At 40.1% G+C, this 141320-nt stretch overlaps 1 protein-coding gene and 1 long non-coding RNA gene across 4 annotated transcripts; one reads left to right on the top strand and one right to left on the bottom strand.

Moving 5' to 3' along the window:
* Window positions 1-27731: 27731 nt before the first annotated feature.
* On the bottom strand, window positions 27732-78298 carry LOC138741491 (uncharacterized). Of its 3 annotated transcripts, none has more exons than XR_011343541.1 (5): window positions 78112-78298; window positions 49431-49558; window positions 34868-35208; window positions 31649-31839; window positions 27732-30176 (listed from the first exon to the last, which is right to left on the bottom strand). It is a non-coding gene; the product is annotated as an uncharacterized lncRNA (long non-coding RNA). The 3 variants fall into 3 exon arrangements; XR_011343540.1 differs by adding an exon at window positions 46681-46817 and having other exon boundaries at window positions 27732-31839; XR_011343539.1 differs by having other exon boundaries at window positions 27732-31839.
* Window positions 78299-78354: 56 nt separating this feature from the next.
* Window positions 78355-115859, top strand: psmb2 (proteasome 20S subunit beta 2). The gene is made up of 6 exons (XM_069895680.1): window positions 78355-78542; window positions 89203-89325; window positions 94812-94882; window positions 113430-113592; window positions 115043-115092; window positions 115677-115859. Exons 1-6 carry the CDS (start codon window positions 78452-78454, stop codon window positions 115776-115778), a joined length of 600 nt encoding a protein of 199 aa, XP_069751781.1. The 5' UTR covers window positions 78355-78451; the 3' UTR covers window positions 115779-115859.
* Window positions 115860-141320: the final 25461 nt, after the last annotated feature.

Raw genomic sequence — 141320 nt, forward strand, 5'->3', positions numbered from 1 at the left:
ACCCACGTACTAGCTCTTTAACCTATCATGCCTCTTGTAATTTTGTGAACTTCTATTAAATCATCTCTCATCCTTCTTTGCTCCAAAGAGAAAAGCCCTAGCTCTGTTAATCTTGTTTCATAAGACACAGTTAATTTTCATAAGATAATTACCCAGCCAGATAATTTTCCAGAACAAACTGTAAAAATTCAAATCAAGAGCAAAACACGCATTTGTGATTTTACACAATAAAATTTTGGACATATAGGTGTCCAGCTTTCACCAAGCCCGACTTGGATGGTGGCAAAGCCAAAATGAAGCATGGAATCTGAGGGCAAATTGTTGATTTCTAGTACCCTCATCCCTGGTTACATTCAAAAACCTCTTTATAGACCAGGAGCATATGATCTTTGTAGTGCAGTCAGCTCCTACTGTACATGTCTCACAGAGCCACACCCATGGATTTGAATCCTCAGAAAGGCCAATTAAGGAAAACATGTCTGGCAGCTTAAACAAATGCACCCAGTTCTCACAGGGATTAATGCCAGCTTCAGAAGGCACATAATTCAGAAAGAAGGAAAAAAAAACCACTCTTCGTGGCACCAATGTTCAATGGACTCCTTCTCACATTCCACCTTGATGCTCTGTAAACCAAGAGCGACCAAAGCTTAACTTGGAGCAAGTCCCATTCGCTCACTATGCTTGCTTGACTTTAAAACTCTCATCCCTGCTTTCATGTTTTTTCCTCCCTATCTCCTTAATCTCCTACCACCATGCAGCCCACCAAAGTATCTGGATCCTCCAATTCTGGACTCTTATTTATACACATTTTGATTTTGCTCCGACATTGGCAGCCATTGGCATTGCTTTGACAAAACTTTGAAATACCCTTCCTAAACCCCTCTCCCTCAGTCCCCCTTTAAAAACATCCATTAAAACCCACTTCTTTAATCAATTTTTGGATTACATGGTCAAATACCTATTTATGTCACTCAAATTTTAATTGATAATCTTGATTGGGGAGATCATGAAATGTTCATTTGCAACCATGTTGACAATGACAAGATGAATTTCAGGTCAACAACACTGGAACAAAACAGTTGTTTCAAAGGTTTTTGATGGAGAATCAGAGGTAGAGAAGAAATGCACAGACCACAAATTAAGATGGAATGATTTTGAGCATCACTTTGACTGAATCTATCCACGACGAGTATGTCAAGTACATCCTGTCCAATCTCATTTCAGTAAACAAATACTGAAATTGTACATCTTAATGGCTGACCAGATCCCTTCAGTCTTCCATTGAATAAAAACTAGTTCAAAATTATTGCTCCTGACTTTGATCTTATGCCCAGTTAAACTGGAATAGTCTATTAAGCAACATATCTTGATTCGTGGCTTACTTGAAATAACTGGACTCTTAAGACATCCACTTTACCAATGTTGTTTTGGCTATTTTAAAGCACCAATCTTGGATGAAAGCCTCGCAACGTGAGAAAAGAATAATATCAGGAAAAATGTAAAATATCAACAGTACTCTTTGAATAAAGTAGAATATTTAAGCATTGTGTATTATGCATGTCAATCTAACTGTATTTCTTATTGTTGATTTGATGCTACTAGCTCTCAACTATTAAAGGGATTTATATCATTATTGTTCATGCAAATGATTATACCTTGTGATTGAAGCTTACCTGAGAAGATTGCCTGCTAAAAAGTCGATTGTAGAAGTTTTATAGTTTACTTCTTATTTCCAGCTTTGTTAACTTGATAACTTGAGGATTTCTGATTTGATCAACACTGGACTTGGGGGAGGGGTGATTTTATCCCTGCCTGGGGGAAGTCTGGACAGCTCTACAGTTAAAATTGTCAAGATAATTTCCTGGCATGAAGCTTTCAAGAGCCAAATAATCAGAATTCTAACCTGCTCAACTGAGCAGACAGAAAGAACATCTGCCCTAGGTCCATTTCTGCACACACTAGAGGCCCTGATAATGTTTACAGGGTCACAATTTTTATGGGATCACCAGTCTAATCTAGGAAGAAGTAGTTTAGGATAGAAATGGAACATTTGTCTTTACTGCAGCAGGAGAAGAGTTGCTGATTTAGCCACTTACCTGGCATTAGATATTCTACAAGAATTGACTGGTGCAGGTTCATATCAGCCCTGAGAAGATACAGAAAAGCTGTGAAAGCATTTGTATTGGTGCTGATCTACAAAGATGATCAAATAATTCCATCCCTCCATTGCAGCTGTCCTACATAAAGCAGCTATTAAAGATAAAATATATAGATGTTCATAGACACAAAAATATCATTCATTAGAATCCTGTTAAGCTGTTTCAAGTTTCTTGAAAGAATACACAATTAGGTCATTTGGTATTCAATAACATTAGCACCTGCTGTGAATAAATCAAATTCTCCCAGATGGATCCCTATTATGATGCATGTTACAATGGTATTTGCTGCCTTAAATTAAATTAAAGGTATTCTAAAAATAAATGATTTTATTTTTTACTGTCAGTTCCCTGAAATCAAACATTCACTATGGCAATGGTGTTTGTATACCATAATCAATATAAAAAGACTTCACATATTTAACTATATAATTATATAATCTTTGGCTTGGCTTCGCGGACGAAGATTTATGGAGGGGGTAAAAAGTCCACGTCAGCTGCAGGCTCGTTTGTGGCTGACAAGTCCGATGCGGGACAGGCAGACACGGTTGCAGCGGTTGCAGGGGAAAATTGGTTGGTTGGGGTTGGGTGTTGGGTTTTTCCTCCTTTGCCTTTTGTCAGTGAGGTGGGCTCTGCGGTCTTCTTCAAAGGAGGTTGCTGCCCGCCAAACTGTGAGGCACCAAGATGCACGGTTTGAGGCGTTATCAGCCCACTGGCGGTGGTCAATGTGGCAGGCACCAAGAGATTTCTTTAGGCAGTCCTTGTACCTTTTCTTTGGTGCACCTCTGTAACGGTGGCCAGTGGAGAGCTCGCCATATAACACGATCTTGGGAAGGCGATGGTCCTCCATTCTGGAGACGTGACCCATCCAGCGCAGCTGGATCTTCAGCAGCGTGGACTCGATGCTGTCGACCTCTGCCATCTCGAGTACTTCGACGTTAGGGATGAAAGCGCTCCAATGGATGTTGAGGATGGAGCGGAGACAACACTGGTGGAAGCGTTCTAGGAGCCGTAGGTGGTGCCGGTAGAGGACCCTTGATTCGGAGCCGAACAGGAGTGTGGGTATGACAACGGCTCTGTATACGCTTATCTTTGTGAGGTTTTTCAGTTGGTTGTTTTTCCAGACTCTTTTGTGTAGTCTTCCAAAGGCGCTATTTGCCTTGGCGAGTCTGTTGTCTATCTCATTGTCGATCCTTGCATCTGATGAAATGGTGCAGCCGAGATAGGTAAACTGGTTGACCGTTTTGAGTTTTGTGTGCCCGATGGAGATGTGGGGGGGCTGGTAGTCATGGTGGGGAGCTGGCTGATGGAGGACCTCAGTTTTCTTCAGGCTGACTTCCAGGCCAAACATTTTGGCAGTTTCCGCAAAGCAGGACGTCAAGCGCTGAAGAGCTGGATCTGAATGGGCAACTAAAGCGGCATCGTCTGCAAAGAGTAGTTCACGGACAAGTTTCTCTTGTGTCTTGGTGTGAGCTTGCAGGCGCCTCAGATTGAAGAGACTGCCATCCGTGCGGTACCGGATGTAAACAGCGTCTTCATTGTTGGGGTCTTTCATGGCTTGGTTCAGCATATAATTATATAATCAGCATATAATTATATAATACATTTTATATTAATATGTAATCTTGAATGATCTGAAATTTTATTTGTGCTGTAAATACACCATTAAGAGGTGTGGGGAGTGGAGGGAAAACAATGCTCAAATGTGTAGACACTCAAAACTGTGATCATTACAAAACGTTTTCAGTTAGTTTGCAAGAAATAAAATATTGGGTGCTGCTTCTTCATTCACTTTAGGCCTACTGGCTTTCCACAGCTGAGAAATAGACTGGTTCTAATAATGTAACCTTAGTCTAGTACTGCGGTCACATGCATTTGTTGGATGTTAAAAGCCATCTGGTCTTATAAGGGTTAAAATCTAAACTAAGTAGGCCATCAAAATGGCTGTTGTTTCTTTCATCTCTACATTACAAGCAGCCTGACCTTGCGGTTGTCAGGGTGTGGGATGGGGCGAGGAGTATAGCCAGTGGCAAAAAGTTCTGTATACAGTTCACTGGAGCAGTGGATTTCTTCAGCAACTCCATGAAGCCTGTAATTAGCTGCATTTTCATGTTAATTAGTCTGCTCCTTCTAAACCTGTAAAAATCTCTTGAGGTGTGCTGTAACCTAACAAGGTTAAAGCAACAGTAACCCGTATGTTGCCTTCACATACTGATACCACAACCAGTCAAAACAGCCAAATCACTCGCTGGGAAGTGGGTGAGATGACAAATGCAATAAAAAATCAATTTTTAACAAATTTGTTTTAACAAAGAATCAGAACTTATTGTCATGAACATGTCACAAAATTCATTGTTTTACAGCAGCGTCAAAATTTCTCTAAACCACCTTACAAAATAAATAAAAATAGTGCAAGAAAAAAGGAAAAGGCGAAGTGGTTCATTGATTATTCAGGAATCTGATGGCAGCAGGGAAGAAGCTGTCCTTGTGCCACTGAGGGCTCATCTTCAGGCTCCTGTACCTTTTTCCCCAATTGTAGCAGTGTGAAGAGGACATGGCCTGGGTGGTGGGAATCCTTGAGGATAGAGGCTGCTTTTTAAAGATACCGTTTCTTGTAGGTGTCCTTGATGGAATGAAGATTGATACCCGTGATGTTGCAGGCCGAGTTAACAACCTGCTGGAATTTTTTCCTGCCCTAAGCATTGGCACCTCCATATCAAACAGATATGTAAACAGACCAAATGCTCTCCACTGTTACACCTGTAGAAGTTTTCGAGAGTCTTTGGTGACATACCAAATCTCCTCAAACTCCTCATAAAGTATAACCACTGCTTGTTTTTAACATAATTTTTAACACCAGTTTTTAACATGATTGTTTTTCAGAAAAAATACCAGTTTTTAATCTCATTCAGCAATAAGAAGCTGGAGGGACTCAATGTGTCAGGCAGCAGTCAGGGACAGAAAGTACTCTGGATTACCTTAGTTTGCTTTGGATGTTCCATGAAGAAGCATGACATATAGGGATGAAATACTGCCATGCATGATATGGTGCCAATTAAAAGCAACAGGAATACAAAATAACATCTGGATTTGACTGAGAGCTTCCTCCCTTGAAGCATCAGGAATATAAAGGAGATATGCATAAGCTAGTGAAATATAAACCCACTCAGCTGGAAAGAAAAATGATTTGGGTTTGATGAACATATCACATTTGACTGGGAGAATTAAGATTTGTTTTACAGTAGGGAATACAAATTAACTCAAATAACAAGTTAACAATAAAAGTAAAAAGATTAAAATAATTAATCTAGAGCACAGGCAAGGAGTAAACTACAGTAAAATCTCCGGTAACCGGCACCTATGGGGATTGGTTGATGCCAGATAAGTATATTTTTCTGGTGGTACACCATCGGCCTACTGCAGGGGGCAACCTCTGTACCTGCAGGAGTGTAAGGGGACAGGACAACACCTGGCCGGCTGTCAATTAGTCGGCCTGAATGGAACAAGCCCCACCCAGTCGGGTGTCAATCACCCTCCAGGGTATAAGCCTGCGCCGGCCTCCCGAGGCCTCACTCAGAGTTGCTGCAGCCACAGCCAGCCTGGCTCTGTGGAAGTCTTTGTGGATTAAAGCCTGTTATACAATCTTTACCTGGTGTGTGTCTGATTCTGTCTAACAGTGCACCACAAATTAATCCACAAAATTTTCCCATGGCGCCACTACCTGGCCGGCAGGAGATTTACGCTCCTCACAGATCAGCAGGCCGTGGCATTCACATTTAACACTACCCACAAGAGCAAGATCAAGAACGACAAGATCCTGCGCTGGAGAGTCAAGTTGGCAACCTACAGCTACGATATCCAGTACCGCCCCGGGAAGTTTAACGATTCCCCCGATGCCCTCTCTCGCACCTGCACATCTATGCATGACGACAGGTTGCAGGAATTGCATGAGTCCCTCTGCCATCTCGGCGTCACCCATTTGTACCATTTCATCCCAAAATCTGCCATACACCATCAAGGACATTACCGAGGCCTGTTGGATCTGTGCGGAATGTAAACCCGCTTCTTCCACCCCCCCCCCACCCCAGGCCCACATTGGAAAGGCCACTCAGCCTTTCGAGCGTCTCGGCATGGACTTCAAAGGGCCCCTGCCTTCCACGAACTGAAACGTCTACTCCTCACGGTAGTGGACGAGTACTCACGCTTCCCTTTTGCCATCCCTTGTCCGGACACTTCCACAGCCACCATCATCGGGGCCTTGGGGCAAATTTTCACTATGTTTGGCTACCCATCTTCATCCACAGCGACCGGGGGGGTCTAGCTTCATGAGCAACAAGCTGGGCCAGTATCTGACAGCAAGGGGCATCGTAACCAGTTGCACAACAAGCTATAACCCGAGAGGCAATGGGCAAGTGGAACGCGAGAATGGGGTGGTCTGGAAGGCAGTCCTCCTGGCTCTCAGGTCAAAAGGGTGGGGCATTGAATACTGGCAGGACGCCCTGCCCGAGGCGCTCCATGCCATTTGGTCACTGCTGTGCACGGCTACCAACTAGACCCCTCACGAACGTCTGTTCTCATTCCCCAGGAGGTCGGCAACTGGAATGTCACTCCCAGCATGGCTCACGTTCCCGGAAACAGTGCTTCTGCATAAGCATGTAAGGACACACAAGGCCGAAGCCCTGGTGGAGTATTTATGCTTACATTAGGTTTGGCAGTGGCAGGGAGGACACCGTCTCAACCAGGGACCTGGCACCAGGAGGAGCACCCACCACACCATGCCACCCTCCAACCCAGGACGATGCTGACCGGGCATACATTCCCGTCCCCAGGCAGCTATGGGGTACGCAGGGCCTCCTTGACCACCAGGGCCTGCTTCAGCCTTAGGAGACAAACCTGCCTCCCCACCCATCCAATATGACCTGCATACATCGACCCCAGCCCCCCTGGCCACCCCTCCGCACAGCACCACACCAGCCACACACACCCCTGCCGCCAGCCCCCCTACTTCCCCTCTGACCAATGACCAGGAGCCAATCCTACAATGGTCACAGAGACCCCGGCGGCTGCTGAATCGTCTCAACCTGTAAATATTGTATGTACATAGTGGGTGTGATTCCTTGTTACTGCCCCCACCCCAGGACAATTTTAAAGGGGGTGAATGTGGTGATTCACCACCAGCCTACTGCAGGGGGCAACCTCTATACCTGTGAAAGGGGACAGAACAACACCTGTCTGGCTGTTAATCAGTTGGACTAAATGGATCAAGTCAATCACCCTCCGGGGTATAAGCCTGCGCTGGCCTCCCGAGGACTCACTCAGAGTTGCTGCAGCCACAGCCAACCTGGCTCTGTGGAAGTCTTTGTGGATTAAAGCCTGTTTGTTGTACAGTCTTTACTTTGTGTGTGTCTGATTCTGTCTAACACCGCACCACAATTTTTCAGTTGCTTGAGATTGCATATTGCTTGATTGGCAAACTAACAGTGAGATACAGCAATTTTAAAACCATAGTTTTTACCTACCCCATATATTTTGGCGTATAAGTCAATCCCAATTTTTCAGCCTAATTTTAAGGGTTTTATGGTATATCCCGCCTATAAGTCGACCCCCATTTATCGGGATGTCCAGGCCTCCCAGAAACAACCCAATTTTTTTTCAAATACCCCAATCACAAGTAACAAAAGTGTAAATTAAGTAAGTAAAAAAAACCTCAGCCGTCTAGACAGCAAGGTGACGGCCAGAGTGCCGACATTGTGCTGCTGGTAGGAGCAGGAACCTTGGTCTACCAGGCAGGAGAGGCAACAACATCATCAGGGTCCCAGATAGGAGCAGTTTATGGCAGCGCCCAGCAGTGGGGAAGTGTCAGGGAGCAGCGGCATCGGTGGTGGGAAGGTGCTTTCAGCATCGACTTGTACACTCAATTGACGTCAATCTGGTTTTTCAGTGAATTTAAGGTCTCAAAAGTATATCCGGTGTAAAAGTTGACAACCCCACCCCTCACTTTGAAAAATTGTTTTAGGGTTTCACAACTCAACTTATTTGGCAAAATATAGGGTATTTATTTTCCTTGATTTTTTGCCAGTTGCTTGAGGCTGCAGGTTGCTTTGAATTGAGGATGAGGGTTTTTATTGTATATAAACACATTTATGTATGGCTGGTAGTTGCGTACAATTGTTACCAACTACAATCATGACCACATGCTAGTGTCTTCCTAAATGGCCTTGGACTTGGCTGGAATCATTCAGTGGAAAATGTCACATTCTCTATTCTGATTTCTCAATAGTTGCGCACAAACAGATTCTTGAAATATAAAGGAAAAGACAGCCTGCCGGTTTGTGCAACACTAATGCAAGGTTCAAATTCATACAGTCTGTATGGAGTTCATACATTCTCCCCCTGACCACGTTGGTTTCCTCCACAAACTCCAGTTTCCTCCCACATTCCAAATAGGTTAATTAGTCACATGGGTGCAATTAGGGCAGCACGAGCTCATGAGCTGGAAGGGCCTGTTACTGTGCTAAATCTCTCAATTTAATTAAAAATATATTAATAAGAGTGGAAAGAGTTAACATTTCACATATACTAATTCAAATGAAAGGTTATTAACCAGAAATATTTTTGATTCTCTCCATAGACATTGCCTATGATGCTTGATTATTTCCAGGATTTTCTCACATCATTTCAAATTTCTAGCATTTAAAGGATTTTTTATGTGTATTCTTGAGATTTACTTCATCCTTAGATGAAGTAAATTTCTTCCACATCACAGTGTCTGGAAACTCCAATGCAAAGTAGCAGCCTGTGTCACTCCTTGAGGCACCATTACACAAGATACTGTACCACCGAGCTAGAGAATTGGTGTTATACAGCATTCATGGAACAGCAGGAGAGATTACTGACTGTCTAAGGTGACCATTTATCTACTTGAACTGATCTTAACTACCTGTAAACTGCAGTGAAAAAGAAAAAAAAACATCAGTGTAATATATAAAGTGCGTTGTGTCCGGGTTGTACCATCTGAAGTCTTAATGAACACTAGAAAGGCTTGTAATTTTACAGCATTTCTTTACTCACATCAGGCTATTGGGTCACGTATAGATACGATGTCTCTCACCGCACATGTACCACTCTCAAGTGTGATGTGGCTCTTACAGTGTTAGTATTCATGCTCTTGCATAAAATAGCCTGAGGTTTCCTCAGTACATATAACATGACTCATAACATGACTCCTTCATAAAAAAAATGACATTTAAAAATTTATTACATCTTCAGATTTCTTTAAAATAAATCATTAGTGCTTCTTTATCTGCAATTGCAATTAACTATTCTATTTACACATTTGTAGTTCTATAGTCTTTTCAGTGGAATCGCACTGGTGGAAGGATATTGCTTCTCCACCTCGTAGACTTTGAAGCCACTGTTTGGTTCTGCAGTTCTCCTGTTGCTTGCTGTGCCGTCGTCGTGGTGCTGTTGGTCGGGGTTTCTCCTCGCGTCCCTCACAAGTTGTTGGAATTACAGAAGCTGCTGGTGCTTCTGGTGCTTTTTGTGTCAGATCCGGTGTTGAGCGAATGTGGGTCCTGTTTCGTCTCAGTTGCCTGCCAGATTCTGTCTCAACGAAGAATGACCTTAGTGTCTGGGCTTTTCTTACAATCTTTGCTGGACTCCAGGTTTTTATCACTGGCTCTTGAACATGCACGCGCTGCCCTGTAAAGAATTCTGGTAATGTTTGTTATTAAAAAAAAATGTTAACGACTTCCCTCTTGTATGTAAGTCAACTTTCTTCTTATTTCCTCTTGGTCGTCTGGTGGATGGATTTTGCTTGGCAGGGTTGTCTTGTACTTTCTGCCATTCAGAAGCTCTACCGGGGACTTCATGTCGGCCCTCAAGGGTGTTGCTCACAGTGACAGAAGAGCAAGATAAGGGTCTTCCTTTGTCTCTCAACACAGTGAGAGTACGTTTAATTGTCTGTACATGCCTCTCAATGAATCCATGGCCCTTCGGGTAATAGTGTTCATGCTCTAGTGAAAATACTCCCAGGTTTTCTTAGTACATAACATAGCGTGCACTTCTTCTACACTAGAAATCCAGTTATATTACCCTAATATGCACTGATTATGCAACTCATGTCACAACCATGAGAATTGGATAGGAAATTAATGTACAATCCTAGTTCTTCTCAGCAAAACCCGACAAAATCATTGATGTTGTATCCAGAACATAAGTGCATAAAACATTTGGTTCAACCTTTTTCTGATGTGCCAAACTGGAGCTAGTACTCAATCAAGTAACCCACAAAAAAGGAAATGGATGAAAAACATGAACTTATCCTTTCACCTTGAGTCACCCTGATGACATCTAAGAAACATAACTTATTGGGTCAATGATTTGTCATCCAACTGTATCTAAAGATGTCTGATGAAATGTTAACTCTGTTTCTCTCACCATTGCCTGATGCTGCCTGGCTCAATGGCTACTCCGGCACCATGTATTATAATTTTCCAGTGTAAATTATTATTTTTTTAATTTTGGGGTCTCATTGTAGGTACATCATTTCAGAATACCAATTTTTTTTCTCTGGGTCTTCTAGTCTGTAATTTCAAACAGGATTGAACACAAAACATCTATTATTTGTGCTTATGAACATTGCTATCCTGTTATTCCTGCTCCTACATTGGCAATGAGTAAATGAAATTAATTAATGCTGAACAATTTTTACTGACCTGGAAATAAAGATGGCAGTTGGAAGCAGCAGCATTGAATGCTATTTCCCACATTATTAAATCAAAAGCTAAGATTTACTCACTAGTGGTTACATTCATTTGACTTTAAATTGTGAAAATATGAATCAAAAGTCTCTCAAATTGAGTGAATATAGTGCAGACAAGTAATTTTGCAATCATCAAAAAAAAGTCTCTTCCTCTGAATCAAGTCACTTTATTAATATTTATATATCTAAACTTGTGCTACGTAAAAGAGTGAAATCTCATTTATCTTATCAATAGGAAGAGAACAAATATTATAGGAGGGGTGTACATTGTTTTTTCTTGGGTCCCAGGCCAAAATGCATATGAGGAAATTCATTAACTATGCAGATGTCAATACACGCAGCTGAGATTTTCATATTTGTTAAGCACAGGTAACTAGATGCTCATTTCTATTCCATGAGCATTTCATGTTTTTGTTACTTCAATACTTCCTTTCCTGCACCACATCAGAATGTCAAATTGCAAGATGCATGAAAAGTGACAAAATCTTTGGTGATCATTTTGACACAGATTCATGATTTCTGTGGGTTTTTTGTTTGTTGATTCTGTAATCAATGTATATTACCACTTAACATTCATCTAGTTAAAGGATCAGTACTGGTAAATGGTCAAGGCTATATTCAGGGGTTTCAGAAGGGAACACTAACTGCATTAATAACTGAGGATCCCATCACCCTGGTGACATCTTCGTCTCACTGCTATCTTTGGGCAGAAGCTACAGAAGCCTGAAGACTAGGTTCAACAGATATCAGACTCTTGAATTTCCCCTTGTTACACTAATCTGAGATTGCTCTGACACCACCAATGACAATTTTTCTCAAGCAAAATATTTCCGTAACAATTGGGTCTAGAGCAATGATTCTCAACCTTTCCTTCCCACTCACATTCCACCTTAAGCAATCCCTTACTAATCACAGAACACCAATGGCATAGGGATTACTTAAAGTGGTATGTGAGTGGAAAGAAAAAGGTCGAGAACCACTGCTTTAAAGTCTCTGATATAATCATTACTGTGTTAAAGTCGAGGAAGTAATTGTGCTCATGCAACTCAAACAATCTTCCTTGCTGTGCTAACCACCTCCATTTTAAGAAAGAAACAAATTTGCATTATAATGGCATAATTTCTTATATTGCAAAGTATTTTCCAATCATAAATACATTTCAATGCTCAATCAGTATTTAATTAAAGGGAAGACTAATTTGTTTTTGTGTACCTGTCCCTGGCTTTCCTCTTTAACATCATGATGGATACATTCAGATGCAATCACTACATCCATAGGAGCATCTGGTGTAAACACCCAGGCCAGCATTTGTTGTTCTTCACCAATTGCATTGAAAAAGTGATGCTAAATCTTGCACGTATTACTATGGCCCATTTAGATAACTACTTCTAAGATTTTAACCAAGAGTCAATGAAAAAAACAATAATATATTTTCAGCTTTTGGTATGACACCAAAGACTTGCAAATTTCTACAGGTATACGTGGAGAGCCTTCTGACTGGTTGCATCACTGTCTGGAATGGAGGAGCAAATGCACAGGGCAGAAAAAGGCTACAGAGAGTTGTGAACTCGGCCAACGTCATCATGGGCATCGATCTTCACCCATTGAGGATAGTTACAAGAGGGTGTGTCTTAAGAAAGTAGCATCTATTCTCAAGGATTTTCACCACCCTGGTCATGCCCTCTTCACACTACAACCATAAGAAAGAGGTGCAAGAGGCTGAAGATGATCATCCAGTGGCACAAAAGCAGCTTCTTTCTCTCTGCCATCAAATTTCTGAATGGACAATGACCCACAGACACTACCTTACTTTCTCTTCTTTTTGCACAATTTATTTATATTCTAAAGGTAATTTATAACTTGAATATTTTTACCAGTAATGAATATTTGCATCTGTAATGCTGCCCTGAAACAACAAATTTAGTGAATGCTCATGACAATAAATTCTAATTCTGGTCGGAGGCACAAAAATAAAAATAACTGGAAATGGCAGAAATCTGAAATATAAACAGAAAATGCTGGAAACATGGAGAGAGATATAGAGTCAACATTTACAGAGTTTTACTGTGTATTTGACAGGAAGGAGAGCTTGAAGGTGCTGGCACATTCACTGCTGGCCTTATCCTTCCATATAACAGATATCACAGTTTTAAAAGATGATGTCAATGAAGCGCATACACAATGCAATCACTGTGTGTTGGTGATTGAGGGAATGATTGCTTGAGATCGAAAGTAAGAAGCTGATCAAGCAGGCTTCTTTGCCCTAGATCACACATGTCAAACTCTGGCCCGCGGGCCAAATTTGGCCCGCGATATAATTATATTTGGCCCGCAAGATCATTTCAAAAATGTATAAGAGGTGGCCCGCTGGCCGCCGCGCCAGTATAGCGCATGCACAGCTAATACTATAAATCCCAGAATGCATTGGCGTCAGCCCGCTAATCGCCCCCACTTCCTCTGTTTACGTTGCAGGGTCTCACCGTGGACTCTGGTTTTGGGGCCTGGCCGGTGTCAGGGGAAGCCAAGGCCGCTTCCCAGCGCCCGGAACCGGAGGCCTCGGGCCTGACCTCGCCAGGACTGTTGCCCTCTCCCCCTCCCTGCCGCAGGCCAACCCGCGACTCACGGTGACGGGGCCGCTGATCCGCCGAGATGCCGCCCTGCAGCGAGAGCCGATGTCCCCACACTGTCGTTGTCCAACTCGATTGCCCACAAACCCCGCCCACCCGCACACAGGCCCTCAGATTTTACTATTCGACAGCACACTAGCAACATTTGTCAAATCCTCTATAGAGAAATATTATTTATTGAATATTTTATTTCTCATTTGTTAATGCTTCTGGAAAGAGTTTATCCAAAACTATTATTAAACATTTATTTTAAAAAGAAAAAGTTTAACATACATATGTTGAAAGAAGAGAAAACATGCAGATGTTGTTGAAAATTTTCAATAAATATTTAGTTTGGCCCTCGACTTAGTCCAAGTTTTTAATTTTGGCCCTCCGTGAATTTGAGTTTGACACCCCTGCCCTAGATAGTACTGAGTGCCTGACATTCATCAGACAGTCACCCCTGGCTTGTTTGCAATAGGTTAGTCACTCTTCACAGCCAGTTGCTGACCTGTTCTTCCAGCCACAACAATTAGAGTAGAGATAACTTTCCTGCATTTTTACCCTGTTACATTATTAATTAACTGCTCAAGGTGCATTAAATTATTATTATGGCTGGCTGGCTGCTATTTTTAAATATCACTAATACAATTGCACTCTCTGACAGTACACCTTTCCAATGATCTGTTCCCAGAGATTCTTTAGCAGCTTTTAACTCCTTTTTTTTTAAATTTTTTATTTTTCACACCATAAATCACATTAGCCATGATATACAGCAGCTTTTAACTCCTGACAACAAAATACTTTTCCCATTTACTAATAAACTAGAACGTCATTGATTTTAGAAGAGAACCTCCAAAATATCTAAGAGTAATAAAGATACACAACTCATCTTCAACAAAATTCCAATACCTCAATCTCACTGCAATAAGGATATAGATTTGCTACACCAGAAGAAACAAATGCAAGTTCTTTATACTGTACAGCCAAGACACCAAGTAAGTAAACAGTCAGAGGCATTACTTCGGGATGTTTGAACCTTTATGTTGATAGCTCAGAAGCTCATCATGCCAACAGAGCATCTTAATAAACAGCTGTTTATCTCTGCATCTATGCCATTCTGATATGGCTGCCAATAAGGTATAGTCTACATCCTTAAGTAGATTTGGTAGCAATGTTCTTTTGAATGTTTGTAATCCTCTTCAATATGATATGTAACAAATTAAAGATTTCCTTCCATATTTGTCATATCTAAATGTAAAATATGCAGATGTCTGTAAAAAAGATATGCAGATACAAACCATGGCTCAATGATAGCCCACTCACTTATTCAGGTGTTGTTGCCAGTTTTATTCCAAAGTCTTCAGCACATAACCTTGGCTGGCATTTCAGTGCCACCAATGCTGTCTTTCTGATGAAGCATTAAGCTAAAGTCATTGTTGGCATCTCAGGTGGAAGTGAAAGTGACCAAAACACCACATGAAAATGTTCAAGACAATTCTTACAATACGTTAACAGCACGAGATACAGACTATTTTGTCTTTATTTCTTTGCTCTTCTGATATTGTTTGATGCAGTACCCTATGTTAGAATAGCAACTATACATCCAAGCTATTTAATTTGCTGTAGAATGAAACTCTAAAAAGAACCTTATAAATACCATTTCCTTCATCTTTGTGACAGTTTTAGCAATATTATGTGAAGAATAACTTAAGTTTTGCAAACATCTTTATTTATGTCCATAGCAATCATGTATTGTAGATGCATAAACTATATTATTTTGATCACATTTGGAAAGATATAATTTGCACGGTTCCTAGGAGGTAAATGAAAGAGTTAACTACTTATTCTTTTAAATCACAGAATTATAATTCATGATGCCTGAAAACATAACTATGCAGGATGAAGTTGAAGATTAAAGTAAATGATTAAAATAATTAAATACTTCAAGTTGACAAGCAGAACCGTAATTTTGCCTTCAGACATTTGTCTGTAATTAGTTAATTAATCCTAACGCAAATTAGGAACAATAATGAGCTAGTGAAGCTGAACACATCAGGCATCTCTGAATTTGAAAAAATAAATCTTTTCCTTCTGCTCAGTCTCTGCTTTGGTCTCCAGCTAAACCACCCTTCAGCTCAGGTACAATCTAAAATCATTCATGTCATACTTTCGATCAAAGATGAATTGTACTTTAGCATTACTGGATGTCCTGTTATAGACTTTTGATTTATTATTCATTTAATATTGGTGGCTTCCTTGTCCCAAGCATTGTTCTTCAGCAAAATGGGAATATATAGAAGGGTGAGAGAAAAACCTTAACTTTTGGTGATTGAATATGTTAGGAGATGTAAAATATAAAATTCTATAATTTATCTGAAATAAGCCTCTGAAATGTCTACCTTATTCCACAATCGTGGTTTCCCCTCCACCACTATTAACTCGACCCTCACCTGCATCTCCTCCAATCCAGATGTGCCAGCTCATCTGCCCTAGCCCCCCACCCCTAGAAACAATAAACACAGAATCCCACTCGTCCTCACCTACCACCCCTCCAGCCTCTGCATCCAACACATTATCTGCTGGAATTTCCAGTACTTACTACAGGATCCTACCAACAGACACATTTTTCTTTCTCCTCTCTCAGCCTTCTGTAGGGACCACTCTCTCTGTGACTCCCTTGTGCACTCTTCCCTCCCCACCCATCGCCCCCCTGGCACCTTCCACTGTGAACATAGGAGGTGTAATACCTGCACTCACACCTCCTCCTTCACCACAGTCCGAGGTCCCAAACAGACCTTTCAGGTGAAGCAACACTTCACCTGTACCTCCAAAGAATTCATTTACTGCATCCGGTGCACCCTCTGAGGCCTTCTCTACATTGGAGAGACCGGACACAGATTAGATTGCTTCGCCCAGCACCTCCTCTTCATCCACAACAAAAATGACCTTCCCGTAGCCAACCATTTCAATTCTGAGTCACATTCTCAACCTCACATGTCTATCCATGGCCTTTCACACTACCCCACCTGACCACCCGCAGATTAGTGGAACAACAACTCATTTTTTGTTTGAGCACTCTCCAACCCCAGGGCATGAACACGGAGTTCACTGTATTCCACTAATCAGCTTGCTTTTCCCCCTTCCCCCCCCCCCCAGCTTTAACTAGTTATTCCAGTTCCTACTTCCTTTCTCTCTCTACCTAGCCTAGACTCCTCCCCCCCCCTTCCCACAGTCCTTCCCCCTCCTCCCACCTCCACATATCATCTCCCCTCTCCCCCTTCTCCCTTCTACCTTTTGTTCGGACATCTCTCATATTACCCCACACCTTGATAAAGGGCTCAAGCCCGAAATGTTGGTGATGTATCTTTACCTTCACTACATATAGGCACTATTTGATCTGCCGAGTTTCTTCAGCATTTGTGTTTTTGCCATGTAACCACGATGTCAACAGAATCCTGTGTTTTACCCATGAAATAAAAATAATGTAAATGTTGCAAACTAAAATAAAAATGTAAATCATTGAATTACAAATATAAACTAGATGTAAACCAAATCCGAACAATAGTGAAAAATTAGCAAAAAATTGCACTGGCTGAAAATATTCAGCAAGACAGATATGAAGAGGAAAACTTAGTTTCAGATCAAAGATGAGCATTTGATGAAAGATTATTTTACAATAAATTAGAAATATTGACTTCTATTAAATTATTATTCATTTTTCTTCATGGGACATGTAAAATATATTTAGAATGTAGTGTTTGATTTAAAGAAGATAAAATGATGAATTATGAATGCAAATTATATTATATATTGGACTGGTATTTACAATACTATATACTATACATGAAATCTAAAGCCATGTATCATAATTACAAGAATACTCTGTGTCTAATGGAAATTGTAAAATCACAGCTTAATAAACATCTGTCACTCATTACAAGGCAATAATGTAATGATTTTAACCATATAACCACATAACCATTTACGGAGCGGAAACAGGCCATGTTGGCCTTTCGAGTCCGCACCGGTTCACTGATTTTGTCCATTGGAGAAAGAATATTCTTGAACCTCGATGTGGTTAACTTCAGATTTCTATATCTTCTTCCTTTCATCATCCAATCGAGGTGTCGGATTTCTTCAGACATCAGAATTTCTCTTCCAGCTCTATAGTGGACTTCATAATGTTTAATAAACATAATGCAAACTGGGATTGGATTATACTTTTAAAGTAAATGTTCTAAGTATATGTTGCTGCTTTTTCCATTTTCTATGGAAGGTTCCATCTGTTTTAGTGCAAACAGTGGTTGCGAGTTTGCTCCTCATGAATATATGATAATGTTCTCCCTGAAGGATCCACAACTAGAATATCATTAAATTGACCTACTGATTATCAATTAGATATGATCGAGGTTAAAATGGCTTCTCTTATACTGAAATATGATGTCACCACCATGAAGGAATCCAGGAGCCATTGTTCCAGGACTAACAGGGATCTCTGATTTAATTATAGGGGATCTATAATTGTATCACTTGCCTGATGATTTTAGATTGAGGATGGGTCGAATGGGAAGATAGTGATGGGGTTAGCGGGTGGAAGGCAAGGATTTACATGGGGAATGGGCTCAGCATACCACTGTAGAAATTCCATTGACCACCAGCATGAGGTAAACTAGGATTGGAGATACAGAATGGCTATTGTGCTGTGAGCATCATGCCAATCTACATAGCAGTATTTCCATGGATTTTTAAAGGGCATCTTTATCATGTATAAAAGAACCCTGCAAATTTCACTACAGTGTCAGTTTGGTGTGCTTCATCCATTTCCATCTACTGACTAAAATAACTTCTCAATAAATCAGTAAATGCTGGAGTTACTCCACAAGTCTAAAAGCAGCTATGGAGCAGGAAGAGAGTTCACGTTTCAGGTCAATGACCTTTCAGCATAGTTTTACAACGTTATTAAACGTCATATGAAAAGATTGTTAATTCAATAACTGTTGAAAAAGGGAAGTGGTTCATGTGAGATTGACCTGGGACCTTTGAATATTGAGTAGAAAGCTTCCCACTTAATGATGCCTATTGATCAGAATGATTTCAGAGTGTGGACAATGCTAACCATGGAGTTGATTGGCTGGTGCTAGATATACCATGAGTGTCTAGCACCAGCCAAGGTAAACCTGAACTGCTTAAGTCTATTTTGCACCTCTTAATGTCACAAGAGGTGCAATACTTTGTTCAGTACATGAATTTGATATGAGAACCAGTGAAGAATGACAGAATATTCAGGCTGTTCTGGAGGCCTGGATGGATGTACTGAAAAATAGGAGAGTTGTCCTGTATTCAGTCAGAGGGCGATGGGAGCAGATAGTCATGATGTTATTATCAAGAGTCGTGCACCTTGCAGCATATGAAGTGCTGCCAGAAGTGATCGGTCAATAGATGGCCTTTCAATTCTCACTTACTAATCTTATTGTTTAATGCAGAACATCCCTAAGTTCACTTACACACAATCTATCAAGCAAGATGCATGACTAGTATTCATAGGATCCACTGTACCCTCATACAGTTAAAATATCAACAAATTTAATCACATCACTGTTTCATTTATTCCGATATATTTGCTCTCACCCGTCTCCTCAGAACAGAATAAACAGAGTTCCACCGCTCCTCACCTTCAGCACCTACACATTTAATACCATTCACATTTCCCCTTTAATTCCATGTAGGCAAATGGGAATTAGTGGCCAAAGGGGCCATTTCTATGCCATACAAATTTACAACTCTCATCCTTTTTCTGAATTTCACAAGGTCGATTCACTCCATTACTCCTTAATCCATTCTTCCACTCCCCTCACCAATACCCAATCCCATGGATCAAAAGGATATGCAACACTTGTGCCTTCACCTCATCCCTTCCCACCACTCAGGGTCTCAAATAATCATTGCAAATGAAGCAGTGATTTACTTAGCCTTCTTCCAATCTAATCCACTCCATTCAATGTTCACAGTGTGGCCTCCTCTACATACGAGAAACTTAAAGCAAATTGAGAAGTACCTGTGCCTGAGCCCACAAGGGTGGTCCAGAGCTTACTGTTTAATTCTCTTTCATTCTCACTCCTTCTGCCATTCTGTCCTGTTTGTCTGAGGTCTCTTTCAATGCCATATTGAGTCCCAGCATAAAATAGAACATCTTATCTTCATTCCTGTTATTTTGCAACCTTATGATATGAAGAATAAATTTTCCAACTTTAGGTAAAATGTTCTCTCATCATTTCCAATTTTTCTGCTTATGTCCCCTCCTCAATCTTTCTTTAAAGTGCCTCCTTAATCATCATGCTCCTTATCACCTGATCTATCTTAACCAAGCTCCACATAGTCTTTTATCTTGTACCTCACACCTCCACAGCTCTCTTTTTTCTATGATTTAAATTTTATTGAGTTCTTTCAAAAAAAATTCCCCCAAACCCTTGAGTCAGTGATAGTTATGTAAATCATGTTACAAAACATAAACTTATCCATAAAAAATATCAATTTAGTAACCTTATGTTTTTGTTTAGACCTCTAATAACACAAAAAACTGCCATTCATTAATATGCCTCATCACAATATCCACCACTATCCACGCCCCCCGCAGGAAACCTAGATATTTGTCCCATTTTTGTGTATAGATGTCCAATTTATCAAATGACTCTTCTATTTCTAAGGCCATTGATTGGAATTGTTAATTGATTTCTCTTCCCACTGATGCTATTTGTCTCATTGATTTCTTCTATCACCTCCAGGTAGCTTCTACCACCATCTACCACAGTGTAAGTACTGCAGTAACAATGTATAGATACACCAGTATGGATAAAGGCATACAGAAGACAAGAACAAAAACAATCTACCAGGGCAAATTATTTTGTTGCAATATTTCATTATTTTATTTAGAATATTAATTTTATAGTGACTTTTAGTTCAGCATTGTTGCCAAATGGAAGCTGCATTTGTCAGTTATAGAGGGAGGATTAGATGTAGCATTGGTGGTGAATAGGGAATTGCAGCACTGGACAACAAACATTTTCAAAATGTTTCTTCCTGAAAAAAGATTGAGGGATTATGATAAACATGCTGAACCACAAAGATAATTTCAGATTTGCTGTATCATGTACGAAGTTGGAGAAACATTAAATTAGCTTTTATTGAATTTAGCATGTTTAATCGCATAATGATGCCTACACATTGCGTTAGTTCAAATGACCTAAAAATGTTTTGCCACTGATTTTGGTTTCTACGCAGCATCTAATGGCTCTCGTGTCAGTGTCCAACAATAGTCAGCCAGCATTAATGGATTTCAGTTGCCCTGACACCATTTTTTCATGGTCACAATGTCCTGGTGAAACCTTTTACCATGTTTGATACAGACTACACCAAGATCAGCAGGGGAGATGTCAAAGTGTGAATGCATAAAAATGAATTTTCAATTGCATGTTGCAGTTCATGGTTTTGTATGCTTGAGGTAGACTTAAAATAAGACAGGAAATCACAAAAATAGGTAACATCTAAAAAAAAATGGCACGTGAATAGAAAATTATAGTGATTTTCGTAATGAGTAGCCCAAAAAATGGCACGTGAATAGAAAATTATACAGTGATTTTCGTAATGAGTAGCCCAGAATCCATAAAATACACCTAAAAGTGTTCAGGAAACATAATCTTCATTGCTCAGTGCTATTGGTATTGCATTTCATTATTCAATCAACCTGTTGGGATAGTAGTGCCTTATTATCTTCTCTCTTCTTTCTCTGCCTCATACTAGGCATGGTTAATGTAGCAGTTAGCGCAATGCCTTTACAGCACCAGTGATCGGGACCAGGATTCAAATCCCGCGCTGTCTGTAAGGAGTTGGTACGTTCTCCCCGTGTCTGTGTGGGTTTTCCCTGGGATCTCCAGTTTCCAGTTACTAACACGACCTGAGCGTGTTCTATACGGATTTTCAGTTGTGTTTGAAGGTGGCTCAGCTGGAGGCTCTTCAACCTGAAACCACTCAATGTCAATTCTTTCCTATAGGAGTGTTGTAGTCTTTTGACCCAGGTCCAGTATCGTGATAGTCAGTGCCACTTAGACTGGGCTAGGCTAGCGAGGCTCGGCTACAGGTAGAATTTGTCAGCAATTCCTCCTGTATAGCTTTTCTTCTGAGTGAACGAGACAAGATCTAGCTCCTTGCCACTCTCCTTTACCATGCCTGTCTGGAAGTAACCTTGTGAGGTCTGCAACCTGACAACCTGTACTTCCATTAAAGGCTGAAGTGGTGGGCTTGATTTGTCATAGCACAACTTTTGTGACAGTCTTTTATTGAGAAGCTGAGATTTTATCTCTTGTGGCTTACACATATGAAGTTCAAGTAGCTTCTTTGAGATAGGAAGAGTAGTGCGTGTTTGCCTTGACATTAACCTTTGTGCAGGAGATCCTAGCATTGTATCTGGTGGCATGTTCTGAGATTTAGGAGGTTGAGGGAAACATCAGCTCTATCTTTGTGAGATTTCTCAATGAGTTGCTGCGCTCAATTCTTTCAGCTAACTCATTAGATTGGGAGTATTCTGAGCTACTGGTGACATGAGTAAAGTCCCACTGCACGGCAAAGTCCTGAATTGGTGGCTTGTAAACTGTCTGGCATTGTCTGATGAGGACGTGTGGTGCTTCATGAACTGAGAAGTCTCTTGAGTTTAGTGATGACCATTGTTAAGGTAACATCACAAAGCAGGTCATTGGAAGCCTGAATACGAGTCCACTAGCACCAAATACTGCTGACAGCACCATTCAAAGATATCTGTTGCCACAGTCAAACTAAGGCTAGTCTGGAACTGGATGAATTAGGAGAGGTTCCTTTTGTGGGTTTGGTTTTGTGCTGTTACTGACAGAGCATGACTATATCTCATTGTTAATGTCATCTGTCATTGCAGGCCAGTCAACTATGCCTCTTGCTTTCTGTTTAGTAGCTTCTGCACCAGGATGCCCTCTGTGCGTAATGCTGATGTACTCCTTTTGTAGCGACCCAGGATTGACAGCTTTGTGACCTTTCACAGTTAGTTAGTCTCTGAAAGGAAAATAAGGATATGTAAGAAGCGAGAAGAGGATATGTAGCTGACTGTCATCACGTCAAAGTTGTCTTCCTCATTAGCTCATTGAACTATGGAACTCCTGGGAGCTCAAGGCAGTGTCAGCAAGGTACATTTGTTTTCTGCGGAGCCAGAATGCTGTACTTTGAAAGTCGTTACATCATCCTTTGTAGTCTTGTGGGTGCTGCATGTATGGATTTCTTCAGTATAGTGATCAGGGGCCGTGATCCGTTTCTGTGGTCACCAGCTTGCCGGAATTTTGAACATGCAAAATCCACTGCCAATAGCTTTTTTCAATCTGAGCATATCTGGTTTCTGCGACAGATATTGTTTGTGAAGCAGAGGCTACACGACTGCAAACAGGCTTCACCTAGTACATACTGTGAAGCATCACTGGTAAGTGTCACCGGCTTATTGATGTCATAATAAGACAGAACTGGTGGGCAGGACATGTGCTTCTTTGGTGCTTCAAAAGCATTTTTCTGCTGTTCATGCCAAGTCCATTCATTGTCCTTGTGTAGTTGTCACGGAGCTGACTAAAACTTGGAATAAACTTTCCAAGATAGTTGACCATCCCCAGGAATCTTTGCAGAGCTTGGACATCTCCTTGTACTGGCATTTCACTAATTGCTTTTGTTTTGGAGGGGTCAGCTTTGAGGCCTTCACGTGAAAATTGACCAGCATAGTGCAATGAACTGGGATTCACTGGTTGTGAGTTGTGCTGATGGCTGGCTCTGCCCCTATCTGCTCACATATAACCCTGGTTCCCTAAACCCAGAACCTTTCTGAAGATTACTGTGAGACCCTACCCATGGTTATAAGCTAATAAAAGGATTTGTCCTCCCTCCTGTTGTGAGAGCTTTTATTCACGCTACAATTAGCTCATTCTCTAAATGATGGAAGCGCTACACAAACCCCGACATACTGGCTAGACTGCTTCCAGACCTAACTGAACATGACCAGAGATCTCTTCCACACCAATGAACTCAGGAGATCCGCACTTGTTTCGAGGGTAGGAAAGAAAGGATATGCAGTCATCAGAGACTGCACTACATATGACACTGCGCCATCGAGCCTTTGAAGGCTCAGTTCCTAAAATCACAAAAAGAGGTCCTAGCGAGGCACCGATTCGCTCTATGTCACCAATGGCCAGGAGAGACCATCAATGACTACCTGCTGGATCTGTGGACGCTTGCCAAAAAAGTGCAGGTATGAAGTGGCTACGGGCCACATTCATGAAGAAGAACAGACGCGGGACATACTAGTCACGGGGTTCCAGTCGAGGTACATGAGGCAGCGACTACTGGACTCGGGTAAGAAGGACCTGGCTAGCCACATTGAACTAGCCAAATCATTGGAACAGCCCAAGGTCGAGAACGCCAACCTTGAGGCCAGCGAGCTTGCTCACCTAGGTGACCCCTTCCAATGACCGGCTGTTCCCACTACCCCAGCCCTAACGGCTGCCGCTTCTGTGCTAGGGAGCGCTCCTGTGCTAGGGAGTGCTTTTTCTGCGGCAAAAGCCAGCATCCCCAACCTCGTTGCCAGGCTAAAGACTCAGTGTGCTCCAGCTGTGGCAAGAAAGGGCATTGGGCGAGGGTTTGCCGTGTGAGGGGAAGCCTGGGGAAGTCCACAGCTTGCACTGCTCCTGGATCTGATTTCAGCCCCAAGCCACCTCCCCTGAATTCACCCGAATCCACTTGCAGTGCTGCATGCCGATGGAGGGTGGCAGTGAGGAAATGGCGCGCTGGGCGGCCATCTTGTTGTGACCCAAATTCAAACTCGTCAGAAGAGGAAGGAGGGTGGACATCTTGCCGCGCCACACAGGGCAACCCAAAACAGTGGAGGCCACTCAAGTGAGGAGTATGGAGTCGCCAGGGGTTCTAGACATGAAGGACCTAGATCAGGACAGACCTCACCAGCTCAGCAACTCCATAGTGACTGAGAAGGTAATGGACATTCCACTAAATGCCTCATCGACACAGGCTCTAATGAAATCTTCATAGACTCATGGACTATTCAAGAGTACAACCGAAAGATGTATCCCTCCAATTATCGCATATTCCTTGCATCTCATTCACATTCTAAGCATATTCAACAACACTGTATAGTACATCTGATGTTTGAAGGGGGAGAATTCTGAAAGATTCGCCTATATGTACTTGATGAATTGTGTGCTCCATTGTTATTGGGTCTGGAGTTCCTGTATCACCTTAGAAGTGTGACCTTGGAGTATTCTTGTCCCCTCCCACTGTAATGGTTCAGAACGCAGGTCCCCTAAAATCAGAACCCACATGCAGCCTCTCCACACTAAATATCGACCCCCCCCATCTCTTCCCGAATCTGTCCTCAAACTGCAAACCTATTGCTACCAACAGCAGGAGGTACAGCACAGCAGAGATTTCATAAAGTCTGAGACATAATGTCTGCTCGACAAAGGTATCATCGAACTTAGCACCAGCCGGTGGAGAGTGCAAGTGGTAGCGGTAAAAGGGGAAAACAAGTCCAGGCTAGTAGTTGACTAGCCAAATTATTAATTGGTACACACACCTGGATGCGTATCCCCTCTCCCTTGAATTTTGGACATGATGAATAATATTGCGCAATATCAGTCTATTCGACTATCAACCTGAAAGCTGCTCGTCACCAGCTGCCAATCTGTTCCAAGGACTGTCCATATATGGCATTTGAGGCTAACGGCCTTCTCTATCAATTCTGGAGGGTCCCTTTCAGTATCATTAACGGGGTTTCCATCTTCCAGAGGAAAATGGACAGGATGGTGGATGAGTATGGGTTGAAGGCTACCTTCCCCTACCTTAACAATGTCACCATCTGTGACCATACCTTGGAAGACAATGCCAACCTCCAGAGTTTTCTCCACACAATGAAAGCCCTGAACCTTACTTATAACTCTGACAAGTGCATGTTCAGGACTAAACATCTAGCTAACCTTGGCTACATGGTGGAGAATGGCATCATTGGCCCCGATCCCGATAGGATACACTCCCTGTTCCCAGGACCACAAAGGGTTTGAGGAGATGCCTGGTGTTTTTCGCATATTATGCTCACTGGATCCCTCAATACACTGATAAGGTTCGCCTTCTCTTAAAAGCCAGTAATTTCTCCCTCTTGGCTGAAGACCAAACGGCTTTTAACTACCTCCGGAATCACATTGCGAAAACTGCCATGCACACAGTAGATGAGAATGTACCTTCCCAAGTGGAAAGCGACGCTTCGGACGTAGCCCTGGCCACTACCCTCAAACAGGTGGGCAGGCCGGTTGCATTTTTTTCTCAGACATTACAAAGCCACAAGCTCTGGAATCCATTGATGAAAAAGGAGGCTCAAGTCATTGTAGAAACCATGAGGCACTGGAGACACTACCTGGCTGGTAGGAAATTTACACTCCTCACTGACCAGAGCTCTGTCGCATTCATGTTTAATAATGTTCAGATGGACAAAATCAAAAATTACAAAATTGCCAGAAGGATTGAGCTTTCCACCAACAATTATGATTTTGCCTATTGGCCAGGAGCTCTTAATGATCCTCCAGATGCCTTATCCAGAGGAAGATGTACGTCTGCACACACTGGCCAACTGCGGTTTGTGCATAATGATCTCTGCCATCCAGGGATTACCCGCATGGCTCATTTTTGTCAAGGCACGCAATCTGCTCTACTCCATGGAAGACGTCAGGGAAATGACCAGGTCTTGCTAGGTCTGCACAGAGAGCAAGCCCCACTTCTACCGCCCGCAAAGCCGCACCTGATAAAGTCATCCAGGCCCTTCGATTTTAAGAGACCTCTCCCCTCCATGAACGAGAACACTTTCTACCTCTCTATCATTGATTAGTACTCCCGCTTCCCATTCACCATTCCACATCCACTTCATCAATCATAAAGGCCGTATATTCCATTTTCACCCTGTTCGGATATCACAGCTACGTAAGTACCTGCTGACGAGGGGCATCGCATCCAGCAGGACTACTAGCTACAACCCCTGGGGGAACAGGCAAGTTGAAAAAGAGAACGCCATGGTCTGGAAGGCTGTCAAACTGGCCCAGAAGTCAAAAGGCCTTCCAGACTCACATTGGTAGTAAGTCCTCCCTATGGTGTTCCATTCCATCCGGTCGCTACTATGTACCACAACCAACGCTACTCCTCACGAGCTCCTATTCAATTTCGAAAGAAGATCGGCATCGGGAACTACACTCCCAACCTGGCTCACCACTCCTGGTCCAGTTCCTCTCAGGAAGCACATGAGGAGATGCAAGACCGACCCCCTGCGGAAAGGGTGAAACTGCTCCACGTCAATCCCACGTATGTGAAATACCTGGATGGCAGAGAGCTAGCACCCACCGGAACAGAGGGTCCATTGCCTCAAGTGCCCTGCAAGCCACCCCCAATCAGGGCCTCAGGGGATCCGGTTCAGGAAGAAAATGCATCCCCCTCCACCATTGAGCCGGAGACCCAGCCCGCCTCTCCTCCCTCACAAGGGGACCAGGAGACCCAAGGAGTCAAGGCCCCCTGGTGCTAAGGCGTTCCACCAGGATCTCCAGATCCCCGGACTGCTTAAATCTGTAAATTTCTAAATAACTGTATATTTTTCAATTTTTTTCTGAATCCATGTTCTCTGTCTGCATTCACAGACCCTAAATTCTGCAGAATGAGGTGTACTGGGATTCACTGGTAGTGTGTTGTGCTGATGGCTGGCTCTACATATAACCCTGGTTTCCTGCCTAAACCCAGAACCCTTTCGAAGACTAATAAAAGCGTTTGTTCTCCCTCCAGTCATGAGAACTTTTATTCCCGCTACACATAGCTACACATCAGCCGGAACCTGCCCTTGAGGGGATTAAGCTGCAAGTTAACCTCTCTAGCATGGTTGAGCACTTTTCTCAAGTTGGCATCGTGTTCTTCCACACTTTTTCCTCCATTGATTATGTCGTCGACTATGATTGCACAGGGATATCCAGCAAAAATCTGTTCTTTTTTTTTGGAAAACTTTATTTAAAGACTTTAATCAAAATACAGTTAAACATAACAAAGAAAAGTGAAGAACACATTTTTATATATATAAAAAAAACCCCACCCACCCTCCCACCCCTTCAGCCAGCTCCCTTAAGGGAAGCCAAATATAAAAACAATACAGTTAATATAAAGAATATTTCAAAGTATTTCCAAATTCATATTCTCCAAATAAGGAGACCACATTTTAACAAAAAATGAATAATTATCATGTAAATTACAAGTAATTTTTTCCATAATAATACAAGTTCTCAATTCATTATGCCAGCGTGTTATATTAATCTCCACATTATCTTTTCAAGTACTAGCTACACATTTTCGTGCTACGGAATTAAAAATTTATCCAACCCTAGTCCTTTCAAAGAAACCATATATCACAACAAAAAAAAATTTTTTTTTAAATTTGATGGGTCTAATGGCAATTTAATGTTAAATAATTTTTCCAAAACCAATCTAATTCCTTCCCAAAACGGTTGTACTTTAACACAAGACCAGACAGCATGTAAAAAAGTTCCAATACATAATCCATATCTAAAACAAGAATCCGAATTACTAAACCAATATTTTTTAAATTTCTCTGGAGTCAAATATAACTTAAGCAAAAAATTATAATTAACCATTCCGTATCGTAATTTGTCACTTTAGTTACACTATCATGGCACATGGCCTCCCAATTATCTTCGGGAAAAATATAAGTTAAATCACTTTCCCATTTAAGTCTCGACTTCTCCCAAACCGGTTTATCCATTGCTTCTTGTAACAATTGGTACATACCCGAAATATAACCTTTCTTAGGTACAGAGGAAATCAAAGACTCAAATTTTGTCAACATGGTTAAGTTCATCTCTTTACCATAATCATCTTTTATCAAAGCTCTAAGTTGATAATACACAAATAAAGAGTTTACAGATATATCAAATTTCTCCCTCAGTCAATTAAAGGAAAGAAACTGGCCTTCTTCAAAACAGCCCTGAACTATCTTAATACCCTTAGAATTCCATCTCTTTAAATGATTATTAAACATTGAAAAAGGAATAAGCTGACTATGATATAACGGGGTTTGGACTGATAATTGATAATCATATTTCGTTTAACCCATATCCTTAGCAAATGTTTTAGTACTGGCATATTATATTCCCGCAATAAATTCCCATTCCACTTAAATATAAACTGGTGTATCTCAAATTCAGATATACAAGCCATTTCCACCTTTGCCCAACTCGGAGGTTGGTCCATATCCATCAATCTACTAACAAATATCAACTGAGCTGCAATCCACCTAATGCATATTTCCACGTAAGTTTATGCAAAGCTACTCGTGCCAATTTTCCCTTCCATAAAAATTCCCGCACTGCTCTATTCAGATCTTGAAAAAAAACCTTTGAAAGTAAACATGGCATCGACTGAAACAAATATTGAATTTGAGGAAAAATATTCATTTTAATGCAATTTACTCAACCAATTAATGTTAACAGCAAATCTTTCCATTTAGTCAAATCCATTTTAATCCTTTTTAATAAAGGAACATAATTTAATTTATATAGAGATTGATAATCTGCATTTACAACCACCCCTAAATATTTAATTCTATCTGACCACTTTAATTTTATAATACTTTTATATTCTGAATAATCTCCATCCCCAAATGACAGTATTTCACTCTTATCCCAATTTACTTTATATCCAGACAACTCCCCGAATTTTAACAAACAATCTTGCAAATATTTCAATGATTGTTCCAGTTCTGTCAAATATACCCACACATTATATGCAAACAAATTAATCTTATATTCATCATCCACAGTTTTCCTTTAATCTTATCGTTCCGTCATATTGTCTGAACTAATGGTTCGATAGCCAATGCAAATAAGGCTGGTGACAATGGACAACTTTGTCGAGTTGATCACATTAATTTAAATGGTAAAGAAATTTAGCCATTTGTCACCACCCTAGCAACTGGATTTGCATATAAAGCCTTAACCCAACCAATAAAATAAGGGCCAAAATTAAACTTCTCTAACACCTTAAATTAAAAAATTCCACTCAACCCTATCAAAGGCTTTTTCCACATCCAGTGGTTGGGTTGCTGTCTAAATGCATTGACCAATGTTATCAATCTGAGGATATTATCAGACGCATTTCTATTTTTAATAAAACCTGTTTGATCTGTATGTATCAACTGAGGTAAATATTTGGTAAGTCTATTCGCTAACACCTTCGCTATAATTTTATAATCTACATTTAATAAGGAAATAGGCCTATATGAAGACACTTTCAACGGGTCCCTATCTTTCTTAGGAATCACAGTAATTATAGCACTCGAACAAGATTCTGGTAACAACTGCTCCTCAGTTAGTTGCTGCAATACATCTCCAAATGCAGAAGGTAAATTTTCATAAAATACTTTATAGAATTCGACTGAGAATCCATCATCTCCTGGAGACTTTCCATTCAGCATCTCCTGTATAGCCTCTTTAATCTCAAAATCCGTGAATGGAGCTTCGAATTCTTTAACCTCCTCTTCCCCTAAAACAGGTAAATTTAATTTAGATAATTAAGATTCAATAGAGTCAGTGTCCTGCTTACCCTCAGAAGTATATAATTTCTGAAAATAAATAAAACTGGTCATTAATCTCCTGAGGTTTATAGGTAACTGTTGAATTCTTTTTCACAGCATTAATAGTTCGGGATGTCTGCCCTGTTTTTAATTGCCATGCTAATACCTTATGAGCTCTCTCACCCAATTCATAATAATGTTGCTTAGATCGATAAATACTCATACTGATGTTTGTAATGTATTATAATGTAATTTCAACTTCGTTAAAGCAGATTTTTACCTTCTGTAACATCTTTCTGAAATTCCTTTTCCAACTCAGTAATTTGTTTCTCTAATGTTAAACTTTCCGCCACATATTGCTTTTTAACTTACGTAGTATAGGTAATAATTTGTCCTCGTAAATATGCTTTCAAACCATCCCACAGTATAAAATTACTACGTACTGAATTGACATTCTCAGCCAGAAACAAAGTAATTTGCTCCTTAATTAAAGTAATAAACTCTAGTTTCTTCAATAACATTGTATTGAACCTCCATCTATAAAACGATTGCACCACTTCTGGACTTACACAGGAGAAAAATAACATTGAATGGTCCGATATAACCCGACTTTTATATTCAGCCTGTAGTGTTCTACCCTGTAAGTGTGCCTAAACCAAGAAAAAGTCTATTCTAGAAAATGAATCATGTCTAGATGAATGAAAAGTCTTTCTCTGTAGGGTTTACTCTCCTCCAAACATCAACCAAATTCAGATCTTTCATCAAAGCTCCTATTTGTATGCCACCTTTGATTTCCTCATACTTTTCGGAGATCTATCCAATAAAGGGTCCAAAACACAGTTAAAATTTCCCCCAATCAGAATATTATTATTGGCCTGATTTAACAATAAAAAAGCCTCCGACATGAAGTGTTCATCATCTACATTAGGAGCATAAACATTTAACAAAGTCCATGATTCAGCAAAAATTTTAATGTTAACCATCAAAACTCTCCCAGCATTTCCCTCAAACGGTAATTCCTTATGAATTAAAATCGCAACACCACTCGCCTTAGAATTAAAAGAAGAGAACACATGACCAACCCACTCTCTCTTCAATTTCAAATGATCTTTTTCGTCAAGTGTGTTTCTTGCAAAAAAGCAATATCAACTTTCATTTTTCTTATACAAGCCAAAACTCGTTTGAATTGCAAAATTCAAATTAGACATTTCTTAATCTAATAATATATTCCACTACTATAAAATAATGCTCCCCTTCTAATTCCCTTAATATTCTAATCCCCCCTATATAAAAACTCCAAAAAAAAAGAAAAAAAAGCAATCCCAAAACAAACTACTAAAAAGTAGTCATCCCCTAAAAATCTGGGTGTGGTAAAACCCACTAGTGGCAGGTGACTAAAGGTCTCAGAGTCATCCACCCGACCCCCCCCAGTCAGACTTACACAAAGTACTTAGATAAAAACAGTCAACCCAGTGATTCCAGTCCCAGTGATTGTTCTGCGTCCTCAATATCAAGAAGACTTCGCATCAATTCAACTTTTTTCCCATTCTTTCCATGTTTTCCATTCTTCCCATTTCCATTGATCCCTCCTCTTAGGTGACGATAGTGGCGATCGTCCATTTCCCCGTAAATCTGGCAATGAATTAGCAAAGATTAATGTATCATGATCATTTTCAAAAAATTGAGATTGAAAATTTCCATAAAAAACTTTCAATACTGCCGGATAATGAAAGGCAAATTTATATCCCTTTCGCCACAATACTTCTTTAGCTGAATTAAATTCTCGACGTCTTCTAATAATTTCTTGACTCAGATCTACATAAAAACACCCTGTTATATTGAGCCATCATTGGAGCCTGGTTTTGCCGTGCCTTCTGCACCGCCATTCGCAATATCATTTCTCTATCCTGATATTTCAAACAGCGAATCAGAACTGCTCATGGGGATTGGCCTGGAAACGGTTTCTTCCTTAATGCTCTGTGTGCCTGATCATCGGGAAAGAATTCCTTGCCCAAGACCTCAGGAATCCATTTCTTAAAAAACTTTACCGGATCAGAACCTTCTATATTTTCTGGAAGACCTACTATTTTTACATTATTTTTTCGACTTTGATTTTCTAATGAATCAATCTTCTTCAATAATTCCTTCTTCTGAATCCCCCAATTCACGAAAGGATCCTCCACTTTTTCAATTTTTTCTCTCTTACACTCCACTTGATTCTTACATTCAAAAAAACCTTCTTCAATCTTTTTAAAATTATCTTGTACGGTATCCACTGATTTTATGCATCTACTAACATCACTTTTAACTACATTAATATCTTGCTTCATAAAAGTCATTTCTTCATACATAGTATTCATTTTGGTTTTCACTTCCATAAATCCTTGAGTCATCAGTCATCTGCATTGACATTTTTTCCATTTGATGAGCAATCCCTTCCAAGATTGTAAACACAGAGTCCAGTCCAGGTTCCATCACCTCCCTTTGAGGCCTACCTTCTCTGATGTCAGTCCCAATTTCTTCCTGTGTAAATTCCAATAAAGTTGAGCTCTCTTCCTCCTCAAATGCAATAGGTCATCTTCCGGTGAGGCTGCGAGTTTGGACACCCAACGACAGCATGTCGACGTCGATAGCCCACCATCACTCGGTCTCCCCCACAGCCCACACCTTATCCAGTAATTCATGGACCCACAATGTACTATGCTTGCCCGGCAGAACCACCGAACACACAGGTGCATCTTCCGACGCTACACTGCACGCCTCCGGAGCACCAGGCAATGTTGCGGAATCGCAGGTCTGTCCTCGCTCAGCTGATCCGCCCGTGCACTGGACTCACGGGTGCGTGAGTCAGAACTGGCTGAGCTTGTCGCTGAACTGTGCCATCTTGTGGATGTGCGATCGGCGCCGGCGTATTACTTAACCGAGTAGGAGTCCTTTGAGGCTTGGGGGCTCCAGTCGACGACTCCGTGGCTTCAACTTGATAGGCAGGCCTTAATTCTTCAACACTTTTGTACGTTAGTTTCTTTTGCAATTGAGCTTTTGATTTTTTCACGTTTGCAGCCATTTCATTCCTTCACTATTCCAAAATCTGTAGATACTATTTTTAACCACTTTTACAAATTTTAAAGTCGGGTATTTAGAAGTCTAACTGGGGAAAGGTGGAATCACACGCCTTCTCTCTATGCCATCTTGCCACGTCCCCCAAAAATCAGTTCCATGGAGCTTTGGAACACTTCACTGACAGAGTTGAGTCCAAATACCTTCCATAGCGACCAAAACATGTGATGAAGTAGTTAGCAATGACAATTTGTGGTCAAGTGAAATCTGACAAAAGGACTTCCTCGCATCTAAAACCAAAAACACACTTGCATTCGACATTTGTGTGGCCAATTCTTCCACAGTACACATAGGGTGATGTGGCCTTTTCAAAGCAGCATTCAGGTATCTTGGATTGATGCATATTCTCCTTTTTGTTGACAGCAACCATAGAAGATACCAAATCAGATGGCTCAGAAACCGGAATAATGACACTCAATTCATGCATCCTGTCTAGCTCAGCTTTGACTCTGTCCTTCGTAGCTACAGGCATGCAATGTGCAGGACGAACAACTGGTCTCACTTTCGGTCAAGTCTCGTGGAGTAGGTTACACGTAGCTTTCCAAGCTCACCAGAAAAAAGCTCACTGTATTTATCTTGAATTTGATGTGACAGATTATCTTCAGTGGGGCTTAAGTGGTAAATGTCTTTGCTAAATGAAACCAGCCTCATTTAAATACATGTATGTCGTCATAGCAGTGGTAAAATATCATGAACAAAGATAAACAGCAATATGTATAGATGTCCCTCTAAGTAGCCCTGCCACTTAACCATAACAACCGTTTGCATTTTTCTACCCCCATATGCAATAAGGCTTGTGGATTTAATGCATGCTCTTGTTTCTTCTTCACTCTTTACTAGTTCAAATGCCTTTTTTTTGACAAGACAGTACATTTGCCACCTGTGTCAACTTTCATTTTAAATGAAGTGCCATTAACTTGCACAGAGACAAAAGGTTTACCGTTTTCTTTTATCTGTGCATCAGTTGAATCTACAGCCATTTGCAGAGTTCTACCATCGACACAGCATGCCTCATCTGTATTACTACCAGCTTGGTCTGGGTCTATCTGGTGAACAGCTCTCCTAGTTCTTTGCCTATTGTAGCTCTGTTGTTTAGACTTGCAGCATTTGTTACAGGAATGGCACTGTTGCCCAAAAGCTGGACATTTGTCTCTTTTAGCTGCATGATCACCTCCACAGTTATTACAGTTAGTGATAAACTGTGCCACAATTTTTTTCTGGCTGGTTCTTCATTTTTGCCTCTTACTTTTGTTTCCTCAGGAACCTAGCCTGGGCTGCATCAACATTTGTGACTGAGTGATGTATAGAAGCCAGTGTTTTGTTATGTTCTTCGGACATCTCATGAATGAGCTAATGTTAAATCCCTATCAGGCAGTAGCACCTTTCTCATGTTGTCATTATTAATACTACAGACTAGTCTGTCTCTAATAAGCTCCTCACAGAGAACTCCAAACTGCAGCTTTTCTATTTGATTCTTAAATCATTGACGTAGAGTCAATCGTCTCACTACCTTTCTGATTTTGTGTGTTAACTTGTGTCTTACCAAAGTAACATTGGTTTGAGGGTTGCACATCTCCCCAAATTTTCTCGAGGCATTCAGGATCCTCTTTGGATTCCGCGGGAACAAGGATTGGTCCTCTCTCGCCAAGATCTCTCACTTCTCCCATGAACATGAAAGACCGTTCACATTCAATGGCCTCTGGCCCCACTAGATTGAGGAGAATGTAAGCTCGAGTACAAACTGGCTTGTCAGAGTGTGCCACCGCAATTAAAATATCATATTCTTGTTCAAAGATCCATCAGTTTTCGGTAAGACAAGTGGTTCAGGCTTCCAGAATCCATCTGTTATATTCATGTGCATATATCACGAGTGGCTTAGTTGTCCTAAAAAAACAAATCCCAGACGAAAAGCATTAACATCCCACTTCTGACACCCTGTTTAGATAAATGAAAGCAAGTGGATTAACATTAAACCTAGTTTATTAACTATATACATCACGGATGCAAAATAACATGACCACTGCAGTGCGCCAGCATGAAGAGCCCCCTGAAACCCCAGTAACCTGGATATACAGGATATGAACACAGCAATTGATCGCCAAGTGAGGCGATGTGCGCAAACCTGGATGTGCAGCAGAGCCAGACTGCAACGGCCACACATCATCCTCAGTACATATCGGGGAAATATTTCCCCTCCCCAATAAGACTAAAAATGAAAAAAAATGAAGAATAAAGACAAAATTATCTTATTGTCATGTAATAAAACAGAAAATGTGATATTACACAAAATTTCCTTCAGTCTACCATAAAGCAGACAGATTCTCGATTGGCAAAAATTTCTCAGCGCCCCTTATAACCAGAGAAATCGAAGCAAAAGAGAGTCCCTGATTGTCCATGGCTTCACCTCCAGTGCTCCCACAGCTTCAGCAACCGCACAACCTTCAATCCGAACCATCTGCAACCCAAGCTCCACATGCACAACTCTGACACAATCAGTAACTCTCCAGCACCCTCTCACATCCCAGCTCCAATACCTCAGCCAGCCTCAAGCCAGTCTCCAGCACAGCCTGCTTTGAATCCTTTGACCACAGTCGTCAACGGCCCACATCCCAGGTGGGTACCTCGCCTCAAGCCACCAACAGCCCACCTCCTGCGTGTTATTCAGCCTCAGATCCCTCAGTGGTCCACCGCAATGTTCACCATCCCGTAGGTCGTCTCCTTTGCTTTTCCTTCTCAAATGGGATTCCCCATTTTCTGGTGCCCTGTGCCAGTCCTCCGCTTTCACAGAACTTGCAACCCCTCATGGCCGCTGCCATGAGTGATCCAACATTTAGGAATATTCAATCAATTGCAAAATATTACCTCAAATATTAAAACACTTTTAAGAACAATGTTGAACAATTAATCACACTCAACTAATTAAAAAATCTAATGTGCTTCATGCTTACTTGATTACCTTGCAACAGTTCTTCCCTATTTAAATAAACGGGGAACCTGTTTCTGCCCCTGGTCTCATTTGCTGTAGGTTCTGTGGACTTTAGAGCTCTGAGAGGTTATCACAACTTCATGCTTGGCCATCAGACTCCATATGAATCATATGACACTTAAGCTGGTAAATGACTGTGATTCCATGCAAACTGCCCTGTATTTACCTCCAGATCATTCTGAATGTGAGGAACAAATGTAGAAATATCAAGGGAGCGCTTATCATCAGAGCGGGCTGAGTCAAGCTTTGGCTCAACTGGTTTCAGCGAGAACAGGTAAGAGGTGAGGGAATAGTGGAGTTCAAGTCAGAAAGGGCCACCCTATTTGAGGAACAAAAAGGATTCAGCAGGTAGGCACAGGTAAGGGCAAGTTCTTAGATGTCATCTATTTTGTTCTGCTAGTCATAGGCAGTGGGAATGGCATCCAAGGCAGGGGAATGCTCCTCTTGCAATATATGGATCATCAGGGATGCCAACAGTATCCCTGATGACTTCATCTGCGAAAAGTGCATCCAGCAGCAGCTCATGATAAGCAGAATTAGGAAACTGAAGCCAGAATTGGATGAACTCTAGATCATTCAGGAGGCAAAGGGGGTGATAGACAGGAGTTACAGGGACACATTACACCGAGGAGGCAGGAGAAGGGTATATGGGTGACAGACAGGAGAGGGAAAGGGTACAGGCAGGAAGTGCAGGTTGTCCCAATCAATAATAAATACAGTACATTTTGGATACTGTTGGGGGTGGGGGGAACCTACCAGGGACAAGCCTCAGAGATCAGGTCTCTGGCATAGAGTCTAGTCCTGTAGCTAAGAAGGGAAGGGAGAAGAGTGAGCAGTAATGATAGGGAATTCCATAGTTAGGGGGTCAGATAAGATGTTCTGTGGAAGAGATCGAATAGCTCAGATGGTATGTTGCCTCCTGGGTGCCAGGGTCCAGAATATCTCAGATCAAGTTGACAGCATTCTCAGGAGGGAGGGTGAGCAGCCAAATGTTGTGGTCCATGTAGGGACCAATGATGTTGATAGGAAGAGGGAGAAAGTCCTGCAAGAAGTGTTCATGGAGTTAGACACTAGGTTGAAGGACAGGATCGCCAGAGTGGTGATCTCACATGCTGGTGAGTTTAAAAATAGGAGGAGAATGCAGCTTAACATATGGCTGAAGACATAGTGTAGGAGAGAAGGTTTCAGGTTTCTGGATCATTGGGGTCTCTTCTAGGGAAGGTAGGACACGTTCTGATGGGACGGTTTGCGTCTGAACTGGAAGGGGACTAATATCCTTGCAGCCAGGTTTGCTAGTGCTGCTCCGGTGGGTTTAAACTAAATTTGAAGGGGGAGGGAAATTTGCAGGGGGAGCAGATAGAGGAGTGGAGGAGGGAAAAAAATTATGTTAAAATTGCATGCATTGTTAAAAGTTAATGGTTGAACATAGGGGAAATGTTCTCAGGTGCATCTATTTCAATGCAAGGAGTATTGTAGGAAAGCCAGATGAGCTTAGAGCGTGGATTGGCACATGGAATCATGATATTGTGGCCATCAATAAAACTTGGTTTCAGGACTGGCAGCTCAATGTTTTGGGCTTCTGTTGCTTTAGATGCATTAGAATGGTGTGGAGTGGTGGGGGGGGGGGGGGAAGGAAAGGGGGAGGAATGGCATTGCTCACCAGGGAAAATATCACAGCTGTGCTCAGGCAGGAGAGACCAGAGGGCTCATCTACTGAGGGTATATGGGTGGAGCTGAGGAATGGAAAAGGTATGACCACACTCATGGCATTGTATTATAGGCTGCCCAATAGTCAACAAGAATTGGAAAAGCAGTTCTGCAGAGAGGTAGCAGACAGCTGCAGGAAATGTAAAGTTGTGACAGTGGGACAGTTTAACTTTCCACATATTGACTGGGACCCCCATACTGTAAAAGGGGTGGATGGCTTGGAGTTTGTCAAATATGTTCAAGAAAGTTTTCAATATCAATATATAGAGGTACCAACTAGAGAGAGTGCAATAGTGGATCTCCTAATAGGGAACGAGACAAGATAGATGACAGAAGTTAATTATGGAGAATAATAAGTCTGCACCTCAGGTTGAGATTCTAAATTGGAGAAAGGCCAATTTTGAAGAAATCAGAAATGATCTAGAATGCATGGATTGGGATAAGTTGTTTCAGGCAAAGATGTGCGAGGTAAGTGGAAGACTTTCAAAGATGAAATTTTAAGAGTACAGAGTTCGTATGTTCCTGTCAGGATAAAAGGCAAGGTTAGAAGGCATAGGGAACCTTGGTTTTTGAGGGATATTGGGATCTGGTTTGGAAGCAGGCAGAGGCGTATAACAGGTTTAGGCAACATGGAGCAAATGAGGTGCTTGTGGGGTATAATAAAATGCAAGAAAAACCTCAAATTAGGTTAAAAGAAGACATGAGGTTGTGTTGGCAGACAATGTGAAGTGAAATCCTAAGGGTTTCTACCGGTATATTAAGAGCAAAAGGATAGTAAGGGACAAAATTGGTCCCCTTGAAGATCAGAGTGGTTGTCTTTATATGGAGCCAAAAGAGATGGGAGAGGTCTTAAATGTTATTTTTTTTCTCATCAGTATTCATTCAGGAAAAGGGCACAGAGTCATGCGAAGTAAGAAAAACAAACAGTGAGGTCATGAAACCTATACAGATTAAAGAGGAGAAAATGCTTGCTGTCTTAAAGCAAATAAGGTTGGATAAATTCCCCAGGCCCAGACAAGATATTCCCTCGGACCTTAGGGGAGGCTAGTGGAGAAATTGGAGGAGCTCTGGCAGAAATATTTAAAATGTCCTAAGCCCCTTCAAATCTAAAATGTAACATTTTGTACACTTTGTCTTTGAAAAATGCTCAGCGACCATCCTGGGTAAGAATAATAACCATATAGAGCATTTTGTAAATGTGATAGCAAAGGTTTTGTGTCTCTCTGCTCAAACTTAAAAAAAGGGACTACTTAGCCTCTCCATCCTGTCCTGCTATTCAATATGATCATGGCTGATCAACCCTAGACCTCATCTCCCCTTCTGTGCCAATTCAATAAGTTCCACAATTCCCTTGTCCTTCAGAATTGTATCTACTTTCTTTGCAAATATTTCAGATTTATTGTCAGAGTACATACATGACATCACCTACAACCTTCAGATCCTTTTTCATGAGGGCGAGGCAGAATGACCACTAATCAGTAGTACAAAACTAAATTGTGCACAGTGTAAATATGTAAACAAATAAAGAACTGTAAACAGCTAACGAATGTAAACAAACTGTGCAACACAGACAAAAAGAAAATCAATAAAGTGCACAAGTAAGAGTCATTGACTAAGTCTCTGTTTGAGTTTGTCATTGAGGAGTCTGATGATGGAGGGGTAGCAGCTGTTCCTGAACCTGATGGTGCGAGTCTTGTGGCACCTATACCTCTTTCCTGGTAGAGTGTGTCCTGGGTGGAGTGGGTCTTTGCTGTCCTCAATTATGCTCAGGTATCCTCAATTATCTAGCTCCATAACCCTCTGCATAGAGAATTCTTGAGATCCATTTCTTTCTGTGAAATGTTTCTATGCACTTCAGCCTGAAATGACAACTTCCTAATCTTGTCACTACATCCCCTCATTTGAGATTCATCCATCATGACATATCCTTTCTCATGCCCCTCTGTTTCAATAAGGTCACCCCTTATTCTTCTAAACGTTAAAGGGTGTAAATCTAATTTATTTAGCTGCTCAGGAGAGGATAATTCTCTCAGCCCAGCAATTAGCCAAATGAGTTTTTGTTGAATTCTAAAAAGGAAAGATCATTGCGTAATTCCGAGGCTCGTGTAAGATGGGCACTTTTGGGACAATTGAAAAGGAATTGAGTTTATTGAAAATAATGTCATAGACTGTAAGGTTGGACAGCTCAGTTGACAGTTTTAACTTCTACTTTTGTGTTAAATCCCAGCTGTACACTTCAGAAATTCCCTCTACACAAACTACATTTGAATTATTCCAATTATTTGGAAGTAATTACAAAATGTGAGTGGGCACATCTGTCGCTCTCAATGGTATGTGTCAGAACTTTCTGTCTGAGTTGCCTACTATATGAGATGCCAACATGTCTACAGAGGATACTTAACCCATTTACACTTTAAATAAAATTTGCTTTGAATAATTTTTTAACAAAAGGATTTTTTATCTTACATAAAAAGTGTAGCATTCTCTATCCTGGTTCCTGCTACTCCTCTTTAAAACAGAAGAAAGATATTTTCACAAACACCTTTATGAAATACAGCAACAATCATTCTTTGCCTGCTATTAATAGAAGATCAAACATGAAAATGATCGTCTTAAACTTGACTGAAAAACTATTTGACTGAAAAACATATGATTTTCAAAACTTTAAAGGATAAGTAGTGCATAATGGTTTATCAGAAACAAAATACTTATTTTGTTAAGAAAACTTTGAAACTTTGATCAAAGATACATATCAATATCTGGAACAACTATGTTTGCCAGAATTACTGTATCACAAAGTGAAAAGCTACTTATAAGAACCCCAGTGTGTTCACGCTTACACAAACATAAGCCTTCAAATGTATTTTTTTCAGGAGAGTTGGGCTAGAAATTGCATGCATCCCTCAGCCAACTAAAAAAAATAATCAAAAGTCCTACATTTTAAATTCAATATGCACCATGTCTGCCCATTCTCAAAGTCTCAGCTACACCTTGGAAATCTTTTTACAACACATGAGGAAAGACAGAAAGTTTTGTTTACTTTCTTGGCCCCTTTCTTTCCTGTTCAATCTTTGTTAATATGAACTGTACTCTGCATGGGTAGATATTGAAAATAATGTATTTTGTGTCAGTCTTCACTGAGGAAGACAATAGCAATATACCTGATAGTCAGAGGTCTCAGGGAATAGAAGAATAGTCAGGATTACGAGAGAGATAGTGCTTATTAAGCTGAATTGACTAAAAATAGGTAAGTCTCCCAGACCAGATGAGGTGCAGCCACAGTTTCAGAAGGGGGTGGCTTTGGAGATTGTGGAGGCATTGGAATTGATTTTTCGGAAATCAATATATTCTGGCATAGTTCCTGAGGTTTGGAAATAGAATTCTGCTGTTTAAGAATGGAGGGAGGCAGAAAAAAGGAAATTATAGGCCTAATTGTCTGATGTTGGTTGTTGGGAAGTATTGGAGTTGATCCTCAAAGATGAGGTTATGAAATATCTAGAGGTGCATGGCATGATAGGTCCAAGCTAGCATGGGCTCTTGAAGGGAAGATCAAGGGAGAGGTTGTGGCTGTTGTGTATTTGGATTTTCTAAAGGCCTTTGATAAGGTGCCACATAAGAGGCTGTTTAATAAGATGGAATTACAGGAAAGATATTAGATTGGGTGGAACATTGGCTGATAGGCAGGAAGCAAAGGGCAGGAATAAAAGAATAATTTTCAGGTCGGTTGCTAGTTACTAGTGGTGTTCTGCAGGGGTTGGTGTTGGAGCCACATCTTTTTACAATATATGTTGAGAAATGTATGGTTGTACATTTTGGAAGAGGAAAGAAACAGGCAGATTATTACTTGGATGGGGAGAAAATTCAAAATTTGAAAATGCAATGGGACTTGGGGGTCCTCATGCAGAATAGCCTAAAGGTTAACCACCATGTTGGATCGGCAGTAAAAAAAAGCAAATGCTATTTTGGCATTCATTTCGAGAGGAATAGTGTAGAAGAGTAAAGAGGTGTTGATGAGGCTCTATGGGTCACTGGTGAGACTTTATTTGGAGTGCTGTGTGCAGCTTTGGTCCCCTTATTGTAGAAGGGATGTAGTAAAAGAGTACTGAGATTTACCAGGATGGTTCCTGAAATGCAGGGGCTACCATATGAGGAACATTTAGAGGCCCTTGGACTATATTCGTTGGAGAAGAATGAGAGGAGATCTCATAGAAGCATATTAAATACTGAAAGGATTGGACAGAGTAGATGTGAATACGATGTTTCCCTTGGTGGATTAATCCAGGACAAGAGGGTGCAGTCTAAGATTTAGAAGGAATCCATTTAAAACTGAGATGAAGAGAAATTTCTTTAGCCAAAGGGTTATGGATTTGTGGAATTCATTGCCACATACAGCTGTGGAGACCCAATCATTGAGGGAGTTTAAAGGGGAGATTGACAAATATTTAGTCAAGGTATCAAGAGATATGGGGAAAAGGCAGGAAATTAGAACTAGAAGTGAGAACAGTTCAGCTCAGGGTGAATTCGTGGGGAAGACTCAATGGGTCAAATGGCCTACTTCTGTTCCTTTATCTTGTGATCTTATGATAAGGATGTTTGCCACACTTGTAATATTCTGTTCAGTTCTGGTCACATCATTACTGGAAAGATGTGGAAACGGTACAGAGGAGATTTATCAGGATGTTGCCTGGTTTGGAAAATATGTCTTATGAGGCAAGGTTAGCAGAGCTTGGGCTTTTCCCTTTGGAGTGAAAAATGATGAGAGGTAACTTAATAGAGGTCTACAAGATTATGAAAGGCATAGACAGGCACCACCTTTTTTCACAGGGCAGGGGCAAACCAGGGGAAATCTGTCCAAAGTAAAGGGAGGAACGTTTAGGGGAGACATCAGGGTTCACACAGAGTTGTGCATGCCCAGAGTGCATTGCCAAGGATAGTAGTGAAGGCTGGAACAGTTAGGGCATGTAAAAGACTCTGAGACAGGCACACAGACAAAAGAAAAATAGAGGGTTATGAGGTAGGGAAAGTTTAGATTTTTTGGTAGGTGTATATATATTCTTCTTTGGCTTGGCTTCGCGGACGAAGATTTATGGAGGGGTATGTCCACATCTGCTGCAGGCTCATTGGTGACTGACAAGTCCGATGCGGGACAGGCAGGCACGGTCGCAGAGATTGCAAGGGAAAATTAGTTGGTTGGGTGTTGGGTTTTTCCTCCTTTGTCTTTTGTCAGTGAGATGGGCTCTGCGGTCTTCTTCAAAGGAGGAACTGTGAGGCGCCAAGATGCACAGTTGGAGGCGATATCAGCTCACTGGCGGTGGTCAATGTGGCAGGCACCAAGAGATTTCTTTAAGCAGTCCTTGTACCTCTTCTTTGGTGCACCTCTGTCTCGGTGGCCAGTGGAGAGCTCGCCAGCTCGAGTTGTTGGTGATGAAGTCATTCCAATGAATGTTGAGGATGAAGTGGAGACAGCGCTGATGGAAACGTTCTAGGAGCCGTAGGTGATGCCGGTACAGGACCCATGATTCGGAACCGAACAGGAGCATGGGTATGACAATGGCTCTGTACACGCTAATCTTTGTGTGTTTCTTCAGGTGGTTGTTTTTCCAGACTCTTTTGTGTAGTCTTCCAAAGACGCTATTTGCCTTGGCGAGTCTGTTGTCTATCTCTTTGTCGATCCTTGCATCAGATGAAATGGTGCAACCAAGGTAGGTAAACTGGTTGACCGTTTTGAGTTCTGTGTGCCTGATGGAGATGTGGGGGGGCTGGTAGTCATGGTGAGGAGCTGGCTGATGGAGGACCTCAGTTTTCTTCAGGCTGACTTCCAGGCCAAACATTTTTGCAAAACAGGATGTCATGCGCTGGAGAGCTGGCTTTGAATGGGCAACTAAAGCAGCATCGTCTGCAAAGAGTAGTTCACGGACAAGTTGCTCTTGTGTTTTGGTGTGAGCTTGCAGGCGCCTCAGATTGAAGAGACTGCCATCCATGCGATACTGGATGTAATCAGCATCTTCATTGTTGAGGTCTTTCATGGCTTGTTTCAGCATCATGCTGAAGAAGATAGTAAAGAGGGTTGGTGCGAGGACGCAGCCTTGCTTCACGCCGTTGTCAATGGAGAAGGGTTCGAAGAGCTCATTGCTGTATCTGACCCAACCTTGTTGGTTTTCGTGCAGTTGGATAACCATGTTGAGGAACTTGGGGGGGCATCTGAGGCGCTCTAGTATTTGCCAAAGCCCTTTCCTGCTCACGGTGTCAAAGGCTTTGGTGAGGACAACAAAGGTGATGTAGAGTCCTTTGTTTTGTTCTCTGCACTTTTCTTGGGGCTGTCTGAGGGCAAAGACCATGTCAGTAGTTCCTCTGTTTGTGCGAAAGCCACACTGTGATTCTGGGAGGACATTTTCGGCGACACTAGGTATTAGTCTATTAAGGAGAATCCTAGTGAAGATTTTGCCTGCAATGGAGAGCAGTGTGATTCCCCTGTAGTTTGAGCAGTCTGATTTCTCGGCTTTGTTTTTGTACAGGGTCGGCACAACATCATGGGCTGAAGGGCCTGAACTGTGCTGTCCCATATTCTAAGTTTCCAGGAAAACAACCATTTATTGCCCATCTCTGGTGGCCCTCTTGAAAGTGTATGTAACCTATGTGTATTATGTATGTTTGCATGTTTTTTGTATCAAGAACTGAAGAATGCTGCTTCATTGGGTTGTACAATTGGATGATAAAATAAACTTGAACGTTTTTAATGTCTACTTTATTATGCTAGTCTATATGAACGATATCAGGACAGGAAGAAGGTTTTTAGAGATTCAGTGCAGTAACAGGTCCTTCCAGCCCTCCAAATACAATTAATCTACAAACCTGTACATTTTTGGAGGATGGGTGCAAACTCGAGCACCTGGAGGAAACACACGCAGTTACAGGGAGAATGTAGAAACTCCTTACAGACAATGCTGGATTTGAACCTGGGTCACTGGCACTGCAATAACGTTGCACTAACGCTATGCTAACCATGCCAGCTCTCGTTAAAGGTGATACAATCATTGCAGTGGAAATGTCAATATTTGCATATTTATCTCAGGATTATTAAAGCAACAATAACTGCTAGTCATCTAATTGAGAAACTTCAGAGTATTATCCATTACGTCCTCCCTATAAAAGTGTCATTGAAGCATTAATCTACAGCAATAAACTTTAACAGAATTGGTCTCAGGGATATGGATATCAAAACGTATGGTCATCCATTGCACCCTCAAAAGTACAAAATTATATGATCTTAACCAAGGCCTTACTAACATGCCCTATCACTAACTTCCACCCCAATCCAAACCCACTAGCCTGACATGACAACTATTCCCAAAGCAAGTCCAAAGGAAGATCACAGACACCCAAAATCAAGTGGAGAACAGAAGTGCAAAGGAGAGGGTGATTGGAACTTTCTTTCACGGAAGCCCAAATTATTTGTATTGTACACATGCAATATCCAGAAACAAAAAAATATAGTAAATATGAAAAGTGATTTTACTTGCCATTGTTTAATGTTAAAATTGTTTTGCAACCCCTTTACAATTAAATTTCACAACTTACCTTTGCACCCCACTGCAGCCCCTGCCCTCTATCCCTCTGAAGCAAATGGACATTTCTACAGACAAGATGCAGGTGGCAGAGGAGGGTGGCATTGCTGGAAGGTAGAAAGACTATGGAAATTACCACACCATTGTAATGTTCAATTCTCCCTCTCCTTTCTCCAACCCCAACTCTATCATAATTTCTTCCAGTGGTCATCTGGAGAGATAAAATCATACCTTATGGCTTTCAAGTTACAGATATATAAGCCCATTTCATGGTGATGCGTGAGTTGCCAGAGTTAACAACATGGTATTTTAAAAGGACAATTATATTGCTTATTCTCTGATGGTTGTAATGAAGACATTGGTGTCATCATCAAGTACACTGTTAAAATGAAAATTCACAATACCCAGAGTTTGCAGAAAAATTAGAGGATTCAGAATCAATTGGAAAACTGAAAATACATCAGTCAAATTTCACTATTTTCAAACATCCCCAATAATCTTACCAGATCAGGACTGACCTTCAGATAAAGAACAGAAGGAGATGTTCCCGCATATTTCCTGCAGCAAGTCTTGTGCAACTACCGTGATTGCGTCTGCCGTGATTCTTTTCCTTACAATTTATTACCAATGACAGCTGAAAGAGCATCGCCCAGCAACTGGACATGAGGATTGTCAGATGGAATCTGTTACGGGCTAAGACATCATCAGCATTGCTGCAGTCCACTCTGTGTCAGTGGTGATTATGTGACAAGTCAAATAATGAGTGATGGCTCCAAACCCACTGAACTGTGCATTTCTGCAGCACATCCCTAATCTGTACAAAACATTTCACATCTTTGTCCTGAAATCAGACCCAGTTGCACATTTTTTAAGTGCAAATTATGCATAAAAGTTGTTTGCCGATATTGGACTGAACTGGTGATCTTTTCCAGATCAATTAACAACCACTGAAAAATTGGCCAAAACACAATTCACCTGACTGCACCTGGCATTTACATGATATGTATGTAATGATATCATTCAGTGTAGAATATGCATTTCTGCGTGAAACACGAAAGTCATTTAGTAAAAACACACTGAAATGCTGGAGGTACTCACCCAGTCTTTTCAACATCCATAGGAGGCAAAAACATACTGCTGACATTTCAGGCCTGATCCTTTCTTCACGGAATAAGCCAGAAGCAGGAAATCTCAGAAAGTCTCAGAATTCAGACAATGCTGTCTGGGGGAGGAATCTAGACCAACAAAAGGTGATAATTTGATACAATAAGGGACGAAGTAAGAATTTATCATGTTTGTGTAAAAGGAGATGGAAGGGAGAGACAGAGCTGGGGGAAGGGGACAGGGGAATAAGTGAGGAGTTGGGGTGGGTGGGGTTAACAAAAGCCAGAGACGTTGATATTAATGTCATCCAGTTGGTGGGTGCCCAGTTGGAAGATGAGGTGTTGTTTCTCCAATTTGTGGGTGGTGTCAGTTTGGCAGACATGTCAGCAAGGGAATGGAATGGTGAATTGAAATGGGTGGCCTCCTCAAACCCTCTGCGTAACAAGGACAGAATTCCTCTTGTCCTAACCTAACACCCCACCAGCCTCCGCATCCAACACATCCTCCTTCGCCATTTCTGCCACCTACTACATGATCCCACCTCTCCGCCTTCCACAGGGTCTGCTCCCTCCTTAACCTTGTCCACTCCTTCTTCACCACAAATCATTCCCTTACTCCTATGTCTGTAGGAGATCCTTCACTTGCACCCACATCTCCTCCCTCACTACCATTTGGGGCCCCAAACAATCCTTCCAAGTGAAGCAACATTTTATTTGTGAATCTGCAGGGGTCATCTACTACATCCGGTGCTTCCATTGCGGTCTCCTCTACATTGGAGAGACTGGATGCAGAACAGGAGATTGCTTTGTTGAGCACCTCAGCTCTGGCCATTTCAATAGCATGGATCATCCAGTGGCCACCCATTTCAATTCTTTCATCCCATTCCCTTGGAGACATGTCTGTCTATGGTCTCATGCAGTGCCAGACTGAGACCACCCGCAAATTGTAGGAACACCTCATCTTCCGACTGGGCACCCTCCAACCAATTGGCATTATTATCAACACCTTGCTTTTGTTAAATCTCCCTCCCCCACTTCTTTTCCTGTTGCCTTCCTTCCATCTCCTTTTGCACAAACATGATAAATTCTTACCTCGTCCCTTATCATATTCAATTCACACCTTTTGTTGGACTGGATTCCTCCCCATTCAGCTTTATCTGAATTCTGATACTTTCTGAGATTTCCTGTTTCTGTCTTATTCTCTTTATTTCTTGAAGAAGGGCTCAGGCCTGAAATGTCGGGACTACTTTGGAAACAGATATGTTTTAATATTACTTGCTGTGCTTTATTTCACACGTCTGATACAAATGAGTGATTGGTGGAGTTTTATCATTGCATTTTGGGATCATTCTGTGAAATTTTGAAATGATGCCAATGCAAAATCACAGTAAAGCAGTAAAATAGCATTACCACAGGGTAAGCATAAATAAAATCCTAAATGTACATATGCCTTAAAGGGATCTGTCAAATTTTGTTATTATGCCTGGATTACTCCACAGGCAAGAGAAGTGTGTTACATCACAGACCAGCAGCAATAGAAATTCACCAAGAGACTGTTACTGTTTTTCTTTTTAAACAATATATTTATTAACTACTAATAATATAACTAAGCTAAACTCAACCTCAACTATGCGCGAGTGTGTGTGTGTGTGTGTGTGTGTTTTTTTTACCCAAACCATTACAGCTTAGGCATGATTCTGGAAAGTCATTCCAAATTTCAGTCTTAGAAGTCCATAGTTGAAATGCAGACATTTAAACTGATGTCCAGTAATCACGAAGGAGGTGGGAGTGACCGGACTGCTGAAAACTCACTAATCCTTGTCAAGTTCCTCGTTGAAATATCCTTTTGGACGAATGGTTGTCACAACTCCCCTTTTCCTTGTGTAGGGAAACAAAATGAGTGACTTCTACAATGTTTCCAAAAACCAAGCAAGGTCACGATCCAATGAAGCAAATCTTCTGCTTTCAATAATTCCCCTGACTGGGAGAATCAGCTGAATTGTCCACCTCACACAAAGTCACTCCACCTCTGTGTTCATCATGTGGCTGGTGGTCAATAATGAAAATCCTGTTTCTTTAAGAGTACCACTCACATGACTCTCTAAGTGTCCCACCTGTTTTCCTGGATAAACAACCATTGTTCTTTCTTTTCCTTCAGAGCATCAACTTGCCTTATATTCTGTACTTGATAGTGCAATCCAGTCTCTCCACAGCCTGTATTAACACTTAAAGTGGCAGTCACTCGAAATGAAACGTGTGTACATAATAAGTGGGTGGGTGAAGGAATCCCTAACAATCCCAATCTTTGAGGGTCAATCCCAGGCACAAACCCTCCACAATATTGAAAGTCTATTAGATTTAGTAAAGAGCAGGGTAAAAATAAAGCTAACAATTAGATTCAAATTGCAGGACAGGAAAATGTTAAATTACCATATACTAGCAGAAATCTTAACAATTTTAAAATTTACGGTTTCTGTGCATGGAACTGATGAATCTTTGAACTGACATGGCAAGTGTTGGTGATCCTATACTTGACAAATGAAAGATTCATCATTGCCTTTATTATTAATTGAGTGACAAAAGCTGACAACTAAATAATGTCATTAAGAATTAATTGAAGCATTTCCTCTCTTTAAAACTCATTGTGTATGAACAATTCACATTGACTTCTATTATGCTTTTAGACATATTACTGAATTATAATTGAGCATTGATACATAATGTACTAGTGAGATTATCACTTACTTTTAATTGAGCAGTTTCTTCTGAAGAATGGTCAGTAGAGTATTGAAGTATCGATTGTACCAGGGAACAGATCTTCATTCAGATCAAATATATCTTCAGAGCTGAGGTCCTATGAATATATCTGTGATCTGCAAGTAAGTTTGGGGAATTGTTAGACAAAGATCGGAGTACTGATTGATCCATTGAGGTATTCTGGTTTGTAAAAATATGGATCTGACTGTTGTTTCTGCAGGATGGCTCAGCAGATTTTGAATGATTTATAATATTTTCCTCTGTTATTTGTGAAAAATATAAATACAGTCACATTATAATTTGTGCAGCTGTATTTCAAATGATGCAGTGAGGCACTATGTATTAATGCAATTACCAGATATTAAAACAACTTGACCCTTCAAACACTGGTGTCCTTAATGTGTCCAACCTTGACTGAACTATGGATTATTGTTCTTAGATTATCAGGGGTCACTTAAGACGCATTCAAAATTATGAATTGATTTGTGAGGATGGAGGAGGAAAGTGTTTTACTTCTGGCCACAAGAAAGTCAATGAATATGCTTCATACATTTCCCAACACAATAAAAGAGAGATGAGAATATGTTTTTATGTTGGTTCTTCTTCTTCTTTGGCTTGGCTTCGCGGACGAAGATTTATGGAGGGGTAATATCCAATGGTTCTAATGGCTTGGCATTTACTGAAGAAGTGGAATAGAAACAGATTCAATTGCCACTTCCCAGGAAACTTGAACATACTCTTCAAAGCAAAAAGATTATTTGAAACAAATCGGCTTCATGAGTTGATAATCTCCTTAAATTCCATAAGATTCTTACTGATGGGAGAGAGGGTGCTATTTTAGAACTAGACTGCAGTGATCTAATCAAATGGTGTTGCGGTATAGGACAGAATCTAAACATAATGGCTGGAATCTATGAGGAGAATAACATTCATATATCAGCAATCATTGTTTCAATGAAGAGGCCAGGATGCATGAGAGCAGCATGTGCAGTACACATATGTAGTTAAAAGCAGAAAAGTCAGACACTGATATTTTGTTCTCCCGCAAGGAGCACTCTGCCACTCTATCTCTCTATCGAGAGATTTTGTCGTGGTCTGCAGTTCCACTTTATTCTTTATTATTTTGTGTTGCAGCAGGCAGCATTTTTTCTTCTCTTTCATTTTCCTCTGATCCCATTCCTTAGCTCAGTCCCATTCCCCGTTTATTTTTTCCACCACCTCCTCTGATTTTCCCTAGTGATCTCAAACATTCAGTTCCCAGCAGAGGCCGCGACTTCAGCCCCCATGCTTTCATAATGAATTCCAGAACATGGTGAACTTTCTTCCACCATATCTGCCTCCATGTCGGTCAGGACACCTCACCTCAGACCCTCAGATCCTTTGTCTGATCTCCAGAATTCCCAATCCCAGCCAGATGATGTTTAATATGGATAAACAATCCCTCTACACATCCATTCCACAACATGAAGGTCTGGGGGCACCTTGCTTTTTCTTTGAACAGAGGCCCAACTAGTAATCTAGCAGTGTTCTATGACACATTCGTTTGACGGAACTGTTTCTTGGATTGCATAACTTTTTTTTTTGAACTCCATTCACTTCCTCTTAATCAAAGGTGTAACTATGGAAATCTACATGGGACCAAGCTCCACCTGGCTTTTTGGCTGATACATGAAGCTGTCTTTGTTTCAGACCTACTTTGGCACCTTTTTCACTACAATAACTACATTGGTTCTGCTCCCTACATTCATAAAGAATGTGTAACTTTCTTTACTTCCACTGCCGATTTCCACACGACACTCTCCTTCACATGATCCATCATTAATCTTTCCTTTCTGAATCTCTCCATCTCAAAGAATAGACCAGCAACAAATGTGCAAGACAAGCCTTCAAATTTTCACAGTTGTCTCACCATTATGCTTCTTATCACCCTGTCTCTTGAAGAACTTCATTCCATTCTCCTGTTCTCTGTCTCTTTTATATTTGTTGTGATGATAGCCTTGTCCACAGATGCTTTTGTCTTCCTTCTTATCAAACCATGGCTTTCTTTCCAAGACAGAAAGCTTCCATACTCAGCAACCTCTCCCCTTCTTACGGCACAATTGCAAGAGTGTCAATATCTATCGTGTTATTATTCTCTTCCAACATCTAATGACCCAAATTCTCCTCCCCAAGTGAAGCAGGGATTCACTTTCACTTCTTCCAGTCTAGTTTAGTGAATTCGGTGTTCACAATGCAGTCAACTCTACGTAAATTACAGAGGCAAGACTGAGATGATTGAAGATTGTGTTACCCATGCAATTTGTCTTCTTAGCCCTTTTCCACTTAACACTAAATCTATTCTAGCAGTGCTAACACTAGCTCACATATGGGTAATGCATGGACAAGAGGCAAGATATGCATTTGGAGAGAAACCTTGCAACCAACACACAGCAGTCAAGACTGGAAGAAAGAATGGAACAAGCATCAATTTATTAGGAGAAAAAAATCACGAGTTCTGTTGCAAAGAACAAATGAGGGTTATGATGGAGAGAGTCTATAAAAGACAATGGATATCACACTGACACTAGAAATGCTGCTATAAAGGCCACATTCAACACCAAGGAGATAAAGCAATCATCCCCAAAGTGGGCGATGCTACCCCCTGGGGCAGTGGAAAGATCCAAGGGGACAGTGAGGAAAAAGAAGGCAGTCAGGGGGCAGTGAGGAAAAAGGGAAGTCGGTCCAAACTCAGTCCACAATGCTTACCATGCACTCTCCATCAGGTGAGGAGGGGGTGGGGGCGACTGCCTGGAATGGTGACAGCCAGGGATGGTGACTGCCCAGGACCTTGACAGCCGGGGATAGTGACTGCCTGGGACAGTGACTGCCCAGCATGGTGACAGCCGGGAATGGTGAGTGGCCGGGATGATGACTGTCTGGGACAATGACAGGCCGGGATGTTAACTGCCTGAGACAGTGACTGCCCAGGACGATGACTGCCGGGGATGGTGACTACCAGGGTTGGTGACTGGCTGGGACGGGACTGGTCGGAATAGGACCACTTGGGACAGGACCACTCGGGAGTGTAAAAACTGTGAAGTCAATGTAGTTACAGGTGAAATATATTATACATTTAAATACCAAGGAGGTGTTTGTTCATCGTATGTGTGTGTGGGAGGGGTGGCGCTAGGGATGTGGCATGGGAGACAAGGGAGTGGCAGTCTGAAAAAGTTTGGGAACCACTGGGATAGAGGAATTTGGACAAAACTGGCAAAGGGCATGGAGCTTAATTTTCCATGTGGAAAAGATGGCCAATGTAGCATATAATGATGAATTGTGCAACATTCATCATAGCATGACCCAATATCTGAGCTAAAGTTCAAACTATTGTCATCATGGAATATCTATCAGCCTATTGCTATCATAACTCTAAAAACCAGAAAATTGAAATTTGAGACATCACAAAACTGAGTCAATCTTTTGTCCACTCTGCAAGCATTACTGTGGTTTCCCCAATAGAGTAACAGATATCCATGCAGCATACACCAACTATCCTCCCTCAGTGTCAGCACTTGTTCTTAAATTCCCCTCATATTCACATATTTTCTGTGCCAAATATTTTATTAGTCTCCAGCCCTACCACTTAGGAAGCGGAAAGACTCTAAAAATCAGAAAGTGAATACCTTACGCTTGTTGCACTCTTGATTAACATTCCATACAATGCCTTTATGATTCACTTGCTGCATCATAGATTTATCATGAATTCCTTGTATTCCATCTGTGAGGTGTAATGCAGCAATTTAATAAGCCCACTTTTGAGAGGAGTCACGTGATGGAGTAGTGGCCGGTAGGAGAATACCAGCTCTCTCCAGAAAAGAAGAAATAAAGCGAAGAAAACACAATATTCAAGAAACACAAAACACAACAAATAAAAGATAAAGTTGTGGAGAAAAGAAAGAAAATGGCACCCAAGAAGGAAAAAGCAAAAACAACGGGTAAAAGAGAAGAAAATACGACAGAAGAGAAAGGAGAAGGCCTTACCTGCATGAAGCCGTCACGGAGAAGAGAGCCAACTCCCCAAGGTTGGTGACGACCCCGCAGAGTCACAACCTCCCGACCACTGGACTGCAAAAATGGCTCTCTGAGTCAAACAGAAATGCGCAATGCACACACTAAGGAAAAAGAAAACACTGACAGCAGGGGGGCCCAGCTAAGGAGCGAACTACCACAGCGCGACCAGCTGAGAGATGCCCGACAGCAGGGCTCTCAGCTGGAAGAAGAGGAAAGCGACAGGAAAGGGAGTGATAGGAAAGAAGAACAGCAACAGGAGGCCCAACAGATGACTAGCCCAGAAGAGGACCAACAGCAAGAAGCCATGCAAAAAAACACCCAGCAAAATGAGGCAAGCAGCTCAACAAGAAAGTCAGAAGAGACACAGATACAAGGAAGAGAAGTAGAAGACACAAACACAGGTGCAGACACAGAAGAAGAGGAAGAAGACCAAGCTCTGCACAGAGGAATGGAAGGTAAAATGAGAGCATTAAAAGAATGGTTGACATTAAAATTTAGTGAAATGAAACGAAAAATGAAAAGTACAGAAGAAAAAGTGAGTAGAAAGGAGCTGGTCATGACAGAAATAGGGAAAAGATTAGAAAATGTGGAAGAACGAGAAATGGCTGTAGAAATGGAAGTGAATGACTTAAGAAGAAAATTGGAAGAAAGTGACAAAAAAGTTAAGAGTCACAAGAGTTGTTCACTCAGAAGATGGATATAATGGAAAACTATAGTAGGCGAAACAATATAAAGATAGTGGGCCTAAAGGAAGATGAAGAAGGCACAAATGTGAAGGAATTTATAAAAGAATGGATCTCAAAGGTCCTGGGAATGCCAGAAACACAGGAAGGAATAGAAATAGAAAGGGCTCACAGAACAAATACTAGCTCTGAAACCACAGCCACAACAAAAACCAAGATCTGTTTTAGTAAAATTTCTGAGATACCCGACAAGAGAAAATATACTGGAGTGGGCAAGGAATAAAATTAGAGAAGACAAAAAACCATTGGAATACAAGGGTCAAAAAATATTTTTTTACCCAGACGTAAGTTTTGAACTCCTAAAGAAGAGGAAGGAGTTTAACACAGCAAAATCAATCCGATGGAAAAAAGGCTATAAATTTATGTTAAGATATCCAGCTGTGCTTAAAATATTTATCCTGGGGGAGCAAAACAGACTGTTCTTGAATCCGGAGAAAGCATGAGAATTTGCAGAACGCCTGCAGGACAGAAGGAGAGATGTAACAAGAACGAAGAACGACGACAAATTACATATAAAGATGTAAAAATAATGTATAACTAAGAAATAAAGAAGGGAAAGAAAAGGGAAGAAAGGAAATGGGGGGGTTGGGGGGGAAAACAAGGCCACTTTGACAACAGAAGGACAGTAGGTATAAGAGAACAAAATTTGTGAGCTACCACCAAGTCATCATTGTGATATTTCTCAGACTCATACACGAAAGTCTTCAGACACCATCATTTTTTTATTTTTTATTTTTCACACTATGAACCATACTGACCAAAATACACACAAACATTTCCCTCTTGAATATACACAGTGTCATTTTCTCCCCTTTTCCCCCCTCCCTTCCCTCCCTCCTTCACCCCCCTCCCCACCCACTCAACGTTCAACATATACGATACATTAAACCCATTAAACAATGTCATCACACAATGAAAATAAACAAGAAATTTGTGTCATCTACTTTTACACACTTGGTCAGTTCATTTCGTCTTCTCCTTCTGTCATTTTAGGTGGTGGAGGTCCGCGGTAGGACTTCTCTGTTGAGTTCCATGTACGGTTCCCAAATTTGTTTGAATACTGTGCTGTTATTTCTTAAATTATATGTTATTTTTTCCAATGGAATACATTTATTCATTTCTATGTACCATTGCTGTATTCTCAGGCTATCTTCTGATTTCCAGGTTGACATAATACATTTTTTTGCTACAGCTAAGGCTATCATATAAATCTTTTTGTGCTCCATCCAAATCGAGTCCAAGTTCTTTACTTCTTATATTACTTAGAAGAAATATCTCTGGATTTTTTAGTATATTGCTTTTTGTGATTTTATTTAATACCTGATCTAGATCTTCCCAAAACTTTTCCACTTTCTCACATGCCCAAATTGCATGTACTGTTGTTCCCGTTTCCTTCTTACAGTGAAAACATCTATCTGATACTGTTGGGTCCCATTTTTTTAACTTTTGGGGCATGGTATATAGCCTGTGTAACCAATTATATTGTATCATGCGTAATCTTGTGTTTATTGTATTTCTCATAGTTGCTGAGCATAGCTTTTCCCATGTTTCACTGAAGTAAATACGCAATGCTGGAGAAACTCAGCAGGTCAAACAGCATACTTTACATAGCAAAGATAAATGTTTTGGGTCTGAGCCCGCTATCAAGTATTGAGTAAAATGTAGGCAGGTGCCTGAATAAAATGGTGGGGGAAGGGGCAGGAGGAGTAGCACAGGCAGGAGGTAATATGTGGATGAGGGAGGGAGGACACATCAGCAAAGAGATGGAGGGTGTTTTGGGTCTGTGAATGGAGAGACAGGAAGCAGAGGGATGGAGAAGAAAGGGAGAAAGGGGAGCAGAAACTGGAGAAGTCGATGTTAATGTCACCCATTTGGAGAGTGCCCAGATGGAATATTAGGTGCTTCTTCTCCAAAATACAAGTGGTCTTGGTTTGTCAGTGCATGAACCCATGGACAGACATTTCAGCACAGGTGTGGGGAACAGAACTGAAATGGTTGGCCACTGGAAGATCCCTGTTATTGATGCGGACAGAGGAAAGGTGCTCAGTGAAGTAATCTCCCAGTCTGCATCCAGTCTCTCTGATGTAGAGGAGGCCACAACAGGAGCACCAGATACAGTAGTTGACTCCTCCAGATTCACAAGTGAAGTGTTGCTTCATTTGGAAGGACTGTTTGAGGCCCCGAATGGTAATGAGGAAGGAGATATGGGTACAATGTGGCACTTCCTGCAGTCACAGGGAAAAGTGCCAAGGGGAAATTAGTGCGATTAAAGGGCAGAGCAGTCCCTACAGAAGGCGTAAAGGGGAAAATGTGTCTGGTGATGGGATCATGTTGTAGGTGATGGAAATTGCAGAGGATAATATATTGAATGTGGGGGTTGGTGGGGAGGTAAGTGAGGACAAGGGGAATCCTGTTTTTGTTGGGTCTAGGGCAAAGGGGGCCAGGGCAGATGTGTGGAAAATGGAGAAGATGCGGGCAGGTAAGAGCTGAGCTTATGGGAGAGGGAAGCCACATTTTTTGAGGTAGCAATATGTTGATGTCATGACTGCAGGTGCATTGCTTGTATCTGAGCTAGCACCAGTACTGTGAAATTTGGACAATGAGAATGGAAACAATATCTATATTCATTCAAATACTGAAAATTTTACTGACAGTAGTGTCTTTGATATTGTCTTTTTGTATCATTATTTTGATGTGCAAACAAGTTTGCATCACATAGCTTACTGAGTTGGAAGCCACAAGAGCATTATGAACTTAACAGTTGTTTTAGATATGACTCTTTTGTTATATTTGAAAGCCGCTAACAATGGCTACAAGTCATGGATATGAATACTTGACTTCCAGTAATGGTGCTTGTAGAAATAGGGGTGCCACTCCAAGTCCCTCCAGATTTCCTAATTGCATTCTGCTCCATTCACGCCTGCTGATCAATCAATTGAAGAAAAGGTTAGTGATAATCACATGGGCTGTAGCTGCAGACAGCAAGTTGAAGTCCATTTTCACCTTCAAATACAAATCGATTTCTCATAGCTTTCCTTGTAATATTACACTCAAATAACTCTTTCATAGATATAAACTGACTGTGAAGAATAATCGATGGTTCATGCGCACTTCAAAGGATAGCCATTATATTAATTTTCTAGATGTGCTTTCACCTTTTTTGTAGTAAGCTATTGACTGTGCACAAGCTGTTATCATTGTTCATTCCCCAGTACACATTGCAGCACGTCCTATATTCTTTGGGATCGTAGATATTACTTGTCATTTGGCAATGTTCTGAATTTCACTTTTTCGAATCATTACGAACATGGCATGAAATTTGTTGTTTTGCAGCAGTATTACAGATGAAAATATTGCTATGAATTATATTTAAAATTTTTTTAAAAATAGTGCAAAGAAAAAGTGGGGTAGGGTTCATTCATTGTTGTTCAGAAATCTGATAGCCGAGGAGAAAAATCTGTTTTTGTGCATGTTCTTCTTCAGGCTCCAGTACCTCCTTCTTGATGGTAACAGTGTGAAGAGGGCATAGCCTGGGTGGTGAGTGCCCTTAAGGATAGAGACTGTCTCTTGTAGATGTCCTCGATGAAGTGAAGACTGTTGCCCATGGTGGTGCTGGCCAAGTTCACAACTCTCTGTAGTCTTTTCCTGTCCTGTACATTGGCACCTCCATACCAGACAGTGATGCATCCAGACAGAATACTCTCTCCATGGTACACCTGTAGAAATTTTCAAGAGTCTTTGATGACTCAAACTAATTTCAAAGTATAGCTACTGCTGAGCCTTCTTCATGACTGCATCGACATGGAGGCCCCAGGACAAATCTTCAGAGATGTTGACACCCAGGAATTTGAAGTTCTTAACCCTTTCCACTGTTGACCCCTTGATGACGACTGGATCATGTTCTCCCCTTTCTGAAGTCCACAATTAGATCCTTAGTTTTGAGAACATTGAGTGCAAGGTTGTTGTTGCAACACCACTCAATTAACTGATCTATCTCCCTCCTGAATGCTTCCTCTTTGCCATCTGTGATTCTGCCATGATTGTGACACCTGCAACTATTCCCCCTATTCCCCCTATGGAATATTACATATAAGCAGTAAACATCAGCTTGTGGTTTCCTTTGCAACTAAGGCAGGGCTAAGTGGGTAATATTATTTACTCTGATTTTTGCCACTGGATATCAATAATGAGTTATAATTCATTTACTAATGAAGTGCATGGCATTTTCTGTTTCATACAAGCATATTCATTTCCAAGGATGAAAAATACTGTGTTCTCTGCAATTCAATGCGACAAGAAAATCAAATTCGTAGAACTGAGCAAAAATCAGCAAAGTTCTATATGTAACAATAAATTTCCATGAAATACGACAACTTTCAACCCATGAAAAAATTTACCATTCTATATCTGGAATTAGTGAATAATTTTTGAAAAATAGTGACATAAACAAATGAGTATTTCATTATTCTACCATGTCAAATCAATGTCCCATCTAGTCTCATACAAACTATTCAAATCATTGGGGTATCAGTGATGGAGAAGGTGAACAAATTTAAGTTCCTGGGAGCCACCATCTCGGAGGAGCTTTTCTTTATCCAATTCACCAATGGCATTGTGAAGAAAGCACACCAGCACCTCTACTTCCTCTGAAGTTTTGCATTGGTTTGGTATGACACCAGAAACCCTGGCAAATTTCTGCAGATGTGATGGAAAGTGTGCTGACAAGCTGCATCACGGTCTGGTATGAGAACACTAATATCCCTGAGCATAAAGTTCCCCAAAAGGTAGTGTACAAAGCCCAGGACATCACAGGCAAAACCTTGCCCACTATCGAGAACATCTACAGGGAACACTGCTGTCAGAGAGCAGCAGCAATCATCAAGGATCCACATCACTCAGCACATGCTCTGTTCTTGTTGCTGCCATCAGAAAAGAGGTATAAGTGCCACAAGACTCACATCACCAGGTTCAGGAACAGATGCTACCTTTCCACCATTAGAATCCTCACCAACAAACTCAATCAGGGACTCATTTAAGGACTCTTACTTGTGCACTTTATTGATTTTATTTTTATTCTGTGTATTACACAGTTATTTGTCTACATCCATTATCTGTTTACAGTTCTTTATTTGTTTTAATGTATATGCTGTGTAGTTTTTTTTTGCACTACCAATAAGTGGTAATTCTGCCTCGCCCACAGGAAAACGAATCTCAGGGTTGTATGTGATGTCTTGTATGTACTGTGACAAATTGTTATCTTTTATATTGTATCTAGATATGTTTTAAAGGAGATAAATTGTAGCAGTTTTTTTTAGTGTAGATCACAAACACTTCACAAAACAGATCTCATTTAAAATGCAAGAACATGGCTCAAGCCAGACAGTCTAGGCTCTGAGTGGCTTTGCAAAAACTTTGAAGAATGCCTTTTGAGACTTCACAAGTAGGTGTTAATTCAACATACATTGGAGTAATGGATTATTATTTTTGGAAAGCAACAGATAAGTGGACTTGGAAGATTGGGTCCAGTGTCGCAGTCTGTCTGAATACAGTTTGCTGTTCTAAGAGGGTCATGAGGTTTTTCTCTGAGAGAGAATTCACTTCAACAGTTCAGTAGCAGCAGCTGGGACTAGAACATGACAAGCTGGTAAGCTTTGGGAAAAAAACCTATTTTGATGACGGGTTGTGAGTTCTTAGTTCAGCTTATTCAAAGCACTTGTGGTCCATAAAAGAGGAGGTGGCTGGCTGCATAATGTTTTGCTTGAGATAGGGAAACAGAAAAGGAACTCTGATGACCTGAAAGAGGTTATCATCAGAGTCAATGTGGATCGGATTTTTCAATTAAGAAGGGGGGGGGGGGATTCAAACCAGAGGACATGGTTTGAGATTGAAGGGGGAAAATTATAAGGGGAACACGAGGGGAAATTTCTTCACGCAAAGGGTGGTTGGGATGTGGAATGAGCTTCCGGTGAAGGTGGTTGAAGCAGGAACGTTATTTACATTTAAGGAAAGACTGGATAATTACATGGAGGGGAGAGGGTTGGAGGGGTATGGATCAGGTGCTGGTCAGTGGGATTAGGAGGGTGGGGATTTGTTTCAGCATGGACTAGTAGAGCCAAACTGGCCTGTTCTGTGCTGTATACGCTTATATATGATATCTGGAAAACCCAGATGGGGCATGTTTCTTTGGCAAGATACTGAAGTGGCTGATTGGAAGGAATCAGTTTGTGTCCAACTAGGAACAAATCTCTCTCTGAAAACCAACAAGAACCTTCCTGAGCAATAACCATTTACCTTTCAAGCACGAAAGCCTGGCGAAGATTCATAAATGTTAAATTCTATGCACAGTATAAGAACTGCCTGATACCAGTGAACTTGGAGGAGTGAGAAGTGAGATTGGACTGTGAATCAAAGAACTTTTCTGAACTTACACACACACATTACATACATTACATTACATTACATGCACTTAGAATTAGAAGGTGGCTAAGTTAGGTTAAGTTAATAGTAATAAGTTAAAATTTGATCCTGTTTTTATGTTTAAAGAAAATTAAAAGTAACTTTTGTTTAAGTAACCATTTGTCTTGGTGAATTTCTATTGCTGCTGGGTTTTGGGGTCCTCTGGGCCTGTACAGTACTCTGACAATAAATCTGAAATCTGATCCTAATTCAGACTATGACCAATACTCATCACCACGTTAAAGCTGGAAACAAATTCATAGAGGGATATATTCAACAGGAAGATTGATTTGAATGGAGTAAAAAGATTAATTGATTTTTCTTCTCCATTTTTTCAAGAGGATTGGCTGGCATATAGTGTGTTACTGATAATGACAATAGTACTTTGGAAATGATCTGATTTAACATCTCCTAATGTACTATGGCCATTAATGCATCAATGCTTCCTTTTACATTCACTGGGAACTGTATTCCTGTACTCCCTTGGAACTCTGCAGGATCCTTGTTCCAACTCTCCCTTCCAGATTCAGATCCAGATTCCCGTACTTCCCTTTAAACTAATGCAGGCCCCATTCTCTGTGTTCCCTTTAATCTCACAGGATACTAGCCTTTTGATTTTTCATTAAACCTGTAAATTGAAGACATGTAACATTCCCACTGATTCCTGGCCCATCACCACTCAAAGTGAAGAAGAAGCATTAAAGAATGTGTACAGAATATCAACCTGAGTTTTAGTCTCTTGCATGTAGCTTTCAATTCAGCAGGTTTTTTTTTTGAGGGGTTGCTTATGAGTTAATTTATACTAAAAATTTCTCCAGAAGCTCACATTTTTTGTGGTACAATTTTCTCTGATTTTCCACAACAATAGTTATTCTCAATATGGAAAAGAATTTTTAAAGTATCTTTTCAATACATGTCATTCGTGATCATCCAGAGGAAGAATCTCCTTTCTGCAACCATTGATAGAACATAGAATATTACAGCACATATTCAGCCCTCACTGTTGTGCCAACCTATATATTCTAATCAAAAAAGAAGTACTAAGCCCTTCCTACCTCATAACCTTCTCTGTTTTTCTTTCATCCATGTGCCTGTCTAAGCATCTCTTAAATCCCCTAATGTTTCAACTTCCACCACCACCCCCAATGTAAGTATATAAAATCACTAGCAGCTTTGGTAAGGTGAATAGTCATTGTCTTTTCCCCACTTAAAGCTATGGACACCTAAAACTAGGGACAAAGATTTAAGGTGAAAGGGGAACAATTTAAAAGGGACCTGTGAGGCAATATTTTTTTTTACACATAGGGTGCTCCATCCATGGACGAACTGCCAGAGGAAGGTGTTAAAGCAATTACAATTAGGTCATCTAATAAACATTAAAAGAGTTTCAAGGATAAGGAAAATGTAGAGAAATGTGGGCCACATGCAGGCAAATGGGACTAGCTCAGATAGGTAACTTGGTTGACTTGGACAAGTTGTGCTAAAAGGCCTAATTCTGAGTTATATAGATCTATTAATCCAAAACATTACAAACTGATCAAAATTCAGAGGGTTGCTTAAATGTGATGGTCACCCAGCAACCTCTTTCAACATTCACTAATTCTTAGGCTTGTCATTTTATAAAGATGCAGTTCAGTTTGAAAGGTTCCTCTTATTTGCACCACAGTCAAGCAACAGAAATAGAATAGAGAAGCTAATGACAATGCCCCAGTTGCTACAGATCTCAAAAAGGCTTCCCAAAAACATAATCAAGGTGAGGCAGAAAAAAAAATAAATACTGCTGTCAAGCTATCTGTCCAGTATTTAAATATGAAGAGAAGTGTGACTTACCAATGTCTCATTAGACAGATAAAAGGATGTGGAGCAGCAAAATAACACTGATCAACAAATATTTTGTTTTCTGAACACTATTTTATGTATTTTGGGCTAGTGATCGCAAAATCACTTTAAAATTTTTCTATCACATACCATTTTATAGCATACATCCTTCATGCTTCAAGCATACAAAACCATGAAGTGCAAAATGTCATTGAAAATTCATTTTCTGCATTTGTACTTGGACTTCTTCCCTCGTACAGTCATTGACAAGCATGGTGAAAGGTTTCGCCAGAACATTACGACCATGGAAAAGTGGTATAAGGGCAACTCAAATCCATCAATACTGGCCAACTACTGTTGGACAGTGACACAAGAGGCATCAGATGCTGAGTACTAACAAAAATCAGCGGCATAACATTTTTGGGACAGCTTAACTAATGCAATATGCCATTAAACATGCCAGGTTTTTTATGAATTATGTAATTGTCAATTCTGTATTTATGCTTATATGTTAAACTCAATAAAACATTTTAAAAAGAAACATGGTAAATTAATAAAAGTGAATTTAATGTTTCTCCAACTTCCTACATGATACAGAAAACCTGAAATTATCTTTGTGTTCATCTTGAAGTTGTCTGTCATAATCCCCAATTCTTTTTCAGGAACCAAACATTTTGAAAAAAATTTGTTGTCCATTGTAATTATCCAAGATGCCAAAAAATGGAAAATTCTTTCCTTTATTTAAATCAACCTTCTTACACAAGGATATAAAGGGGACATAGATGGACAATGGAAATATATGGTTTATAAGGCTTTAGGTTATACATTGGGATAATGTACTAAGCCATCTGATAATAAAGTGCAACAGCTGCTTTCCTGCATCATGTATAATTGAGTATTCTTCTGGAGATCCCACAATTCACATTAGCTGGAGGACAACACCCCTTTGAACTACTAATTTACTAGCCTGTATTATTGTGTAAAAGGAAAAGGATAGGTGACTACATACTGAAAAGAGCAGAAGCATTCTATTACAAAGCAGAAATAAATAAGTTACTTTGGAAAGCTAAAAACAACTTCCGTCAAACATGTTTCAGTGAATTATTTTAATTATTTTTGAAGTACAATGGAATTCCACAGTAAAACTTATCGTCCAAGAGCTAGAAAAGAAAACTAATTTATGAAGCTGAGATTTAGAACTTCAAAATAAACAATTTTTTTTTCTTTTCAGGTGTATGTAATGTAAAAATATCAAAATTTAACTGCTACTAGTAGTTCAGTTTATGTTTTAATATAATTTTTTTAAAACTCAGTTAATATTATCCATTAATTGTTTACAAATAAAATTATTCTACATTTCTTATTCACAACTTGTCACCTCAAATTTTGGTCATACAGTCCTGTCAACATTCATCACTGTCAACAACTCTGCCAATATTTCCCATTCAATTTTATTATGTCAACTGTCACAATGTAGCTTCAGGATATGACCAATAGATGGCTCTCTGGCCTGAGTAGATGAGATCTGTCCCAAATCTATCAGTAGTCTGAATATAAAACAAAACTTTTGTTCTCATCCCAATATGAGCATAGTCATGGTAATTCCCCAGTAATATGAAGAATTTTGTCAGTATATCCAAACATCTCATTTTGTTACAGATGATAGACAGTCTAAAACACCAAATACTTCTGAGCTGCAGCCTTAAACTAACAAGCACATTCCATTCTGCATAATCAGCAATTAGATTCTCAGTGCCCTCAGGCTCTATTTGCATCTGCAATCAAACTTTCTAAATTTAAAATGGCAGACTAATGTAAATAAATCTCTATCTTAACAACAGAATAAAACATGATGCATTACCTGATTTAATATTTTTATCATTATAAAACATCAGCTAATTACTATTATGACCGGTCATCTAATGCCACTATATATCATTCAATTCATTGCGAACAATATCACAGCAGATATATTAGTCTGTGATAGATTAAAAGCTTTAAAACTCAGAAGCAAACTTCAGGTATGGCATTACCTAATATCAGATTTTATTATTGGGCAGTCAATATACAATGCCTTACATTTTGGTCACATTTTTATAATCGTGACGACCGTCCATTATGGCAAAGGAATTGAATTCTGCTTAAAAATATTTCCAATTTAGCACTACCTGGATCTTCACTTCAACTTTTTTCAACTAAGTTAACTGATAATCCTATTCTTAATCATTCTGTAAGAATATGGGTAGTTTAGAAAACATTTTGGATATCACAATATTTCTCTTTCAAGTCCTATTTTATCTCATCATTTTTTCCAATCTTCTTTACATGACTTGTCCTTCAGGAATGGCACAGAGTGGGTATTCAATGTTTTAAAGATCTTTGTATTGACAATGGTTTTGTATCATTCAAACAACTCTGAAAAGTTTAATTTACCCAATAGTCATTTCTTTAGATATTTGCAGATTAGGCATTTTCTTCAATCTTAGATTTATGATTTCTCTGGAACTCCCAATGCGAACTTTGTGGACGAGGTTTTTTTAGTTTGCAGCCTTCTCATAAAGTTTAATATCTATTATTTATGATGTTACTATGTTTAAGACAGGCCCTGTTATTTAAAATTAAAATTAAACCTTTTAATGACAGATGAAGTTTGGGATTTAATTTTTAAGTCAGACAATAATTCATCGTTATGTGCTCATCAGTGTTTACTACAATTTAAAGTTGTACATAGGGCACACATGTCCAAACCTAAATTATCTTGTTTTTATCCAGATATAAATTCTTGCTGTGATAGATGTAAGAGAGAAGAGGCTTCTTTAATTCATATGTTCTGGACTTGCCCTAGTCTGGAAAAATATTGGAGAGATGTCTTCCATACTTTAATTCTTACCATAAATTTAGAACCAAATCCTTTAGTTACACTATTTGGAACAATGGGACGATGTTCTTTTGACATTGATTAAATGTTGAACTCTATCCTTCACCTCTCTTTTGGCTAGGCAAGTGATATTACTTAGACGAAAGAATGCTGCCACTCATGTTCAGTGGCAGAGAGACAAAGTCATGTTTAAACAGAAAATACTCATTAGTCAATTAATAATTCAGATACAAGATTTCAAATGCAGTGGGGGACATTTATAAGTCATTTTCTTAGTCTTTAATATAATGCTTGACCTTCATTTACTTTTTTCTCTCTGTTCTCATTTTAAGTATTATGTATGCTTATTATTATACAATGTTGATAAAGTAGGGATGGGGTTTGGATTTCTCTTTAATTGAGATAAAATTATTAATATGCTTTTGAATTGTGGATATGTCTTATGATTTCTGTACCTTCTTTTTTAATGATTTAATCTACACTTAATACTCCACATTTTCTTTTTGTACTTTTATGTTCTTTTTCTGCTTTGTAACCCCTCCATAAATCTTCGTCCGCGAAGCCAAGCCAAAGAAGAATTACAATTAATTTAAAAATTAAAAAAGAAGCAAATTTAACAATTGAGATGTCACAATTCAAACTGTCTCACCTTAAATATACAAAAAAAATCTCAATTAACCTGAACGAAATTACAACTGCCCTCAGTTGACTTCAGCAATTTCAGTAACTACATCTAACTGAATTTCCATCCTTCAAAATGTTACCTAAATCAAACTAGCTAGATTAACAGCTAAACAATAACTCTTCAGTAGATCAACAGCATGGAGCATCCATAAGTAAAATAGAACAGATCTGGGCAGTATCTCATCAAAAGAGGTGAATGTTTTAGAACAGACACATCGAAAGACCTCGATTTCAATTGCAAACCTGTCCTTTTTTTTCTGAACTATGCTGTTATATCGGAGACAACGCTGGTGGAAGCGTTCTAGGAGCCGTAGGTGATGCCGGTAGAGGACCCATGATTCGGAGCCGAACAGGAGTGTGGGTATGACGACGGCTCTGTATACGCTTATCTTTGTGAGGTTTTTCAGTTGGTTGTTTTCCCAGACTCTTTTGTGTAGTCTTCCAAAGGCGCTATTTGCCTTGGCGAGTCTGTTGTCTATCTCATTGTCGATCCTTGCATCTGATGAAATGGTGCAGCCGAGATAGGTAAACTGGTTGACCGTTTTGAGTTTTGTGTGCCCGATGGAGATGTGGGGGGGCTGGTAGTCATGGTGGGGAGCAGGCTGATGGAGGACCTCAGTTTTCATCCCCAACGTCGAAGTACTCGAGATGGCAGAGGTCGACAGCATCGAGTCCACGCTGCTGAAGATCCAGCTGCGCTGGGTGGGTCACGTCTCCAGAATGGAGGACCATCGCCTTCCCAAGATTGTGTTCTATGGCGAGCTCTCCACTGGTCACCATGACGGAGGTGCACCAAAGAAAAGGTACAAGGACTGCCTAAAGAAATCTCTTGGTGCCTGCCCCATTGACCACCGCCAGTGGGCTGATCTCGCCTCAAACCGTGCATCTTGGCGCCTCACAGTTTGGCGGGCAGCAACCTCCTTTGAAGAAGACCGCAGAGCCCACCTCACTGACAAAAGGCAAAGGAGGAAAAACCCAACACCCAACCCCAACCCACCAATTTTCCCCTGCAGCCGCTGCAACCGTGTCTGCCTGTCCCGCATCGGACTTGTCAGCCGGAAACGAGCCTGCAGCTGACGTGGACTTTTACCCCCTCCATAAATCTTCGTCCGCGAAGCCAAGCCAAAGAAGATGCTGTTATATTTCCAAGACATTTTTGGGTTTATTTATCAGTATTAGCACCTGTCTTAACCTGCATATACATCTATTTATAAAGTATAAACTCTCTCTTTTTTTTTAAATTAGCTTTTCCACTGCAGTGGCATCAGAATGAAATGATTAAAGGGTTATATTGATAAGGTTTGATGAACTAGTGGGAAAAGGCTCATGTGGAACATAAACATCAGAATTCCATATTTTGACAAATTGCATGAAGGTTTCGGAGTTGTGAGTAGTAATAATTCATCCAGAGCAACCATATTATATCAAATATAGTTAGATTAAAATTATATATCCAAGCGTGACAACAAGCCATTAATTCAGGATTTTATTCTGAAATCAGTAATTTTGTGCTTCATGTTTTGGAACAGTGCAGGAAATACAGTGTTTTATTTATGGGATCTTTCAACTTGCCTAATATTGACTGGCACTTCCTGACTGCTTAATAGGGGGAAGGGCTCATTATGATAGGATAAGGCAGGAACTAGCAAGAGTAAATTGGAAACTGACGTTCAAGGGTGAAAGCACAAATATAATGTAGAGAAAATTTAGGGGCCATTTTTGTTGGGTTCAGGATAGGTTTGTTCAAATGGGATAGGGAAAAGATGGTAGGAAAAGGGAACCGTGACAAAGCAGGTGAAGCAGTTAGTCAAGAGGAAGAAGGAAGTGTGCATTAGATATAGGAAGCAGGAAACAGGAAGGGCTCATGAGAAGTATATGGTAGTCTGGAAGGAGCTTAAGACAGGACTCAGGAGAGCTTGAAGGGGGCATGAGAAAGCATTAGCATGCAGGATTAAGGATGTTCTATGCATATGTGAAGAACATACATGACCAAAATGAAGATGGGGCTGCTAAAGGATAAAGGAGGAACATGTGCCTGGATGTGGAGGAGCTTGGGGAGGTCTAAAATTAATACTTTGCTTCAGAATTCACAAGAGAAAAGATTGATTTCCCTGGGCCAAACGTGATATACCCAGGCTGCTGTGGGAAGTGAGGGAAGAGATAGTTAGGCCAGTAGCTAGGATCTTTGAATCCTCTTTGGCCACAGGGGAGGTGCCGGAGGATTGGAGAATGGCAAATATAGTCCCCTTGTTTAAAATAGGTAATAGGAAAAATCCAGGGAATTATGTCTGTGAGTCTTATGTCTGTGGTGTGCAAACTATTGGAGAGGATTCTTAAGGATAGGATCTATGACCATTTGGAGAAGTCCAGTCTACTCAAGGATAGTTGGCTTGGTGAGGGGAAGGTCATGCCTCACAAACCTAATTAAGTTTTTTGAGGAGGTAACAAAAGAAATTGTTGAGGGTAGGGCAGTAGATGTGGTCTATATGGATTTTAGCAAGGTATCTGACAAGGTCCCCCAAGACAGATTCATTCAGAAAGAGGCATGAAATCCATGCAACTTTGGCAGTGTGGATAAAAAAAATTGGCTTGTAGGTAGAAAGCAGAGTGTATTAGTGGAAGGAAAGTATTTTGCCTGGAGGTCAGTGTCTAGTGGAGTGCCTCAAGCCTCTGTTCTGGGGCTCCTGCACTTTGTGATTTTTATAAATAACCTGGATGAAGAGGCAGAAGGATGCGTCAGTAAGTTTGCAGAGGATACGAAGGTTGAAGATGTGAATGGAGCTGAAGGTTGTAAAAGGTTACAAAAGGATATAGAAAGGATGCAAAGTTAGGCAGAGAAATGACAGATGGTGTTCATTCTGGATAAGTGTGAGGTGATATATTTTGGAAGGACAAACCAGAAGACCAAGTACAGGGTTAATGGTAGGTTACTTAAAAATGTGGATGAACAGAAGGACCTTGGGGTCCAAATCCATGCATCCCTCAAGGTCGTCACGGTTGATGGGATAGTTAAGAAAGCATATGAGATGCTGGGGTTCATTAATAGGGTGATTGAGTTCGAGTCGCGAGATCATGTTGCAACTCTACAAATCTCTGGTGATACAACACTTAAGAGTATTGTGTTCAGTTCTGGTCACCTCTTTATAGGAAGGATGTGGAAGCAATGGAGAAGGTGCAGAGGAGATTTACCGGGATGTTACCTGGATTGGAAAATAAGTCTTATGAACCAAGGTTAGCAGAGCTCGGACTTTTCTCTTTGGAGTGCAGAAGGTTGAGGAGACTTAATAGAGGTCTGCAAGATTCTGAGAGGCATGGATGGAATGGACAGCCGGCGCCTGTTTCCCAGTGCAGGAATAGCAAACATCAGAGGATGTGTACAAAGTGAAGGGAGGGAAGTTTTGGAGAGACATTAGGGGCAAATTTTTTTTTTTTGTACGCAGAGTTGTGGGTTACTGGAATGCCTTCTCAGAGATCGTGAAACATTAGGGGCAATTAAGAGACTCTTAGACAGGTACATGGATGGAAGAAAAATAAAGGGTTATGGGATAGGGAAGGTCTAGTAAATTTTTAAAGAATATATGGTTCAGCACAACATGAAGGCTGTACTATGTTCAACATTTCCTTCATTGTATCACTGCCAGCAATCTGGGAGGTCAAATCCAGTTCAATGAGTAAAGGAGACGATTGCAGGATGCTTCGAGTGTCTGGTGATGAAACGCATCAAAGTGCACTTCCCAGATACACTGGACCCATTTTAATTCATCTATAGAAGAAACTATTTCACATACAATTCTATAGCCTTGTCCCTTCACTCCGTCCTGGCCCACCTGGAGAACAACGTCTGTTCTGTGACTTCGACTCAGCATTTAATACGATAATTTCCCAGAGGTTGGTGGAGAAGCTGTCATCGCTGAGATTCAACATCCCTCTCTGTAACTGGATCATGGACTTCCTATTGGAAAGATTACAGTCTGTCTAGGTTGATAGAACATCGAGCACTGTCACGCTGAGCATTCACGCACCTGAAGGCTGTGTGTTCAGCCAACCCCTGTTCACACTACTGACTTACGACTGCTTTTCCAGATCCATCTCCAACAGACACAACAGTAGTTGGCCTCATCAGCAACAACAATGAGTCACAATACAGAGAAGAGGTGAAAAATCTTGTGAAATGGTGCGAGTAATAACCTCAGTCTCAATGTGGACAAGGCAAAGGATTTCAGGAGGACCAGGAATGACCACTCTCTACCACACATCAACATCTCTGTAGAGAGTGGAGAGCACCACATCTCCTCACTTGTCAGGAAGGCGCAACAATAACTGCACTTGCTAGGAAGACTGATGCAGGCAAGGCTACCGGCCACCATTATGTCAACCTTCCATAGGGGGTCTATCAAGAGCGTCGTGGCTGGCTTCCTCACAGTGTGGCATGGCTTCTGCATACGTGGATCAGATGTCAATCCACAGGACCCTAAAAGTGGCAAAGAGGATCACTGGAGTCACCCTCCCCCAGGATCATTGCCTGAAGAGGGCCTGCAAAATCACTGAGGACCCCTTCCATCCCGCACACAGCATCTTTCAGCTGATCTTATTGGGAACAAGATACAAGAGTATCAGAGCCAGCACCACCAGGCTGAGGAACAGCTTCTTCCCATGGGCAGTGAGAATACTGAACAATCAAAGGAACTGCTCACACTAACCATCCAAGACTCTCATACTCATGAAACTGTGGCAACACACATCGAGACGCAGGCAAACCGGCTCTGCATTGTTACAGCCACGGCAGTGGAGCAGCCACATCAAGATGGTGCTGCCAGGTGCGTCTTCTTCCAAGCTCAAGCGGGCCACGCACGCGTACTCAGCTGTGCCGTGACGTCACTGCCCGCACATCGGCAGGACTTATGGGCCACCTTATAAGTTGCAGCACGGGCTTTTTAATAATAAACCGTTGACAGTGCAAGCAACATACAGTGTGTAGTCTTCTCATTTCATTTCCCTTAGTAGCTACTGCTACAAAACAATATTTATTTATTTGCATAAATGAAATACTTGCCCAGCATATGTATTGTTTGTCTGTATGTGTTTTATGACTGGTTGCATATCTGCGTGTTTTTGCTAAGAGGACCATAAATCGCAGTTTTATCGGGTTGTACTTGTACAATCAGATGACAATAAACTTGACTTGAACTTCGTGCTAATCATATCAAAAAATGGTGAAATGCTGGACCAAATGAATATTAAAATAGCAGAAACAAATGTTTAGACAGAGCCAGGTGACCTCAAAACCAACAAAAAAATCCAAGTCCAGCAATCTAGCCATTCCAATCTGTGATCTGTGGTAGACTATTAAGCAATTAATGAATCAAAGTGGCTTCATGAACATCCTTATTCGCAACGTCAGTGAACCCCAGCATGCTAAAGTCAGGATGAAACATTTGTCAGATGTGTTCAGTTCTATGACTGTATCCAGAAAACCTTACCAAAATAATACTCATAACACCTAGAAATGACTGTGAAAAGTTATCTACTTTTCATAGAGACCTGAGTGATCCCATTAATATCATGGGATTATTTAACAGAGTATAGTATAAGATCTTGGGAAGGTGATGGTCCTCCATTCTGGAGACGTGACCTACCCAGCGCAGTTGGATCTTCAGCAGCGTGGATTCGATGCTGTCGGCCTCTGCCATCTCGAGTACTTCGATGTTAGGGATGAAGTCGCTCCAATGAATGTTGAGGATGGAGCGGAGACAACGCTGGTGGAAGCGTTCTAGGAGCCGTAGGTGATGCCGGTAGAGGACCCATGATTCGGAGCCGAACAGGAGTGTGGGTATGACAACGGCTCTGTATACGCTAATCTTTGTGAGGTTTTTCAATTGGTTGTTACATGGCGGGCTCTCCACTGGCCACCGTGACAGGGGTGCACCAAAGAAGAGGTACAAGGCACTCTTGGTGCCTGCCACATTGACCACCGCCAGTGGGCTGATATCGCCTCCAATCGTGCATCTTGGCGCCTCACAGTTCAGCGGGCAGCAACCTCCTTTGAAGAAGACCGCAGAGCCCACCTCACTGACAAAAGACAAAGGAGGAAAAACCCAACACCCAACCCCAACCAACCAATTTTCCCTTGCAACCGCTGGAACCCGCATTGGACTTGTCAGCCACAAACAAGCCTGCAGCTGACGTGGACATTACCCCTCCATAAATCTTCGTCCGCAAAGCCAAGCCAAAGAAGAAGATAGTATAAGAACATCAAGATAGAGTTGATCATGCACTCCTCATATCTTGACATAGGGGTCAAGCCCGAAAAGTTGGCTATATATCTTTACCTCCTATGAACGCTACAAGACCTGCTGAGTTCTTCCAGCATTTCTATGTTTTTACATGCACTCCTCATGTCTGGTCTGGTGCTTAAGATCATGGCTGATCTTTATCCTCCATCCGACTCGGCTATACAAACTTTGGGTGTCTTGATGCTCTCAATGTCTAAAAACCTTTCACTCTCAGTCCTGATTACATGCCACAAATGATCTTGGGTAGAAAATTCAAAACATTCAAAGCCCCTGAGTGAAGAGATTACTTATTGTCTCAGTCCTCCTTTATTTGGAGATTGTGACCTATGTTTCTACATACTCCAGCCAGGTTGTATTCACAGTTCTCAATTATATAAACTCTAAATTATGCCCAATCAAAGAAGATGCCCCATTTGGGAATCAATCTGGTGAACCTCTGTCCACTATCTCTGTGCTAAGTACATCATTTCTAAAGCAGAAAGACCAACTTGAACACAATATTTCAGATGCAGACATAACAGAGTCTATACAAGTGCAATAAGATAATGTACTCTTATAATCAAATCCACTTAAAACAAAGAACAAAATATCATTGACTTCCTAAATGCTTTCTCCGCCTGGTTGTTAACTTTCACTGAATTATTCAAGTTAATTCTTTGATTCCAATATTTTCAAGATCACTATTTAAAAATAAATCAATGTACTGTAGTGTGTCACCACTGTAGCAAGTGTGAAACAACAAAGAACACGAGATGTTATGAGCTGATGAGCTGACCAGTTTAATTACATTCTTACAGTCATTTAAATATTCGAGATTTGCACACTCCCCATGTCACGTGACTCCTGGAAATGACAAGGCTCCCAGAAGCCTTAGCGTCATTAGTCCACAGGAAACTCCCAGGAACTCCCAGGCCCGTAGACACCCACGACTCCAAAGCTCCTGCGAGACAAGTAGTGGCACAATCCCCTTACCATGACCTCCCCTTCCAAAACCAGTGAGGGTTGATGCCCCAATCCTTTTATCATGAGTGGCATTGGCCAGTGGGTGGCCCCTTCACCAGGGGCATGGCACCTATACCGGCTAATCTAGGTCCACATGTGCTGATTTACCGAAACCGCTTCTTGCCTGCTGCAGCGACAAATTATGTTATATTTTATATTGTAGATATGTTTTAAAAGGAAATAAATTGTGGCAGGTTTTTTTAGTGGAGATCACATACAAACACTTCAAAACAGATCTCATTTAAAATGCCAGAGCTCTGCTCAACCCTTTGCACAAACTTTGAAGAATGCCTATATAAGGACTTCATAAGGAGCTGTTAATTGGACATGCTGTGAAGTAATGGATTATTGTTTTGGAAAGCATCAGATGAACAAACTCAGAAGATTAGGTCCAGAGCCGCAGTCTATCTGAGTGCAGTTGGCTTTCTAAGAGGGTCATATGGTTTTTCTCTGAGTGAGTGAGAGACAGAGAGAGAGAGAGAGAGAGAGAGAGAGAGAGAGAGAGAGAGAGAGAGAGAGAGAGAGAGTCAGCAGCAGCTAGAACTGGAACATGACAAGCTGGCAAGCTTGTGGAAAAACCCTATTTTGAAGATGGGTTGAGAGTTCTTAATTCAGCCTGGTCAAAGCCCTTGTGGTCCATATAAGAGGAGAGGATTGGCTGCATAATGTTTCACTTGAAATAAGGGAAACAAAAAGGAACTCTGTGGGGACCATCTGGAAAATTCTTTGGGGGCAAGTTTCTTCGGCAAGTCACTGAAGTGGCTGATCTAAAGGAATCAGTTGTGGGTGTCCAATGAGCAACAAATCTTTCCCTGAAAACGAACAAGAACTTTCTGAGTGGTAACCATTTACCTTTCAAGCACCAAAACCTGGTGAAATTCATAAATGTTAAATTCTGTACACAGTATAAGAATTGCCTGATACTGGTGAGCTTGGAGGAGTGAGAAGCGAGATTGGACTGTGAATCAAAGAACTTTTTTTGAACTTATATACGCATTACATACACATGTGCTTAGAATTAGAAGGGGGCTAAGAGTAATAAGTTAAGTTTGATCCTGTTTTCATGTTCAAAGATAATTAAAAGTAACTTTTATTTAAGTAACCATTAGTCTTGGTGAATTTCTATTGCTGCTAGGTTTTGGGGTCCTCTGGGCTCATAACACCGCCAATGTCTATAACAAACATGGAGGTGTCATTCTATAGCACCTTGAAAGGACTTTCATATGAGTGTTCATGTGCACATCCCTACACAGGAATACATAAAGGCAGGCCTTGAGTTCAGGCAGAATGTATGAAGTCGTAAACCCATGTTGGGAGGTCAGGATAGGCACCAGTGTACCCTCAAGCGTGTGAGTACTGAAGTGGGAGATTCCTGCTGCCCACGTGCTGCCGGAATGAAATCTCCTGGGACCATTGGGGTGCGGGGCGAGGGGGGGGGGGGGGTGCTCCCCGCCACAGTATTTCAATTTTTTTTTAAACAAAATTGATGACCTCTTATTTTTCCACATTGTAGTCCATCTGTCATGTTCTTACCTGTTGATATATTTATCTGCATGCTCCTGTATCTTTTTTGCATCTTTCTCAGAACCCACAATAGCATCCATTTATATCATCCGCAAAGTTGGATATATTACACATGGTTCCCACACCCAATGTATCAATATAGATTGTATATATAGACTTCATATCGATCTCTGTGGCACCCAGTATTCACTGCATTTCAACCAAACAATGATTTATTTATTCCTTCTATGTTGATGTGTGTAATCAGTTCAGTATATTTCACCAATCCCATGTCCTCTCATTTAATATCCACCTGTGGCACCTTGCCAAAGGTCTTCAGAAGTAAATACATTACACTCCTGGTTCTCCCTTATGTGTTCTGTTTGTTACAACCTCAAAGAATTCTAAAAGATTTGTAAGACATAACTTCACTTTAATAAAGTCATGATGATTCAGCTCAATCATTTAAGTATTTTTAAGTGCCCTCTAACAACTTATGTAAAAATTGATTCTAGCTTTGCTCCAACTTCTGGAAATAAAGTTAACTGGATTATAATTCTGTTTTTGTCTCTGCCTCTTTTCTTAAATACTGGGATTGTATTTGCATCAAAAAACCCTAGTAAGATGGTAATTGAGTTTCATGGGAGGAAATTACATACAGACTGGAATTATATATACCTAGAACAATAGATAAGTATCTCAGATGTAGGGCATCATTCCAAAGCATTCTTCAACAATATTTCCTTGGCACTCTTTAATTGCTTCGTGAGTTCTCTCAGAATATTAAAAATATTGAGTTCTCTGCATTATTCCTCAGAACCAAAGTAGTCCATGTCTACATTCAGCAAGACCTGGGCTAACCAGAGGTGAGGTATATCTGCCAGACAAGTGGCAGGCACTAAATCAAGTATAATCAACTTTATTGTCATCTGATTGTATAAGTACAACCTGAAAAAACAGCATTCTCTGGTCCTCAGTGCAAATCATACAGACACACAACATGACATAACACATATAGACAAATAATAAATACGCAGGACAAGTATTTCATCTATGGATATAAATACTGATTCATGTGACTCAAAGATGGTTAGTGTGAGCAGTTCCATTGGTCGTTCAGCATTCTTACTGCCCATGGGAAGAAGCTGTTCCTCAACCTGGTGGTACTGGCTCTGATACTCCTGTATCACTTCCCTGATGGGACCAGTTAAGAGATGCAGGGTGGAAGGGGTCCTTAATGGTTTTGCATGCCCTCTTCAGAGAACAATCCCGGTAGATCATGTCGAGGAAAGGGGAAGAAGATTCCAGTGATCCTCTCTGCCACTCTTCTGGACTTGTGGATTGACCTCCGATCCATTTCTCTACAGCAACCAACCCCAATAAGAGCCAGACTATCATCCCTTGACATTCAATTACATTACCATTGTCACCTCTGCCAAAAAATTTTAATGGGTTTTCCAGGATTATCTAAAAGAGCTATTTAAATATTGGGGCCTCAGCTTCCAACTCCCCAAAACAATTCACAAGGCACAGGACATGAACAATCTCTATTTGCCTGGATAACTGGAACTCAAAAAGTTTGACAACATTCAGGACAGAAAATGTAACTTAATTGACAAACTGAAAACTGAAGATGAAAGAGATCTGAAATAAAAATAAAGTATTAGTAACTGCTACCACGTCAGACGAATGTGAAAACAGAACATCAAAGTAATTAGACTTTCTCTTGCTGGAGTAGTTACTGTCTGGTAATATTGTGACATGAATGTGGTCCACTACCAATCGGTCCATCTGATTGTTGCATGCAAGCATAGACTGCGAAAACAATATTTCACCAAATGGAACATTTTCCCCTTGATGCTCATTAACTTCAGTTCTACCAAGACTGCTTGATGACTCACTCACATGTTCAAGTCAACTGATTGCACAAGTACAACCCAACAAAACAGCATTCTAGATATGTCTAGATATCAAGAGCAGTCATTCTCACCTCAACTCTGAAATTCAGTTCTTCGATCCATGTAAGTACATGATAATATTGTTGACATCAACTTACATTACATTATAAATGATTGTGAGTAGACATATTGGGTGATAATTTGCCAGATTGTACTTGAAACTGAAACAGCTTGCCTCAAGGTGCAGCTCGTTTAGCACATGATTAGGATGTCATGTAGCCTTGTAGCCTCACTGTATAACTGCAGACTGGTTTCTGTGATGGTTAAAATCTCTGGACAAAGCTAAGATTAATCTAATCGGCACCCACAGTTGAACAGGATAGCAAATCCTTCTTTTCCTTAGTCCTCACGCCTTGGGACCTACCATCAGTGAAAATGGAGCCTCCTCCCTCTGTGGCTTGTTTCATTATCCACCACCCATCTCAATTACAGGTAGACCCCGACTTACGATGGAGTTCCATTCCAGGACTTGCATCGCAAGTAGAAATTCTCATAAATTGAAACTATACCAACACCCCCACTCCTGCCACTCTGAGTACATGTTCTGACATAAAGTATCACACAAGGATAAAATTGATGTCTATTAACCACAATTTTCTATGGAAACTACTGTGAGAATAGCATAATGTACTTTAACTCTGGTTTATGACTAGCCTACTCTTTTCTCCTCTCTCACACAGATTTACTCTGGATTTAATACCCCACTTCTGCTGGGAGCCTGACATCCACACTCCCGCTGAGAGCCCATCAACACTCCTGCTGGGACCCTGACATTCCCACTGCCGCCTGGAGTAGGGAGCTCGGATGCAGCCGGGGCATGGGGAGTTAGTAAGCTCAGGCGGCCAGGGGCGTCGGGAGCTCAGATGTATGGGTGGCTGTGGCGTCGGGAGTTAACGTGCACAGGCGTCCGGGACATCGCAAGTGCGGATAATAATCAGAACTCAAAATCGAAAGTGCGGATTCTGACCATCGTAACTTCGAAAAATCCTAAGTCAGACCATCGTAAGTCAGGGTCTACATGTATGTATGGCATAAATGTAGGCCATCTGCCTTGAGCATATTCTAGTTATCGCCTACAAGGCAGGTTTATCTTGTGATAATTACAGCTTTGCATCCCTAAATTTGGTGATAATAACTCACAAGGTCCTGAGAAACAAACTCACCAGAGAATCCCTATCTTGTGCCAGTTGCCTTTCCCAGAAACATCCCCACACTCGTTTGGGACTGTGCTCCCCCTCCAGTCCCTACCCATTTGTTCAGGCGCCTGTCCACATTTTTCCATACCTTGCAGCCCGAAACGTTGGTTATGTATGTTACATAAAGAACATTGTTTGACCCGCTGAGTTTCTTCAGCCTCGTGGCATTAGCCCTCTACCTTGTATTCCCCCTTGTCCTGTAATTGTCGATGATGGGCCAAGACTGATCTCTGGGAACTCTCACCAGCAATTCCCTGGGGCCGGCTGCAGCTTGCTCGAGCTGCTCACGTGATTAGCCGGCCCGCCGACCGCACGCACTCTCGCGGCATGTGACGTCAACAGCGTGCGCCGACAGTGAGAGTTGGAATTGCTGTCTCACAAGGTTGGCGATCCGGTGAATCCACGGATTTTCAGTGAGCGGCCCCGTAATGGAGTACTTGGTTGGTATTCAGGGCAGGGATTTTGTACTGGTGGCGTCCGATACCGTGGCTGCCAGTAACATCATCGCCATGAAGCACGGTAAGGCGACGCGCGGGAAGGCTTAGTCGGCATGACACCGCTCTTGGGCCTGGATCAACTCTTCGCCCCATCAGCGTCAAACTAAGACTTGGGAGTGGAAGCAGTGGCCAACTCAAAGGGAGGGAATAAGTAAATCTTCCTCGGTCTGGCCACTGACCTTCCTTTCTATGAGCATTATAGAAATGGAACATCGTAAAGGAATCGCGTTAGAAATAGGTAATTTTAACAAAGAGTCAGGATCTGTAAGGGGAGTACCTGTAATATGGTAGAAGGCCATTCGGTCCCACGGCCGAAGGTCGACTTTTGAGGAGTTGTGAAAGGCAGTCTTCATTCTTTAATCAATAGGCAGATGGACATCACAAGATAGCGGATGAAGGAAAACAGAAAATGATCAGGCAGCACCTCTTCTTCTTTGGCTTGGCTTCGCGGACGAATTTAATGGAGGGGGTAAAAAGTCCACGTCAGCTGCAGACTCGTTTGTGGCTGACAAGTCCGATGCGGGACAGGCAGACACGATTGCAGCGGTTGCAGGGGAAAATTGGTTGGTTGGGGATGGGTGTTGGGTTTTTCCTCCTTTGCCTTTTGTCAGTGAGGTAGGCTCTGCGGTCTTCTTCAAAGGAGGTTGCTGCCCGCCAAACTGTGAGGCGCCAAGATGCACGGTTTGAGGCGTTATCAGCCCACTGGCGGTGGTCAATGTGGCAGGCACCAAGAGATTTCTTTAGGCAGTCCTTGTACCTTTTCTTTGGTGCACCTCTGTCACGGTGGCCAGTGGAGAGCTCGCCATATAACACGATCTTGGGAAGGCGATGGTCCTCCATTCTGGAGACGTGACCCATCCAGCGCAGCTGGATCTTCAGCAGCGTGGACTCGATGCTGTCAACCTCTGCCATCTCGAGTACTTCGACGTTAGGGATGTAAGGAGAAAATGCAGCGCATTTGCTGTATTTTGTACAGAATTATTTGGTTGGTTTGGGGTGCTTTCTGCAAATTGATCTTTACGTGGCAATTTTCCTTTAAGAATTATTAATTTGCTACAGGATGTCCTGAAATTGGGATTCTGCAAATGAACACTTGCAAGGTGATTCATTTTGTAAAGTCAAATAGTTGTGAGAAATGTACAGTGAATGGAATGTTGATTAGCTAAGAGTCCTTGGGGTGGGTCCATAGTTTCCTGAAAGTGGCAACACAGGCCAATAAGGTAATGAAAAAGACCTGTTGAATGCTTGCCTTCATACATCAGGGCATTGAATACAAAAATTGGGATGTTGCTTTGCAAATGTGGAAAACATCAATTTGACTGCACTGAACCATTGTGTGAACTCTGGTTGCTGTACCAAGGAAAAGATGCATTTGTGCTGGAGAGAGTGTCGAGTCGATTCAGTCGAATAAATGAATTGGAGGAATTTGAATTTGGTGATGGGCAGAGGTTGGATCAGCTTGGCTTATTTTCTCTGCAGCAAAGGATGCTGAAGGGTAATCTGATAGAACTAGTACCAAGAGGCATTGATAAGTAAGCTACAATATTAAAAACAGTAGGGCATATGTTTAAAGTGTAAAATAGTTTTAAGAGATCAGAGGACTTTTTTTGCACTCTGTTACTGGTATCTGGAATGTGCTGCCAGAGGAAGTGGGGGAATTGGATACAATTATTGTAAAACCTCTGGTATCTAGCATTGGTAGATACCAGATAAGTGAGTTTTCTGGTTGCTTGACACTCACTCTGACAATGCCTAATACACCTGCATTAGAATAAACAGTTTAAAATACAAGAACTACTAACCGTAGTTACATTTAACAAACTTTGCTTGCATGAATATATAAACCTTAATTTCAGTCACATTCTTTGAAAACATTTAACTGTCGCTGCATGTGCAGGTTCTTCCCAAAATACAATCAAGGCAACTTGAAAGATGTATAATAACATCATAATTAACCCCACCTCCCTCAAGTTTACAGATAAAGCTTTACTGATACACTAATAAAGCAAGGGTAAGGAGACACTTTGAATGTTACCCCAGGGGTGAGTGGTATCCAGGGCAATGCCATTTTATTCAAACATAACTATATTCAAACTTTATTTAAATAACTGCTACGAGCAAAGTCCAGCCAAGGCACTCTGATGGCTGAATATTTGCTCCCATCTTCATGAAAGGTTTATGTGTTTGTTAAGAGAGCATTTACTTGGATTTAAAATTTTATTTATTCTGATTTATTTTACTTTTTATTATTTATTTGTTTTCTTGATTTTTGTTTTTTTGCCAGTTTGCTTGAGGTTGCCAGTTGCTTGAATTCCAGATAAGAGTTTTTATTGTACTATATTTAAGAGACATTTAGACATTCATAAAGTGAGCAAATTGGGTTAGCGTAGATGGGCAAAAAAGTGGTGTGTATATGAAAATTGTAGATGAAAAGCCTGGTTTCTTTGTTGTTCAAATAAGAAATATGAATAGTATATTTTATAAATTCATATATCTTTTTACAACCAGTAGTTCGTGCAACTCTGATTAAAAATTGCCATTTAATTTGCTTCCAGCACCTTCGTGCATAATGAATTGTGGTTCCTAACAATGAGATGTTTTTGGGTGAAACGGTAGTTAAATTAGATATATAGCACAGTAACAGGCCCTTCCAGCCCATGAGGTTGTTGCCCCAAAGACACCAATTAACTGACAATTCCTGTATGTTTTTTGAAGAATTGGAGAAGTTTGAGAAACTGCAGTTGCTGGAATCTGGAGTGGAAAAACAGTCTGCTTTAGGAAGTCAATAAGTCAAACAGCATTAATGGGAGAAAAGGGATCAAGCATCTTTTTCTTCTGCTGATGCTGCTTGACTTGAGTTATTCCAGCAGATTGTTTTTAACTGAGTTTTCATAGACTTGGGCAGCACATTTCTTGTTTTGTTCTGTTTGAGTTATTTATCTGGTGCCTGTAGTAGATTTAGAATTTCAATACAACATTTTCAGTAACTAAGAATACTGGCATAAAGTTATATTAGTAGTTGCTTGTTACTGGAGGTGGGTGGTTTGTTATCATTTGTGTCAGGATATTTGTTTTCACGTGTGAAAGTTGCATAAAACATACATCTGAAAGAGATCAAGGGTATTTAATAACAATCAAATTGGTGCAATCATATCATAATTGTGGGTGAAATAATGCTGGTGTTCTGTTTGCAAGTCAGTAAAAAAAAACTTGGGTTTTCACACTTTGTGGGTAAAAATGCTGATCGCAGAAATTACAACAGAATCTTCTCTTTTATTATAATGTAAAACAAGTTGCAACACAGCTTGTAACCAATTATTTGAACATAACTTTAAAATATATCTTGCACCTAATTCACATTTAATTAGCAATGATAATGAAACCAGAGACTTGTTAAATCCTTTTTTAAAATATTTGGTTATGTTCAAACATCAGTTAATTAAAGCGCAATGTTTGCTCCTTTAATGTACAATGTTTGTGATTATTCTGAAGACTAAAATATCTCATTTAACCAGTGCTGATGCTGTCAAAGTTCATAATTTCTAAAATAATTGTGCTTTTACATCATGCTTGTCAAGTTCAGTGAAATATTTTGAGGATAATGAAGATTTCTAAACTACATGACAGTGCACATCCAGAATATTTCTCTTCTAAGCTATAAAAGGACATTGAAAGAATTGCAATGGGAAGCTTAAAAACATAATTATTTTGGAAAATTGCATTTTAAGGTAGTCTTCTGAAGCTCAGTTGCAAATAATTTCATGCATTGAAGGGAGCTCTGCAATAACATGATACAAAGGCAAGATTCTCAATTAGATTATCCCAAAATATCTTCATCCCAATTGTCATTACATACCCCAGTATCTAGCTGCACGTCCATTTTATTTTCCAGTCTCTTCTTTCAAGAATTGAAAGTGAAAGAATAGATCATGTTGTACAATCAGTTTGAGCCAAAATGAAACTGAACATTTTATCTAAGCTGTAATTGTTTACCATCAGCAAAGTTGTTGAAGAATTCCATTCAAGCTTGAATGAGTGGGGAAAATAATGGTTTAATAATACAATATTTGGTTGTTGTTCTTTACCTTCTGGGATAAGATTGGGTTTCTTGCTGTTGAGTATTAGGAACATCCTAGGAGACATTGATTGTTGGATGTATCATTATTATTCACATCTAATTCAACTAATGTGTCTGAAAGTGTAATGACAGCACTTTTTCCATGATCAAGGACAATACATGTGCTAGAGAACAAAGCAAGTGAGGCAACATCCTTAGGAAGTAAGGGGGAACCAATGTTTTGGGCCTGAGCCTTTTGTCAGGTATAAGTTTTAAAAAAAAAACAGACAGAAGCCTCCATAAAAAGGTGGGGGAGTTGGAGAGGAATTTTTTTTCAAATCTGAAAATCAAAATATGATTTGGAATTCTTTATTCTTCTGAATTTTATATATAACCATATAACAATTACAGCATGGAAACAGGCCATCTTGGCCCTTCTAGTCCGCACAGAACCAAGTACTCTCCTCTAGTCCCACCTACCTGCACCTTGCCCATAACCCTCCATTCCCCTCCCATCCACATGCCTATCCAATTTATCCTTAAATGACATAATGGACCCTGCCGTCACTACTTCTCCCAGAAGCTCATTTCACTCTGAGTGAAGCAGTTCCTCCTCATGTTACTTATAAACTTTTGCCTCTTAACTCATGACCTCTTGTTTCAGTCTCTCCTAATATCCACATCAACTCCATCTATCCCCCTCATAATCTTATATACCTCTATCAAATCACACCTCAACCTTCTATGCTCCAAGGAATAAAAACCTAATCTGCTCAATCTTTCTTTGTAATCTAGATTCTGAAACCCAGGTAACATTTTTGTAAATCTTCTCCGTACTCTCTCTACCTTGTTGATATCCTTCCTATAATTCGGTGACCAGAACTGCACACAGTACTCTAGCTTTGGCCTCACCAATGTCTTGAACGGTCTCAACATCACTTCCCAACTCCTGTATTCTATGCTTCGATTTATAAAGGCGAGCATACTAAAAGCCTTGTTCACCACCCTATCTATATGAGATTCTACCTTCAGGGAATGATGAACCGTTATTCCTAGATCTTTCTGCTCCACTGCATTTCTCAATGCCCTCCCATTTACTACGTACATCCTGTTTTGCTTATTCCTTCCAAAATGAAGCACTTCACACATCAGCATTAAACTCCATCTGCCATCTTTCAGCCCACTCTTCTAGCCATCCAAATCCTTCTGTAGTCTCTGAAAACCTTCATTATCCACAATTCCACCTATTTTAGCATTATCTGCATATTTACTAATCCAATTTACCACCCTATCATCCAGATAATTAATGTAAATGACAAACAGCAAGAGACCCAGTACAGAACTCTGAGGCACACTTCTTGTTACCAGCCTCCAGCCTAACAAACAGTTATCCACTATGACTCTGGCAAATCCCTTCCAGCCACTGTTGAATCCATTTGACTATCTTAAAATTGCTATCTAACAACTGAACCTTCCTAACTAACCTTCCACATGGAACCTTATTGAAGGCCTTACTGAAGTCCATATAGACAACATCCACTGCTTTCCCCTCATTAACATTCCTTGTCACTTCAAAAAATTCAACAAGATTGGTCAAGCATGACCTTTCACACATAAACCCGTGTTGAGGGTTCTTGTTCAGACCTTGCCTCTCCAGATACTTGTATATTAACTCTCAGAATGCTTTCCATGAACTTGCCGACCACAGACTTCAAACTTACAGGCTGATAATTGCTAGGCTTGCTCCTCAAACCCTTTTTAAACAAAGGAACCATATTAGCAATACGCCAATCCTCTGGCACTATACCCGTCTCTAATGACATTTGAAAAATCACTGTCAGAGCAGCTGCTATTTCCTCACTAACTTATCTCAAGGTCCTGGGGACAATCCTGTCGGGTCCTGGGGACAATCCTGTCGGGTCCTGGGGACAATCCTGTCGGGTCCTGGGGACAATCCTGTCGGGTCCTGGGGACAATCCTGTCGGGTCCTGGGGACAATCCTGTCGGGTCCTGGGGACAATCCTGTCGGGTCCTGGGGACAATCCTGTCGGGTCCTGGGGACAATCCTGTCGGGTCCTGGGGACAATCCTGTCGGGTCCTGGGGACAATCCTGTCGGGTCGTGGGGACAATCCTGTCGGGTCGTGGGGACAATCCTGTCGGGTCCTGGGGACAATCCTGTCGGGTCCTGGGGACAATCCTGTCGGGTCGTGGGGACAATCCTGTCGGGTCGTGGGGACAATCCTGTCGGGTCCTGGGGACAATCCTGTCGGGTCCTGGGGACAATCCTGTCGGGTCCTGGGGACAATCCTGTCGGGTCCTGGGGACAATCCTGTCGGGTCCTGGGGACAATCCTGTCGGGTCCTGGGGACAATCCTGTCGGGTCCTGGGGACAATCCTGTCGGGTCCTGGGGACAATCCTGTCGGGTCCTGGGGACAATCCTGTCGGGTCCTGGGGACAATCCTGTCGGGTCCTGGGGACAATCCTGTCGGGTCCTGGGGACAATCCTGTCGGGTCCTGGGGACAATCCTGTCGGGTCCTGGGGACAATCCTGTCGGGTCCTGGGGACAATCCTGTCGGGTCCTGGGGACAATCCTGTCGGGTCCTGGGGACAATCCTGTCGGGTCCTGGGGACAATCCTGTCGGGTCCTGGGGACAATCCTGTCGGGTCCTGGGGACAATCCTGTCGGGTCCTGGGGACAATCCTGTCGGGTCCTGGGGACAATCCTGTCGGGTCCTGGGGACAATCCTGTCGGGTCCTGGGGACAATCCTGTCGGGTCCTGGGGACAATCCTGTCGGGTCCTGGGGACAATCCTGTCGGGTCCTGGGGACAATCCTGTCGGGTCCTGGGGACAATCCTGTCGGGTCCTGGGGACAATCCTGTCGGGTCCTGGGGACAATCCTGTCGGGTCCTGGGGACAATCCTGTCGGGTCCTGGGGACAATCCTGTCGGGTCCTGGGGACAATCCTGTCGGGTCCTGGGGACAATCCTGTCGGGTCCTGGGGACAATCCTGTCGGGTCCTGGGGACAATCCTGTCGGGTCCTGGGGACAATCCTGTCGGGTCCTGGGGACAATCCTGTCGGGTCCTGGGGACAATCCTGTCGGGTCCTGGGGACAATCCTGTCGGGTCCTGGGGACAATCCTGTCGGGTCCTGGGGACAATCCTGTCGGGTCCTGGGGACAATCCTGTCGGGTCCTGGGGACAATCCTGTCGGGTCCTGGGGACAATCCTGTCGGGTCCTGGGGACAATCCTGTCGGGTCCTGGGGACAATCCTGTCGGGTCCTGGGGACAATCCTGTCGGGTCCTGGGGACAATCCTGTCGGGTCCTGGGGACAATCCTGTCGGGTCCTGGGGACAATCCTGTCGGGTCCTGGGGACAATCCTGTCGGGTCCTGGGGACAATCCTGTCGGGTCCTGGGGACAATCCTGTCGGGTCCTGGGGACAATCCTGTCGGGTCCTGGGGACAATCCTGTCGGGTCCTGGGGACAATCCTGTCGGGTCCTGGGGACAATCCTGTCGGGTCCTGGGGACAATCCTGTCGGGTCCTGGGGACAATCCTGTCGGGTCCTGGGGACAATCCTGTCGGGTCCTGGGGACAATCCTGTCGGGTCCTGGGGACAATCCTGTCGGGTCCTGGGGACAATCCTGTCGGGTCCTGGGGACAATCCTGTCGGGTCCAGGGGACAATCCTGTCGGGTCCAGGGGACAATCCTGTCGGGTCCAGGGGACAATCCTGTCGGGTCCAGGGGACAATCCTGTCGGGTCCAGGGGACAATCCTGTCGGGTCCAGGGGACAATCCTGTCGGGTCCAGGGGACAATCCTGTCGGGTCCAGGGGACAATCCTGTCGGGTCCAGGGGACAATCCTGTCGGGTCCAGGGGACAATCCTGTCGGGTCCAGGGGACTTATCCACCTTTATATGCTTTAAAAGCTCCAGTGCTTCCTCTTTCTTAATCACTACAGTCAAAGGGACCAATTTTATCCCTCATTTTCCTTTTGCTAGTAACATATTTATTTTTTGGATTTATTTTCAGTTTGCTGGAGCCACTTCATACCTTTTTAGCTTTTCTAATTTCTTTCTTAAGATTCTCTTTACATTCAATGTATCTCCTTTATTCCTTGTTTTATATATTTATGTAGGTCTCCCTCTTTTTTCGAACCACTTTTCCAATATCCCTTGAAAACCATGGCTCTCAAACTTTTGACTCTGCATTTTATCCAAACAGAACAAGATTTTGTACCCTCAAAATTTCACCTTTAAAAGACCTCCATTTCTTTACTACATCCTTCCCTTAAAACAAATCATCCCAATCCTCTCCTCAAATCCTTTCTCATCTCCTCAAATCTAGCTTTTCTCTACTCTGAAAACCTCAATCTGACCTGTCCCTTTCCATAATTACATTAAAGCTCATGGCACTATGATCACTGGACCTGAAATGCTCCCCAACACATACCTCCGTCACCTGACCTACCTCATTCCCCAACAGTAGATCCAACACTGCCCCTTCTCGAGTCGTTACCTCTATATATTGGTGTATAAAACTATCCTGCACGCATTTTACAAATTCCAATCCATCCAGCCTTTTCACAGAATGGGTTTCCCAATCTATATTTGGAAATTTAAAAATCTCCCACTATCATAACCCTGTGCTTATTACAAATATCTGCTATCTCCCTACAAATTTGCTCCTCTAGTTCTTGCTCCCCATTAGGTTGTCTATAATACACCCTTATAAGTGTGACTACCCCTTTCCCATTCCTCATTTTCACCCATCAGCCTCCCTGGATGAGCCCTCTTATCTATCATGCTAAGCACTGCTGTAATATTTTCCCTGACAAACAATACTACATCCATTTCCCCCCCCCCCCCACCGCCCGCCGCCCCCTCCAATTCTATCACACCTAAAGCAATGAAATCCAGGAATATTTATACCTGCCCATCACATCCCTCCAACAACCATGTTTCACTAATCGCTACCATGTCATACTGCTAAGAGTCTGTCCACACCCTCTACTCATCTTCCTCACAGTGCTCCTAGCATCAAAGTAGATGCATTTCAGAGACTTCCCACTATTTATTCTGTTTGCCCCTATCTTTTACAAACAACTCTATTATGTTCTTTATCTATCATCTCCCCTCCATCTTCGTACAGAGCATCTTCCTTCTCAATCACTTGCCTGTCTACCCCCAAACTTAGTCTACAAGCTTTCTCTGTTTGTAATCTAACCTTCTCCTTGCTGTTCTTCGTTTGGTTCCCTCCCCCCAACCATTCCTGTTTAAAGTCTCCTGAGCAGCCTTAGCAAATGTCCCTGCCAGGATCCTGGCCCCCCTGAGATTCAAGTGCAACGCATTTGTTCTGTACAGGTCCCACCTCCCCCAAAAAGATCCCAGTGATCCAGAAACGTGAATCCATCCCTTCAGCCACTCATTCATCCTCCACCTCATTCCTGCTCTCACTGTCGCATGGCACAGAGAGTAATCCCGAGATTACTCCCTTTGTGGTCGTTTTGAGCTCTTTACCTAACTCCCTGTACTCACTTTTCAGGACCTCTTCTCTCTTCTCCCTACATTGTTGGTACCTACATGTACCACAACCTCTGGCTTATCTCCCTCCCACTTTAGGATATCTTAGACATGAGCAGCAACAGGGAGGAAAACCACCATCCAGTTGTGTGTCCACAGAATCCCCTATCTGTCCTAACTATCAGGTCCCCTATGACTATTGCCCTTCTCTTCCTTTCCCTATCCTTCTGAGCCACAGGTGCTGACCCTGTGCCAGAGGTACCACCACTGTTGCTTTCCTTAGCTAGGCTGTTCTTTTCTTCCCCCCCCCCCACCTCCAACAGTACTCAGAGGAATACAGCCACAGGGGTCCTCTCTAGTACCTTACTTTTCCCCTTCCCTCTCCTAACTGTGACCCACTTATCTTTCTCCTGCAGCCCTGGTGTGACCACTTGGCTGTAACTCTTATCTATGACTTTCTCATTTTCCCTGACCAGTGCAAGGTCATCAAGCTGCAGCTCCAATTCCCTAACATGGTCCATGAGAAGCTGCAGCTCAGCACACCTGGCATAGACATGGACGACTGGGAGGCTAGAAGACTCCAGGACCTCCCACATCTGACACTGAGAACAGCAAACTGCCCTTACACTCATTCTTTCTCTCACCCCTTGCTCAAATGCAAAAGAAACAAATAAACCAGACTTACTTTAATGCGAACAAGCTCAATCTCAGCTCGGCGAAGACTCCTGAGTCTGTCCCACTCCTTCTCTGTGCTACTCACACACTGGGTTGCGCCTTTACCCTCCTTTTATTGGCCCTCCACCAATTAACCCATCACTCTCACCTTGCTCCTCCTCTCCCGGATGCCTCTGACCCCTACTCCTCACCCGTTTGGAGAGCTGTGTAAAAACATTAAGTTTGCCTGACAAGTAGCATAAAGCTGCTTTAGCCATTTTGAGAATTGTGAGGGAGTTGCCCTCTTAATATGCATTTTATTTTTCTGTGACTGGTGCATGAGTAAAACCTTTAGCTCTTCTACTCATTTGATATTTAGATTGTATTCCATTTATCTCCCAATTCTGATAATGCTTTGATTTTTGTTACTTGTTTCATTTAGATTATGATAAAATGTTTAAACTAAGTGAGAAGATTTTACTATTATGTGTCGGAGAAGCTGGAGACACTGTCCAATTTGCAGAATACATTCAGAAAAATGTACAGCTTTACAAAATGAGAAATGGTAGGTAATTGTATCTTATTTGTCTTTTATACTCATGTTTTAAAATTGTGCTTTATTTTCAACAGAGAGAGAAATTGTGTAATTGCTTTGAGAGAGACTGAAATGTGTATTAAGCCTTTTGTGTTAATATTCACTTGTATTTCATGAAATCTTGCACAGTTTAAATGGCCATGAGCCAAGAGATCAAACCGTGATCAATGTCAACATCATAAATGCCCCAAATAAAATTAAGTGGTGCTGCAACAGTGTTTAAATTGATCTACTTACTATTATTTATTAATTGCTTTATTTTTTTCTGTTCCAAGTCTAAAAGTTCTCCAACTTTTAGTACCTAGTTTGGTAGCTTAATTCTTGGCCACATCAGCTTGTGCAAATTTCTTGGGAGTTAATACCTTTGGGTGACAAAAATAACTTCCTAAGCTACATCTGTAAATATTGTTTCTTCTTGCAGCATTCTTCCTGTTCACTGAAGTTTAATTTGCTAACATCTCTCAGAATAGTCAGATTGAATTATACATTGTTAGACATTCTGTGATTTTTTTTGAAAATAACCTAACATCCAAGGTCAATATTGTATAGATGATCCCAGCATTATGGCACTAATGTTACAGAAAAATCACAAAGCAGGAACATAGCCTGGCCCTTGAACACAAGGTTCACCTGCAGTTAGCTTGGAATATGAATACATTTTAATCAGTGTTTTATTTTAATAAGATATAAAATTGTATTTTTATTCTTGATGACAATGATTTAGAAAATACCTTGGTGTCACAAGTTTGCCAATTTGTTTTTGCTTTTAGCTATTTTAATTCCAGTTGTAATAAAAGTATGATTCAATTATTTGTTACAGCAACAGTTGAGAGATTAAGTTTCTTTGAGGATACTTGCTCTACTCACTTTAAAATTGTTTCCATGCACTGTTTGAAATTAGGGCAGAACCAGACAGGTAGTTTGGTTCAATAATGAAGGATGGAATAACCAGTCAAATGTACAAATATTTTCTAGAGTTGATGATTCTTGATTGTAAAAGAATCTGAAATAAATTCTTTGAGTAAAGAATGTAATTACAGTACAACTCCGATTATCCTTAATGGTCAGTACTGGGCCCATTTCCGATAAATGGTTTTTCAGATAAATAGTCATTTTTTAAAAACAGCCCAATAGCAACAGCAAATCACTTGTAACAGTGTTTAAAGAACAAGGTAAGGCATTTTAAGCATTAAAATAATATTTAATTCTCACCAAGAAAACAAATGCTGGCCACCACCAATCACAGACTCCTCCCCACTGAAGTGCTGGAAGCCCGAGGTCTCTGGTCAGTTCGGCTCCAGAAAATTTTCAGGTAACTGAGGATTTCAGAGAATCCGATTTTTGGATCATCGGAGTTGTACTGTAGTTCCCCTCATTTGTCATGTTGCACGAAACTAAAAGGTACATATTTTCAAAATTGGCTTTTTTTAAAAATTATAATCTAAGGGCATTTTTTCAGTCAACTTAGCATGAGCATCAATTTACAGACAAGGTAGGGGCAATTCACATTGGTGTACCAGTGTTATATTGGTTCACTACACAGTGAATTCTTTATCTTAACTGATCAGTATCAGTTAGGAATGAAGTGGAAACAAAGGAAATTTGGGATGAATTTTCTTGGTGTATTTTCACTAAATTTGGAAACGTGAGTCCGCATACAGGAGGGAGATTGAAAGCTTGGCTGAATGGTGCACCAACAACAACCCTAACCCAATGTCACCAAAACTAAGGAGCTGATTGTTGACTTCAGGAAAGGAAAGCCAGAAGTATATAATCCAGTGATCATTGGATCAGAGGTGGAGAGGGTTAGCAAATTTAAGTTCTTGGGAGTCATTATCTCAGAGAGTCTTTCCAGGACTCAACCAACTAAAGGCATCATATAGAAGGCACATCAGCGCTTCTGTTTCCTCAGGAGTTTGTGAAGGTTTTGTATGACACCAGAAGCCCTGACAAATTTCTACAGATATATGGTGAAATGTGTGCTAATTGGCTGCATCATGGTCTGATATGGGGACACCATACCTCCAAAAGCCCAGGACATCACAGGCAAAACCCTCCCCACTATTGAGTACATGTACAGGGAAGGCTGCAGTTGGAGAGCAGCAGCAGCAATAATCAAGGATCACACCACCCAGCACACACTCTGTTCTCGCTACTGCCATCAGGAAAGAGGTATAGGTGCCACAAGATTCACAGCACCAGGTTCAGGAACAGCTGCTCCCCCACCACCATCACAGTCCTCAACAACAAACTCAATCAGGGACTCATTTAAACACTCTTACTTTTGCACTTTATTGATTTTTTTTTTTAATTCTGGCTGCATTTGTTATCTGTTTGCAGTTCTTTATTTGTTTTCATGTATACACTCTACATTATTTGGAATGAGTAACCTTTGGAACTGTGATATAAAGAAGAGAATAGCAGTTCATCTTTTTACACCTGATATAACTGCAAAGCATTGATCTGGCCAGCTATTTACCCATCCATACATACGAGTGCTTTTCATGGAGTGATTGTTCCAAATTGACCATTGTTCATGAATTCCTTGGTCTTTGCTATTATTCTCAGGATTAATGAAAATGTTAAACATATTCAGAAAAAGTAAAAATGATTTGGTGGTCGGTTGATTCATTAAATGTGGCTAAATTTTCATTTTCTCCTTTATCGTTTTAAGGATCATATTGGGAAACTTGCATTCTGCTTGCAGCTTTAGGTTTTATTTGCTCCATCCATGCAAAAACATGGAGACCAATACAATATGACAAATATAGATTTACCCGTGTTCTAAATAATTGACATGCGATTTCCCCACTTTTATATTGTGATTCTAAAGTTCAAATTTATTGTCACAGTACATGCATGCAATCGCCTACACCCTGAGATTCTTTTTTACAGCAACCTAGACAAACTACTCAAGAAAAGGATGTGTATTTAAAAAAAAAGAGAAATTCAGAAAAATTCTGTGCAAATACAAAAAAAAATATTCAGTAATAAATAATGTGCAAAGTAAAAATCCTTAAATGAGTCTCTGAGTCTGTTATTAAGGAGTCTGATGGTGGAGGGGTGGCAACTGTTCCTGAACCTAGTGGTTTGAGTCTTATGGCACCTATACCTCTTTACTTGAGGCAACAGCAAGAACAGAACATGTCCTGGGTGGTGTGGGTCCTTGATGATCACTGCTGCTCACTTATGGCAGCATTCCATGTAGATTTTCTCAATGTTGGGGAGAGTTTTGTTAGAGATGTATTGAGCTGCATCCACTATCTTTTTAGGGCTTTCCACTTGGAGGCATTGGTGCTCCATACCAGGCTGTGATGCAGCCAGTCAGCCCACTTTCCAGTACACAACTGTAGAAGTTTGCTCGGTTTCCTCTGTCAATACTGAACCAATGGAAACTCCTGAGGGAGTAGAGGTGTTAATGTGCTTTCTTCACAATGACGTTCATGGGTTGGGTCCAGGAAAAGACTTCTAAAATAGTGACTCCCAGGAATTTAAATTTGATCACCCTCTCCACCTCTGATTTCTCCCAGTGATCACTGGATTTTACACCTCTGTGTCTTACCCTTCCTAAAGTCTACATCAGCTCTTTGGTTTTGGTGACTTTTTTTAAATATATAGCACAGTAACAGGCCATTTCACCCACAAGTCTGTGCTGCCCAATTTACATCCCATCAACCTCCACTACCCCCCCCCCCCCCCCCCCGGTAAGTTTTTTGAATGGTGGGAGGAAACCGGAGCTCCTGGAGAAAACCCATGGAGATATGGGGAGAACATATAAACTCCTTACAGATTGTGGGGGAATCCCAGTCCTGTTCCAATCACTGGCACCTGAAAGGCGTTTGTTAACTGTGCTGCCCAGAGTGAGAGGTTGTTATTAGTACACCATTCAACTAAGTTTTCAAAATCTACCCCTATATATGGGACTCATTTTCTCTTTTTATATAGCCCACTATTGTGGCATTGTAAGCAGATTTGTAAATGCTGTTGTGGTATCAAGCCACACAGTCATAGGTGTAGAGCAGGGGACAAAGTATGCAGCCCTATGGTGCTCTTGTACTGATAGAAATTGTGGAGATGCTGTTCTTGCTACTCTGCGCTTGTTTGGGTTGGAGGGGAGGAAATCCAAGATCCAGTTACACAATGGGGTATTGAGGCCAAGGTCCTGGGGTTTGCTGAACAGCTTTGAGGGAATGATGGTAGTAAACAAATAGCATCCTGATTGATGCATCTTTGCTGTCCAGGTGTTCCAAGAATTTGTGTAGAGCTAGTGAGATGGCATCTGCTATAGACTTGTTGCTGAAGTAGGCTAAATGGAATGGATCTGTGTCACTGTTCAACACTATTCTCTCAAAACACTTCATTGTGGATGTTAGTGCCACTGGTTGATAGTCATTTAGACCGGTTACTACACTCTCCTTCAGCATGGGTACAATTGAAGCTTGTTTGAAACCAGTGGGTACCATGTCCTGCCAGAGTAAGATGTTGAAGATATCCATGAAAATGTTGGTTAGCACAAGTTTTCGTTACTTGGCTGGGTACTCTGTCCAGACTGGATACTTTTCTTGTATTCGCTCTACTGATGGCAGCCAATACATCATCTTTGTCTACTGACAGTGGAGGATATCAGGGGACGTGGGAATAAATGTTAACATTCCATTAGCTTCCTAGTGAAAAACAATTTTTCAACATTGTTCCATTCACTAGATCTTTTTTAATCTGTTTCAGCTGTCTTGTGTCTGCTTTACAAGTCTTGCTACCTATGTGATACCAGCAAATTTAGTACCAAAATCTTTATAACATTTGCATCCAAGTAATTTGTATAAATTGCAAAAAAAGATGTCCCAGTACTGACCCCCCCCCCACCCCGCCATCAGTCCCAACCAGAAAAAATCCATTTCTACTTGTTCTGTTATCTGTTAGTCACCCAGTATTTCATCCATACCAATGAATATCTTCCTTCATAGTGAGCTTTTATTTTCCACCATAACCTTTATGACACCTTATCAAATAACTTCTGGAAAGTGAAGTGTAATTCGTCTATTGGATTCAATATCCACATCACATTAATTCAAGGAATTCTAGTAACTTGGTTAAACATTTTGCCATCACTAAATCATGTTCTCTTTGCTTAATTACTTTGATTTATTTTTTTCAAAAATACCCTGTGCAATTGTCCAAAAAATGGCTTCTGGTAGTTTCCATAAAACAAATGTGAAACTTGATCATATACTGGCCTTTTTGAATAAAATTTATTTTCTAATCTAATGAGACCTTCCCCATATCTAGGGAATTTTGGAAAATTAAAAGCATGGGATCAGCTATGTCATTAGCTATTGTTGAAAGCTTTGACAAGGACTACTGTGTTGGTGTGGGGGTGGGGGAAATACTGCAGCAATTTAGTTCAAAATTAAGATTTAATTTGTGGACAAAATTGGAGCCTTGTTTCATTGTTGCAGGTTACGAACTGTCTCCTACAGCTGCTGCGAACTTCACCCGTAAAAACTTAGCCGAGTACCTACGAAGTCGGGTAAGTGAACTGAATATAACTGCTTACAGTTTTTGTCAAAGTCTTAATTTTTTTACAGACAGGAGGCAGGTAGATATTTTTTTTTTAAAATCCAATCTTTAAATTGTTACGACAGATAATTAGGCCATACTAGTTTTCCACTTGAGAGAATTGGCCAATATGTTGTTCTAAAATCTTGTTCTGCAGCCTTTAAATTGGGTAGGTAATGCTTTACTAATTTGTGTATCTGTTTCTAGTCATAATTAAATCACCCCTTTGAGTAATTTCCATTTTGTCATTAAAATGTGAACCTATGGGAATTCAATCAAACAATTACCCATAGTATCATAGCATAACTAGGATTCTCAAGTTTACGGTACCAAATGTAAGTTTGTTTCAAATATCAGGAGTACTCTTGTTTCCCCGCATATAAAATGAGTTTCAAAGATATCCAAATGAAGTATGTATTGTCTTGGGATTTAACTAAGAAAGAACACCAATGAATCTATGCACGGTGTAGGGTTTGATCACTGAATTTTTTATCAATTGAGAGTGTTTTTAAATTGAAGATGTAAATGTTGATATTGTTTACTGGCGCATCCCATTTGTATCTGCTATTATGGAATGCCACTCACATCATTGTTTGCATTGTTAGGTCTCCATATCCATTCTGTTAGTAAAACTTTTTAAATGTGTTATATTTGTAGATATTGAGCTGTTGCATTTGTGGTTGTGAACATTTACTGCAATCTTGTATTATCCTTTTATGACAGATAAAACCACATAGTCCTGGTTTAATTCTTTAAAAATATAGACTTTGCACATGTTGCCTGGATAATCAAAATGAATTCAATTATACAAATTGTGCAGGGAAAGTAATGATGTTCCATACTACCTATTTTGCAGTGGCATGCCAAATATTTTTGGGGGGTTTTTTTTGTAAGTTTTCATTAGGTGTTTTCAGTTTCTAGTGGATTTAAGTGGAGCCATTAAGTTGTATGAAAAAGTTACTGTTTTTCATTTAAAACAGATGTTGGTTGGGCTAATAAAAAGCTGAGGAAAAACCTGTTCTACCTCATCATAAAATTAGACTTTTTTTTCATTAAACCTTTTGGGATGTATTATCTGTAAGTTGTATTGTTATTATAGACCAGCTCTGGCTTTGCATCTGTTAAGCACATATTTTAGCAAAAGGCATTTGCCTCTTTCTCCCCTCCCATTCCCAACCCTTCAGGGGAACAAAAACATCTGTCCATGCCTGTAGTCTCTTTGCTGTGTAGTGCATTGGAGTAGACAGACTGTTGGGCAAGTCCAGGCATGGGAAGACTGTGAAGATCAATCACTGGGGACGTTAGTTGCACCTCATGACCTCCACTAACCAAAATCTTGTTAATTACCTTATTACAGAATTTATTTTAATCACTTGTAACAAGTCACAATTGCGATGCCCTGGCAAGGGAGCTCAAACCATTCACAGCATTTACCTGTGCCATATGTTGCTAATCACATGATCAGTGACAGACATCTAATAAGCTCGTCTCATCAGCCCCCCCATTGCACTCTGCACAGAAGGGTGGGCAAAACATCCCAATTAAATTATCCATAATTGATGATGTTGTATTGGCACTGAACCTTGCCCTCCCTTGACACCTAACGTTTTTAGTTAGCCAGCTGTTTAATTTTCCCTGGTGGTTTGGAATTGTGATCACAATGGAAGAATGTGTTTAGAATGAGCCAGAGGATGGAACTGTATTTATTTCCCAGAGCTATGGTTGCTACCTATCTTGGGTTCACAGCCATCTGCAATTATTAATCTGACTCCGCCCCAGTGAGTGATAAAATTCATGATGTTTGACAAGGTGTCGATCTCCAGAGTCTCAGATTTGTATTCTTAGAACAGCATATGATTGGAAATACGATTGAATATTTTTAATAGTTTTAAAATCAATTGATGTCAGATGTTGACTTGATTAATTGGTGCACAGGTATTTTGAATGAAACCTATTTTTAGATTTCAGGTGGACAAAGTTGGCAGATATATTCAAATATTGTATTCTTTATTAGAAATTGCATTAATCAACACATTTCATTATTGACATTATAGCACTCTTGCATGGTTAAATGCACATTGAATCCTGAATGGTAACCTAGTGATATCACACGAAACAAGTCTCAGCTCGTTCAAATTATGTTTCTCAGTTGTCAGTTCAAATGTGTGTCAATCTTCTCGTTAATGGACTGTGGTTTAGATTATATCAGTGTTAGTTTTGTTATTTTTGTTTATTGGTAACATTTGAACAGGCTCAGTGCAGAACTTTGCCAGGGTGTGTGGTATTTTATTTTTAAGAATTTGGGAAAAGTTTTCTTAATATTTAAGGCAGCATTCAAGTTATACATTTTGTAATGCTTAAAATGTGTTCAATATTCAATATTAATCTTCAGTATTTCTGAAGTGTATCACTGTACATAATTTTGTTTGAATAGAGCATTTCTTAACATTTTGTTCTGGTGGAGCACATTCATGGGTTCTGTATGCATTTTCCATAAAATCAGATTTGTCTTCATTCAAGGAGATAGTCAAGGTAGCATTGAGTTGCTCTTAATTCCTGGCAACCCAAGCAGTCCAGCTCTCTTTCAGACATCCTATCATCCAACTGCAAAGATCCTTGTGAGTTTGTTGCCTTAATTTATCAGTGCACTATTCTATCTAGAGATGAGCATATTCTCTTTGAATAAACTGTCAAACAATTGGCTTCTCTAGTGACCATAATCTCAACCCACGTAGCTGGAAATATTGAGATGATAGTTTCACAGCTGACTAGAAACCTTTTGCTTGTAATTGGTGCGCTTCTTAGCAGCTTGATGATATTTAAAAAATCTTGAATTTGTTAATAATTATTCAAACAGGAGCATGCTACTGAGAAATTGACAAAATTGAAGAAAATTGGATATAATGTTTAAGCATTTAGAGGTTCTAATTTCAAAATTCTAATCTCAGCAATATCGGCATGAACATGTTTTGTATGTACCATGTCATAGTAATTTGTCAAATTGTTTTTGGAAACCACAACTGAGCCTACTAATACAATTAGCCATCTTTAGATGGATAGGTATTTGATGGTAGCATTTGCGAAATTGATGAACAGCAACATTATTAAAAGGAAAAGATCTCCAAAATTTGGCAAACTGAAATCAAAGCAGAATATGTTAGAGAGAAAACAATTAAGGGCAGAACTTGATGATCATTATCATTTGTACTCGTGAGGAAAACAACATTCCTCTGAAGGAATGCAAGAAAATTCACTGGACCCATTTCAATTTGCCAATAGACAAAACCGTTCCACTGATGTTGCTGTAGTCTTGTCCCTCCACTTGTCCTGGCCCAACTGGAAAACAACACCTCATACTCTAGGCTCTAGGCTCTTCATCGACTTCAGCTCGATGTTTAATGTGATCAATCCTCAGAGGCTGGTGGAGAAGCTGTCCTTGCTGGGACTCAACACCCCTTTCTGTAACTGGATTCTGGACTTCCTAACAGAAAGAACACAGTCCATCTGGGTCAGCAGCAGAACATCAACATCACTGGAGCACCTCAGGGCTGTGTGCTCAGCCCTCCTTTTCACGCCACTGACCGACTGCAATTCCCAGTCCAGCTCTAATAGAGTCATCAGGTTTTCAGGTGATTCTACAGTAGTTGGCCTCATCAGCAACAATGAGTTGCACTGCAGAGAAGAGGTTGAAAATAACATGATATGGTGCAAGAATAACAACCCGAGTCTCAATGTGAAGTTCAAGAGGACTAGAAATGACCACCATCAACTACACATTAATAGTTCAGTAGTGGAGAGAGTAGAGAGCATCCAAGTTCCTCAGAGTCCACTTAACAAGTGACCTATCCTGGACACACAACATCTCCTCACTTGCCAGGAAAGTGCAACAGCAATTGCACTACCTGAGAAGACTGAGGGGGACAAGGCTACCACCTACCATCTTGTCAACTTTCTACAGGAGTTCTATTAACATTCTGGCCGGCTGCATCACAATTTGGTATGGTTGCTGGAGAGCATTGGTCAATCTCCAGGACTATAAAAGTGGCAGAGAGAATCACTGGGAGATTACTATTGATTTTTTTTTCTTTCTTTCTTTTTTCAATCTTTTTATTATTATTATAATTTATAAACACATACAGTTCAAAGAGATATAAAAAAATACATAGTAAGTAATGAATTAATACAGAGATATTAAACAATAATATTACAGAATAAAAATATATCATAAAAAAAATTTTTGATCAGTTTAGGGTGTGAACTATCTCTAAAAAAAAAGATATAATTAATAACAATATATGAAAAAAGAGAAAAAAAACCCCAAAAAAGAAGAAAAAACAAATCTGAATTAAAAAAAACTTTAAAAAAAAACTTTAAAAAAAACCTACAGATATAGCTAAACCACGCCGATCACTCCGATCTCATCTTACAGCCCAATTATCATACATAATCATAGAAAGAAAACAGAGCCAGATCAACTCACCACAAATGAAAATATTGAATAAATGGTCGCCAGGTTAACTCAAACTTAGAAGGGGATTCATAGACAGAGTTTCTAATTTTCTCTAAATTTAAACATAGTATAGTTTGGGTAAACCATTGGAAAACAGTGGGAGGATTTACCTCTTTCCAATTTAATAGTATAGATCTTCTAGCCATTAGTGTAAGAAAAGCAATCATACGATCCGCAGGGAGAGATAAATAAGTCAAATCTATCATAGGTAATCCAAAAATTGCAGTAATGGGATGTGGTTGTAAATCAATATTCAAAACAGTAGATATAATGGAAAAAATTTCCTTCCAATAATTCTGTAAAGAGGGACAGGACCAAAACATATGTGTAAGGGAAGCTATTTCCAATTGACATTTATCACATATAGGATCGATATGAGAATAAAAGCAATGGAGTTTATCTTTAGACATATGAGCTCTATGAACAACTTTAAACTGTATTAGTGAATGTTTTGCACATAGAGAAGAAGAGTTTACCAGTCGCAGAATTTTATTCCAATTTTCATTAGAAATATGAAGGTTGAGTTCTCTTTCCCAATCATTTTTAAACTTTTCAAAAGTCCCAGAATTTATTTTTGTAATTATATTATATAATTTAGATATCACACCTTTTGGAGGGAATTTTGAATATAGTATATCCTCTAAAACAGTCGTAGTCTCCCGATTGGGAAAAGAGGGTAAAGTCGAAACTAAGAAACTCCTAATCTGCAAATATCGAAAGAAATGAGATCGAGGTAAATCATATTTCATGGATAATTGTTCAAATGACATGAAAGAGTTATCCAAGAATAAATCCGAAAAGCATGTTATACCTTTAACTTTCCAGAGTATGATTTTTTTTAAATTACTTTCATATGTATATATGTACTGCATATGTATTATTTGTATGTGATATATCTAGTTGCATGTTTTGCACTGAGGATCAGAGAAGGCTGTTTTATGGGTTGTCCTTGTACAAATGGAAATAATGAACTTGAAAGTTTCTTTCACAAATCCATGCAGCAGACTAACCCTAAAACTACATTCGTATCTGCCATGATTGTACTTTCTGAACTAAATATTACCCAGCTAAATTGTGATTATTTTCCTATTTAGTAGTGTAAACATGCAGTTAATCTCTGGATTACAAAATATAAATAAAAGTACAGGTATTAAACATTTGTTTCAGGATACAACTAAAATTGTAATGAAATCTAATTGAAAGCCAGAAGACAGAATTCTGATAATAAATTGTAATCTGACCAATGATGGGTGTTTTTAATTAAAATAGCAGAAGGAAAAAGTGGTTTGTACTTAAACATTAAAGCAGTTGTCTCCCATTTATAATGGTACAAAGGTATTGGCTACAATTCAATTGCATAAAACTTTTTCCAATGTTGAGATTTGATATTTAACTTTACCCAGAGTCATTTAAACAACAGTTTCTGGAACATTTGCTCTGAAGTTTTGATTGGATGTACAATGCTTTTGTAGAATTATAATGCAAATTAAAACAAGTTATGGATATTCTTTGGTCAATGTGTTTGGACCTTTATAGCTCGCATAGGTTGGTATTTTAGCTAATTTCCTCACCCACTTCCATCCCATCAATGTACAAGTTTCAAGCCTTAAGCCTTCAAATTTCCTGAATCTTTAGTCACATACAAGGTTTCTATTTTCTTGGCTCTGATTGTAAGGGAAAAGAGAACTAGAAACTTCTTATGGCACCCCAACTCCAAGGTCCAAAGAAATGGAATCACCATCAGGATAATCTGAAGTTTTCTAAAAGTCCCAGTTATTTCGTGAGTGATGGTTGATAACATCTTTATCCGCATTTTCCTCTAAGTCCTGTCTAGGACCTGCTAACATTTTTAATGAAAATGTTCATTCCAATTACTCGATTATTTTTATTTCCAGAATTTTGTTATGCTGTTTTCTGCTTAAAATTCTAGTCCTTCTGCATCTTTGGAGCATGTTGCACATTCATTTGATGAAATAATTAACACATTAGTGCCACTTTTATGGCACTATTTCTTGTATTGGGCAAATTCTCATTGCTGAATAACCCGTACACTGAATGGATTTTTGCAGCTGAATAATTAGATTTCACAAGTGCAGCTTTAAAGCAAATGATATCATTTGTAGCTCAGGCAGTTCCCTACCAGTGGCAGTGTCAAAGATGCAGCCAGGGCCAACACTTGAATTCTACCTTCCACACACAAGACTTTTCATATTGTAGGGTTGTATCTGCTTTTTTTTCATCTTCACTCTTGTAATGTCAGACTTTGTTTCATGATGTGGCGTTTCATTTGTCTTTGGCTCTTTTTAATCTACTATGCCATTTAAACACTGTACTTTACACTACCATGATTTTTAATTATTATTTTTGAAATTTTCTTTAGATACTAACACAATTTCTTCCACAGGCAGATTTGATGTATGAAAGAATTGGGTTTTTTGGGTATCTGAAAAATGACACTTTCAGTTTTCAATTCTTTAATTTTCATGTCAAATAATTTTACTTTAAAAGATAATGGAGCTAAATGGAGAATGAATGGTTCAAGTTATTTTGCATTATATATTCTCACCTAAATTCTCCAAGTGATTTGAACTGTTTCTGTATTTGAAATTTTATTTCTTTAATATTCATGAAAATATGACTACTGTGGAGCAAAATTCCTATAATTTTATAGGTACTTTGACACTGTTCAGGGTGATTTTCAAGGTGAAAGTTAGAGATTGAGTACTCGATGCTTGGTGAGTTTTGGAGTCCACATATCTTTTGATTCTGTAATGAATTGCCAAGCTGGTAAATTCAGAAAAATAAGCAATTTAAAGGAAATTGTCTACTACAGGAGGCAAACATGAGCCAGGCTGATGGCAGGAAGTAAAATAATAAGAATATATCAGCGCTTGTTTTATGATTCTTTGGAACATGGGTTTGTAGATTTTTATCCTTAAAATCTAATAAATTTGAACTTGACCTTTAAATGTTTATATTCAATTCGGGTGCCTTCAAATTCGGGTACTCTGTGCCTTCTTATGGCTGCAGCAGAGGTTGAGAGGCGGAACAGTTGTGGGGATTGAAGAATTAAGGAGGGAAGTTGTTCTCCACTACTAAATCCATATCATTAATTTAGACACTTGGAACTATAGTCATTCATCACTTAACGTCCATGATACGTTCTGTGAAATAGCCTATTATACGATTTGGACATTGTGTGAACGCCATAAATACCTGGCAAAGCTATGTGGGATACTGCAATGTACCTGTATTGACTAAATAGCCAAAATACTGTACGCATTATAACAATATTAATATTTGGGGAGAATCTACAAGATTTAGAGTCGGTCACATACATACACACATTTTGGAACAGATCTTATTTGAAAGACAGAAGAATTCACATTGCAAGATCTCTGGAGAATGTAAGCACCTTTCACAAGTAGGTGTTAAATGAACTGGTATCATAAAATGCTTGACCATTGTCTTGCTGGAGTCATGCTGTCTATCAGTACCCTTTCTGCAAAGTGCTCACAGAAAGGTCAATTCTGGATTTTGTTTACCTAAGATAACAACTTAAAATGAAGAACTCCTGTTGTTTGCTGGAGAAGGTGAGGGTTTTGCAAGACATGAGTCACATGCTCTCTTTGGAGTTTCAGGTGGAAAAGAGAGAGAAGTGAGTTAACAGCTCAGTCAGTCAGTGTGTGGGACACTGACAAGTAACTGAAACGTGTAATCCAGGGAAAACTGTTTGAAACTGATGAAAGCAAGTTCCAGAGCAGTGGATGGCTAGAAGTGCTATCTGTCTGATGTTTCTCTTGAAATAGAGGAAGAAATGGAACTCTGTGATAGCTTGAAGAAAGAGGTTACCATCTAGAAGACCCTGATGGGGCAAGTTTCATCAGTGAGACCCTGAGGTGACTAGTGGTGGTACCTCAGTTGTGGAAATCCTGGAGCAACAAATATCTCTCTGCAAACCCTACAAGAACCTTCCTGAGCATTTACCTTTCAAGCACCAGGCCTGGTGAACTTTATACATGTTAAATTAAATTCTGTGTACAGTATGGTGATTGCCTGCCACCAGAGAACTTGGAAGAAGGAGAAGTGAGATTGAACTGTGAACCAAAGAACTTTTCTTGAATTTACACACACATTACATACATGTGCGCTTAGAATTAGAAGGGGTAATTTGGGTTAGTATATAGTATAAGAATAGAGTTAAGTTAAAGTTTGATTCTATTTTCATGTTTGAAGTTGATTAAAAATAACTTTTGCTTTGAAAGCCACTTATCTTGGTGAATGTCTATTGCTGCTGGGTTTTGGGGTCCTTTGGGCTCGTAACAGCATACAGTACTGTATTTCAGCTAATATATTTGGCAAGGTTATATATGGGTTAAGTAGGTACAATCAACAGAGATTACACTACAACACTCAAGAAATACGCAATACAGAGATTGAATGCTGCTGCCCTATGAGTCGAAGCATACACTGTTATACAGTAAACTTTTTATTTGTAAGTAGGGAAAGTTCACGTTAAAATAACAATAGAAAATACAATACATAAGCCAGTAACATGGGCGTTTATTATGATTATCAAGACGTGTTATATATGTATGTACCATTATACGCTTGGCAGCACAATCACTTTGAATACAAGAAACGTGAGCTACACGTGTTGCACGCGGGAAGCTGTTGCACCCACTATGTCCCATTCTCAGATCTGGATTTATGAACTCTATTATAACCTTGTGGGACCATGAACGTATATGTGGTCGGACATTGCCTGAACGGACGTTATGCAGCACATGAGTGTATTCATGTTTCAAATAACATGAATGTTCTGTCTGTGGTAAATGGAAAAAAATGTCGAAGCTTCTGTGAGGCCCTCTGTTTTTCAAGACTCCAAAACAATGTGAATATTTTACTGACAAAGGACATGCTCAAATACACTAAAATAGTTTTAAGTTATAGAAATGTTAACAGTAGGCTTGAAGTAAATGCATGTCATTTGATTATTTTCAAAGCTTCAAGTGGATTATAACATGAAAGCCTTGGTTTATATTAAAGTTACAAATGTGATTCTGAAATGTTAAATCAGTGTATTGCATTACTTTAATGATAGGCCAACTTCTGCCATTGTTTCCAAAGTAACATGTATCATCTTATTCATTCCTGGCAACAAATTTATTCTTTTATATTACTCTGGAATCAAATACAATAAAATCATCATTTAGAAACTGATTTTATCTTTGGAAAATGAAATTAATGTTTTAGCTGAAAACAGTAATAAGAATAAAGTGTCAGGATCATAAAAATAACCATTTTAATTAAAAGCTGGTGCAAGAATGTTTAATAGGAAGAATTATAATGTTCAACTAAATGGTGTGATTTAATGCAGTATATGTATTCATTTGACATTTGCCTCGTAGTTATTGTAAAAATGGTGAACGTTAATAAAATAAGCCAAATTGTGCATGTCATGAATTTATGCTCCCTGGCCCACATAAGCTACAGGTCCAATAAATGTGTTTCCGAAAAGTAGAGGAAGCTGCCTGCAATAAGCATTGAGGCCCTTTTACCAAAAGTTCCACACAGAAGACTTGGATCAATATAATTTGTAAGTTTTGAAATTGTAGTTTTCGACTGCAAGACCCTATTCTAGTGACACTTCAGGCATTTTCTCTTAAAGAAATGTAGGAAGCTTTGCTATTTTACTGTCTTTTCAAGTTCAAATGTATTATCAGTTCATGACATCACATCTAACCCTGTCCAGGTTCCAACTACCCCACCTGCAGATTAGAGGAACAACACCTTATTTTCCATCTGGGCACTCTCTAGCCAGATGGCATTCATATTGACTCCTCTGCTTTCACCGAGCCTGCTTGCCCTTTCTTTCCCCTCCCCTTTTCCAGTTCTCTCCCCTCCACCCACTTAGCCACCCTTCCTCACCCTGATCATAGTTGTCTCTCTTTCCCTTCTCCACCTATCATCTCTTGTCTTTGCCAACCCCCCATCCTATTGTTCGGATTCCTGTCGACAATCTTTCATGCCTCGAAGGGTGCATGCCCAAAACATCGGTCATGTATTTTTACCTTTGCTACATAAATGACACTTTGACTAGCTGAGTTTCTCCAGCATTTTGTGTGTGTTTATTTCATCCATGGTGTCTATTAGATTTTCTTGATTCACTTCTGAGATTCATTTTCCTGTGGGTCAGACAGAATTTGTCTGTAACCGTAAACTACTTAACAAAAAGCTATGTACTTTTTATAAGAAAAATGTAAACAAACTAAAAATACAGAAAATATTAATATTCTGTAATAAATGTGCAGTAAGAGTCCTTAAATGAGTCTTAGTTTGTTGTTGAGGAATCTGATGGTGGAGGAGTGGCAACAGTTCCTGAACCTGCTGTGTGAGTCTTGTGGCACCAATAACTCTTTCCTGAACAGAGCATGTCCTGGGTAGTGTGGATCCTTAATATAGAGATTTTCTCAATACTAGGGAGAGTTTTGCCTGTGATGTCCTGGGCTGTGTCCACTACTTTTTGCAGGGCTTTCCACTCTGAGATCTTTGTGCCCCCATACCAGGCCATGATGCAGCCAATCAGCATATTGTCCACTAGTTTAAAGTTTCCCACATCATACTGAACCTCTGCAAAGTAATTTTGATAGTTGGTGCAGACTTTGGATGGGAAGGCTGTATGTGATTCTAAATTATTAAAGGAGCTAGAACTCTGCTGGCAACTTCACTGTGGATGTATGTTGTGGTATGGCACTGAGCCGCATGCAAATTTTCTCATCGGGAGTGGGGGAATCTGACAAAACACAGGAGAATTTGATTATCACCAGAGTATTTAGTACCCAAGTTTTTAAAACAAAAATTCATGTCCATAAAATTTCTTTGCTACATAAATTATCTGTGTAAGGTTAAAACTGCACCTTGTTTATTTTTCGTAAACTTACAACAAATTATTTTTTCTCAACTTAAAAAAGGCAAATGGTAAAGATGTAGCCTGATTTTTACTTTATGTTGAAATTGCTTCACCATACTGGATAAGTTTTTTTTTATTGCTGTGTTGGTCAGTGAAACTTCCTTCATCAGTATTTTATTCTTCATCAAATTGTGCCGGCTGTTCGTGCAAGCTTCTAAAGGTTTAATTATGGCTGCTAGGGTTTGGAAGAGGTCCAATATGAGATTAGCGCTCCTGCTCCACTGCTCGGTGGGATACTTCCTTGTTCTCTGCCCAAACTGTTAGCTTGTTTCACCAGATGTCACAGAGAAACCCATCAATGGTGTGCCTCTTATCTTGTATGTTTTGTACATTTTTTATTAAACTTTGTTAGCTTAGTTGTCCTGCCTTTGTTATTTCACAGTTTGCAGACTAACTTCAATGTGGTTTCTTAATCAAACATTTTTGTTTTGAATACTGAATACCTTCAGGGACTGTTCAATTTTTTTTATATTAAAGGTGGCTTTAGTTGATTTATATAATAACATTAATATATTGATCACTGTGATTTGGATATGAGAGCAGCTGTTACTACCATTGCTTCCATCACAATTGATACGGTCTTCAACCTTCATGTTTAATTAATTATCAATCTCTTAATTTTTTGCTGTTTCTTTTTCTGTGTCGCTTTCCCTTGTTCTTTTGAGTGCTTGAATTTGGTATTATCTCTTAATTGTTGGGAGATTCCTGTTCTTTAATATCTGTATTCAGCATCAGGAATTTGCTATTTAATTTTAACATTATTTTAGAATGGTAGACTTTTTTGGAAAAAATGTCTGAATTTTTAAAATTATACTTTAAAACTGCTATAAATTCTGTGACACCATCCATAATGCAATTTTATGAAAATAATTGTAACTTAAATTCACATAAATTATTCTGTCCATCTTATCTATTAAAACAGTGGGACTTGCACAGCCTGTGGAGCTATGAATTGTATCCAACATATTCAGATTTGCAGTATGTGGTGTATTCACCAAACTCCTTCTCATTCCATTCTTGATCTGCAATTGTAGTTTTCCAAAAAAAATCACATTGTTCTTTAGCACCAGTCACCTTGTAAGATTATTATTGTTTACTTGCAACTTTGCTCAACTCGCTATCAAAAAATTCAATATACCGAGAAATGCTGTTCATGCTAGTTGAAATAGCTACCCAACCTAATGCTGCCTCCTAGCACAAGTCCCACAGCCGTATTATTCATAGATTCAGTTACCCATCCAAGTATTACTTGAATGAAATTGGTTTCTGCCTGCCACCTTTTTCAGGTGGTAATTTGAAATCCCTGCTGCACCCGAGTGGAAAAATAAGTTTCACTCTTGTTGGCCGTTTACTTTAAATCCACATCTCTCGTTCGATCATCACTGTTTACTCTTTTTTTGAAGTCACTTAATTTTGTGTCATTTCGTTTATTCTCCTCGTTGCTTACTCTCCTGTTGTCTAATATGTATTTTTTATCACCTAAAGCGAGGGAAAGAAAAGCACTGGACAAATGCATGAAGGGGTGAATTGGGAATGCATGGGATGGTTGGTTATGTTTTTTATGAACAAGAATAGCTGTCCCATTGGACATTTTATAACCCTAAATTCTTTTACTTATTTAGAAATACAGTATGGTTACAGGTCATTTCAGCCCACGAATCCGTGCCGCCCAATTTACACTCCATTGAACGTACCATGTTCGGAATATTCATTTGCAAAAGGGTGAATTCATTATATATTGAAGACTTGATAAAAAGCATAAATCATAATTAACCAGATTGTCATTGTAAAACTGGAGAATTGAAAACCATTGTAAATTGAAGGTCTATCTAATCTTCGCATTGATACTTTTCTTGTACTTCATGAGTTCATTCCATTGAAACATAGTTAGTGCAGTATTTTGTATTCTACTCTCACATCCTAACCTTTAATTTAATAAATTATCCACAAAATACATTGATTTTCTTGCTATTGAATCCAAGGGAAATCTCAAGGATTCAGTTTCATATCAAAGTTCAAATTTATTATCAGAGAACTTGCATGACATCACATACAGCCCTGCAATTCTTTTTCATGAGAACCAGGTGGAGTTTTCAATTACCAGTAATTGTAAGCTGTCTCAAGAAAAATTAGGTAAACAAAAGAAAAAAATGTAAACTGTGCAAATATAAATATTAAGTAATAAATAATAAGTTGTGGCGGCGCACTCACTCAGGGCGAACCATCCCGCTTGTAATGCCACGTGGTGGGGCAGCCCTGGGAAGATGGTGCCATTGGAGGCTTCTTCCCCAGTCGAATCTCCTGCATGGCGCGCGCCCCAGGCAGTTTCTGTGACATCATCACGCACAGGGTGACTGAGCCAATGCTGCCCTTAAAGGGGCATGCGCAAAATTCAAATTAAACAGTCGTTAATGACCCTCAACATGGTGGTTGTGTCTCTCTCACTGCCCACCAGCACAGAATGAAGTAAGTGTTCTTAAATGAGTCTCTGCAGAATTGATGTTCAGGAGTCTGATGGTTGAGGGGTAACAATGATTCTTGAACTTGGAGGCACAAGACCTGTGGTACCTGTATCCTCTTCCTAAAGGTAGCAGTGAGATTTGAGCTCATCTTGATGCTGTGCATCCTTAGTAATTGCAGCTGCTCTCCCATGGCAATGTTTCACGTAGATCAGTGGTTCTCAATCTTTTTCTTTCCACTCACATACCACTAAGTAATCCCTATGCCATCAATACTCTGTGATTAATAAGGGATTGCTTAAGGTGGTACATGAGTGGGAAGGAAAGGTTGATAATCACTGCTCTAGACCCCGTTGTTACTGAAATATTTTGCTTGAGAAAAATTGTCATTGGCCCATTTCCTTTGGAGTTATGAAACAGTGCACCTAACGAGCCAATTAGGTACGATTAAAATCCCTTACTAATCACAGAGCACCTATGGCATAGGGATTACTTAGTGGTGTGTGAGTGGAAAGAAAAAGGTTGAGAACCACTGATGTAGAAATTCTCAATGGTGGGGGTGGGGGGGGGGGTGTTTTGATGCAATGTACTGGGCAGTGATCACTACCTTTTTACAGGGTCTTTTGCTCAGTGGTATATGTGCCTCTGGTGTAGGCTTCATGGTCAAGAGCTTCATTGCCTCCAAACTCGAAAACCTTCCGACAGGCCACTCTGACCGGATCATGTCCATGCGACTCCCCCTTCAAAACAAGCGTCACATCACCCTCATCAGTGTCTATGCTCCAACCCTCCAGGCGGAACCAGCAGAAAAGGACAAGTTCTACACCGACCTGCGCAACCTCATCCAACGCACCCCTACAGCCGACAAGGTTGTCATCCTGGGCAACTTCAACACTCGTGTCGGCAAAGACTCAGAAACCTGGCCAGGAATCCTGGGCAAGCATGGCGTCGGCAAGTGCAATGACAATGGGCGCCTCCTGTTGGAGCTCTGCGCAGAACAGCGGCTTGTCATTACAAACACCCTTTTTCAGCAGAGGGACAGCCTTAAGACCACCTGGATGCAGGTGGCACCTCCTGGACTACATCCTGGTGCGAGAAAGTGACAAACGAGATGTGCTCCACACCAGGGTCATGCCTAGCGCGGAATGCCACACTGACCACCGGCTGGTTCGCTGCAAGCTCAACCTTCACTTCAAGCCAAAGCCCAGGAACAATAAAGCCCCCAGAAAGAGGTTCAATGTTGGAAACCTGCAGTCAGACGAAGCGAGAGGAAACTTCCAGGCAAACCTCAAAGCAAAGCTCGACGATGCAACCCGCCTCACGGACCCGTCCCCTGAAACCCTCTGGGATCAGTTGAAGACTACCATACTGCAATCCACTGAAGAGGTACTGGGCTTCTCCTCCAGGAAAAACAAGGACTGGTTTGACGAAAACAGCCAGGAAATCCAGGAGCTGCTGGCAAAGAAGCGAGCTGCCTACCAGGCTCACCTTACAAAGCCGTCCTGTCCAGAGAAGAAACAAGCCTTCCGTCGCGCATGCAGCCATCTTCAGCGCAAACTCCGGGAGATCCAAAATGAGTGGTGGACTAGCCTCGCCAAACGAACCCAGCTCAGCGCGGACATTGGCGACTTCAGGGGTTTCTACGAGGCTCTAAAGGCTGTGTACGGCCCCTCACCCCAAGTCCAAAGCCCGCTGCGCAGCTCAGACAGCAAAGTCCTCCTCGGCGACAAGATCTCCATCCTCAACCGATGGTCAGAACACTTTCAATCTCTTTTCAGTGCCAACCGCTCAGTCCAAGATTCCGCCCTGCTCCAGCTCCCTCAACAGCCCCTAAGGCTAGAGCTGGATGAGGTTCTCACCCTGGATGAGACATATAAGGCAATCGAACAACTGAAAAGTGGCAAAGCAGCAGGTATGGATGGAATCCCCCCCAGATGTCTGGAAGGCTGGCGGCAAAACTCTGCATGCCAAACTGCATGAGTTTTTCAAGCTTTGTTGGGACCAAGGAAAACTGCCTCAGGATCTTCGTGATGCCACCATCATTACCCTGTACAAAAACAAAGGCAAGAAATCAGACTGCTCAAACTACAGGGGAATCACGTTGCTCTCCATTGCAGGCAAAATCTTCGCTAGGATTCTACTAAATAGAATAATACCTAGTGTCGCCGAGAATATTCTCCCAGAATCACAGTGCGGCTTTCGCGCAAACAGAGGAACTACTGACATGGTCTTTGCCCTCAGACAGCTCCAAGAAAAGTGCAGAGAACAAAACAGAGGACTCTATATCACCTTTGTTGACCTCACCAAAGCCTTCGACACCGTGAGCAGGAAAGGGCTTTGGCAAATACTAGAGCGCATCGGATGTCCCCCAAAGTTCCTCAACATGATTATCCAACTGCACGAAAACCAACAAGGTCGGGTCAGATACAGCAATGAGCTCTCTGAACCCTTCTCCATTAACAATGGCGTGAAGCAAGGCTGTGTTCTCGCACCAACCCTCTTTTCAATCTTCTTCAGCATGATGCTGAACCAAGCCATGAAAGACCCCAACAATGAAGACGCTGTTTACATCCGGTACCGCACGGATGGCAGTCTCTTCAATCTGAGGCGCCTGCAAGCTCACACCAAGACACAAGAGAAACCTGTCCGTGAACTACTCTTTGCAGACGATGCCGCTTTAGTTGCCCATTCAGAGCCAGCTCTTCAGCGCTTGACGTCCTGCTTTGCAGAAACTGCCAAAATGTTTGGCCTGGAAGTCAGCCTGAAGAAAACTGAGGTCCTCCATCAGCCAGCTCCCCACCATGACTACCAGCCCCCCCACATCTCCATCGGGCACACAAAACTCAAAACGGTCAACCAGTTTACCTATCTCGGCTGCACCATTTCATCAGATGCAAGGATCGACAATGAGATAGACAACAGACTCGCCAAGGCAAATAGCGCCTTTGGAAGACTACACAAAAGAGTCTGGAAAAACAACCAACTGAAAAACCTCACAAAGATAAGCGTATACAGAGCCGTTGTCATACCCACACCCCTGTTCGGCTCCGAATCATGGGTCCTCTACCGGCATCACCTACGGCTCCTAGAACGCTTCCACCAGCGTTGTCTCCGCTCCATCCTCAACATCCATTGGAGCGCTTTCATCCCTAACGTCGAAGTACTCGAGATGGCAGAGGTCGACAGCATCGAGTCCACGCTGCTGAAGATCCAGCTGCGCTGGATGGGTCACGTCTCCAGAATGGAGGACCATCGCCTTCCCAAGATCGTGTTATATGGCGAGCTCTCCACTGGCCACCGTGACAGAGGTGCACCAAAGAAAAGGTACAAGGACTGCCTAAAGAAATCTCTTGGTGCCTGCCACATTGACCACCGCCAGTGGGCTGATAACGCCTCAAACCGTGCATCTTGGCGCCTCACAGTTTGGCGGGCAGCAACCTCCTTTGAAGAAGACCGCAGAGCCCACCTCACTGACAAAAGGCAAAGGAGGAAAAACCCAACACCCAACCCCAACCAACCAATTTTCCCCTGCAGCCGCTGCAACCGTGTCTGCCTGTCCCGCATCAGACTTGTCAGCCACAAACGAGCCTGCAGCTGACGTGGACTTTTACCCCCTCCATAAATCTTCGTCCGCGAAGCCAAGCCAAAGATATGTGCCTCATACCAGGTCATGATTCAGATGGCCAGGGCACTTTCCACCACTCACCTGTAGAAATTTGCCATGGTTTCTGATGACATCCCAATCTTCCACAAACTCTTGAGAAAATGGAAGCGTTGACATGCTTCATGATGGCATTAATATGAAATTGACCTATCATTGATATCTTTGACATAAAGGAACAGTGGGGGGAAATTTAATTTAATTTAGAAATATAGCAGGGTAACGCAGTCATTCTCAACAGTGGCCATATGACCCACTGGGGGGGGGGGGGGGGCGCAGCGCCTTCAGGAGGGTGGGGCACAGACTGAAATTTTTTTTTTGTTTAGTGGGAGCAAAGTATGAATGAAAATAATGACTGCTTCACAGGAAAGGGGGTGGGGGGGGGCCATAAACTTTGAGCAGAATCTCAAGGGTGCCATAGTCAGAGGTTGATGATGGCTGTGGTAACAGACCCTTCCAGCCCACGAGCCTTCGCCATCCAAATACACCCATGTGGCCAATTAACCCCTTTTGTCCTTGGAACATGGGGGAAAACCCACGTAGACACGGGGAGAATGTGCAAACTCCTTACAGACAGCGCCATTATTCGGATCTGGGTCGCTTGCACAGTAATAGCATAGCACTAACCACATCACTAAACATGCCACCTCAAGCTTCGTGTGTGCTGACTTCATGGTTTAGTTGCTAATAAGTGAGGATTTTAAATCTGATTGATTATACTTGTGCAATAACTGATTCCCACAGTCATTTATTTTGTTTTTAATTTGTTAAAATTCTAAATTAAAACAATCCTTGCATTCGAGTTGTTATCCAAGATGTGAGCAATTTGACTGAAATGTTTGCATTGCTGTTGATCATAGAGCAAAGTTGGTTTATTTTGAATGATGATCAAGTCCCTCCCATTTTGTGTCGCAGACTCCCTATCATGTGAACATGATTCTAGCTGGTTATGACAATCATGAGGGCCCTGCACTTTACTATTTGGACTATTTGGCAGCTTTGGCTAAAGCACCTTTTGCTGCCCATGGATATGGAGCTTTCCTAACACTCAGCATCTTGGATCGATACTACAAACCAGGTGGGTGTATTTATATTGGAATATACTGCACTCATGATAAGTAATTGCAAATTATTGTATTCATTTCCCTTTTCTAGATGCTTTGCAACACAGCATTGAAAGTGTTTTCCCTGTAAACACCTTGGTTGCACTATAATAATGATCTGTCATCTGCTCCAGCAGTCTTGCACTTTGCCACTGTCAGTCCCTGATTTGCCCTTTCTATTTTAGTCATTTAATTATGCTAATTTAGTCAACACTGGCTCCTTGATTCAACAAAATAGTCCTCTAATTCAATATTTATTGGATTTTTTAAAATTTAATCTGTTTTAATACTCAGTAGCTGAACAGGGTATAGTTAACTTTATAAAAGTCCAAAGGTCAGCTTTCAGAAGGAAGTAAATTCTTTCCTCTGAAGCAGTCAAAGTACATTTAGTGAAGCCAGCTGTGCAAATCAGTTAGAAATCACTTCCATGTACCAAATAATTTTGAAATTGATGTTTTCCCATTTAGGATAAATGGTTAATTTTGGTTCTTTTTGTGAGTGCCTTAACAATTTTAAGTATTTTCATCAGTATATGATACAGTTGAAACTGAAGCTTTGTAGGTATCCTTCGTCATTAAGAGTCACAAAGATTTTTTTGAGCAGAGGAACGGGAAAGAAGTTGAAAGTATCCTGGATATTTTTTCTCCTTTACACTTGAGCATATAGCCTCATCCTAATTAGAATTGGATCTTGATTTGTAAGTATGTTACAATTTTTCTGAAACGCTTTGAAAGAAATAAAAAGCCCTTTTTTGGGATTATACACATTTGAAATTGTATTTTGTAGAAAATTTAATTTATTAAAAGAAATTGAACAATAAAAATTAATTCTAGAATCTCATTTCAGAACTTTTCAACTAGCTGTGGTCTTAATGCTATATTCCAGCTTTTAAATTGAGCTCCGAAGAGTTTAAAAATCTTGAATTTCTTTTTAACTGGGCACAATTTTGTGTTGCACAATGTGTTAAGTGGCATTGACTATATGATGGCCCCTTATGACTGAGCAAGCACGGGTCTTTACTGGAGTAAAAAGCACGTGTCCGTTGCATTGATGAATCTAATGCTCAGCAGGAGACCGGTGAAAGAAGTGGGCGAAATGCAGCCAGCATCTGCAGATGGAGCTCATTACCCTGTTTGTAATAAATTGAATCTAAGAGGTGCCTGTCCTTTTCCCGGGTTTGGACCAGGAAACGGAGGCGGATTCTGATACGTTTCGATTTCCAAAAACTAATTGATTTGTTCCAGTTTGCAGTTTGAGTGGGCCTGATTCTGTTTAAAAAATCTTCCTTTACATAGGGTCTGTATTCAGCTGTGAGTCAGATAACTTCTGTTTTCTAGTCTGCACTTTATTTAATTTTGTGGGGGGAGGGGTGGGGTCTCATTTTTATTTGAGAAGATTTCAAAAATTGAAACAATATGTTTGCAGATCTCACACGTGAAGATGCTGTGGAGCTCTTGAAGAAATGTTTGCAAGAGGTGAGATCCAAATGTGATTGGAATTCTCTAGGAAAATTTGTTATTTTATAAAGGGGGTTCTTCACCTCTGGGGTTCTGAAATTTGCTGCACATATTTATATTTTCACACTGATGAGAAAGCAGCGAGGCCCTTGTCATTTTCTCTTTGTACTCTCTGATTGGGTATATTAGGTCTTTTTAAATTGGGGATTACCCTTAAAGAGTGCTACTTTAGTCTTTCTAAAGTTTTCAGGGAGTGAACATGTCCTTGTTGTGCAAATCAAGTAGGTGTATGGACACTCACGTGATCCTTTCTTTTCCCCCCCCCCCCTCCCATATAACCCTTTTATTCCCCCCATATAATTTAAAGCTGTTAAGATTTTCTGGGAGGGAAAATCTTTGTACAAAAAATGAAGATTATATTTCTCGCTTTAAAAACATGGCTTTTCCATGTACTGCTAATGCAGGAATTAGCACATGTGTGCATGCCCTATTGTTTCATTGTACCCCATCTTTTATAAATGTTGTTAGAAATTATTTCTATATTAAGCCTGTATGTGATTTTTGGTTTTGATGGATTCACTTGGAATTATTTTGTTTTTCAGATCCAGAAACGATTTATTCTGAATCTTCCTTCCTTTACTGTTCGGATAGTTGATAAGGACGGTGTTCATGATATGCCACAGATTTCCCTGTCACAGATATAATTTTGCTTTTTTTTTGGCTGTTTTTTACTTGTAGAAATTTATTATGTTTTTGAGCCCAATAAAGCCTGAGGTTCACACTGAGTTGTGGAGTTTGTTTAAAATTATGATCTAATTTCTGCACAATCACACAAGTTCTAGTGTACAGCAGAATTTTGAAATTGATCTTTAAAAAAAAAGGTTTCTAAGTGACTTGCAGAAAGCGTGTAAAATGAATATTTCTGAAATGCAGACTAATACTTTTGTCTGATCCCTTGTGACTTGACTGATGTTGGTCCACAAAAATTTCCCTGATCTTGCTTTGTGCAAGATTGCAAAAATTGCACAGATAGGTTACCTAGCTACAGATTAGTGCAGATCATAATTTTAGATTTTGGTTTGAATTAATTAGTGCAGATATGTGCCGCAGATAAATAAACCTGCGAAATGCTGACCACAGATAATGCTGGGCTGGGGAGTTTCAACATGCAATCTGCAAATAATTATTTTGAGACCAAAAGAATGCCAGTTTAATGTTTTCTGATTTTTAATTATTTGAACTGAATCTCTCACATACAGATTTGGGGAGGTGATGTTTTTTGAAGTCATGAGCATTTCTTCTGTTGTGCTTCATGGTTACAACAACGAAGAGCAAGGTGGTCGGGATCTGATAATTGCATGCCTATCGAAATTAGGAGGGCTTATTGATTAGAAAGTGTGGGAAAAGTGATTTTTTTTGGCTGGATATTGCCATGTATTTTTTTGGTAAGTATTTACAAAGTGTATTTACTAACATTATTTTGAAAATGTTTTTGTACTCTTTTGATGCTGCACATGGACCAACCAACTGGACACCAATTATAGACCTGCATATTTTAAAACAGAAATTCATCAAGTCGTATAATAGAATGATTAGCTTTGTACCAGAATACAACTGGCTGAGTGGATATCTGTCCTTGCCCCAATTCCCAAGTTTTCTGCTTGTTCCAGCTTGCTTTACTGGAAGATTTAGACACCTGTTTTCTATTACATTCTATAAAAATGTTACTCTTTTCTGTTCTGCCATGGTAGAAATATTCAAGATTTTTGTAAATAAAAGTTATTTTACTCTATTTTGAATGATTATTTATTTAGAAAAATTTAATCAAAATTAAGATTAATTTGAACCTATTAATTATATCAAATGCATTGTTTGCAACCAGTTTAAAGCTTAAGCTAAACCAGTCATTGTTTAAAGAGCTAACTTCCACAGTCAGATTTAGGCAAGTTTGTAGTGGGCCAGATCAACCACAACTGCTGTATATTACCTAAAAGTAAATCCTCCCTGTAGAGGGACTGGCAAAACCTCATGTTGAACTTGATTTTTTCTGTACTATTTATCTCAAAATTTTAATATAAAGCTAGATACAATGCTAGAATTTCACAAACATCTAATAGATGGTATTTAAAATTATTTTTGATAAAGGTCAGAGGGACTCTGAGCTCTGCACTTTGAAGCCATGTATTCTCTGAAAATAGAAGGTGCTCTATTTTCATATATATGCTCCCTATAAGGTTATGTTTGAGGTTCAGTGGTCAGAGTGCAGCATAACTAATGATAATTCATCATTTGTACTTTTGAATATTGGAGCAATAAGAAAAGTAGCCCTGGAGCAAGACCAACCATGATTTATTTAATGGTGGAGCAGGTGCAAGGGGCCCAATGGCCTACTTCTGACTAGACTTGTGTTCAAACCGGCGGATAGGATTGAGTTAAATCTTTTTTTCATGAATTAAGCCAACAATATTTTAACATCCATATCTGTAGGGCACAGCAGTCACAATGTTATTGCTGTTTTCTCCTGTGTATTAATAAACATTTTCTGATGTATTAGTCAGCTATGTCTATTGAAAGCACTTAATTTACTTCCAAGGATTCTTTTGTTTTCACAAGAATAGTTTTCATCAGGTTTTTTCTGAATGTACAGTCATGTCGGCCAGTTTCTGTTGAAACTCCGAGCATTTTTCTTTAATAAATTGTTTGTTTTCAGCAAGCTGCTTTGTTGCAAGATCCTATTACTAAATGAAAAGCCACCGCTCTTATGGAGATCTTGTATATCTAATTAATGCAGATGTGTGCAAAGTTTTTATTGATTTAGAGCATTGTGAAACCTAGCTACATATTTACATTTACTGTTTAAAAGGTTCAGTAAAGTGACCTTATTGAAAATTTCAGATAATAAGATGTAACACTTCTGGCTCTTCACCTGTCCCTTTTTTTTAATGCCTGTCTCTTTGTGGTGTGGTAATCTTTATTCAGTGGTGCTCATGTGCACAGAGGTGATTAATAGACATTTGATAATTATTGCTCCAAAATAAACTCGTATTAATCAGATTGAAAGTAACATATGTTTTGCCTGAGGCTGGAGACCCTCCGGCTTCCCTGCTGAGAGAGAGGCTGCAAGGCAGCAAGGATATTGGTCCTTGCATCACAGGCAGAGGACCAGCCAGCCGCTTTCATTGAGAATTTCATGGCATTCAGAATGGGGTTTTTTTTTTAAAGAGATTATATAAACCTTTTTCAAAATAAGCAGTTGGAAGATGCTTAAAATATGGGATTTTGTCATGTAGATAAAAAACTATTTCATGTAGATAATTCACCACAAGGGAGCATTATCTTAAAATTAGCCAGGCTATGCAAGAGTTTAAATCTTGATTCCTTCTTCAAACAAAGGATTGTGGAAACCTAGAACTGTCTTGTCCAGAAGGTTGTGGATGCTGGGTGAACTGAACTTTCAAAGCATGAGGATGTATGGTAACAGTATCAAAGTATATTACACTAAAGCATTATATAGAGCTGAGTCCTGGATCAGTCATGATGTAATTGCATGTTGCTGCAATTATTTTGCTGATTGGCCATGTGCTCCAAACACCTGTCAACTTCTTCAAATCCAAGCTTTAGTATTAATCTTGTGGCCATCGATAGTCATTTGATTTTTCTTTAAAACCAAAATATTTTGATTAGTTCTCAAAAGTGGTGTGTAAAATGTTGGTTTTGCTGGTTCAGTGAGATAACTTATATTAAGCAAATAACAAATTTGTAATAACCTTTCCACAGTTATTCACTAATTTTACAATGAAAACAGGAATTGCTGGTAAGGCAGCATTTGTGGAGAGACCGTTAACAATTCGGCTCAACAGCGATCAGAACTGGGGAAAAAAAACAAGACAGACAAGTGTGCTCCAAGTTGCAGAGGAGAGAACAAAGGACTGGAGTGGAGACTAAAGTTGTGCAGGTGATACAATTAACTTTGCTGTCTGACAGGGTGTTGATCTGTTTGGAGTGCAAATGGAGGCAAAGAAGTGAGGGAGGTGTTGGATATACTCAACAGATCAAATTCTCTCGTATGTGGAGAGGAAAAACTAAAACTGAATATTGTTGCAGGTAGATGACTTTGCTTCAAAATTGGGCAGTTCTGACAGAAAAACTAAATGTTGAGTCCTTATAAATGCAACATGGAAGATTTAAGTTAACAGTTGGCTTCATAAGAACTGGTAGGAGATTTAAATGACATAAAATGCCCTCTGTCAGCTCCTTTTCTCATACTCCCACTAACCCCAGGCAGTGCAAGGACAGACCTCTTTGGTCCTCACTTTCCAACCCACCAGGCTCCATATCTGACATATTATCCTCCAACACTTCCACCAATTTCGGCATTATCCTACTACCAGCCACTTCTTCCTACCCCTATCTCCTTTTTGGAAGAATCAATCTCACTGAGAATCCCTCGTCTGTTCTTTCCTTCCCGCCCCCTTGGACACTTCTCTCAGTGGGGTAGAATCCACATCAATGAGGCCAAATGTAGATTAGGCAACCATTTCACCAAACACTTGCTAGTCCAAGCTAAAACTCCCAGTGGTCAAACATTTTAACATGTCTATCCTCTGCCTCATTCATTGCTTGGGCGAGGTCAAATGTAGGCGAGGAACAGCGTGATGTGTTCCTCCTGTACAACCATATAACCATTTACGAAGCGGAAACAGGCCATGTTGGCCTTTCGAGTCTGCACCGGTTCACTGATTTTGTGCGCCCTCTTCAGGCATTGGTCCCGGTAGATCTTCATTCAATAACGATGGGCGAATTCAATGCAGGTGGAATCAGTCATAGAAATGTTTGTGAAACGTGCAGTTCAATACTTCTGGGCACATTCAATACAGGGTCAATCTGTTTTGGGAGTAACTGTGGTGTGCTCCTCCTGTACAACCCAGAGTGATGTGCTCCTCCTGTACAACCTTAAATCTATGGCAAGAACATCATTTTTCCCCCCACCCAAATTTAGATCGCCCCCACCAGTGTCTGCTTCCATTGTTTTCATCTCCTATTTTTTTCTAATCTCTTCTTCCCCCCCCCCCCCCCCACACTAATGGACACTCACTCTACCTGCCCCTCTACCTCACACCTCCTCTCCAACAGCCTACAACTTTTAAGCCCATCCTGAACTTTTTCCCACCCACCCCCCATCTCACCCTTGGCTACTTTAGTCTTGACAAGGGGTCCTGACCTGAAATATTGAATATTTCTCTGTGGTTGCAACATGACCTGAGTTCCTTCAGCTTATTACTTTCTCCTGCCATCTTGAAATCAATGTGTGCATGCAACTAATATTTCTCACTATAAAGATTGCAGTAATGATTGTAGCCTAACAAACTTTCTCCAATGAATGCCTCAACTTGTTAACAATTAACTCAATTTTTGTTGTTTTTGAAGGGTATCATTTTCAATACTATCTTCATATTTTATACACTGAATATTGTTATACTCATATACATGAAATGTACTTAATTTAGCAAACCTACAATACTACTTGGACTTGCAGACCTTTGTAATTATGCCTTTGTTAACTAATCCATTGACTACGATGTTATCGGAACTGGTCATTCGTCTTTCAAGTGCTGGTTGCAGCATCTCTCACTTTTCTAAACTTCCTCATAAACCTGATCATTATTCTCACCCCTCTTTATTTCTATAACCACTTCCACTTCTACAACCAGTCTTCACTAGTAGCAATAATACAAGATGTACCTTCAGCTATGTTATTACCCTGCTATAAAATTCACTCTTGTCTCTGAATGAACCCTAATCTGAAACTAATCTAGATCAAGATTTTGGTCATGTGGGGGGAGGGGGGGGTGTTGGTACCTGATTTTCTGATTATAAAATATATTTATCTAATTTTGAACTTTGTCAATGCACAAAGCGAGGTATAGAGTCGGTGTAGGTACACAATGAGTATTGTATGTTTTTTTTTAGTACTGAAAAATACTACAAACATCCTTCTCGGTGAATAAATTGTCTGTTGACTGCCTTGTTCATCAATTGCTTTGGTCTTCTATATCAAAAGGCTTATTGATATTTTGATAACTATTTGTGCTGTTGCCTGTACCCCATTTAGCTGTGCCACAGGATTTTAAAGTACAATATATTTGAATAAAACCCAGCCTCTATTATCAGAATAAAAGCACCCACTTGCTGTCCCTCTCAAAGCATTCAGAAACAAGGATTACTTTTGAATTGGACACTTCTGTTTCACAAATTTCCAAAAACAATGAATAACAGCCACAGAGCGTATATAAAATGGAGTGAAACATGAAAGACTGCAGTCAGTGATTGAAGTAAAAACACAATGCTGGAGCAACTCAGTGGGCTATACAGAGTACTTTACACAACAAAGATAAAAGATACATACCAATGTTTCAGGCTTGAGCCTTACATGTTGATTATGTATCTTCATCTTTGCTATGTAAAATACTCTGTAAAGCCCACTGAGTTGCTCCAGCATTGTGTTTTTACTAAGCATATTTAAAATTATATTTTTATGTTAATATGGACCAATTGTATAAAACACATGAAGTCACCAGGTAACTTTAGAGTTTGTTAGTGACTTATAATAGTTAAGATCATTCCTGTATTTAAGGGATTGAATTTTACTGAATTCTTTAAAATGCAAAAAGATAAATCAGTGGTTTTCAACCTTTTTTCCCCACTCACATACCACTTTAAATAATCCTTATGCCACAGGTGCTCTGTGACTGTGATTAGTTAGCGATTACTTAAGGTGGTATGTGAATGGAAAGGGAGGGTTGAGAACCACTGTTCTAGACTCAATTGTTACTGAAATATTTTGCTTGAGAAAAATTGTTATTGGCCCATTTCCTTTGGAGTTATGAACGTTATGGAGTTATGAGTGCACATAACGAGTCAATTAGGTACAATTAAAACGGTGGTTTTCAAACTTTAAGAGCACCTCCGGCAGAGGGAATACTTAGTGGTATGTGAGTGGAAAGAAAATGTTAGCAAATCACTGAGATAAATGATTCTGAAAATGTATGGTGAAATTTCACATAACAAATCTCATGCACAGAATTTGTACCTGCTTGGCATCATATGCAAAAAGTCAATTCCTGTGTCTTCAAATATTTTGAAACTAATTAATAAAAATAGTTATTTAAAAATTTTTTTTAAATAAATATGCAATCAACAAATGTCAAAGACTGGTTAATACTGTGGTGAACTGCTGTTTATAGTCAGCATTCAATACATTTTTTAAGAATTAAAGTTATGGTGGACACTTCATGACCCATGGCATAATCTGGCAGCGTAGCAAGAACATCCTTTAAAAAGAAGAGCAATACATCCTACCATATTTCTGCCAATGCCAAGCTTGGCCTTCAAGCAAATATGCATGATTTATGATTTTAGTCTACGACTTTAAAAAAAAGACTTTTGGAATGCATGTATGAATATTCCTGAATCCCAATCTAAGTGTTCTTCCTGTGATGGATAAGAAAGCATGTGTGCATTAAAGAAATTAACCCCACTGTACCAAAAATTAAATACACTGCCAAAGTTTTTAATTGTTTAATATTGTGCCACGAAGGATTCATTTTTATTGCGCGATGGAAAATAAGAATTGCAGAGTGTTTATTCTTCGAAGAGTTGACCTTTTAACGGTATCAGTAGCAATTGTGATTGTGTTTAAAAAGCAATCATCGTTTCTTAGGTGTGTTTATGCTTTTGTGATTGTTATTGGTTTAATTTAGAGTAATTATTGGTCTAAATGTTAAGTATTTTGAATTAAAGCAGTGAAAATGTATAAGAATTTTCTGTCAAATTTAACCCCTAAATTAATGGAAATGACAATTTTAAATTCAGCAAATCAAATTTTTTTTTCTGATAATAACTTGTAGATTTTGAATTTGATCCATCCAGCAGCCATGCTACTGGATAAGCATTTTTACACTAATGTTCTTTGTTTACTACTTCAACAGATGTCTTCAGTATTATAGTGCATTTTTCTGACTAGTAGAATGTTCTTTACCATTTTTTCCTATTTATTGAGTTGTGTCAGTAAATGTAATTGAGTTGAGAAAGCTCATTACAATGCCATCACTAGTTGATTCAATTTTACCCCTTGAGAGCAATCATACTTAAGGTTTCCTTCAAGAACACTGAAACAGCTTATTCAAGATGATGGATTATGCAGCTTAAAATGTACTTCTCAGTGCTAAAACAAAATTAAAAAGATGGGGATGGTACAATTTTGTTAATTTTGTGGAGTGAGACTGACCACTGAATTCAGTGCTGATGTTGGGTGATTCTTATCACGTGAAAATAATGACAGAAATAACCAGACACAGCCTTCAAAGATTGGATAACTTTAATTGTCCAAATTGGACTATTTAGAAATGCAGCCAATAGAAGTGGAGGCCTGAATAGAGTTAGCAGAAAAGTGTTGGTTAATGATTTTTTTTAAAACTTCTCAATGGTAAAGTTAGAGTCATTAAACTGTTTTAGACAGATCATTCAATTTAATTAACATGAAGTAAATTGCCAATGTTCTACATTAGTAAAAATCTTGACAACCAGATGTTAATTCGATGCAAACTAGTTTGGTTTACTGAGAGAGATCGTATTGCAGTAAAAATAATTTGCAGCTCCACATTTCTGAGTTGAGCACAAGAACTTGCTTCCTTTGCGAACACCAAGCAGTTCCACTCAAGTAAGATTGCTAGCAGTTTGTAGCTACATTACTTATTTTGTTCAGGTGTCCATTCCCATTTGAAGATGGTGTTTCTTTGGCGAGGATACAGTTCTGAAGTGGCTGGCAGTCTCCATTTACCTCAATGAGGGGTTGCAGAAACTGAATCGGTACTGTTTGGAGGTTAAAAGAATGGGGGTGAACTTATTGAAACAAAAGATTAAAGGGAGGGGGCTTCAAGCTAGATGAGAAGTGGTTAGAAAATGTGGGGGTGTTCATTTAAACCTAAGGTGCATGGAAAGTTTCTTCTCGCAGAGATTGGTTCCTCTTCTCACGGAAGATCATTTTAGAATCTTCATGGAAAGTTTCTTCTCGCAGAGATTGGTTCCTCTTCTCACGGAAGACCATTTTAGAATCTTCATGATTTCATTTGACTGAACATAACATTCCAAATTAAAGCTATTCATTGGCAGGTAGTAGAAGTCAATTTACTGTATTATTGCCAAACTTTTCTCTACGTCCCTACTGGCTTCTGCATTCAACGTTATGTAAACTAATTTTTTTGCAAACTTTGATATGCTTATTTGGCTTTCAAATTGTTAACATTCCTGCTTCACTATTTAAAAAGATGGTAACAATAAGGATTGGCCTTTTCTGCCTAGATTTCCCTTCCAAATGCTAACATTCGTTTGATGAGGAAATCTGAGGTCAGGTTCTTGGAGACCATGAGAGGCCTCTTGGTTTTAAGGAGTGTCTGACTAAATGATTCAATAACAAAACTAAATGCTCGTGTGATCGTGTCCTCTAATTCTGTTATACTCATGAAATTCATTGAAACTCAAAGCATTAGCCTCTTTTGCTAAATGCTGAAATGTTTTGACTAAATGGCATTGTTGATGACAGATTAGGACCCGATAGGATGCGTGTCTATCTGTCTGTGCATATGTGTGTGTTTGGAAACAGCTGCAGCCATCAGCTGCCTGTCCCCATTGTTGAGGTCAGAGGTTCTCGGTCATTGACAATATGTCTATTATTACCACTTTAATGAAGCTCAGAGTTACAGGGTAATCCTGGCCTGTTACAATTCACTATTCTCTGCATTCTCTTGGCGACCCTCTCACATGCCCCTCTAACCTGCCAAACCCCACACACACACAGATATTTATTTCCAAATGAAGGCACCAGCAATGAGAAAGATTAATTGCTAATAATCCCATATAAATGAAATTTATATCGTGATCCCTATATTTTATCAGCACTTTTACCTGTAATATGAATGGAATTTCAGTGGTCAAGCAAAACCAAGATTCAATATTTTTAAATTGTGAAGTGTTTGAGTCCTAGAAATTTCTCTTATTCCACGGAACAGAATTTGCTGGCATTGGGAATGAGCTTCAAATGTTTCTAATTTTAAGCATGAGAATGACTGAGTTTATTGTCATAAATATAAGTACAATGTACAGATGCAGTGGAATTCTTGCTTGCTTCAGCCTTATGGACATATAAAATGCACTATCAATAGTATCCATTAAATTACCACAATGTATCATGAGACAAAAAAATGTTTCAATAGTGCAGACAAATCTTTTAGTGGTCTGGAGTAGTTTGTGGTGAGGTTAGTACAGGGAAGTTCATTAGCATGACATCAGTCAGAGGGAAAAAGCTGCCACACTAAGTTATGGAAAATGCCGTCACAGACTTGAAGATGATCTGTAACATCTGACCTTCAGTAACTATTAAGAAGTCCAGGTAGTAAATAATTGAAATTTCTTAATTTATTAAGTATATTTAGTCCTTTAATGTATCTGTTTTGTGTAACTCTCGTTGGATATGAGAATTCAAATCTGATTCTGATCCTTGCATGACATTTTAATTTTGTGTATCAAGAAGCACACCTACTTTTTCTTCCGTCAGCTCACGGACTTTTAATTTGGTAGGTGGGAGAGAATCTGCCTCTTTTTTTTTGATACTGTGAGTTCTGTGCATTTACAACCGGAGTGTTCCAGCCATCATCTTTGTGCTTCGGGACTCTAATGCTCAAAATGAAGCAAACCTGTTACTTCTCTACCTCTGCACTTCAAATCTCTATTGAAGTAGAAGTAATATCTTTTTCATAACATTTGCTTCATGAAATGATTTTTAAAGGCCACATCACAAGATTTATATTCATTATTAATTTAGCATTTATGCATTGAACTTTATCATTGTCAATAACTGCACAAAATTATATTCCTGTTGACGTGATGGAAGTACTCTTCTTTTTCCTTCTTAGTTATTTTTAGTTAGAAAATGGTGGATCCTCAAGTATGCACAGGAATAGAATGGAAATTTAGGGGACTAAATCTTGATTTTTGCCACTAAATACCTTCATAGTTGTTCAGCCAGGATTTCATTCCACATGAAATGTATGAATTCTTTCTGTAGAAACTGAGGAGAATATAGAAATGAACCTGCAAATGCGTTTGGTCTCATTCTTAAATTGTTATTATCACCTTTATTATCAATACCTGAAGTCCAGAAAGCCTCTAATTAGACAGCTTCTGAATACCAGTGAGGATTCTAAGCTGTCCCTAGCAGTATCATTAGGTGTAAGATTTGGATTATAATTGTCATTTCTCATGAGGTTAAAGTTTTGTACATGGGAATAAAGCTAGACTAGTGAACAGAAAGATTAAGTATTAAGTAAAGAAATAGATCTTCACTGATTCAGCACCAATCATTAGGTTACTGAACGAAACGGCAAGGGCCTCGCATGCTAATTATAATTCAAATATTCCCATTGCAGCTGCAGAATTAAATAAATTCAGAATATAAAGCTATTCTTCCTATTGGTGACCATGAAATTGATTGATTGTAAAATAATCAGGTTCACTGGCGTCCTTGCAAGGAGGAAGCCTACTGACCTTGTTGCAAATGACTCCAGACCTATTGCAGCATTGACTCACAACTCTCTGAAATGAGTGGAGAAGCAATCAGTGATCGGATGAAATGTGCAATAGTAAATCCAATTACTTGCATTGCACTGAATTTGTATCTGATAACTTATCTTTTTAAAAAAAATAAAAATCTTGATGAACTGCATATAATAATCTGTACCCTAGGATATTGACACAGAAATTATGGATCATTGTGCAGTTGAAATAGTAATTTTAATTCAAGTATTTTCTTTTCACAATCAAAATGCAGGTTTCCTAGTGCATCAAGGCAGTTTCACTTGTTTACTGGACCTTACTTTCTTAACATCAAAATTATTCAAACATTAGACTTAGCTGTGAAACAAATTTAACTAAAGCAATTTACAATTGTGATTAGGAAAGATTGGTAAAGGTACTCACTAAGTTGGGAAAAGCTACTGTTCCCGAAAACTGTAAGTTAAATTTTGTAGGTCATTCATAACCCAGGAACATCCTGAACTAGAAGCATTGAAGTAAAATTCTCAAAGCAACAATTTAGGGGGGGGGGGGGGGGGAACCAATTAAAATATTCCAGTTAATATCAGAGTAATGATTCTGTCTGACTGCCAAAATGTATTATGAATTCAGCTTGGCTCAGTGGTTTGATTTCTCAGCCATTTCACTGTTAGTGCAGGCTTGCTTGCAAGTTGATCTCCATCTGATTTGGAGCTGATCAGTGCACAATGTGCATGTTGCAGCCACTGGGAGAATAAATAGAGAATTCAGCATTTTCAGATAACCAGCCTCGTCTGTTTTTTTGGGTCAGTTCTGATGTCAGACCATCCACATACAATTCTCTCAAGATTCTTCATTTTGCAGATCCTGCCTTATCTGTTTGGTAGGTCCAATATTCTCTTTTGATTCAACTTTCTAATAGCTGGAAAGGCATGGATAGCATAGGGCTTAACACCATGCTATTACAGCACCACTGATCGGAGTTCAAATCCAGTGCTGTCGGTAAGGAGTTTGTGATTCTCTCCATGACCATGTTGGTTTCCTCCCACATTCAAAAGACTAGTGGATTAGTAGCTTAATTGGTCACATGGATGTAATTGGGCAATGCAGGCTCATGGGCCTATATTTTGTCTGCATCTAATTGCTCTTGTTCATCTATTAACTGGATGGCATTGTCTCATCTGGACAATTGTGAGTATCCATCCTTTCGTAGACATTTCCTTTGCTTTATCTCACCCTCACTCTGATAAAAGATCATTCTCTCGCCAGTTGCTGCCTGATTTGCTGAGTATTTCCAGCTTGTTTTTCTTAGTAATAGATATTGGTTGATTGCAAGGTAGATAGGTGGAGCTGTGGATAGTGCAGAAGGGTTTCAAAGCTTGCAGAGGGATTTAGGTCAGTTAGAGGAATGGCTGAAAGATGGCAGATGGAGTTTAATGCAGATAAATGTGAGGTGTTGCATTTTGGAGGGATATTCAAAATAGGACGTACAGGGGTGAATGGTGGGGCATTGAAGAGTCCAGTAGAACAGAGGGATCTAGGAATAATGGTTTATAGTTCCCTGAAAGTGAAGTTACATGGATAGGGTGGTGAAGAAAGCTTATGGTATGTTAGCCTTAATAAATCAGAGTATTGCGTATAGGAGCTGGGATGTTATGTTAAAATTGGTGAGGCCAAAATTGGAGTATTGTATACAGTTTTGGTCACCAAAGTTTAGGAAAGATGTCAACAAGTTGGAGAGAGTGCAGAGAAGATTTACTAGAATGTTGCCGGTGTTACAGGACCTAAGTTAAATAAGTTGGATCTTTATTTTTTAGAGTATAGAAGGTTGAGAGGAGGCTTGATTGAGGTATTTAAAATTATTGGTATTGATAGAGTTGACGTGGAGAGACGTTTTCCTTTAAGAAAGGAGGAGATACAAATGAGAGTTATGGGGCAAAAATTTAGAGGAAACATGAGGGGGAACTTCTTTACTCAGAGACTGGTGGGTGTGTAGAACAAGCTTCCAGATGAAGTGGTGGAGGCAGGCTCGATATTAGCATTAAAGGTGAAGTTGGAAAAGGAATAGATCGAGTGTAGGTCAGTGGGATTAGGTGGGAGAAAGTGTTGGGCATGGACTAGAAGAGCCAAGTTAGCCTGTTTCTGTGCTGTAATTGTGAAATGGTTATACAAGTAAACATTGCATGTTGAAGTAAACTTTGAGGGGCAAGTTCACAGGTGTCGATGAGCTTTGTAATCAGCATTTTCAGAAATGAATGCAGATTTATTGGGCAGTGGACACCAAGATTACAGGGGTTTCATGCACACAACCCACTCTATGTAATTCCTTCCATCCACCCACATAACTTCCATCATGACCTATTCCAATAAATAGTCAAATGGAAAAGATATAATGATATGGAATATTTGTATATGACAATAAGATAAATCATAATGTATTGTGCTATGTTTTCTTGAAACATAGCTTTGTTAAGTCATCAAATGTTTTATATAAGACTCAGTCATTAATCAGGTAAACCCACATGTTAATCTACTAATTGGATCCCAGTAGAAGAAAACTAGATTCAGGCAGAAGCAATATCAAAAATATTGAATGGAAAAATTACCAACTGCAGCCCCACTTGCTGTCATTTGAACAGATCTAAAATTAAACTGGCAATTTGAGGTGACAATTTTTGAAAAAGTCAAGATTGGACTACCTTGTAAAGTGGATATCAGAATTGCCACAGTTGACTTCAGAATGGTCCTGTGGTTTGTAATTCACTTGCGTTTCAATCTTTTAAAATGTATAAAGGAAGAAATGGTTGATGAAGTGATATCTTGTTCCTAGTTGCATGCCCCTTTAAACACTTTTAAATAGTATATATAGGGGATAAAATGAAGAAGCATGGCATGTAGGTCCTTTAAAATGAAATGCATAGAACACAATGGTACATAGAGGAAATGTGTTCAATGTTGATCTTTTTTTTCTTCCTGAATTGTAAGATCACAATAACGAGAACCATTGTCCATTTCTCTGTCTTTCCTTTGTTCCAGGCCATACTTCAGATATTCCACATAACATTAAGTTCAGAGTTGTCTCTGGGGCACATATGGTGGAAAGCAGGTCAGTTCACCCCCAGGACTGGTAGGAAATAATTGACAGCTGTTTGCTAAGTTGATTTTGAATAATGTATTCAACTGCCACTATAACAATAAATGAAAGCTTATCAGGGCAATATGTGGAAATGATATGCATTCTGTTAATAAAATGGTTCCAGCTAAGCTAAAACATCTGGATCCAAGTGCCAATCAGATAGTGGGATTAATGTTTATAAAAATGATTGTGGAAATACAGAAATAAATCACAAGGAGATTACTTGAGATGCAATTTGTTGGATGAACCTAGTTATATGAATCTTTGCTCTTTACCCTCAGAATATTTTTGAATATTTTATTTTAATTTTTCCAAGACTTGTATAGAACATTACATACATCACATAAATATTTTAAAATTACAGTCTCTCTCTTTGCCAAAATCTCACCCCCCAACTGCTAACATTAAAAAAAATGTCCAAAAAAGGACATTTTAAAACATTTTAATGAGTCCATATCTTGTCTTCAGGAATTCAGTGCTATTAACCAACTATTATTTAAGCCTTTTCAGGAAAGTTAATTATATCCTTAAGCAAATATGATTAAACTAAGGTTGCTACATTTTAACAAACATCCTATTTCTTTCTCAGGTTATAAGTTATCTTTTCCAGGGGGGCACAACTTTGCATTTCCATATTCCAATGAGTAATAAATAGGGGGGGAGGGGGGAGAGAGTTGATTTCCATGTAACAGCGATACATTTCCTGGCTACCACTAGTGTAATCCTCATGAACTGTATTTGAAGTTTTGATAGTTTTGTGTAAGATTGCTCGATAAATACAGTTTTAGTTCCAATTGAAAATCTACTACTATAATTTTTGTCAAAATTTTTGCCAAGTCATACCAAAAATATCTTGCTTTCATGCATAGCCAGGTTGAATGTATAAATGTTCCAACTTCAATACCACACCTACAATACGAGTCCAGAATTTCAGATTTTAAACCATGTCATAATTGGTGCATAAAATTGTACCAATCTATATCTGACATTAATAAATGATATATTATCAGAGCACAATTTCTACTAATATTGTTCTTGAATCCTTTTCCCCAAATCTGTCTCCACCTTTCCCTCAATTTGTGCAAGCCTGGTTTTGGGCTATTGCTCTGCCATAGGAAATGCATTTTAGATATAAATTTACTTGTATACCCTCAGAACAATTAGGTGCTGCTTTCCTCTGCGATCTACTACTTCCAACTGCCCAACATCAATATTTTAAGATTCACCTGAAAGGTTAGTATACTTATTCTAATATCAATGAGTGGATGCCTCTTTCAAAAGCACTTTGCTCATGTTGTGAATAAAGGCAGAAGAATGCGAGAAGCAGGATTTTAATCAAAACAATAAACTGTTTGATCAGTAGAATGGGAACAGAGTTGTCACCATTGATATCATCCATAACCAGGCGTTCAGTTTACCTGGGATAGCTATGCCAGCAAAATGACTGAGATTTGATTACTGAGTGATCTACTTTCTCTCTTTATCCTTATCCTCTACTTATCTGCAAGACTCGATGTGAGAGGTAGCATGCTCTTGACAAAAGGAACTTGCAACAGGCAGAACCAAACAGTTTTCTAAATGGGAATCTCCCTGCCCCTTCTAGCAACAGTTTCAGGATTGACAATCTGTAGAGGAGGCATAACAGCAAGCTACTAAGGATTTATTGATGGCTCCAGCTTCCCTTTGCCATTGCAGAGGTAATAACATTAAAAAATAGCAGCAGGTTGGCCTCTCAAATCTACCCTACAATTGAGGTTGATCTGCCCCAGGCCTCTTTTTTTTCTTTACACACCAGTTCCTCAAAGCCCTCAATTGCCTGATCTTCCTGTTTTAAATACCTCCATCCTCATCACCACAACCTCCTGGGATAGAGTTCCAGAGATTCACCTCTCCTTTGTACCTCAGTGAAAATTCATTACCTCCTGACTAATAAATAAGAATCCATTACTGAACATGATTACAAAGACAATCCCTGTATCACCCACATCAAGGGAATGGAGATGTTGGAAAGATTACATTTTTCACAGCTGAATTTGATGTTTGGTAAGGCTGGATTTAGTCAATGAGCTGCATAGTACAGGATGCAGCCAGGATTCGAACACACTGCCTCCTTCTACCTAGACCTGCAGAGGTCGAGATGCAGAGGCTGAAACAAGCTGATCTTTTGCATCCAAGAGGGATCCCATAACTCAGACTGGGCTCCAAGCTTGATAGTGTCAAAGGCCTTTAAACATATCTTGTATGCATTTGATACCAGAGACATTTCATAATTATGCAAAATTACATTGACAGCTTGGATAGTCTAATTGATAGTAGGAGAATTGGGAGCATTTTGTGGTTTTTGTGAGAAAATAGGTGACTGGGAAAGAAGTAGGGGAATGGGATCTGAGAGCATGGACTCAATGGTCCCCTCAAAGGAAATATAAATATGATTAAACAATCTGAAAAATTAATAGAGATCATTTATACCAGAGTATCTAATGTATATGAGGAATTGTGGTTCTAGCTATAATAAAATTGTGTGACACCATTCACAATGCCTGAGAATTAGAGTAGCAAGATGACAGGAGGTCATTCTTATTTCTCGTGTATTAATTACCACACCATTGGATTAAGGATGATGGAAAAAGAAATTGTGCCGCCTTTATAAATCATAGCATGGAATATAGGATCTGGGGAGGTGATGTTCAGAGGGTTGGTGGGGCCAAGTTTGGAGTATTGTATGCCGTTCTGGTCTCCAAATTATAGGAAGGATATCAATAAGGTAGAGAGAGTGAAAAGAAGTTTGACGAAAATGTTGCCTGGATTGCAGTATTTTGAATTCGTAGAAAGATTGAGTGGACTGGGACTTCATTCATTGGAGCGTAGAGGGTTGAGCGGGGATTTGATAGAGGTATTTAAAATTATCAAGGGAATAGATAGAGTAGGCTCTTTCCCCTAAGGGGAGCAGAGATTGGAACAAGGGGTCATAAGTTAAGGGGAAAAACTTGAGAAGTAATACAAGAGGATGCTTCTTCACTCTGAGTGGAATGATCTACTGGAAGAAGTTGCGCCAGGGTCAATTCTGTCATTTAAGATGAGGTTATATGAGTACATGGATGCGAGGGGGTGGGAGGGTTATGGGCAAGGGAAGTAGGTAGGTGGAACCCGTGGAGTTTCACGAAAATCAGTGCTTTAGGTGCCATAAGCAAGTTGGCTCTTTCTTGCACTCGCCTTGATTATGTGAAACCTTTCTGGGATAGAATCAAGGAACTTATTAAAATTTAAACTTTCACTTGATCCTAAGGTATTTTTATTGGGTTATATGAAGAAATTGAGTTTAGAATTAAAATTAGATGAGTCTCAAATTGCTCTTTGAGATTGGCTTTAGCTGTGGCTAGAAAATGATGAGTATTCAATGGTGGCATTCAGAAAGGAGGTCTTGTATTCCATTAGAAAAGATAACGTATAATACAAGCCTCGTCTACCAGTGGAAATATTAAACAGGCAGAATACTATTCATAGTCTGAAAATGAGAGGTTATCCATATAAAAGAGATCAGGAAGAACTTCTTTAACCAGAGGGTCGTGGATGTGTGGAACTCACTGCGGCATACAGCAGTGGAAGCCAGATCGCTGGGAGTATTTTAAAAAGAATGACAAATATCTCATTAGTGAGGGCGTCAAGGGATTATGGGGGAAAGGCCAAAAATGAGAACTAGTGTAGAGTAGCTTAGTGTAGATTTATGGAACAGACTCGATGGTCCTAGTGGCCTGGTTCTGTTCCTTTGTCTGTGATCACAATAAAAGAATGGCTAGAGGGCAGAAATCACGGAGTGAGTTAAAAATGAGTTTCTCAGACTGGTATGGCATGGGGAGTCATATTGCACAGGAAATCAGTCCTCTCTGTACAAAAATGAACTGGTGTTATGCCAACAGGAAGGGATTGAAATTCTGATGGAGGTGCTAAAGGATGCAGGAATATATAGCCTGGTAGACCAGAAAAAAAAATTATAAATAGTAGTCACAAAGTATGGATCCTTGCATTATGGAAGTAAGAATTGGGAAGGAAGTCATGGTTTAAAAAGAAAACTTTTAATGAATAGAAATTAAATTAACCTTGGTATATACCAGAGACACTCCAGACTTAATGAAGGGTTCCAACCCAAAACAGTGACCATTCTTTTCCTCCACTAATGCTGCTCCACTCACTCAGTTCCTCCAGCAGATTTTTGTTTTTGCCTTGGTGTATAGTGCATTCCTGCTTTAATTACCCCGAAAGACAAGAGGCTCCGATAGCTCAGTGGTTAGAACACTAGACTTAAAAACCAGATGTTATGGGGTATATTATGTTTTATATATAAATGTCTTTAAAAGAGATTGTGAGGATTTAGTGTAGGTCACTTCACAAACAGACATTGTCATTTCAAAAAAGACGAGAGCTTTGCTGAAAGACTTCATGTCCACAGCGACTTCACAGAAACTTTGAAGAAGGCCTATGGAGACTTCACAAGTAGGTGTTAATTGGACTGATGCTGTGGAGTAAATGGATTATTGTCTTTAAAGCAACATGTCCAAGCAGAAACTGATTCTGGTGCCAGCAATCTGTCTGGATGCAGTTTGGGGTTCTAAGAGGGGTCATATGGTTTTGCAAACACAAAGAGAGAGAGGAAAAAAAAGACAGTTCTGCAGTGGCTTTTGGAGGCTGTAACATGGCAAGCTGGCAGGCTTGTTGAAACCCCATTTTGAAGACTGGCTGTGAGTTCTGAGTTCAGCCTGTTGAAAAGCCCTTGTAGTTCTTACAAGAGGAAATGGCTGGCTAGAGTGTTTCACCTGAAATAAGGGAAACAAAATGAACTCTGGTGACCTGGAAGAAGAGGTTATCATTTGGAAAACCCTGAGGGGGCAAGTTTCTTCAGCAAGACACTGAAATGGCTGATTGAAGGGAATCAGTTTGTGTGTGACCAACGAGCAACAAATCTCTCTCTGAAACCAACTAGAACTTTTCTGAGTGGTAACTATTCACCTTTCAACACTGGAGCCTGGTGAAAATTCATAAATGTTCAATTCTGTGCACAATATAAGAATTGCCTGATACCAGTGAACTTGGAGGAGTGAGAAGTGAGATTAAACTGAATCAAATAATTTTTCTGAACATATACACATTCCATACATGTGTGCTTAGAATTAAAAGGTGGTTAAGTCAATAGTAAAGTTAGAGTTTGATCCTGTTTTTATGTTTAAAGAGAAAAATCAACTTTTGTTTAAGTAACCATTTGTCTTGGTGAATTTCCATTGCTGCTGGGTTTTGGGGTCCTCTGGACTCGTAACACGGGGGTTGTGAGTTTATCCCTCGCTGGGGGTCACTGGACAAAGTGGTGACTGTCTTCCTGATGTTAAAGAAGTTAAAGAATTTCAAGTATGTTACATTCTAACTGTTGTATTATGTGATAACAATGGAATCTTCACCTTTCCTATTTTTGCATGAATATTAAGTCCACTAAATAACCCTAACCCTATCACATGTCCACTTAGGATCTGGACTGCCCTTGTTATCCCTTCAGTTTGTTCTAGTCAGCCTGTTCCTTGAATTGATGTCTGAGATGGAAAAACAGGTTCCATTTTCTGAGCCAAAATCTGTGAGAACTGACAGCTCTAAAATTGTGGCTTGTTGGTGGCACCCAACCAAGAGAGATAGCTGTAATTAAACATCTAATTAAAAGGTTTTGAAGTGTAAATAAAATCTGTAATGTATGATAACTCTACCTTCTCGTATGCAACACAAATCAGGGTGAAACTCCTGATTGGTTCCAATCCAATAACTAGGCATTTGATGGCACATTGCAACACAAGTAGGATCAATTATATCAAAAAGATTCCATGAGCCTTTAGGAGGTACCCTGCTGTTTGTTCATCTCTCACTTCAAAATATGAGGAGATCTTCAGAGCTTGAAAATGTGCAGCAAATGATGTAGTTTGTAGTTGACTGCAGCAGCTGGTAATAATAATGGAACAAGTGGCAGCTCAATAAAACAAGCAATGCTTTGACAAACTAATACAACTCCAAAATAATTGCCTCCTATTTCTGGAGATGACTGAAAGAGTTCAACTTTGTGCTTTAGTTTCATTCACCCTTCTCCCTGAAAATGTAATCTTAAACATAAATAATGATAAATCTTTGAATACGAAGCCCCCAATCTTATTCCCTGTTCACTAAAAATGTTTATTTGGTTATTTCTAGTGCTGGTTTTTTTATCTACCTTGTTTTCATAAGTTTTATGTATGTTTATTAGGATCTCAAAAAATAAATTTACATTTTATATATCCATAGCTGATTTCTATTTATTTATCTATTTATATATATATATATATAAATTTATCTATCTGTGTTTGTTTGTCTGTCTTCTTTTCTTTTTCTTTTCTTTCTTTTGGCTTGGCTTCGCGGACGAAGATTTATGGAGGGGGTAAAAAGTCCACGTCAGCTGCAGGCTCGTTTGTGGCTGACAAGTCCGATGCGGGACAGGCAGACACGGTTGCAGGGGAAAATTGGTTGGTTGGGGTTGGGTGTTGGGTTTTTCCTCCTTTGCCTTTTGTCAGTGAGGTGGGCTCTGCGGTCTTCTTCAAAGGAGGTTGCTGCCCGCCAAATTGTGAGGCGCCAAGATGCACGGTTTGAGGCGTTATCAGCCCACTGGCGGTGGTCAATGTGGCAGGCACCAAGAGATTTCTTTAGAAATTTCTTGTCTGTCTATTTGTTTATCTATCTATTTACTTATTTATTTGTCTATTTATTTATCTATCTATTTACTTATTTATTTGTCTATTTATTTATCTATCTATTTATTTATTTATATATATATTTTTGTGTGTGTGTGTGTGTGTGTATATATATATATATATATATATATATATATATATATATATACACACACACATACATTCTAGAGTTGTTGGTTCAAGTACCATTCTGGACATTTGACCATATTGTTCCAGTGCAGGACCAAGGATGTTTTTTGGATGAGGTATTAAACAAAATGAAAGCAAGGGAGTTATTCAGACTCTCAGAACAAGTCTCCTTCCTCCACCCATCTATTTTTTAAACTTAAACAAACTTTTCCATTTCTGACCAAGTGATCTTCAACCTGAAATGTTAACTTCATTTCCCTTTCCATTGATACTGCTTGACCTGCTCAGTGTTTCCAGCATTTTCTGTTTTTACTTCCTGAGTAATTCTCAGGATACTTTTTTTGTTTATCAATTAACTTTATGAATACAGATGAACTAATCAGTAACATGTTGTCATGAGGAGTTTCATAAAGTGGCTGCTACACTTCTTGCAATTCAACAATGAATATGCAAAAAGATATTTAATTGTCTGCAACGTGCATGAAAGATGTAATATAAATTCCATTTTTGTTTAGTATTTTTAAGTCAACAAGTTTAGTCTCAAATGTAAGTTGTAAAGTCACTGACTCCCCAGTGCCTGGTAGAGGAATGCAGAGATTAGACTCATGCCAACAATGGGAATTTTGTGGAGGGTCATGGGACCCATAAGTCTGCATTATCGAAAGGATCTGCTGAAGATTGTTTTGACTCTTAGAAATATCTCGGAGTAGATTCCTGGAATGAGTGGACCTGAAAAAACGCTTTGGCATGTGTTATCCTATTGTAAGCCAAATTCTGATAGCTTATGTAAATACTGGGAACACAAGAGGAAAAGCTATTTAATAGCGTGTGTTTGCATAAATATGTATAACTATCAAGGGATGCATTAACTGGTCTGAAAAATTTATTATGACTTGAATAATTTCTTCATGATTCATCGCCACTTTATGTATTGTAATTTCCTGAATTTCCATATCACGAGTCCCTTTTTTGTATACCTTTCAAGTGGCTCCATCTAATTTATAAAGTAAATCCTGGTAATCATCTTGTTGTCAAGAAGTTTTAAATCTTTTATGCTAACCATATTTGAGTTTAATCAGTGAAATCTATAAACAACATCTGTAAGTCTTACATGGCATACCTTATCCTTGGCAGGAAAAGTTTCCTGGAAGTTAGGGAATTGAGAAAAGAAAACCATTCCTTGAATTGATTGGGGGGGTTACATGATTGTGACTGCATTGCCACACTCACTGATCCAGAATTTGATGCAAGGAATTAAACCACATTCTACCCATTGTCCTTGCACACTGCCCATCCACACCTCCCAGTCCAGGTCGGAATGATTGATCACACTTAGTCCTCCCAGACTCAGGAGTGAAGCAGCAGGGACTCAGACTGTCCCTGAGATATCTAGACAAGCTTTCACAGAGGCATACTGAAGATGGTACATCTTCTGTCAAAAACTATTATTCATTATTTTGTGTTAATGAAAACATTAAAATGCATTGAAGCAATTAAATGCATTAAATTAAAGAAATTTAAAACACTTTACAGAAATAAAATAATCCTGAACAAGTATTTTTGCTTCCTAGCTCGCTTCAAATCTCCAGTGAAACGGAGGTTTTGATTCTAAGTCCATCTGATTTGGTGTAGAATTGGAAATCCCTACAGTCCTAGAGTGCTGAGGTGAATGTGGAGTCATCTGTCATTTTGTGCATCCAGTCCTTCAAAGGTCTCCAGAAATCCAGGCCATGCTTTCATTGGAAATGCTGAATGTCTGTGGTTTCTGCCACTACCCAGAAATTCAGGAGTAGCTTTCAAGCAATCCTGTTTTCCTCCAGGTTGTGCACTGTTTTGACCTTCTCTAGCAAGCAGAAAGTGGTGATCTGACCAGTGCATAAGAGCCCTGAAAAATGTTGTTATATTCTGTGAGATACAGTTCCACAATGATTGAAAGCTGCTACTAACAGCAAGAGAATCAAAGCTGTAATACCCTCCTATGTTGGGAATTTAAGGTTGATGAAAGACGAAGATTGAATATTACTCAAAATTGTGTAACTAAGTACCCCAGAGTTTAGATTAACCCTTTGGATTCTGTGTCCCTGTTTTCAGGAACTATCAACAAGTGCCCATTTTCCAGGACTGGTTTTATACCCAAACGCCAGCTAGTTCATACTGGTGTTCATACTGTAGTTTGGCCATGGATGGACTCAGTCGGGAGAATATATTGCGAAAGATTAACAATGGTTGGAGTCCAAAGGGTTAACATACAACTCCTTCAAATTATTAAGGAAGTATATTTTAATGTAGAAGTGCATTTCAATCATGACTAACGTTGTGGAAAATACCTGGTTTCATTCATGCTTCAAACAAAGTGTCGGGATTAGTCAATGGAAAGATCAGCCAATATCATTCAGCATTCTCTCAGTCCTCCAAGAGTAATTTGGGAAACAGTTTGAAAGTTCAAAGTTCATATGCAAATGAAAAAGAAAATCCAATGAAAGCTAAAACTGACTCAGACATCACATAGAGAAGACAAGTTTCTGTAAAATCCCACATCACATAATTAAATGGAGAAATATGAACCTCCCTGTAAGATCATGTGTAAATTGCATCCTCTGCCAGTCTTCAACCTCATTCCCTCCGAAACAACTTCTTTGATCTATTTTTTTTAATGTGTTTGCTTTATTTGATCTTTAACATTTTGAGAGGTTGTTTGGGATGCATTGTGTCAATATTGGTGGACCTATCCTAATCAAAAGACAAGAGAACATGAACCTCAACTGTACCTGTAGTCTCTGAGGATCCATAGAATGTAACAGAAAAAAAATCCCCCTGCAGAGCCTTGTTATTTAACATTATGTACAACTATTATTCTTCTACTCAATGGATGCTTTTCAATCAGCTAATAGGAAATACTTTTATATCCTCATGGTACTGATTTGAAATCAGATTCAGGATTATACTTTAAGCAGCAAAGATTTAGATTAATTTAATATTATTTATTATTGTAGAGAGTTGTGTGATCTTCGTCTGGAACCTGGTGAGAATGCGTATTATGTCTAGAACCTAGTTGAATTTGCATCACCGCCAATCATTGGTGCACACCTGACCATAGGCCCCTTTGATCACCTCGTGATTACCTGGGCCGAACCCTCCAGTTTATTTTACTATAAAGTCCACCATGTGCAACAGCTCTTCCTCTTTGCTCTTAAAACCTGAGCCTGCTCCACTCCGACTTGTGAACTGTGGACAGCGGACAACGCTGGCGGAGTCATTAGTAAGGTGTGCACTACACAGGGATCAGGGCTGTTAGATAGCATTGGAGCTGTGCCCAAGATAAGACAAGGAACAGTGGGTAGTGTACTGTAATCCTTAATTGTTATATGTCTGTATACAGTTGCTAATATCAGTAGTGTTAAAGTCTGATGTGACTGGTTGTACTGCATTTGTATAAATGTAAGCAACTGCTAGTATCGGTAGTGTTGAGTCCAATATTACTGATTATACTGTGTTTTGTGATTGAGAGTACAAGTGTGCATTAACCCTGTTGCAATCCCCTTGCCTGTGTTCAGACTCATTGCTCTTTGAGCCCACCGAAATTGTTTCCCCTTCCCACACAACACCCAATTATACAGAAGTACAGTGAAAATCTTTCTTTTGCATGCCCTTTAAAGGCTAGTGAAGAATTGCAAAAAAAAAAAAGAAAAACGAAGGAAAGTCCCTTCAGAGATTAAGTGGATGACGATCAAACCAATTCCTCTAATGTAGCCATCTTCACCAGCACTACTTAGTTTAAAAAAATTTATGTACTTTGAGTTTGCAGATTCTACCATCTCCAAACAGAATGTTCAATAAACACCTTTTTACAGCTTCAGTCTTTATAACACCAACCACAGATAATTTTTTTTTAAATTATGTCTAGAAGTCCAAGACCTATCTCAAAGTAAATTTGATCTGCTGAGCTTGATGGCCATTAACCTATAGCAGTTTATAGTGCTTACAGCAATATTCACATAGTACTTCTAAAACCAGGATTACTGCTAAACAAATATATAATTCTGATATCACTTAAATCTGGCCACAAAAAAAGGGGTTAAGTTCATGTTGCATCTTAGCCTCAAACAGATTATTTAAACAATCCAAAACACTTTGAATGTAGGTTATAATGTTCTGAAGCAGCCACTAAAATGGAATATAGAATAATAGGGAATTATAAACCAGAAAAGCACTGTGTGGACTATTGGAAGCTCTTCCCTTGTGTCTTTTTTTAATGTTTTAATGCATTTACCCATGTTTTACAGTATTGTATTGCTTCGGCATATTACAACAGCTGCCCAACTCCTATTTTGGCTTTTAACTTAGCTATTTTAGTTACCAACTCATCAACCATTTAGTCAAACAAAGAATCCAAACCCATTAATCCTCTTAACCCTCTCTGTTCTAATATAAAAAGCTGAAATTGATCTAAGTAAACCGAAGCTTCAATAGGAGCACATCTATCTTTTGATCTTGCCCTTGTTTGCAATCGAGGTAAAATTGATAAAGAGTACCTAAAATATCTCAGTCAAGTCTTGAATAAGCAACAATTCCTTTGCTCTGTCCTCAAGAGTACATCAGAATTCTGGTGCAAAAATCCAGCT

The sequence above is a fragment of the Narcine bancroftii genome, chromosome 8, assembly GCF_036971445.1.
Source record: "Narcine bancroftii isolate sNarBan1 chromosome 8, sNarBan1.hap1, whole genome shotgun sequence".
Lineage (NCBI taxonomy): Eukaryota > Metazoa > Chordata > Chondrichthyes > Torpediniformes > Narcinidae > Narcine > Narcine bancroftii.

Excerpts from the sequence above, each read along its gene's own strand:
- psmb2 (XM_069895680.1), top strand. The coding sequence starts at position 78,452 with ATGGAGTACTTGGTTGGTATTCAGGGCAGGGATTTTGTACTGGTGGCG. Across the intron at positions 89,326-94,811 it reads GCTTTACAAAATGAGAAATG|GTTACGAACTGTCTCCTACA; the intron begins GTAGGTAATTGT and ends TCATTGTTGCAG. Across the intron at positions 94,883-113,429 it reads CCGAGTACCTACGAAGTCGG|ACTCCCTATCATGTGAACAT; the intron begins GTAAGTGAACTG and ends TTTGTGTCGCAG.